Source organism: Herpailurus yagouaroundi, unplaced genomic scaffold, assembly GCF_014898765.1.
Source record: "Herpailurus yagouaroundi ecotype Mexico unplaced genomic scaffold, PumYag 100, whole genome shotgun sequence".
NCBI lineage: Eukaryota > Metazoa > Chordata > Mammalia > Carnivora > Felidae > Herpailurus > Herpailurus yagouaroundi.
Genome location: NW_024412391.1, coordinates 77040724 through 77184902, shown reverse-complemented (window position 1 = coordinate 77184902; position 144179 = coordinate 77040724).

The window sequence follows — 144179 nt, the reverse complement described above, 5'->3', positions numbered from 1 at the left end:
CTCGAACTCATGAATGGTGAGTTCATGATCTAGGCCGAAGTCAGATGCTTAACCAACTGGAGCCACCCAGGCACCCTGAGTTTAATTTTTTATATTTAAAGTAATTACTGATAGGGACGGACTTTACAATTGCCATTGTTAATTGTTTTCTGTATATACGATATTTATTTTTTCCCTCCCTTTTTCTTTTAGTACTTTTCTTTGTGTTTTGTTAAATTTTTGTAGTGACAAGTTTTAGTGGATTTCTCATTTTATTTTGTACATCTTTTATAGGTATTTTCTTGTGGTTACCATGGGGATTACATTACATCTTAGAGTTATAACAATATATTTTAAACAGATAACAATTTACTTTCAATTGCATACAAAAAAAATCTACTCTTTACATCTCCCTAAGTTTATGTTATCAAAGTCACAAATTACACTTTTAATATTTTGTATTTATTAACATAGTTTCACAATTATAATTATTTTTTGTTTTTATCTTTTTACCTCTGAGTGAATTAAAAGTTATTTACTCACAACCATTACAATATTGCAAGAATCTATATTTGTGCATATATTTGCCTTTTCCAGAGAGCTTTATATTTTGTATGCTTTAGTATTGCTGTTTAGTGTCCCTTTATTCCAACTTGAAGGACTCTCTTTGGCATTTCCTTTAAGGCAGACCTAATGGTGATGAACTCTGTCAGCTTTTGTTTATCTGGAAAACTATTTCTCTTTCATTATTGAAGAAAAGTTTTCCATATATAGTGTTCTTGATTGGCATTTATTTTACTTTCATCACTTTGAAAATACCTTTGTTGATATCTTCATTTTTTTCATGTATTATTTTCCTGAATTAATTTATTTTTCTACCGGTGTTCTTTTGTAATACATTAAGATTTTTAAAGACAGTATTTTGAATTATCTATCAAGTAGTTTATTGATCTCCATTTCTTTTGGATCAGTTTCTGGAGATTTATTTTGTTCCTTTGATTGGGCCATGTTTTCCTTTTCTTCATATACCTTGTTACTTTTTGTTGTGATTTATGCGTTTGAAAAACACAGCCATCTCTTCCAGAATTTATGGACTGGCTTGTACAGGCTAAGACCTTCACAAACCAGCCTGACTGGAGGTTCTAGGGACCTCTCAAAACTTTTATGGAGATATGTCTTCCTGAGCTTGTGTAAATAATTTCTCAATTACATAGGTTTTCTTTTTTTTTTCCCCCAGAACATTATAGTCTTGCTCTCTCTGGTGTCTTTTTATGTTACTGCAGGTTCTCTGGCTGCCGTAAACCACTGAGCGCTTTTGCTTTCTGTGTACCCCAGGAATATGAAGTGTGCCAGTTCCATGAGCCCTCCAAGTCAGGTGAGGCAAAAGCCTTAGGGAGGTTCCCAGAAAGCTGGAACATTTGACACATGTTCCACTGTTCTCCTTTGTCTCTCAAGTGAGAAGCTGTGAGCCAGATATTTTCTCCTGCTCAGTGTGAGCTGTGCCAGTTTCTGTCTGCTGTATTATAGGTTCTCTGATGCAGCCAAAAGCTGCTGAGTTCTTTTTTGTTCTCTTCAGTTCCCAGGCATCCACAGTATGCCTGTTCCATTAGCACTAGGAGTCAGGCAAGGCAGAAACCAGTCACTTGGATTGCCTCCCAAAAAGCCAGAACTTAGGACATGTGTTTCACTCTTCTTCTCTTCCAAGGATGAAACCAGGATAAAGGAGGGCATTTTCTTCCTGACACAAACTGTACCAGCTTCGGGGAGAGGCTGATGCGGTTGAAATAGAATGGTTTTCTTTCTCATTTCAATGCAGTTGTTCTTGGCTTTCCATTTGCCTGGGTATTGAGAGTTCCTAACTGGTTTCTCAAGTTTTTGTAAACTTTTAGGTCATATATTGTTTTTAAGTTAGTGTTTCTATGGGAGAATAGGGTGTAGGGCTCCCTTTTCTACCATCTTGCTATTTATAATTCAACTTGATTTATAATTCAACTTAACTATTAGTTTTATGTTAGTGGAAATAGCTCCTAAAGTTTAACCATAGGTTGGCTATAAGAGCTAATTTTTTTGTGTTTATTATTTTTCCCTGTATTGTGATATACATTTCTGTGGAATTTAGGGTGGGTTGAAACAAGCACTATTAGACAAATGTCATGTCAACCTACATGTCAAGAGCTGAAAATATGCATTATTACTTTAAACATTGTATTAGAAAATCCTTCTTCTGTCTTCCATTCACATCCATTTTAATGAGAATTTTAAGAAAACTTGTTCTGGTCACAGTCCAGAATGAGCATCCAAGATTGTACCATGAGTTCAGTTAACAGCTAATTCACTGCTACCTAATTTATTCTTTGGCCTACAATCAAATTCTCCCAAATTTTGAGTTAAGAAATAGAAACTATAGAAAGTCAGATGGTACTGAGACATGTAATACAGCTATAGGGTCAGTCTACAGCTGGGCTTTGGACTGCAAATTTGACAATTTACTTGTTGAAGAGTAAAGATATATAGAGATAGAGATAGAGATAGAGATAGAGATAGAGATAGAGATAGAGATAGAGATATTTTAACCTCAAAATCTCAGGGGCTTATAATAACTGTAATTTTCTTTCATGCCAGTTTGCATACTGCCAGTGGTTCAACTGATAAAGGCCAGGCAGGGCCAGGAGAGACTGGGTTCCGGGCTTCTAGTCTGATATCTTATGTCTCCATGTATTTTCGTTCTGGAGCCCAGGTTAATAGGGCAGTGGCTTCCTGAGGTGTACTCTTCTCATGGTAGATTACAGCAGCACAATCCGCCAAGCCAGCCAATACAAATTACCCAAAGCATAAAAACTAGGCCTGTTTGCTAACATTTCATTGGCCAAACCAAGTTCTATGACCAACATCAACACTAATGGGGTACAAAATTTACTCTGTTCACACTACTGGAAATGGGTATGACAACATGTGAAAAAAATCCTTAATGTAATATGGAAAATGTAAAGCATTGGAAGCAAAAATTCAGTGTACTATTAAGAGAAAGAGGGAGAGAGAAAGAGAAAGATACTAACAAGAGCGAACAAATGCCTCTGATGAATTTTAGTTCATGAAACACCTACATATACCTCTTGAAAATATGTATGCTGGATTTCCCCTGAAGCCTTCTACTAACCTACTGAATTTAAGTAGATTTCTATTCCCTGAAACCAAAGAATTCCTGAACAAGGGAGACATTTAATATTAACTAATTTTGAATGGAATTTCTTTAAATCCTTCTTAAATTTAGCTAAGTAGAAAAGAGTACAAAACAGCAGGAGGTAACCACATAGTCTTCTACATTGTCATAAATATTATTTTCTATGTATTTTTATGGTGAGTCTTTATCATTCTTTAATTATTATGGGCATTTTGTTTAGTAAACCGCTTAAAATTTGGCTCTCCTGCTAACTTCCTCTCCCCAGTCAAAATTCTCTGTCATGGATGGAGAAATGAACAAAGGAAGATATTTTACAAATACCTTTCTAATGAAATTACAAGGAGTCTTCACCAATTTTTATTATGTTGAACAGCTAATTGATAAAGACAAAACATCAAAATCTTCACTTTATTCATTTAACTTCTTTACAAAGAGAGAAGGCAAACTTTGAGGCTTTTATTCAATGGCTTTCCAATAATAGTGAAAACAAATACAGAAACCAACATAAAAAATGCTTTGTGATTTCTTATGACTTCCTGTGAAACTATAAAAGCAAAATTGAGAATATTTGACCTAAGAACAATGATTTATGACTGAAAATTTAATAATCAATTGGTTTTTTGAGACAGCTTCTCTGAATTCCAAAATGTGGCAATTTATAAGATGAAAAAGCTTAATACTTTAGTGTTCAATTTTTATTGGTTTTTCTAAACTCCCAAAGCAAAAGCTATAAAGGAGAACATAAGAAACAAAAAGGTGCATAGCAGAAAATATTAATACAGTAATTTCTTGCTTTTTATTATTCCTTCAGTATTCCAAGTACTTTTTAGGCAATATTAAGACATTATATCACTTTGAGAAGGGCTATTGGGCTAGTCATTAAAATCCAATTTTTAGTTATGGACACTATAAGAAATCTTGACTAAAATTCACCCATAATTTTATAAAATTCATCCCATTGAACACTGTGGATTGTCATAGACTATATTGTTTATTCTCTACTAGAAGAGTGAAGTAATAAAAATAGAGTATTGCTGCATTTTGTACAAAGATCTTCCATAAACACTGAGTTCCATGAACATATTTAACAATTCAATAACTGAAATGACAACTTTCTTCATGATTTATCTTGTATATCTCCTGTCCAGTTTTCTTTAGGCAAGCATTTCTTAGTCTTTTAGGGGTTGGGAAACTCTTTGAGCATTTGATAAAAGATAAAGGATCTTCTCCTGAGAAGAAAAGTACTTACACACTTATACACAACTGATTGTATACAATTAGGAGAATAAAGAACCTCTGAGAATAAAGAACCTCTGCCAGCACTCTGCAAGTCCTTGAACTCTGTGTTCAGTACATCAGCAAGTTTAACTAGCCTAATTTCATTTTTGCCTTCGCACTCCTTTTGGTGGGGGGAGGGGGACATGAATCTTTTCCAGGACCCTGAAGAGGGAAAGCTATACGTCCAGAGTCCGAATGGTATTTAATGTATCAGATAAGTTTTGTTATTGTTGTTGTTTTGTCTCACTTTTTAGATATACAAATTTAATCAGGATATATTAGCTTTTAGGGAAGAAAATCCCCAAGATTTTCTATTTTACTATAAAATAACAACTGTAATTATGTTAATTATAGCTTTACACATAGATACTGAGAAAATTAGGACAAATACTCAAATATATTTTGCTAATGTAAATAACCCTTATTTTGATAGTAGAAATTACTTTAAGTGTGCATAATACTATATTGATTTACAAATGGCTTTCCTAGTAACATATTTATCCTTATGATAAATTCTTTGGTATGTAAGCTACATAATATCATTAGCCTCATTTTCTAGATGAGATAAATTCTTGGGTATGTAAACTACCTATTATCATTAGCCTCATTTTGTAAATGAGAAAGGTCAAGAATTAGGAGATTAAATAACGTGTCTAATATGATTCAAATATTAATCTTTGCAGCATGGATTCAGACTTGGCTCCCATATCCTCCTTCAATAGGACAAATTTAAACAAACAAACAAACAAACAAACAAACAAACAAATTTGTTTCATATGTTGTCCTGTTTCTTGAAAGGCTCTTATAGAATCATCCACTTCTTAATTCACTTACAGTTATTGGTTGGCCATCTGGTCTATGCCAATCAGTGTTAGATGCTGTTTACAGTTGAGAGTTTGGTTCCTGCTCTACTGGAATTTACCATGGATCTCTGAGCTGTAGCATTATATTATTTGTCTATATGAGTTATTTAAAGCCAATATATTGGAAAAATTAATATACTTGAAATGCAAACTGAAATCTTATTTAAGTCATTTAAACTATATAACCATTTCAGACATGATAATACTTTGACTACAGATCAAAGACAACCACTTAGTAGAAAATGTCCTCTACACTGTTTTTCTGTAATGGTGATAAGGTACACTGATTCCTCCATATCCTATTACCAGTAGTTTGTGAGAGAGTTATCTCAGTTTTTGTCTTGTAACAGAATGAAGTCAGTTTGCACATTCAAGAAAGAGTAAAAAGTCTTGAAACATGTTAAAATGTCTGAAACTTGTTCAAATAGCATAAAATTTCATAATGGCTATCAACTTGGACAGAGGATTAATTCAGTATTGTGCAGGTATTAAAAACTCTTCCACTGAAAATTTAGAACTGCTTAAAGGCTTGCTTAGGATATTTTTTCAGATGTGGGAGGTGGTAGCCACAAGTCTGCTATTAAGCTCTATGCATAGGTCCACTTTATATCAATTCTATAACTGCAAGACACCAGATGTTTGTAGATGAGGTTCTTTTACAAGGACAGGCATATCAAGTTCTAGTGCAAGAATAAATTCATGTTAATGGATGTCTGGTTTGCCAATAAACTTCTAGTCTTGAAAGATGAAGTCTAAATTGATCGATGAATACATCAACATACCAGTTATTCTTGAACATTCAACATATTAGGAGTCCAAGGTCACCTTGAGTTGATGAAAATGGAGAATTATTTTTCTTACATTAAAAAGATTTACTAAGGGACACCTGGGTGGCTCTGTTGGTTAAGCATCTTACTCCTAGTTTCAGCTCAGGTCATGATCACATGGTTCATGGGTTCGAGCCTCCTGTCAGGCTCTGGAGAGCCTGCGTGGATTCTTTGTCTCTGCCCCTCCCCTGCTTTCTCTCTCTCTCTCTCTCTGCCTCTCTCTCTTTCTCAAAAATAAGCTAATAAATATTTAGAAAAAGATTTATTGAGAGACTTTTATTTACTCTTCCATGCCTACAAAAATAAAATCTAATAAAGCAAGAGTTTATGGTGGAAAAAGTATACACTCTGCACAATTAAATTAAAATTGTATGGGCCTAGAGTGAAAGAAATTTTCTTAGACTTATTTTAAATAACTTAACCAGCTGGAATTTTTTAAAAAGTACTCACTAAGTCATCTTTTTGAAATGATGCCTTGCCATTTAATGAGACATCTACATTTCTTTCTTAAAGGAAACACAATGTCCTTGGCTTAGTTGTTCCCCAAAGAAGTAAATCTTTTTATGTGTAGTAAAGACACAGATTGTGGTAAATTTATGTCAGGCATACCAGACTGAAAATCTGTTTCTATAGCAAACAGGCATCCTTTGAGTACTAAGCCATATTCTTCAAAGAAATAAGATATTTTATGTTAGTGTAACATGAATGTTCCTATCAAGGTGTTACTCTTTCATTTATTATTCTAAGAAAACCACTTCAGCACTTATCCCCACAGATGTTGAAAGTCTGTCACTTCTCTCCCATATTCAGTACCAAGGGATCATGTTAATCTATGAAGGTTGATCCATCTGGGCTTACCTTGGTTCATCTGTTCTTTCCTTCTGCATAGTGGTGGAGTCTGCATGGTTTTCTCCACATTGCTCCTAAAAGTGAATATATCCAACACCACTTTATTTTCCAAGGCAGCATTATATAATGTTTGTTACATTTAATAGACCTTTACTGAAGTTTGAAGGTGAAAGAGTTACAGAACAAAATAGGAAACAATTTAAACTTGGTCATTTTTATGGATTTTCAACCACCTGCTCCATAGGAAGCCACTCTTTGCCACTATTATTCACAGTGTAGTCCTGGAACCCAGGATCTCCTAACAGACAGCATTCCCTTATTTCTTCTTTTTTTTCTGAATTCCAGCTTACTAATATTTGAACCTAATGACTTCCTGAGTAAAGTACAGTTTACTTAGAGAATTGTGATTTATTTCACACATCTTTTCATATTTATAAACTTTGTATCGTCAAATTTCCACAATATTTATATATGCTAGAAAAGAAGCTGTATTTTTATGTGCATAGTGTTAGACTTAAAAAAAAATTAATGCTTGTTTAATTTTGAAGGAGAGACAGAGTGCGAGCAGGGCAGGGGCGAAGAGAGAGGGAGACACAGAATCCAAAGCAGGCTCCAGGCTCTGAGCTGTCAGCACAGAGCCCAAGGAGGAGGTGGAACTCATGAGCCATGAAATCATGACCTGAGCTGATGTTGGATGCCCAACCAGCTGAACAACCCAGGCGCCCCAGCATAGTGTTTTATTTAAAGGTATTTAATCAAGTTGATTATCTATGTTATTTAAATATCCTGTGCCTTAACTAAATTTTTGGGGTTTTCTGATCTACAGTTTTCTGAAATAGCTGGATTGAAAATCCCCCAGTATATATGTGGATTATTTAATCTCTCCCTCAAATTCTGTCAGTTTTTCCATACATAATTGTAAGCAATGTTTAAAGGTTCTAGATGTTTGTAGTTGAAATATCTCTTTAGTTGTTTTTTTTTTTATACTATCTTATAGTTTCTTTTACTCTTTATTATTATTTTATCTTCAGTTCTATTTTTTCTGATGTTAAAATTATGACACCCAATTTCCATTAGGTAATATTGGTGAGGTATAGGTTTTCCAGCCATTTGTGTAATTCTTTTTCTATGTTTTTTATGTAGAGCATATAGCTAGAGTTTTTAAAAATTCTATGGTCTTTATCTTTAAATTTTTTTAATGTTTATTTATTTTGAGAGGGAGAGAGAGACAGAGCATGAATGAGTGAGGGGCAGAGAGAGAGAGAGGGAGACAGAATCTGAAGCAGGCTCCAGGCTCTGAGCTGTCAGCACAGAGCCCAAAGTGGGGCTTGAACTCACCAACTGTGAGATCATCACCTGAGCCAAAGTCAGATGCTTAACCGACTGAGCCACCCAGGCACCGCGGTCTTTATCTTTTAATAGATGAATTAAGTGTGTATGTGTGTGTGTGTGTATGTATGTATGTATGTATGTATGTATGTATGTATGTATTTGTAAATAATCTCTCTGCCCAACATGGGGCTCAAACTCATGACTCTGAGATCAAGAGTTGCATGCTCTCCCAACCAACTAACCAGTGCCCCTATATTACATGTATTTTTGTTACTAATATATTTGAACATATTTCAGTCATGTATTTTTAAGTTTTCAATGTATCATGTCTTTTACTTTTTCTCTACTTTTCTTTCTTTTTTTCTGTATTCAGTTGAACTTAAAACATTTCCTTTGATTCTTATGTATTTCTGTGTTGCAAACTATAATTTTATTTTGGTTTTAAATGTATATCCTTAAGTTTGAACCTACAGCTGAAACATTATACTTCTGTAATAATTCTAAAGTGACTCAGTGTCTCTATCTTTTTCACAGAAAAACAAAGAAAACTAGAAACATTGCATGTAAAAAATACCTACTGATGTACCCCCCATCTTATCTTCAATTTTATAGTCTACAATTATAGTGTTTTTTTTTGTTAAGCATAGAAATTGAATAGTGCATTCATTATAGATGATAATTAAGGTGAATAAACTGTAACCAGGGCTCAGGGTGCAGGAGCACCTGGCTCCAGAGGTCCCAAACAGATTAGGTTCAGCCACTGGATACTGACAGAATCTAAAGGCAGAGAAAATACTGGTGTGAAACAAGAAAGGAACTTATTTCAGTGAGGACACCACCAGAAAGATAGTGGACTAGAGTCTCAAAAGTGTCTTCAAAGTTTTGAAAATACTTCTAGGTTTAGATACAGAAAATGTGGGACAAAAGTCAGTGGGTACTGCAGGTAGGCAGTGAAAGTCAAGTTGACCTTTGTCTTGGGGTCAGTCACATGGAGTCTGGCTGTCTCAGGGAGTTCTTACTGCTGGAGGGGGTAGTTTCTGTTCCCATCAGGGGATGCTTTGCCCACAGAGTCTTTGGCCTGAGTAAGAGATAAGCTAGAAATAAGAACATAATCAATTAGAAAGTACAGACTGTGGTCAAAATGAAGGTAGTTGAAGTCCTCTTTCAATATTAATTAGCATGTTACTCTTACAACACTGTGGATGGTAGAATTGAGAAATAAAAGGAAACTTGGTCTTTGATTGGATTTGTTGTAGAGTGGTTGGATCAACCTGCCCAGAACTTTATCATTGTCAGGACTTTTCCAGTTATTTGACAGAAATGCCCTTTTTATTTATGAAACAGTTTGACTTGTCTGTCTCTAGTCTATTACTTGCAAACTAACAGTTGCAGTAGTTAGATTTAACAATGTTTCTTCCAAATTTTTGTTTCTTCTTTTCTTGCATCCCACTCTTAAGTAAACATTTCTTCATGTTGAAAAACTTTCTTGAATACTTCCTTCACGAAGGATCTATGAAATCTATAAATCTATGAAGTAAATATTTTAATTTTTAGTATTTCTAAAAAAATTACTTTGCTCTTCTATGTAAAAGTTTATCTGAACATCCATTATAGACTGTCAGTTATTTTCCTTCATTCTGAAAATACTATTCTTCTCTTCTGACCAATATTGTGTTGATGAGAAGTTTTCTATAAGTCTATATGTCATTTGATTGTAGATAGTTCTTTTCCCTTTTGGAAGTTTTAGGATTTTTTTAACCTTATTATACTGCATTTCCACTGGGCTATATTTAAATGTCTTTATTTTATTAATTATAGAGCATTTTATCAATCTGAAATTCCCTCTTTTTCCATGCAATTTTCAACCATTGTCTCTTTACATATTGATTCCCCACCATTCCCTCTAATTTCTACCACTGGAAAATCATTTTGACATATATTTCAGTGTCTATCATTCTCTGTTTATGCATTTATATTTTTGTGTATTTCTTCATGCTACTTTCTGGACGAATTATTGAGTACTATGTTTCAAACTTCAATTTCTTTCTTTGACTTTGTTCTAAATCATTCTGCTGTCTTTTAAAGTAGATACTAAACATACATGCTTATTTAAACAAATTTATATTTTTTATAAATTAAAAAATTAAATTCCGTTAAATTAAAGTTAAAAATTCAGTTCCTCAGTCACAGTAGTTACATTTCAACTGTTCAATAACCAGTAGTGGCTCATGGCTACCATATTGGAAGGTGCAGGTACAGAATCTTTTCATCACCACAGAAAGTTCTATTGGGCAAGTCTGGAGGGTATGCTCTATATTGGTTCTTTAAAATTTGATTACACTAAAATGTTTATATGCAGTTTCTAATTGATTCTCTTTCATAGACATCTGTTTTTGACTGATTTCTGCATCAATTTTCTCATGACTCATTTATTTTTATAATGTCATTCTTTTCATTTTGTAATTATTTAAAATATGTATCTTAAAGTTATTATTTCAAAGCTATTATTTTCATGTTGGTGTAATTATTAAGTGTATTGACATCAGTTTTTAGTGTTGTTTGGCTTTGTTTTTCAGTGTTTTATGTGTTCACTTGCTGGCTCATCTTGAAGCCTAATTATGCTTTGTTCTGTTTTTCTCTTTCTCATTCTCCATTGTTTTCCTCCATCTGCCCAATCTCTAGCCCAGTCAAGAAGCAGATCGTATATAAGATTCTTGGCACCTGTCCCATGATGACACGGGATATGTCATATCCACGCATGGAGCCAGAAATTGGGTTGGCATACATCCTGGTTGGGTGGCTGTCTCTATGCCACTTGCCAGACTAAGTTCATGGGTCACAGCTACAGGAATAATTACAGTTATGCTCAGCATCTTTCCATGGATGGACAGAGTCCATTCCAGACCTTGATTTCATATTGTGAGCCTGGCTCTTTCCTTGCCAAATCATCTGTAGGCGGCCTTTCGGTTTCAGTTACTCTGCAAGGGCCAAAGAACTGGCAGCTTCTACCTGTTACTGAATTTAAGGCCAAATAGATCTGAAGCTTTGTGCCTGCTTTGTAGTTTCTAACCTATAGCGATTTGTTTCTCTTCTTGTTTTTGAGCAGAACTATACATATTTAATTTAATGTCCCAGATTTTTCTATTGGTATCATTTGTGATGAATAGCTCATTTAAAAGTGTGAACTCAAGGCAATTTTGAGTGGAAACCTCAGCTTTCTTTTTTGGGAAATCTATTACTTCTTTGATATTTTCTGTTTCTCATTTTTTCTGTTCTCCTATTTGAAACTTTTAAATTTGCTATATTTAACATAGTTTTGAGAATGACATCTATTTTCCAAAACATAAAAAAAGAAAAGAATGTCACTATTTAATTTTTAAAAATCTCTTCAATGTCTCTACATAGATAGGTTTTTATACCTACTAAGACAGCTAGTATTTCCTATCTACTTCTTTGTTCATTCTGTTGGCATATGTTGTTTTGATGGAAGTCTTGTAAAGAGACCTTCACAAATATGTATTTTGAAAAATTAAAACTATTTTATTAGTCTTTTCAGATAGTGCTGGTATTGTTTTTTGATAGTTTCACTACCAAACAAAACTCAAGTATAGTTTCTTAAAAGTTGCTTGCTTAATATGATTGAACATCAACAATTTTTTTCATAATTTGTTAAATTAAAATTCTCAGGCTAACTGGAATTTTGAATGGATCTTTTCTCACACATGAGTTTTAGTATCAGTTACTGTTTTTGGTTTTTTTTGTTTGTTTGTTTTTAGGGTTTTTTTTGTTGTTGTTTGTTTTGTTTTGTTTTGATCTTCTCTCTCCTTCTCTATTTACACTGTCCTGAACCTGGAAATGCCTTTTACTTTGAGACCTTCTGACCCCTTAGTGCTATCTCTAATTATTATGTGTTGTGGAAAAAAGATCAAAATCATCTAGACGAACTAGAGTCAGTGGACTAGAAAAGGAAACAGAAATTTAGATTTTAAGAACCCAACTGATGAATGAAGAATTTTGGTTTGGTTGGGAGTACCTACTACATCCTATCTTTTGGTTACTGAAAAAAGGAAGTATGTGGCCTTATAAGATATTAATCCAACCTAGGGGGAAATATCCCTACTTGAGAATCAGTCACTTACAAATAGCAACAACAACAACAACAGACTCTAAAATATTATTTAAAAATATAAACTAAAAGAATATTTTTTTAAATTTAAATCCAAGTTAATTACATATAGTGTAATTTCAGGAATAGAATTTAGTGATTCATCACTTACATATAACACCCAGTGCTCATCCTAACAAGTGTCTTATTTAATGTCCCTTGCCCATTTAGCTCATACCTCCCCATCCAATACCCCTCCAGCAACCCTCAGTTTGTTCTCTGTATTTAAGAGTCTCTTATGGTTTATCTCCCTCTCTGTTTTTATATTGTTTTTGCTTTCCTTTCCTTATGTTCATTTGTTTTATATCTTAAATTCTACATATGAGTGAAGTCATATGACATTTGTCTTTCTCTGACTGACTTATTTCATTTAGCATAATACACTCTAATTCCATCCACATTGTTGCAAATGGCAAGATTTCATTCTTTTTGTTTGCCAAGTAATATTCCATATGTATATATAAACCACATCTCCTTTATCCATTCATCAGTCACTGGACATTTGGGCTCTTTCCACACTTTGGTTATTGTCAGTAGTGCTGCTATAAACATTGGGGTGCATGTGCCCCTTCGAAACAGCACCCCTATATCCTTTGGCTAAATACCTACTACTGAAGTTGCTGGGTCTTAGAGTAGTTCTATTTTTAATTTTTTGAGGAACTTCCATACTGTTTTCCCGAGTGGCTGAACCAGCTTGCATTCTTACCATCAGTGCAAAAGTGTTCTTCCTTTTCCATATCTTTGCTAACATCTGTTGTTGCCCCAGTTGTTAATTTTAGTCATTCTGACAGGTGTGAGGTAGTATCTCTATGTGGTTTTGTGTTGTATTTCCCTGATGCTGAGTGATGTTGAGCATTTTTTCATGTGTCTGTTAGCCATCTGGATGTCTTCTTTGAAAAAGTGACTATTCGTGTCTTTTGCCCATTTCTTCACTGGATTATTGGGGGGGAGGTGTTGAGTTTGATAAGTTCTTTATAGATTTTGGATAGTAACCCTTTATCTGATGTCATTTGTAAATATCTTCTCCCATTCCATTGGTTGCCTTTTAGTTTTGCTGATTGCTTCCTTTGCTGTGCAGAAGGTTTTTATCTTGATGAGGTCCCAATAGTTCATTTTTGCTTTTGTTTCCCTTGCCTCTGGAGACAAGACAAGTAAGAATTTGCTGTAGCCAAGGTCAAAGAGGTTTTTGCCTGTTTTTCTCCTCTAGGATTTTGATGGCTTCCTGTTTTATGTTTAGGTCTTTCATCATTTCGAGTTTATTTTTTTGTATGGTGTAAGAAAGTGGTCCAGGTTCATTCTTCTGCATGTTGCCATCCAGTTTTCCCAACAACATTTGCTGAAGAGACTTTTATCCACTGGATATTCTTTCCTGCTTTGTCAAAGATTAGTTGGCCATATGTTTGGGGGCCCATTTCTGGGTTTTCTATTCTGTTCCATTGATCTCTGTGTCTGTTCTTGTGCCAGTACCATACTGTCTTGATGATTACAGCTTTGTAATACAGCTTGAAACCCAGAATTGTGATGCCTCCAGCTTTGGTTTTTATTTTCAGGATTACTTTTGCTATTTAGGGTCTTTTATGGTTCAATACAAATTTTGGGATTATTCGTTCTAGCTCTGTGAAGAATGCTCATGTTATTTTGATAGGGTTGCATTGAATATGTAGAATGCTTTGGGTAGTATTAACATTTTAACAGTATTTGTCATTCCCATCCACGAGCATGGAATGTTTTCCATTTTTTTTGTGTGTCTTCTTTAATTTCTTTAATAAGCTTTCTATAGTTTTCAGTGATAGATTTTTCACCTCTTTAGTTAGGTTTATTCCTGGTATTTCATGGGTTTTGGTGCAATTGTTAATGTGAGCAATTCCTTGATTTCTCTTTATGCTGCTTCATTATTGGTATATAGAAATGCAACCGATTTCTGTACATTGATTTTATATCCTGGGAATTTGCTGAATTCTTGTATCAGTTCTAGCCTCTTTTTTTTTTTTTTTTTTTTTTTTGGTGGAGTCTTTTGGGTTTTCCACATAGAGTATCATGTCATCTGTAAAGAGTGAAAGTTTGACTCCCTCCTTCCAAATTTGGATGCCTTTTATTTATTTGTGTTGTCTGATTGCTGAGGCTAGGACTTCCAACATTATGTTGAGTAACAGTGGTGAGAGCGACATTCCTGTTATGTTCCTGACCTTAGGGGGAAAGCTCTCAGGTTTTCCCCGTTGAGGATGATTTTAGCTGTGGCTCTTTTGTATATGGCTTTTATGATCTTGAGGTATGACTAAAAGAATATCTTATATTGAAATAAATGGTTATTTTAGAGAAGCAAAGCAGCAGAAGGCTTCTCAGGTGCCATGGGCTAAGAATTGAAGATAATTTTCTCTTTCTTAAATACTGGCTTTTCTTTCTATAATGTGTTGACATTTGAAAATTATAAATGCACTTAATTTTCCTCATAAGACTTTACCTTTTCAAATTTAAATCTCTTGTGGCCTGTCTACCTCTTAATTTCGTTGGATCTAAAGCAATGATACAAATATAGACTCACATGCTAAGAACCTATGTATTGCAGTTTAGAACTCTTAAAATGTATCCTGTCTTCTACCTTGGAAAATGTACCATTTTAATAATAAATTATATACATATATATAAATCAGTCTATCTATCTACCTATAATTTACACACACACATACATACATGATTGAGAGTTGGCTAAATATCAAAACAATTCATTGTTCAATTAATCAATTAATTATATTTGGCTGTGTGATAAAATAAATGTTATTTATAAATTATTTGGCATTTTTTCATAACTTTTTTCCTTTTGTCTCAAGCAAAATTATGTTGTTACATACATACGAATGTATTCTTGTAGCAATAATGCAAAATCAAATAGTTTTTTTGAGTTATTTTCTTTTGTAGTGCTTTATTCATATTAATTTATAGATAATTTGCTCTGCTGAAGTTGTCACTAAATTGGAATTAGTAATAAATTTCTTAAAGTAAAACAATTTTAGAAATTCATCATGAATTTGACCTATCATACTCAAACATTGTAGATGAAACACATGTGTAATAAATTATAATTATGCATGATTATAGATAAGTTCAACTTCTAAAATTCATCTTAAACAATTTTTCCTCTCATGTTTCAGACTAGGAGTCTTGAGTTCTTTCTTGTCCAGCAAGAGAGTAGATGCAGAATTGAATATGAGAGAGAGTAATGTCCAGGAGGAGACAAAAGCCCGGCATCTCTGTTGCATCTCTGTATATGCAATACCATTGTGTTGTAAGAGGATGCTAGCCTAGTTAGGTGTTTGAGGCTTCCCCATGTTATGTCAGGGGCAAAGACTTGCGTTTGTGGAGTGGCTTCAGGATGAGGGGTCCACAAAGATGCTTATTCTATCTTGAAAGATGGGGGGCAGTTGTCGCTCATTCAGAGTCATTCTCTGGAAGTCCTGTTTGACTGGAAGATATTCTGGGGTCTTCACTATGCCATTATATGCTTCACCAACTGAGAGGGAATCCACAGACGTCTGGAATCTGAAAGAACACAAGCATATCCTCGACCCCAGATGAGAAGTTAGAACCAGCACCATTGGATGAGAGGTTTTATCTGATTTTAAAGAATGTAGTTCAGCTGTGGTTTGTCCTTGAGGGTCAAGATTAAAAAACTTAAGAGTGATCATAGCGCTACTGAAGAGAAGTTGAGGTTGTAACATAGACAGCTATGGGTAATTTCTTTTTTGTTTTATTTTAAACATAATTTTAAGTATAATATGCTCTTTCTACAATTGTTTGGCCTTATGGAATATAAGTAGATTTAATTTTATCTGCCATTTCCTTCTGCCTTTGTTTCCTATATCATCCCCCCCTTGAACAATTTTGACCCTTAAAATCTTTAAGATTGCTGAGGGTGGATGGTCTCCTCTTCTGTAACTTCTTCCCATTGAATAGGGGCATAGAGATGTCACTAATTACAGGTCAACATTGCTCATCTGTGGTAGATATAGGGGAGTTATGAAAAGGAAAGACAGAGTTCAGGGGAAAAGGAGACTCCTTGAGTAGATAGGATCATATGTCTACTGGAAGCTATAGCGGTGAAGAAGTCCAACAAGAGTCACAAAACTATGACAAAAAAGACCAAAACATGGACATGATTAAAAGATCTAATGCAATTGACAAGAAAATTCAGTTATTTCCGTGGCACAGAACACTTCAATAATCAGAATATCAAGTAATGACCTTATACCAAAAAATACTAAAACTAGGAATTGCATATAATCTCTAGAATAGTTATAGCAATTATTCAGATATAACCTAAGATTTATCATTTGTTTGACAGTGCTTCCAGAGTAACTTAATATACTGAAGAAGCCTAATTGGTCAAAAAGACTTCATTTACAATTTAAATATTGGGAAATTTGTTAGGAAAAAAAAAACTCAGAAAGCTATAAAGCATAAAGCAAGTTTACCATCACTCCCAAATATCCTTAGTTTCTCTGCAATAAGAAGCCAAAAACAGATAAGCCTTGTTTAGTAATCAATGCTTTAGCATCCCATCCTATTTAGGAAAGACCTAGATGTCCAGTGAATGAAATACTAGTTTATCATGCAACCAAAACTTTTTAGGTTACTAAAGTTGTTGAAAGCTATCATAGCAATTACCCATGAAAACTAGGAGACAAAGTTTCCTGGTTTTCCAAAGGCAAGAAGTCTTGTGAGTTTTCCCTGAGGTGTCTGTAAACACCATAAGGGCATTCTTAATAGGTCGTTGCATTCGGGTGAGGATGTCCTCAGAGGGAATCTTTTGTTCCTTTAAAAAGTTAGATTTTTCCCAACAACAAAGCAGGGAGTCGGAGTTCTCTGTATGTAGGGGTGCCAAAGGGGCTGGCTGACAATAAGGAGGCTTAAGTTACTTGGAAAATTTTTTGTTTACTTTGAGTGGGTCTATATCTTTATAAACATTATCCATACTCAGGGGGAAAATGGCAGTAGGGACAATAGACCATGTAAGAATGACCTCAGGTAGAACATTAGGGCCTACCGTATGGTGTGTTTTATCTATTCGTTCCCAAATGTCTAGGTCAAAGGTTCCTTGCTTGGGAAACCAAGGGCAGTGTTGCTGAATAATCATTAATAATTTAAGAAGTGCTATACAAGTGTATTGTTTCTGTGCTAAGGATAGGGAGTCTCCCATAACGGTTCTGTCAAAAGTTCAGTGGCAGCAAATCCTAGTTTTGCTTTTCTCCTACCTCTTCAGGGGACATTGTAGTCATATGCACTTTTCTCTTTTAGAGCTCTGGTCGTTCCACGGTGTTCGACACTCTTTGAATTACATGGGCTTCATAGTTACTTCGGCTTCTAGTCATGTTGGCCTCTAGCCATGTCACCTTCTTTTTTTTTTTTTTAATTTTTTTTTTCAACGTTTATTTATTTTTGGGACAGAGAGAGACAGAGCATGAATGGGGGAGGGGCAGAGAGAGAGGGAGACACAGAATTAGAAACAGGCTCCAGGCTCTGAGCCATCAGCCCAGAGCCTGACGCGGGGCTTGAACTCACGGACCGCGAGATCGTGACCTGGCTGAAGTCGGACGCTTAACCGACTGCGCCACCCAGGCGCCCCTAGCCATGTCACCTTCTTAGCCATGTCCCCTTCTGTTAGGTCATGTTTTCTTTTCTTTTTTTTCTTTTTTATTTTTTTAACATGAAATTTATTGTCAAATTGGTTTCCATACAACAACCAGTGCTCATCCCAACAGGTGCCCTCCTCAATGCCCATCACCCACTTTGCCCTCCCTCCCACCCACCATCAACCCTCAGTTTATTCTCAGTTTTTAAGAGTCTCTTATGGTTTGGCTCCCTCCCTCTCTAGCTTCTTTTTTTTCCTTCCCCTCCCCCATGGTCTTCTGTTAAGTTTCTCACGATCCACATAAGAGTGAAAACATATGATATCTGTCTTTCTTATTTACTTTTTTGGTGTTCGTCTTTCTCCGTATGACTTATTTCACTTAGCATAACACTCTCCAGTTCCATCCACGTTGCTACAAAAGGCCATATTTCATTCTTTCTCATCGCCATGTAATATTCCATTGTGTATGTAAACCACAATTTCTTTATCCATTCATCAGTTGATGGACATTTAGCTCTTTCCATAATTTGGCTATTGTTGAAAGTGCTGCTATAAACATTGGGGTACAAGTGCCCCTATGCATCAGTACTCCTGTATTCCTTGGGTAAATTCCTAGCAGTGCTATTGCTGGGTCAAAGGATAGGTCTGCTTTTAATTTTCTGAGGAACCTCCATACTGTTTTCCAGAGTGGCTACACCAGTTTGCATTCCCACCAACAGTGCAAGAGGGTTCCCATTTCTCCACATCCTCTCCAGCATCTATAGTCTCCTGATTTGTTCATTTTAGCCACTCTGACTGGCATGAGGTGATATCTGAGTGTGGGTTTGATTTGTATTTCCCTGATGAGGAGTGATGTTGAGCATCTTTTCATGTGCCTGTTGACCATCTGGATGTCTTCTTTAGAGAAGTGTCTATTCATGTTTTCTGCCCATTTCTTCACTGGATTATTTGTTTTTTGGGTGTGGAGTTTGGTGAGCTCTTTATAGATTTTGGATACTAGCCCTTTGTCTGATATGTCATTTGCAAACATCTTTTTCCATGCCGTTGGTTGCCTTTTAGTTGTGTTGATTGTATCCTTTGCAGTGCAGAAGCTCTTTATCTTCAGGAGGTCCCAATAGTTCATTTTTGTTTTTGTTTTTTTTTTTTTAATTTTTTTTTCAACGTTTATTTATTTTTGGAACAGAGAGAGACAGAGCATGAACGGGGGAGGGGCAGAGAGAGAGGGAGACACGGAATCGGAAACAGGCTCCAGGCTCCGAGCCATCAGCCCAGAGCCCGACGCGGGGCTCGAACTCAGGGACCGCGAGATCATGACCTGGCTGAAGTCGGACGCTTAACCGAATGCGCCACCCAGGCGCCCCTCATTTTTAGTTTTAACTCCCTTGCCTTTGGGGATGTATTAAGTAAGAAATTGCTGTGACTGAGGACAGAGAGGTTTTTTCCTGCTTTCTCCTCTAGGATTTTGATGGTTTCCTGTCTCACATTCAGGTCCTTTATCCATTTTGAGTTTATTTTTGTGAATGGTGTAAGAAAGTGGTCTAGTTTCATCCTTCTGCATGTTGCTGTCCAGTTCTCCCAGCACCATTTGTTAAAGAGACTGTCTTTTTCTGTTGGATATTCTTTCCTGCTTTGTCAAAGATTAGTTGGACATACTTTTGTCGGTCCAATTCTGGGGTTTCTACTCTATTCCATTGGTCTATGTGTCTGTTTTTATGCCAATACCATGCTGTCTTGATGATTACAACTTTGTAGTAGATGGTAAAGTCTGGGATTCTGACACCTCCCGCTTTGGTCTTCTTCTTCAAAGTGACTTTGGCTATTCGTGGTCTTTTGTGGTTCCATACAAATTTTAGGATTGCTTGTTCTAGCTTCAAGAAGAATGCTGGTGCAATTTTGATTGGGATTGCATTGAATGTGTAGATAGCTTTGGGTAGTATTGACATTTTAACAATATTTATTCTTCCAATCCATGAGCACGGAATGTTTTCCCATTTCTTATATGTTCTTCAATTTCCTTCATAAGCTTTCTATAGTTTTCAGCATTCAGATATTTTACACCTTTGGTTAGGTTTATTCCTAGGTATTTTATTATTCTTGGTGCAATTGTGAATGGAATCAGTTTCTTTATTTGTCTTTCCATTGCTTCATTATTAGTGTATAAGAATGCAACTGATTTCTGTACATTGGCTTTGCATCCTGAGACTTTACTGAATTCATGTATCAGTTCTAGCAGACTTTTGGTGGAGTCTATCGGGCTTTCCATGTATAATATCATGTCATCTGCAAAAAGTGAAAGCTTAACTTCATCTTTGCCAATTTTGATGCCTTTGATTTCCTTTTGTTGTCTGATTGCTGATGCTAGAACTTCCAACACTATGTTAAACAACAGCAGTGAGAGTGGACATCCCTGTCGTGTTCCTGATCTCAGGGAAAAAGCTCTCAGTTTTTCCCCATTGAGGATGATGTTAGCTATGGGTTTTTCATAAATGGCTTTTATGATGTTTAAATATGTTCCTTCTATCCTGACTTTCTCTAGGGTTTTTATTAAGAAAGCTGAATTTTGTCAAATGCTTTTTCTGCATCGATTGACAGGATAATATGGTTCTTATCTTTTCTTCTATTAATGTGATGTATCACATTGATGGATTGGTGAAAGTTGAACCAACCCTGAAGCCAGGAATGAATCCCACGTGATCATGGTGAATAATTCTTTTTTATATGCTGTTGAATTCGATTTGCTGATCTTATTGAGAATTTTTGCATCCATATTCATCAGGGATATTGGCCTGTAGTTCTTTTTTTTTTTTTTTTTGCTGGGTCTCGGTCTGGTTTAGGAATCAAAGTAATACTGGCTTCATAGAATGAGTCTGGAAGTTTTCCTTCCCTTTGTATTTTTGGGAACAGCTTGAGAAAGATAGGTATTATCTCTGCTTTAAATGTCTGGTAGAATTCTCCTGGGAAGCCTTCTGGTCCTGAACTCTTATTTGTTGGGAGATTTTTGATAACTAATTCAATTTCTTCACTGGTTATGGGTCTGTTCAAGTTTTCTATTTCTCCTGTTTGAGTTTTGGAAGTGTGTGGGTGTTTAGGAATTTGTCCATTTCTTCCGGGTTGTCCAGTTTGTTGGCATATAATTTTTCATAGTATTCCCTGATAATTGCTTGTATTTCTGAGGGATTGGTTGTAATAATTCCATTTTCATTCATGATTTTATCTGTTTGGGTCATCTCCCGTTTCTTTTTGAGAAGCCTGGCTAGAGGTTTATCAATTTTGTTTATTTTTTCAAAAAACCAACTCTTGGTTTCGTTGATCTGCTCTACAGTTTTTTTTGGATTCTATATTGTTTATTTCTGCTCTGCTCTTTATTATTTCTCTTCTTATGCTGGGTTTGGGGTGTCTTTGCTGTTCTGCTTCTCTTTCCTTTAGGTGTGCTGTTAGATTTTGTATTTGGGATTTTTCTTGTTTCTTGAGATAGGCCTGGATTACAATGTATTTTCCTCTCAGGACTGCCTTTGCTGCGTCCCAAAGCGTTTGGATTGTTGTATTTTCATTTTCGTTTGTTTCCATATATTTTTAAATTTCTTCTCTAATTGCCTGGTTGACCCATTCATTCTTTAGTAGGGTGTTCTTTAACCTCCATGCTTTTGAAGGTTTTCCAGACTTTTTCCTGTGGTTGATTTCAAGTTTCATAGCATTGTGGTCTGAAAGTGGGCATGGTATGATCTCAATTCTTTTATACTTATGACGGGCTGTTTTGTGACCCAGTATGTGATCTATCTTTGAGAATGTTCCATGTGCACTAGAGACAAAAGTATATTCTGTTGCTTGGGATGCAGAGTTCTAGATATATCTGTCAAGTCCATCTGATCCAATGTATGATTCAGGGCCCTTGTTTCTTTACTGATCCTGTGTCTAGATGATCTATCCATTTTTGTAATTCCCCTGCAATTACCACATTCTTATCAATAAGGTTGCTTATGTGTGATTAATTGTTTTATATATTTGGTAGCTCCCGTATTCAGCACATAGACATTTATAATTGTTAGCTCTTCCTGATGGATAGACCCTGTGATTATTATATAATGTCCTTCTTCATCTCTTGTTACAGCCTTTATTTTAAAGTCTAGTTTGTCTGATAAAAGTATGGCTACTCCAGCTTTCTTTTGACTTCCAGTAGCATGATAGATGGTTCTCCATCCCCTCACTTTCAATCTGAAGGTGTCCTCAGGTCTAAAATGAGTCTCTTGTAGACAGCAAATAGATGGGTTTTCTTTATCCATTCTGATACCCTATGTCTTTTGGTTGGAGCATTTAGTCCATTTACGTTCAGTGTTATCATCGGAAGATATGGGTTTAGAGTCATTGTGATGTGTGTAGGTTTCATGCTTGTAGTGATGTCTCTGGTACTTTGTGGTCCTTGCAATATTTCACTCACAGAATCCCCCTTAGGATCTCTTGTAGGGCTGGTTTACTGGTAATGAATTCCTTCAGTTTTTGTTTGATTGGGAAGACCTTTATCTCTCCTGCTATTCTGAATGGCAGACTTGCTGGATAAAGGATTCTCGGCCGCATATTTTTTCTGTTCCTCACATTGAAGATTTCCTGCCATTCCTTTCTGGCCTGCCAAGTTTTAGTAGATAGGTCTGCCACTAGTCTTATGGGTCTCCCTTTATAAGTTAGAGCATGTTTATCCCTAGCTGCTTCCAGAATTTTCTCTTTATCCTTGTATTTTGCCAGTTTCACTATGATGTTGTGAGAAGATCGATTCAAGTTACGTCTGAAGGGAGTTCTCTGTGCCTCTTGGATTTCAGTGCCTTTTTGCTTCCCCAGATCAGGAAAGTTCTCAACTATGATTTGTTCAAGTACACCTTCAGCCCTTTTCTGTCTCTCTACTGGAATTCCTGTGATACGGATATTGTTCCATTTGATTGCATCACTTGGTTCTCTAATTCTCCCCTCATTCTCCTGGATTTTTTTATCTGTCTTTTTCTCAGCTTCCTCTTTTTCCATAATTTTATCTTCTAATTCACCTATTCTCTCCTCTGCCTCTTCAATCCGTGCTATGGCCACCTCCATTTTATTTTGCACCTCATATATAGCATTTTTTAGCTCCTTATGACTATTTCTTAGTCCCTTGATCTCTGTATCAATAGATTCTCTGCTGTCCTGTATGCTTTTTTCAAGCCCAGTGATTAATTTTATGACCATTATTCTAAATTCTTGTTCTGTTATATTACTTAAATCGTTTTTGATCAATTCGTTAGCTGTAGCTACTTCCTGGAGTTTCTTTTGAGGAGAATTCTTCCGTTTTGTCATTTTGGGTGGTCCCTGCAGTGGCTCCAAACTGCAGGGCACTTCCCCTGTTCTGTCTGGAGTAACTTGTGTTGGTGGGTGGGGCTGCATTCAGACCTGATATCTGCCCCCAGCCCACCACTGGGGCCACAGTCAGACTGGTGTGTACCTTATCTTCCCCTCTCCCAGGGGCAGGACTCACTGTGGAGTGGTGTGGCCTCTGTCTGGGCTACTTGCACACTGCCAGGCTTGTGGTGCTGCTTTGATGGGATCTGGCATATTAGCTGGGGTGGATCTGCAAGGTGCACTGGGAGGGGCAGGCTTAGCTCACTTTGCCATCTGTGGTCCTCTGCTGGAGGGGCTCTGTAGCACCAGGAGAGAGGCAGACCTGTAGGAGGAATGGATCCACAGAAGCACAGTGTTGGGTGTTTGTGCAGTGCAAGCAAGTTCGGTGAGGGGAACTGGTTCCCTTTGGGATTTTGGCTGGGGGATGGGCGAAGGAGATGGCGCTTGCCAGAGCCTTTGTTCCCCCTCCGAGCTGAGCTCTGTCTTCTGGGGCTCAACAGCTCTCCCTCCTGGTGTCCTCTCACCCTTCTGGCTCTCCAAGCGCAGAGCTGTTGACTTTTAACATTCCAGATGTTAGGTCCCGCTGGCTTTCAGAACTCACTGAGTCTGGCCTCTCTGCTTTTGCAAGCCAGACTTGGGGGGGCTCTGCCTTGCTGAGAAGACTGCCCCTCTACCACCCCGGCTCCCTCCCACCAATCTGTGTAGCACACACTGCCTCTCCACCCTTCGTACCATCTTCTGTGGGCCTCTTGTCTATGCTTGGCTCTGGAGAGTCTGTTCTGCTAGTCTTCTGGCAGTTTTCTGGGTTATTTAGACAGATGTGGGTGGAATCTAAGCAATCAGCAGGATGAGGTGTGCCCAGCGTCCTCTTATGCTGCCATCTTCCTAGGTCTCTCTTGAATGTAAACAGGTCAGCTTTTCTTCTAATCATGTCGACTTCTGATCATGTCAGATTCTGATCATGTCAGATTCTGATCACGTTGGGGTCACCATCTGTTGCAGACTATGAGTCTGCAAGACAGCAGATGAAGAATTGAATAGGAGAGAGGCTAATGTCCTTAAAGAGACAAGAGCCCCAAACCCGGGTTTCATCTCTGTATTGAGCTCACAAGATATTATCCACGTGGTGAATGTGGAGAAAAGAAGATCTTACACATGTGAACATGGAGAAGGCAATCAGACAGTACTCATTAACTTGTGTATGTAAGAAGAAAAGGGTCTGGAGGTCAAGTGGAGTTTGTGATCAAAGTACAATAGTATATTGGCATCAGATGGAAAGTTCTCATGATCCCATTACAATATCTTGCTAGCTAAATTCAGGTGTTTTTTGCCCCATGATGGCGGCTTTATGTCCTAAGCTTTTTTCTGACCCATTTATGTGAGTAGAGCCTATTTCCCCACACTGTCAGAGTAATATATGGGCATATTTGGTTATGTGGACAACTGTTATATACTTCATTCGTGTTAATCTTAGATCTACATATATATAAATTTAAGAGTAATATGAGTTGTATAATTTTCAAAATACCTTTTCTCTTCCTATGTGTAACTTTGCAAACATGATTATTCTTGAGTACTTCCACAATTAAGTTTTGGACTTTAATAGAAAAAGAAAATGGGTGTTTGGCACTACTGTGAAATTATATTATTATGCAAAAACTATCATTTTATGCTATTAGAGAGGGAGTGTGTGTTAATTCAGTTGTTTTCTCACTACCTAAGTATCCCACCAAAAAATTCCTCTAGAGCTCTAAGATAGTGTCATTCTCCAATGTCAGCAGTAGACTAAACCACAAACCTTCATAGCATTTGGGTACATTTGATTTTTGTTTCTGGGATATAGGACAGTAGAAGTGGATAAGTGTTTTCTTTTCCTTCCTGCTCCATTTATCATGAGAGCAGATATTAGAGCTACTGGTTGTGTCCTGCCAGTGCTGCACATTGGGTTCCAATTATAAACTGGTCCATATGTTTTTTTTTATTAAATTTTAAGTGTGTGTGTGTGTCTGTGTGTGTGTGCACACATGCTTATTAGGAGAGAAGAGAGGAAAGGAAGAGAAATAAAGAGAAAAGGAGAGAAGACCCTTTACAACATAAGACCCTCTAAAATCAGCCCCCAATCTGATGTCTCTCTTGCTCAGGTCTAACAAGGGTGTTTTCCTACAGTTATGGGGATGTGTTGTAATGACAATGCTGAGTTCAGTCTAAGTGGATTCCCAAAGCATGCGGAGGCCTTCTATTATTTCTTTAACACTAAGACAGCTTTTGTCTCTAGACTAATCCAGCTAGTTTAATTTAGTGAAAGAGCCTGGGCAGCTAACTGTTAAATAGTTACCTGATCAGATTTTCTCTGATGAAATACAATTCGACTGAGTCTTTGCTCTATGAACTACTATTTAACATGTTTTCAGAAAGTCTGGATTCACACAATAGGGTAATGATTGTCTAAGAGTCAGACAGTTCATGTGCAACTATTCTATTTTCTGGATGGCTGCTGTTCTTATCATCTGTTCCTTAATGCAGTAAATATGTGCTTAGTATTAAATGTATACAATCATTACTTGGATTTTTTGAAATTTCAACTAGCAAGTACTGAAAAAAGGCTTACTAAGTTAATTTTTTAATGTTTTTGATGCATACTTCTTAAATACATTAAAATCCCATCTTATTTATTTACATTATCTTACCTTAAAATTAATTTGTTTTTAACAAAAGCTTGAAACATAGTCAAAAAACATTCAACTTCAAATAGGAATGTATTGCTTATATATTAGTAACCTTAGTTGTCAATGCAAATTTATTTCCCATGAATGAAAATATATGGAATTATTTATTATGGCTATTATTTAAATAGGCAGATAACAAAAGAATGCTAAATCATCAGGAATGTTTTTGTTCTCCAGTCTTATTTTAGTTTTATAGTAGTGTCTTTGCTAAAATTCAAATACGTTAAATCATGTCATCACTAAATAAAATTTGCAAAAGTATAAAGTCACTCATGTTATGATTGTTGTGCTTTAAAATTTTAGGATATTACCTTTGTTGACATCAATTTAGATTATTTTGGAGATGCAATCAGGTAATAATAGCTATTTATTGTGTCTTGTTTCTGGTATTCTTCTGGTTGCTTTACATTGTTAGTTTAAAGCAATTGTATAGGTGATTTGTTTAAATTTGTATTTGTGTGCAACTAACAGAAAATATGAGTGATATCAGCTTTGGTGGATTGCTTTATTTCCCTGAAATATTCACCCATTCCTGGATCCAATGTCCTTTGTCTTATGACTTTGCAGTTCTTTACCCTACATGAGGCAGAGTTTGTTTCCTACCTTTTGATTATTTACTACCTTTCCTACCTTTGACCGGTTTCCTACCTTTTGACTTTTCCTACCTTCAGGCATGTGACTTGCTTTGACCAATAGATGAAGAATGCCAGTTCTAAATTTAGGCCTGAAGAGGCTTTTTGGATTTCCATTTGTTTTCTTATGCTTCTGTTACCAATGTAAGAATTTTTTCTTGGGCTATTTTTCTAGTCTCAGAAAAAGGATGAAAGCCATGTGGAGCAGAGTCACCCTTGACAAGCCCCCCAGCTGAGCTTATCCTATAGTAACAGACCCACAGACACAAGAGCAATCAGGCTCTGAATTTTGGGAAGTTTTGCTGTTAAATAACCGTTGATCAATATGTTTATGCTGTTTACTTCTATAAGAATTCTTAACAAAAGAAATCTTGGACTGGTGGCATTTTTCAGGCATAATATCATAGACCTGGATCCTTTAATATTGCTATTCCATCAAAATTTATCTTGGGGCTCCTGGGTGGCTCAGTTGGTTGAGCATCTGACTTCGGCTCAGGTCATGATCTCATGGCTTGTGAATTAGAAGCCTACCTCAGGCTCTGTGCTGACAGCTCAGAGCCTGGAACCTGCTTCAGATTCTGTGTCTCCCTCTCTCTCTGCCCCTCCCCAGCTCACACTCTGTCTCTCTCTCTCTCAAAAATGAAATAAATATTTAAAAACCCCAAAGTTTATCTTATGGCTTTTTCTTTCTTGTGGTCAGAAAATTGCTACTGCACTTATAAATATAAAATGCATGTTCTAAGTAGGAAACAAAAGAAAGAAGAAAAGCCTGCAGGAAGCCATTAAGATCTGTCCCTTAAAAAACATCTCTCCAATAAGCACCTCGTTTGCTCCAATAAACATCTCATTGTGTAGAATAGGACCTCATGACCACTGTTTTCCTCAAGGTAGGAAAGTAGACATTTTTTTACTTTCTAGCTGCTGTAGTAGGGAAAAACAAAACAAAAGTGGATTATAAAATCCTTTTTTGGAAACTAACCCTTAACGTGTGACACAATGTTTTAGCCACCCAAAATCTCTACACACCTTGTTTCTTATTTCATAGTGTAGTGTACTCATTCCTGCCTGACAGGCACAATCTAAAAGTATGATTCAGTTATTGTATCTAGCTTCAAGTTTAGGATATCTGAATGATATGCAGTTTTTCTATCAGATATGGATATGACTTGATAGCATATAAGTTTAAAAGACCAGTTATTGGCTTTCATACATCCAAAATACAGTTATAGAGAACCATGGGATATCTACAATAAAAATCCCTTTTGGAAAAAACGGCACCTAACCCATTGCCGTTACCCAACCATGTTATTTAGGAATAAAGACAGCTCTGCTCTGGTTATGGAGAAAATTCCTCAGTGAATCTTTGGTTCTGTTCTTCGGAAGACTTTCTTTATCTCTAAGCCTCCTTGTTGATGTTGAGGCAGACATGGTGGGTGATGCCCTCACTACAGGCTGCAGAGTTTTCTCAAGTCATCTTTTGGTCTTAGTTGCAGGGCCCTAGAATTTGTCTTAGCTTTGAATATTCACCAACTCTTGAGGCCTATATCCGGGTATTATCTAGCAATTCAGTTAACTTTAAAGTTATCAAGTGCTCAATTTGTGTTTTGTCATATCTATGAGAAAGCAATCACAGATCTTACTTATATGAAATCTTTAAACTTGAGAGGTTTTGCTTCTTAGGTGTTTGCCTTTCTGCTACACCCATCTTCTTAGCTCTTAGCTTGATGAGATTTCGTACATGTGATTTTTAAAAATGGAGACTTTAGCATGGTAAAATTCTAAGTTCCATTTTTGCCAGCTACTTCCAAACCTTTGAGTTGGCAAAGCATTACAACAGGGTAGAGAAATATCAGAGGTTGAATCCTGTTTCCTGTAAGGCTGATAATTACTACCTGCAGCTTTTAACCTGTTCAACTATATATAATTCTCTGTTTTTCTGATTTTTCCATCCTGAACCTAAGTTTACCATTTACAAGCTTCCAAATTATGAGAATATCAGCCAATATGGATTGCAACTACAAGAGCATCTCTCTTTGACTTACAAATTTGGTAAACCAAATCTAGAAAGCCCACCTTTTTTTTTTTTTTTTTTTTTTTTGGTGGAAATTCGCTGAAATTTGCACAAGCCCACATCTTGAATTTTTCCTTATTATTTCTCTTAAAGTTAGAACCAGAATCAGCATGTGGTCTATAGCAGGTTATAGTTAAAAAGAATGATTTTTCCTCATATCACAAGAATCAATACTCTCCAATCCAGAAATTGCTATGATTTTGCCTCTCAGGGTCCTACTTCCTAAGTCAGTATTTTTGTTTTGGTGTTTTCAGCACCCCAATTTAGAGCACAAATTTTGCATTTGTTAAAATTCTGTTTGGCTGCAAATAAACATCTGTTTAGCAACAATTAGATTTTTATATCCCACTGAATAAGGAGCCTTGAGTAGCTATTCAAAGACAGAGACTTCCCTTTTCCTGTTTGGTCATCTGTATATGTGTCTTTTGTCAATGGCCTTAAGATGATCCCATTCTTTTAGACACTGCATCTTCATTCCGGGTGGAAGAAACAAAAGCAAAAGACTGACTTACTCTATTCTTTTAAACATGTTTTTCTGAAACCCCTACTTAGTAACTTCTGCTTCCATTTCATGGGCAAACAGGTTCTTATGTTATGTCAGTTTTAAGGTAGCCAACCAAACTGAGTATTATACATTTCTAACCTGTGTATTAGAAGAAGAATAGGGGAAATTTGGTTGTGAATGGCTTTTGTGTAGCTAAACCATTAATGTCTACCTTAATTTTCTTTTTTAGATTAGGAACCCAAGACTATATTTGTCTTTAAATTATGCTAAATTGTTTATATTTGCAATTGGGAATATTGTTTCTAATAAAAGATTTTCCTTTCTATTGCATTTAGAATATTTAATGGCAGTCTTTTAAATTTTCTTATCTTCACAATTTGATATCTGTTTCAAATTAAAGAATATTCTTCAGCAAATATTTATTAATAAAAAGTGATAAACATCTTAATGGAAATCCCAAGGCTTCTATATTTAACGCATTATGTCATATGCTCAGGACAATTAAGACTTGCTGAGGTTTAATGAAAAGAACAAAGGAAATGGAGTTAGAAGATTCATCTTTTAGCTAGGTGCCATGAGATCTTTGAGCATCACATTTTCTATTCCAAAAATGAAATTGTAATAACTATTTCCCAGGAAGTTTGTAAGATTTAATTAAAATAATGTCTGTGGACACAGTTTATGAAGTTTGAAGTCCTGTGTATCATGAACATTAATTACAAATTCACTACAAACTAAAGGGAAGTTACTTTTTGCCAAATAATTATATACACAATGGACTTAAATTCACACACACATTAAATATTATGATCTTTAGAGATCCACATTCATGTTAAATTTCTCTTTCCATCTTATTTGAAGATAGAAGAAAGCCTACTTTGCTGGATGTCTCTAAAATGATGATTGTCTTTTCTTTTAGTACCATTAACAGAAGACAACTCATCTGAAAAAGTCTGACACTTTTCAGGTTAACTTAATGTGAGTACAATGGTACATTTTGTGAGGGTTGCTGTTTTCTCTGTCAAGTGTCCTTGCCAAAGCACATTAATAATATGCCCTTTGTGATTTAGGTGGACTGTCCTTAGAGAAAATAATAGGAATGATGGAAAAGCATCTCAGGTGAGTCATATCACTGAGAAAGCAGAACTTAGAACATAACAATGACTCTGTTGTGCTATCTAATGCCAGTCCAAAAATAACCACATTACCAATTTTGCAAAATGTGTCTTCATTTCTTTTATTTCACTCCTGTGAGAACATATGAATCTTATCTTGAAGATATTGGCATTAAAAAGCAAACACTTTTAAAATAACATGAGAAGAGATAAAGAAAAATGAAAACCTCTCAGTTAGATTTACGTAGGATATAAAGGTAATAGAAGAGATTTTTATCTCCTTCAAAGCCATCAGTAGAGTTCCTAAAGAATTTAACTTCCAAATTCAGAAATTTCAAAAACATTTATTATTCTGTTCATATTAGAATCATACTTCTAATTCTAAACTTCATAGCCTAAGTTTCTTCTTGATTTATTAGTACTCTGAATTTGGGGATAACTTAATAAAGTATTAACAAATGAAGTTCAGGATATGCCACCCCAAAATATCTGGCTTTGATATATTTTGATTATTTTGAGCTGAAGGCACTTGAAAAACAGAAAATGCAGGGAGATTTTCTTTTAATTCTCGTCATCTGCCTAAAGACAGAACCTCCAAAAGAAACTAAATTGTCATAAATCCTCTTCCGAGGAGTCTCATTAACCAGGGTAGATTGATTCTTATCACAGTAGAAGAGACTCCAAGTCGACATCACAGCCAGACAAACTTTGTAACAAACAATCATACCTAGCATCTATTCTCTAAGGGCCCATTCATCTTTCCTAAAGATCATTTACTCTCCCTTAAGTGATCTGCCTCTCCCCTCCCCCTCCCCTATTAGGACAACATATAAGCTTTCAAATCTTCCTACTTTTTTGGGTATTCACTTTATTTTTTCCTGTGATTCCTCTGTGTATGAATATTAAATATTAGTACATTTGTGTGTCTTTTCTCCTGTCAATCTGCCTGTTGTTAGTTTATTTCAAAGACGTAGCTATAGAACCTAGGAGGGCAGAGGGAAAGACTTTCCTTCCCTACATACTTATACAAAACAGTTTTTTTTAATTTATTAAGGTTTTATTTTAATTCCATTATAGTTAACATACAGTGTTATATTAGTTTCAAGTGTACAATATAGTGATTCAACAACTTCATACATCACCCAGTGCTCAGCATAACAAGTGTGCTCCTTAATTCCCATCACCTCTTTTGTCCATCCCCCTACCCACCTCCCCTCTGGTAACTATCAGTTTGTTTTCTATAGTTAAGAGTCTGTTGGGGCCCCTGGGTGACTCAGTTGGTTAAGCCTTAGACTTTGACTCAGGTCATGATCTCATGGTTCATGAGTTCAAGCCCTGCATGGGGCTCTGTGCTGACAGCTCAAAGTCTGGAGCCTGCTTGTGGTTCTGTGTCTCCCTCTCTCTTTGCCCTTCCCCCACTTGTGTGTGCGCGCTCTCTCTCTCTCTCTCTCTCTCTCTCTCTCTCTCTATATATATATATATATATATAAAATAAATAAAACATTTAAAAAAAGTCAGTTTCTCGGTTTCTCTCTCTCTCTCTCTCTCTCTCTCTCTCTCTCTCTGTGTCTCTTTTTGTTCCCTTTGTTCATTTGTTTTGTTTCTTAAATTCCACATATGAGTGAAATCATATGGTATTTGTATTTCTCTGACTGACTTATTTCACTTAGCATTATACTCTAATGGGGAGTATAATGTAATCCATGTCATTACAAATGGCAAGATTTCCAAAATAAGATGAGCTTTGCCAATGTTTTTGTCTCTCAAAAATTAATGATTATTAAATTTATTCCATTATAATTGAAATAACAATGTTGCAGTTTCTCTTCAGTTATAATTACTAGCATTTATTGACTTTGTTATACATTTACATTTATACAAGTATAATGCTTTTTTGTTAGTCTACTAGGCAGTTCTATAGATGGTTTGCACCAACTGACGAGGAGTGGCTGAGTTCAAAAAGTCCCCATTTGTCTTACGTTGTGATGTACTCTCTTGTTTGCTACCAGAAACATCTAATGAGAATGCTACTCCTTTTTATTTTATGGCTGTTCTTATGAACCTGACAAAGAAGTAAAATGGTGAGACAAACCTAAACTGCAGAATCTAATCCAATTACTGAAATATGATAGTAGGTACCTAGCTCTCTTGCTGTTAATGCCTGTTATTTCCCACTGATGCTGCTGATGAGTTACATGCACAGAAAATCATTTTCTGTTAGAGGTAAATTATCCAGACTCCTCTGTTTTTCATGGTATTGATCAAATGCATGCCATTCCTTTCAATTATTCTGCAGTCTGTGCATCATGCTACAGACCTAATAAATATTTTATTGAAAAACTGTCATTTTGTCACAGCAAACTATATGTCATACAGATATTTATTAATAAATAGTAAGATCATTATAGTATCAATATTGTTAACCTCTCTGAACAAAATCAGCCTTACCTAGAGTGATCTGTAAGGATATTATACTTATTTTACCTTGTTTCTAATAATATACAAATGAGAATTTTTTCTGCAATGGGGAAAAAAAAAAACCTTAAGAGCACATTTTGAAATTTAATTGTCATAAGGTAAGATTCTTGCTTAATGTCATGACCAAATTCTTTTTTTTTAAATACAGTATTTATAAATAAATATCTTTATAAGAAAACTCATATTCTTTTTCAGGGGGCTAGGTCTCAGAATTCTTGTAATACATAATAGTTTGTAGGCTAGTCTCTATTTCCTAAATATGAAAAGTTATTTCATCTGATGGCTTTTACTATAAATACCTTAAAATTTTTGGTGACTACAGGGAAAAATCAGATGGGAATAAATCCTCGGCTAAGGAGTGGGAACACATAACTTATTGTTAACATTTGTCAGTCATAAAAATGACTGATTTTGAAGCAGACCAATTCATTGATCTCTTTTTACCATGATACCACCCACAAGCCCTAGAAACCAAGTATATATAAATACATTTCTATCAGGAAACAATGAAAAGATCTCAGTTTAAGAATACTTTTAGTGTCAGTTGTGATTGGTACTTTGCCACTCAGCTAATTTTTTTTTTAAATGATCTACTCAGTGGCAAGTATCATGGACACAGAGCTGGACGTGTGCCACAACCATTCTCCTTAGGTCACTTACAGGGAGACAAGCTGACTAATCATACAAGTACCAACAATAGAGATATGCAAAATAATACTCTATGAGCCTATAAAGAAGATACCTTAGTGTGCCTGAGGAATCCAGAGAGGCTTCATGGGGGAGGAGTCATGTTTCCTTTTGTTTTGATTTGTGGCAGGTAGGTTAATGGCCACCCAAAAGCATCCACATCTTAATCCTTGACAACTGTGAATATGTTAGTTTACACAATAGAAGGATTGTTGTGTATGTGATTTAAATTAAGGATCTTGAGATAGGAATACAGAGATCTGCTGAGGAAAAGAAAAGATAAAATAAATTTGGCAGTTGGTTGATCTAAAAGCCATAGATACTAAATCTATTTACTGACTAGTAGTGGCAACCCCCCCACATTCCTCGCCCCCCCACCCAAGCCCAAAACAGAATAAAAATCAACCTGTTTTTCTTGGAGGAAATTGAGTAACTATAGAGAGAAAATGTGTCAACCTGGGCTAGGCAGTGGATACTGACAGATTTTTTTTTTATTGTTATTTTATATAAAGCACTTGACTATCATCAAGAAACGAAAGTAAATGGCATTCTTTTAACACTTCACAAAACTTTCAATTGCATGTAGGTAGAAATGGAATTTATTTAACTTTTTCCCCCTTTTTTGAGTAGTAGTTAATAAATTAAGCTAGCTGGCATAACTGTGTTTGACATCGGTTGCAGAGCATAGCATATTGCTGAAACATTTTTATAGACAAGAAGACATGAAGAGACAACGTTGTAATATATATAAAAGCTTGTGTGAATTATGATACTAGTAAGGATGGAAAGATATTTTACAAAGAAATAAATGAAATAAAGCACTAATCTGAATTTCAAACATTCTGCTTCTACTGGCTTGAATTTTGGACTTTCAGGGTTTATGGGAAAGCAATGGGTTAGAAAATTAGGTCTATCAGACAAGTTCGATAAAGAGTTTTTTGGAGAGAGAGAGAAAAAGAGAGAGCATGCATGCATGTGCACAGACTGAGGAGGGAGGGGCAAAGAGAGAGAGAAAATCTTAAGTAGGCTCCATACCCAGTGTGGAGCCAGACACAGGGCCTGATCCCATGACCTTGGAATCATGACCTGAGTCAAAATCAAGAGTTGGACATGCAACCAACTGAGCCACCCAGGCACCCCTCAACGAAGAGATTTTTTTAAAAGGTTACTGAAGAGATAGCTTTGTTCTTATCCTGTCCCCAGGAATCACAGGATAAGATAAAAGAAAATGAGCCAGAACTGTCACAAAATGATTTCAGTGACACAAATGAGAACAGAGCAGCTTATTAAACACTTGATTATTTAATTAGTATTGTATTGAACATACTTCTTTGGAGATATTAAAAAATTATTATCAATTCTCATTGTTTTAATTTCACCAAGTTCATTTTTTGTTCTTTAAACAGAATTTTCCCTATCCTGCAATTCTAAACTGTTCAAAAACCTATTAGTCAAACACTCAATTATTCTTTTTATTTACTACAGTGGTTATCAACTCTGTAAGACCAAATGTTATTTTTTTTATAATGAATTTCAACTTTGGAACGGAAGACCAGAATTAGAACTTCCCAAAAGTTTCCCTGACAATTTTGCTGTACAACTACTTACAGAAAACCCTGATCTAGGAAACTTGTAGCAAGTATAATCTCTAATTCTTTCTACTTTCTCTGTCTTCTAAGGAGTATAGTTTGTGCTGCTAATCTACTGGGACTGTTGAAGAGCCAAGCAAGTGTCTTTGGTGAGGATGTAGAAACAAAAGAACACAGAGAATCCAAGAATTACTTCAAAAAGAAGAGAAAACTAGAAAATCAACAGAAAGATGAATAGGGCTGAAGAATTTAGTAGAGGTTTTATGCTGCCTTTTTATACATTGCTATTCTGAGTAAGGAAAAAGGAAAGCTTAAGGATGGAAGGTCAGTAATGGCAGTGGCTGACAGCTAATGTCATTAAGAAGTTGGAGAGCATAGTCAAGGCTATCCGGAATTTGGATAAGGGACATGAATAGGGAGATATGGCTAATGAGGTCTTTTAATCAAACCAAACCAAACTTTATTATACCTAACACAGTGTGCTCAGTCTTGGGAGGTCTCAAAACTATGTCTAAGTTATCCAGAAAGTTTAACCATAAATCTAGATTTATGCTCTAAATTTCCTGAAACATGGTCTCCCTCCTTCGTACCTATATCACTATTTTTTTTCTTCTTATGGTTTGTAGACAATGAGCTATAAACTAAACAGGAGAGAACATAGTTTTATGTTATAAATCAAAATTGGTACCTGAGGTAACTTGAGTAACATATTTAGTTTTTTGCATCATAGTTGTCACAAAAACGTGGTAATTAAGATGGGAAATATAGGGGCGCCTGGGTGGCTCAGCCAGTTAAGTGCCAGACTTTGGCTCAGGTCATGATCTCATGGTTTGTCAGTTCGAGCCCCACATCAGGCTCTGTGCTGACAGCTTGGAGCCAGGAGCCTGCTTCAGATTCTGTGTCTCTCTCTAGTCTTTCCCCTCTCGAGCTCTGTCTCTCTCTCAAAAATAAATAAACATTAAAAAAAAAATTTTTAAAGATGGGAAGTATAATATACACATTTTCTCACTTTTGTCCTTTTCAAATAACATTGTATTCTTGATTTTTTTTTCAGGGTTATATGTTATTCTTCATTATAGCTTCACAGTTCCCTAGTTTTTGGATGTGCCATACTTTGTTCAACAAGTTCCCTACTGAGGAAAATTTGGGCTGTGTAATAGAATGAATTATAGTCCTTATTCTTTACTTTCCTATTGTAATATTACTCATTCTTTCCTTATGGTATGTTATATATACTGGCCAAACCCTGATTTTAGCTTTGACTAGGTGATTTGCCTTGGTAAAGAGAATACTGGTGAACCTGATGCTAAGACATGAGAAAAGTTGATGTGTTTGTGCTTGCTCTCTTTTGCATCTGCCCCACGTACCCCACTGGTTCCAGGTAAACAACAGCCTGGGCAGTGGACTTGTACTCATCTATGATATGGAGCTAAGACCAGTTATGTCTCTGAAAAATCCCAGCTGGCTAGCAAAAGCATGAACAAGAAATAAATGTGTGCTTTTGTAAGCCATGGAAATTTGTGATTTGTTACACAAAATTATTGTGACAGTAGTTGACTTATACCTGTTGTCATCTAAAAGTGCCTTGTTACAATGAATAGCATTGGCATATAATTTTTATAAATTTCTCTCAGTGTGCTTTTGGAATGGATCTTCCAAAGTGAGATTGCTTTATCAAAGGGTAAATGCTTATGTAATTTTACTGGTTTTTTTTTGATAACTGTAAAATGTTAAAATGTATTTCAGTTCTCTTCTTGCAATGTGCCTTTTCCTCAGAGACTCTCAGTGATATTGTTCCCAAACTTTAATTCTTATTTATCTTTAGGTGATATTGCATTTTTTAAATTATAGGCAAGATTGAGCCTCTTTATATAAAATACATATAGTCTTTATAAACATACATATGCATACATAATATTATACATATACACTCATATACACCCATATGTGTATCTATCTATCTATCCTATCTATACACACACACAATGTTATCTATTTTAATATAAGAAGACTGCTGATTTTTATCTATTCTATAACTTGCTACCTCACAAAATACACTTTATCCATCTACTTTTTGGAATTTTTCAGATATATAATCATATCAACTTCAAATATACTTCACTTCTTTCTTATCAATTCTTAGAGTGAGACCATTTTAAAATTCACTTTTTGGCTTTTGATATCAGTGAGAATTTAAAAGATTTTTGAGACCTAATTAAAAGAACATCTTTTTATTTTCCCACATTTTTGCTTCCTGAAAAAATTCTATACAAAGCACAGTTATGTCATTATTTTCTTACACTTATTTTTAGCTGTTTATGTAATTACTATGAAGGTAAAACTCACCTGACCCTTACTTTGTAAAATATTTTAATTAGTGGCCTCATAGCCTTGATTTGAAACTTAACAATTATATTCTTAATACATAAATGGGAAAGCTACATTCTCTTGAGACAGCATTCTCTACTCTTCTACTTTATTTGTGCTTCTAAGTGTTCATTGTCACATGTATTCATCTCATAATAATAAAGAAAATGCCTGTGAACATTTCAGTTTTTAATTGAATAGCATGGAGGAAAACGTTTTCACCATCCTGTTTTTTTTTTTTTTTTTTTTTTAAGGAAGGCTGTTACTTTCTCTTATAAGATTTCCTGTATGTTTTCTACTGTTATAAAACAATAAGATACGGAGAGTCACATATTTCTTAAAACTTAATAGCATTATACCTTACTTTATTCTAAGTGTGAAAAATACTTTTAGAAATCTGCTATCAGTGAAGAAATGAATTAATTTAATCAATTTAAAAAAAATTATTTTAGAATCTGGAGTTCTGAAGATCAAGGAACAGATTTATTATAAGAAAATCAAGTAGAAAAACAAATGAATGGACTCAATATTTGAATACTTGAGGAATGATATTTAATACTGTGGCCGTTTATAGGCTAGTTGCAGACCTGTTATCTTCTCCCCATACTTCCAACTCTGGATCCCTTTTGAATACTTTTGCTTTTAGAACTATGTTAAGAACAGCTTGTGCTCAAAAAGTCTCTTCCAATTTATTATCCTGTTCTTTTTTTCTCTAGGAAAGTACCTGAAGTCTTTAGCAACCATCTAAAATCTCTCTTCCCTTAAATTTATAAACTTCTATCACTCCTGCTGTTGAAGAGATTATTTCAAGAGCGAATCCTTTGTTGCACAGGGGATTATTTGTCTTTTGAAACAATCCTAATTTAAATTATAAGCAATTTACTTGCCCTCCCTCCATAGAAAGAGTGGTGCGTTTCATAGATCTCTTTGATAATTTTGTTGTTGTTGTTGTTGTTGTTGTTGTTGTTAAAAAGAGCTCATTTTGCTGAAGTTGTAAAATGCAAGCAGGAGCTCCTCAAGTACTGGATGTGGATTTTCTTACATTTGAGGTCTGTGTGGCATAGCCCTTTCCTGGAAAGGAGTTGGAAGAGGAGCCTGTGCAAATTCTTTGTGTCATGTCATTGGGTGGACTTACTGAAGTCTTGTGCAGTCAACAAGGAGAAATACAACAGGTCAGTGAAAATAAAGAAACAATTGTACTTAAAGATGGGGCTTCAGTTTGGAACTGGGCTAGAAGCAAAGAAGGCCAGAAAGACATAATCACCCAGCCCATGTTATCTACTAATGGCTTGATAATGCCTAGTTAAAATAGTGCCCAGTCCCAAAAGTATCCACACACTTTAAAGCATTTATTAGCCAGAATTTTTTGCTCTCTTTTTAATGTTCTCTTGGAAAATGATGAACAGACATAAGTAGTAAGAACTGTCTTTTTCTGAGAACCTACTATGTTTAAATACCATGGTAGGCATTTTACACCTCATGGGTGTTGGAATCTAAAAGACCTGGAGGTACTATTTACCAGCCCCAAGCTTCAGTTTTCTCTTCTGTAAATTGGGTGTTGGTAATACACATTTTACAGAATATTTGCAAGGATTCTTGATGATTCATTTTGGTGCTGGAACCGTATTTGGAACACAGGTGGCACTTAAAGATGATACAAATGGGGTTATTTTATGATTGTCATTGTTAATATTGTATTTTATTGTTAGTATCATTGATTATTGCTACTATTATTATTGATACTGTATCCTTACTTGCAAGGACAGGAGGAAGGATTTAAAGACTTAGGCACTTAGTACTAAGCACTTGGCAAAGCCACACCCCAGTTAAACCCTACATTGCCCATTCTGGGCTAAACCGGTGCAGCTGGAAGAGAGAAACAAAGGCAACATTGCTGACTGGCCTGACTTTTAATTCAGGACCAGAGTCCTTAAGTGGGTCCTTAATGCTCTCACCTCTCCCACTTTATTAATGTTTTGACCCCTGCTCCATTGATCTCATTATCATGCAAACATGCCATTATTTCTTCAATTTTAAAAAAGTAAAACTCTGCTTTTTATCCCACTCCTCCATCAACTACCACATCATTTCTTTGTTCTGTAGGCAGCACACCTTGAAAGATATTCCATTCTGTCCACTTCCAATCTCTCTCTCCCCATTCTTTTGTGACCCATCACTCTACAGAAACTCTCTGGTAGAGGTCACTAGTGATTTCCAGGTTGCTTAACTCACTGTTAATTCTCAGTTATCATCTTACTTGCTTTATCTGCAGCATTTCATATTTGATTACTCTTTTCTCCTTGATTGTAAAATAGGGATAATGGTAAGGTCTATTTCTTAGAGTCATATTAGGGATTAAATAGAACATTTTACAAAGCTTTGCAAGCTTAATGTGCTACAAACATCTTATTTATTTTCACCTGATAATTTCAAAGCAAGCAAAAACATTTTTAAGGAATATTTATTGCAGCAAATATATATGATGAAATTCAAAGAGAACCTTCAGTAGGATGAATGAAAAAAAAACATAAAATTCTGTGTATTAATATGTATTCAATGGTGTACAGATATAGATCTTCATATCTACCCATCTCCTTCTCTCTTTATAATCTAATGTTTCACCCCTAGAACTTCACAAAAGAAGATGTGAAGTTCAGCTGTGGTTCCAGATTTTTAATGATTGTTGTTTTCTTCCCTGGTAAGCAGCAAGATCTAAGACAGTATTTCTTCATATTCTGGTTTATTTATTTATTCTTTGAGTTTATACATAATTTACTTTTACATTACTTATATAGCCTTTTGAGCTTGTGTAGTAAAGAAACTGGCCTTGCCCAAAAAAAGGTCTGTCCTTTCCCCTTGACTTTTTAGTGTCAGGCCTATCTACACTGGACTTAAGAGATGTGTGTGGCTATACTCAATCGTCCTTGCATGTGGGCTGGCCATGCCAGAAAGACTAAAAATGTGACTAGTGGCTGAACTTTGGGCCATGTGGTATCAATTGACTCAGAGCCGAAGATCAACCATGTGGCACTCAATCAATCAATCATGCTTATGCAGTGGAGCCCCAGTAAAAATTCTGAACATGGAAACTCAGGTGAACCTTCCTAGTTTCCAGTACTTCATGTGTATTGTTGCACACTGCCACTGGGAAATTACTATCTTCTGACTCCATGGGGTAAGGACATGAGAAACTACATCTCTGGAACCCTCCTGGACCTCACCCTATGATTTTGTTTCTTTTGTTGGTTTTAATCTGTATCTTTTCCCTGTAATAAACTCTAATTGTGAGTATAATAGCTTTCCATGAGTTCTGTGAGTCCGTGTAACAAATTATCAAAACTGAAGTTGGTTTTGGAACCCCAGGAAACTGTAGTTGCTCTCAGCAGTGAGGATGGTCTTCTACAGGAATGTGTCCTCAAATGTTACAGTTTGGCTACTCTGGAGAAGGCCCTAGCTTTATTGTATAGAGATTACTTGCTAGGTTCCTCGCCTAGGATGTGCCTTGGGTTTAGACCTTTTTACCTTCCTCTAGTAGACTTTGTGTACCAATGGCTTCTCCCCCTTCAAGAAATGTACTCAGGATGGCATGCTGCTGCAGTGCTCTGCTTTGTTCTCTTCCCTGTCTTCACTTCTTTGCTTCCTGAAAATGTATGACTTTGTTGCTAGTTCAATAATGCTTATTAGAAGTTTCTTTGTGTCAACTATACATCAGCTTAAAAAAAAAAAAGAGTTTTCTTTGTTTGCTTTTTGGGGGCTTAGTTTGGTTTTTACTTTTTTTTTTTTCCTAGTGGAAAAGTAAGTCCAATTATCTATCCAACCATATTACTGGAAACATATGTTTATTTCATTTACATTTTTGTAAATGTTTATTTATTTTTGAAGGAGAGAGAAACAGAGTGTGAGTGGGGGAGGGTCAGAGAGAGAGGGAGACACAGAATCGGAAGCAGGCTCCAGGCTCTGAGCTGTCAGCACAGAGCCTGACGCGGGGCTCCAACTCACAAACCATGAGATCATGACCTGAGTCAAAGTCCGATGCTTAACCGACTGAGCCACTCAGACGCACCTGTTTATTTCATTTAAAATACTAAATTTGAAGAACTCTTGGATATGCAAAAGCTAATGATTAGCACATAGCTGAAAATATGACATAAGGAAATGTACAACTAGAACTGAGGAAGGAATTTAGGAATAGAGATATAAAAAACAAGTAGTTTTAACTAGTGTATAGATCGCTTTGAAGCCATAGAAGAAAATAGAAATATTTAGTGCAAAGAAAAAAGAATTATTTCGAATAAAATCTCAAAGAGGGGGAAATTAATAGTTTTCATGCAGACAATGAAAGAGAGTTTGGAGGAAGACAAGAAATGCAGCATAGCAAGTACACCAAGAAAACAATGAAAGAATTCATAGAATAAGTGCAGTAGTAATATGAGGTGTCCTGTGGTTCTAGTGATTTTCAGTTCTATATAGTCAAATGATTTTTTAAAGAAATATTAAATTTATCCTCTATCTCTATTTAAATAGATCAGTAATTAGAACAATTTGATGGAATACTTGAATCATATTTGCACAAACTCTGAACATAGTAGTAAACTATTGGAGTTGGCATGATAAAAGCATGAATCTATAATTGTGAAAAATAATCTATAAAATGCACATGATGGCATTATAGATACTAAACAGTGTGACGCTCAATTGCAGGGCAGCAGGTAAAAAAAAAAAAACGGGATTGATTTCCAGAACATCATCTCTAGGCCCGAAATTTAACTCTCTATTTGTATAGGAAAATTTTAATAGAACTTATGGGATTAAACAATATATGTTCAAGTAGTTGATAAAAACCCAAGCCAATCACATAAAACTGGTATGCAGTCTTATCCAACAACAAAATAAAACGAGGTGGCAAAACTTCCAGTCATCCTGAATTTCCAAAGAATTTGATCATGCTGTATTGGGTTCTAGTTTCTCTAGAAGAGATAGTTAATAAATCAGCTTTGAAAGACCCCGAGTAATATTGTTAAGTCAGCTTCTCAATGTAAAAGTTGTATACACTATAGAATGTACAGTAACAATAGCAAAACACAAGGAGTAGAGAATTTAAGGCACAGGAATAAAAGCAACCATAGCCACTGTGCAGACATAACAAGGAATCATGTCATCGGTAAAGGCATTCTAAACAAAGTCTTCCTTTTTATAAACAGTTATTCTACAGTTAGTGACATCTAATTCTGATGCAGTCAAATCTATTTTTTTGAATTGATTTTTCCTATACTAAAAGATAGTTTTCATTAGTTTATGGGCTTTGGTGTCATGTAAGGCATAAGGCCTCATGTGTTTTGCTACCATTTTGTTTTGGTTTTTACTCTTTCTGGTAAAACCTTAGCTTCTTTGTTCTTACAAAGGCATATGATAACAAAACACATAGATCAATATGCTGAGTGTTGGCATCTAACTTAATGCAAGTATTTTGTCCTCACCATTTTCAGTTATACTGACAATACAATTTGGAATTACTTTTTCATAATTGATTTGAGGATGAAATTAATTTTCATGATACTTTTGGCTCAAGTATTGCCATCCTAAACAGGATGTTTTTTACTGATCACAATTTGTCATTTAACACTCTTTTTTTTTTTTTTAAGTAAGGTACAGTCATTTTATTTTTCTTACCATAAATGGCTATGATATAAAGTGCCTTCTACTTTGGAAAGAATGATTGAAGCTATCTCTATCCATAAAGCACTTTGGCTGACGGTACTGTATTCCTGAAATAGGCTTTCATTATTTATTGACTCACTATCCTATAATAATTTTTCTGAAGTACTTTTGATATGTTTTATAAATATTGGTTTTCATTTTTAAAGTATTTAGCATGCTGGAAAACTTCCCACTTAAAAAAATTACCATAATGGCCCTTCAAAGAGGGTTTTGTTTTGAGTTACCAATGATGACACTGCTTTCTGGACTCAGGCAAACATTTGAGAACAAGTAATGGCTTGATTATGAGTGTTGTCAAAATGGTTAAAATAGCCAAAGTAATTAATGCACACTAAAGGGAATGAGTGGTACCAAATTTGGGCAAGGAAAGGTTAGAGTGTTAACAGTCTATAATTTAAACTTTTGTGTTCACATATCATGGTAAAGATGTCAAAAGCAGTGTTTTATGTATCACCAGGAGAGTAGGTTAATTTTTAAAATTCTGTTAATGCTAACCATTTACATGAAACTGAATAAATCTCTGCATATGTAGTAGTCTATAAACACTTTAATCTGTCCTGAAGCTGGTCCAGTCCTGAAGCTGGTAAATGAATTATCTATTAATTGGAAAATGCATAGAATAGTGCTTTGTGCAAAATAAGTAGAACCAAAGGTAGTACCAAATATTTGTTTCATAGCTTAACAAATTAAAAAAAAAAAAAAACACTCTATCTTAGAGTGACCAATTCAGGATTAACCCATTTCTCAAACTTCCTGGACCATGTATGAATCCTTAATGCCCCTGTTCTGACATTTAATCCTTATCTAGTTTTGGAGTCCTGGTGACTGGAGAGAGCATACCTTCTTGAAGAAGGTGAATATTTTAAGAACAGTTCACATTCAGCTAATCGATTTGTTCCTGCCAGTCAGTTACTCTTTCCTTGTTAAATTTTACATTTATTAATTCATATGGTAACTTCTTTGAGCTGACTTTTCTGTCTGCCCCATCTAAAGTACTCATAGCACCCCAGCACTTTATTATATATTTTTTATTCCCAAAGCTCAGTGTCATCTAGTATATTGTCATGTTCATTTTTTGTTTACTTCAATATTTTCTTTCTCTCCTATCTAGAGTGTAAGTTTTCTTGTCTTAGTCACCGTTAGATCTCTAGAAGCATGTTGGCACATAGTAGGCACTAAATTGGTATTCATTAAATATATATCCATGAGCCCTTAAAAAGTGCACCACTCCTGAGGTAGAGGGAAGAAAGCACATTTCCCCAAGGAAGGCATCCATTGGTAATCCTTTTTCTTCCATATAATTTGTAACTCTTCTAATAGAGTTTCTGACATCAAAGGGAATGACATTTATTCATTTATGTCTATAAGTGCTCTTTCACCTAATTCCAGCAATTTGCTGTAGGGAAATAATACTTCTGCTCTGTATTTAAACAGTGTCTTTGAGGGATATCTAAGATTCCACCAGTTAGAGATGAGTTTGGAACTGCCTTTTCCTGAGTAGATGGCATGCAGTTTGCATATCAAAAATATTTGGGGAATGGAAGAAGATTGGTTCATTAATGAGACATTAGCAAGGAATTTAGAAAAGGGGGAAATTATTTTGATGACTATATTCCAGCTTAGAAAACTGGAAGCAGACTACTCAATATAAAGTGAAGCTAAATAAGTAGGGTTGAGTATAGTTGTACATTTAATAAGGCTTTGTTAGAATGAATAAAAACTGAAGTGTTTTTTTAAAAAAATATCATCTTTATATTATTCCATGTCCAAGAAGACCTACTAATATGAGTTATCACCAAGACCCATTTATTAATTTAAATTTCCAATCAACAGTCCAACTCATATAAGTTTCTAGATGGCTTATAAGAAGTATTGAGCAGATTTATATTACTGCAGAGAAATATTAAGAAATGGGTGATTTTGAGTTAAATGATCCTTGCATTTGATAGGCCCATATTCAAAATGTTAGGACCTGTGTTAGTAATAATAGATGGGGTTAGAGAAGACAAATTGATTAGACAGGAGTTTACTGACATTTTAAAACATCATTAGAATTATTACATGGTAATAATGAACCTTTAGTTTGTGCTTACTACAGCGCAGGAGATGAACTGCCTAAGATGGTTTTGGATTGGTTGTAATTCTGGGTGAGGGAGATTAATATGTTTTAAAATGACAAATTATATGCCATAAAAATCCTCTTGAGTTTAATAAATAGATTTTTTCTTGTTAATAAACTTATGTAGTTGTATTTAAAAGGTTAATGGGAAAATAATCTTACTCCAGGGAGGTAATTGTTAGGCTCCTGGAATCCTTTCCTTGGAGTGATAGTGAGTGACCTTTTACTGAAGGTTCCACCAAGATTATTAAAAATGAGCCAATTATGGAGAATGATTATCTTTTGAATTAACCACTGATTATCAGCTAGTTACAAAGAGTATCAGTTTTGGGAAAATAAATAGATAGTAATTTGCTTCAGTGTCTGCTACATTCTTAGAAATGGCTGGAGGATGTTAATCTCTGCAGTACAGAGTGTTCTACATACTCTACCTACTAATTCCTCAAGAGGTGTGACTCATTTGGAAATAAGGTCACTTTTGAAATGTCATCTCTGAGAAAGTAGCTTATGATGAACTCTTACAATTATGGTTACTGCATTTTTTGGCCATTTTAGTTACATGGGAAGAAATAAAATTGTAATAGTAAAAGCCAAAGTCTTCTTGATAATAGAAATAGGAACAGCATAAAGTAGCATAGCAGTGGTAGTAGTAAGCACTAGTTACACACGTAGTGAAGAAGTAGAATATTAGTTCCAGCATGTTAAATGCCTTCTATGGCCAGGTTCATTCATAAATAGTCTCTGGTTCTCATAATAATCTTGCAAGATAAGTAGGATTAGCCCAATTATTGGAGTAGAAATTCTACACTCAGGGAGATTTAATGACTTGTCTTTGCCCCACACTTAGTATGTAAAAAAGCTAGATTTTTCACTCGAATCTCTCTACTCTAAATATTATGCTTTTAAAGATTAAAATGTATTTAATGGCTATGAGCCTTAGTTTATTCATTTGCAAAATTTCAATATTAATACATACTTCCTATAATATTTATAATAAAGAGATAAGACAAATAGACATAAAGTACTGAGTACTGTGTTTGTCCATTGAAAGTGTTGAATAAATATTAGTTATTTTTATCATTACTATAGTTATGATAATTTTGATATTTTCTTTTGAAGTAATCAGTTACTCAGGTTTCAATCTATGTCTATTTAACTTTTGTGGCTGCTTATTTTGAGGGTCATCTTACTGAGTTTATTTGAAAAAGAAAATTTGTCTAAGTACAGAGAAAAGAATATTAGTGTATTAGTGCTATATATTTTGTTTCTTGAGAAATTTATAATTTCATTAAGTATCTTGAATGTTAATATTCTCTACTTGGTTTTCCATTAAATATGTTTAAAGAGATTACTATATTTCCGTGGGAACACATGGCATTCAGCTACAAGAACAGTTCAGGTGGAAGAGAAAAGATAAATTACAAAGAGATGATGTTCATCAATCTAAACTATTATTTCATTTTTCCAGTGGGTTTTAGTAGATACTGATGGTATCTGTTCCATATGATTTTGTTCCTTAAAAATTTCCCCATTTTCTCTCATTGTTTAGAATTTATCAAATTAATAATTGTGAGATGGAGCACAGAGTACTGCATGGCAAGCCTGGATTCAACAACAGACCAGAAGAGAAATTGAAATACAGTTCATTACTCACAGGTCTTGGAGGAAGTACCAGGCAAGCTTTGAGGGGTCCCATAGGGGGATTAAGGCTGAGTGCAGACAGAGAGCCAGACAGACAAGAGGCATATGCTTTTTTTAGGGTCTGTGGATCGAGTGCTTTGGGATTCCCTGGCTAAGGTTAGTTTGGTCAATTAAAATCAAAAGAACGAGGTTTTGGTAAGTTGTAAAGTGATATTTTCTAAGGAGAGTTTAAGGGAAATGCTGTGGGAGGCAAGGGAGGCTGTTGCTCACCAGGGCTGCTGGGAAAGTCATATCAGAAAGGTAACATTTGCTCATGACTCTGCAGGCTGCTATCTAGGGTGTGTGCTTTCACGAGGGGCTAATGTCAGTTTAAGGTCACTGCAGACTGCTTGGCCAAACAAAATGAAGGACAAGGCAGCAATACCATGGCAGAAATACCATGGAGTCACTTAGCTAAACTTTCCACATCCTTGCATTACCTATGTTTTTCTACAGGTGCATTTATAAGTTTACATAATTGGTCTTTGCTTATATAAGATAAATTAGAGTTTATAAACTACAGAAGGTGTGCAATGAATGCTTTGCACTATTCAGTAAGATTCTTAAATTCACAAAGATTTATTTGTGGTCTTTTGGAAACCATGAGCTCCATAAGTTCATTTAAATAACTCAATTTATATCACTTTAATTAACACTGAGCCATCAATCAAAATGAGGCATAGTTATGTAAGCAAAATGGAAAAATAAAAGTAAATTAGCTTAAAAGATTTTCTAGGAAGGTCCAGGGTGTCATGTATAATGCAAATAACACTCTAATTGGACTCAAGATACTTATTATAACATCAGCTCTGTTACTGATTAACCGCTTCTAACTTAGAGGAATTATTTAACTTCAACTTCCTTACCCAAACCATGAAGTAGTTGAATTAAATGTGTGATTTCCAGAGGTGCCTGGGTGGCTCAGTCAGTTGGGTGTCTGACTTCGGCTCAAATCATGATCTCACAGTTTATGAAGTTCAAGCCCCGAGCTGGGCTCTGTGCTGACAGCTCAGAGCCTGGAGCCTGCTTCTAAGATTCTGTGTCTCCCTCTTTCTCTGCCCCTCCCTCGCTCGTTCTCTCTCTCTCTCTCTCTCTCTCTCTCTCTCTCTCTCTCTCTCTCTGTTTCTCTCTGTCTCTCTCTCTCAAAAAATAAAATAAAAACATTAAAAAAAGTGTGATTTCCAAACTATGAAGAAGGCTTCTGAAGAGCTTCAGAATTACCCAGACACCTGTCACTAGTGCTGAGTGAAGTGAGATACTCTTGTAGAATTAATATAACATAGTTCTGCACTCATCTGATCTATTGAGAACCCCAGAACATTCTCATTTGTAAGGAAAGACTTACACTACTAGTAATATTTGAAAAACATCTTGGTTTTTTTCCTTTTTCTCTTTTTTCCTTCCTCTTTCTTTCTCTCTCTTCCTTCCTTCCTTTTTTCTTTTCTTTTCCTTCCTTTCTTCTCTTCTCTTCTCTTCTCTTCTCTTCTCTTCTCTTCTCTTCTCTTCTCTTCTCTTCTCTTCTCTTCTCTTCTCTTCTCTTCTCTTCTCTTCTCTTCTTCTGTTCTCTTCTCTTCTCTTTTTTCTTTCTTTCAAAGCCTGACTGCCTGTTGGGAGATGCTGGCTCACATGCACTTTGTTTCTCTGCACACATCCTATCTCATGTTTCCAAAACTTCTGCGTTAGTGTGTATGATGGGCCACGCAGGCCCTTCAGACCCTCTTCCTGTAGCCCAGTGTTATCCCCACTACACCCAGGATGTTGGGAGAGGCAGGATACATGAGGGAGACACTCTGTGTTTGGGTGCATTCCCAGGTGTCCCCCATCTGTGAACGTCCCTGCTCTTCTCTGCCCAATGTCTAAAAATGCCTTGGTTTCTAAGATCATTTCTAACCCTGTGGTTCTATTTTCCAAGATCTCAAATAGGGTGATTGATCCTAAAGTGCATGTTAACTTTGAGAAAGTGCTTTTGGTTTTCAGGAAGTAAATTTATTAGGAGAATAAATTTTCTACAACCATTCTACAAAGTGTTGGAACCATTTGAGGGTTTTGACAGCCAGAAAAAGCTGTGCCTTTTTACCATTGTCCTTTCCTACATGTGACCCTTCTTTTTGTTATTTTTCCTAGTCCTGTGTCCACCATATGTCAATCAACACATTGGCTCATTTTGACTTACATTTAGGTCACCAGTATTTGACAATTGAAAGTAACAGAGAAGGAACATAAATTAGAAAGTATCAGTGAGATATTAATTTAAGCAGTGACAGAAATGTATTGCATTATCATTATACAAAATTATGTAATTTATTATGACATTTTATTAACATTTCTGTGTTTGCACTGTGGTTGGATAAACACACTTTTGACTGTTCTGGATCATTAATGAAAAAAAAATTTAAGTTTATTTATTTATTTTGAGAGAGAGAGCACATTTGGGAGTAGAGGAGGGTCAGGGAGAGAGAGAGAGAGAGAGAGAGAGAGAGAGAGAGAGAGAGAATCCCAAGCAGGTTCCCACTGCCAGCGCAGAGCCCGATTAGGTGCTCAATCCCATGAACCTCAAGATCATGATGAATCAAGATAAAAATTGGACACTTAACTGACCGGGACATCCAGGCACTCTTAACGAAAATTTTTAATTTCATTTGATTGCAATATATGTAATGCTAAAGCAGGGAATAAGGAAGTGCTTCATATTTCATAATTTACTGGGTGAATTTAAGAAAATCACTTAGTTTTGTAGTGTATATAAATTTGAAGCATTATGTTGTATACCTGAAACTAATATTATATTGTATGTCAACTATACTTCAATAAAACAAAATAAAATCTCTTAGGTATAAGATGGAATTCTGAATTAGATCTTGTAGTATTCTAACACCTTTTAAACATATCATTTATGGGGACTCAGCTTTTCTTGTAAGACTATATAATCTTTTAGCCTTTCATTTACAGTAGCCATTCATTTATTTATGAACATATATTTTAAGCATGGAGCCCAACATGGAGCCCAACATGGGGCTTACCCTCTTGGCTTTGAGATCAAGACCTGAGCTGAGATCAAGATTTGGACACTTACCTACTGAGTCACCCAGGTGCCCCTATTTTTCTATTTAGATACTATAATCAGTTACTGGTCTACTTATTTCACTTAACTGTTGAAGAATTGATTGATTGATTGATTGATTTACTTATTGATGTTTTTAAACATATTTTTCTGGTATTCCTAGCTTATTATCAACATTGTGTATGTTTGTATGTGTGTGCACATACATAAAAATAATGGACTCATATAGTTATCATCTTATAGGACCAGTGCTGTAATTTTTAAAAGACATAAATGTTCTATTACTGCTAATTTAAATTTAATCCTTTCCTCTGCCAACTCTTGCTCTATTTATATAACTTGGGAATTTGTTATATATTTTTTGAGATTTAATAACATTGATTCTGATCTATCTGCTGGACTTAGGGAAGATGATTATGGCAGTTGCAGTCTTTTAATCTTCCTAAATTTCCACATAAAAAACATAGAGCAACTAGGACTTTAAAGCCAAAATTCCAGAATAAATATATATAATAAAACTAAATAGCCTCCAAATCTAAGCAAGTGGAGGTAGAGCACAAACATTTACAAGGCCCATTTGGTACTAGTGTAGAAGACATGGAGGGACCAAGAACAGAGAACCCCCAAAGTGTCATCAGGGCCTGGGTAAAATGAGTAACATATTATTCTTGAGAAAGCAGGAAAACTGGTAGGGGGTTTTTAGCCTCTAGTTTTCAGGTGGCTTCAAGGGAATTATAGAGTCTAAAGCTTCTGGAAGTCGTTTAAGCCCTGTGAACTCTTGAAATGAACACAGCAAAGTTTTTTTTGAATAGAAATCCCCATGGAATGAAAACATACTGGGAGTAGGAAAAATTCAGGGGAAGAAGCATAATAGAAGCAAAGAAAGAGAATATTAATATACAGATGGGAGAGGGTAAATGAAGAGACATAACTCAGTATCAATGCATATTTTTATTGCTTCAGTAAAGGTAATGGAATTGTAGAACCTTGAAACTAGAAAATTTCTCTAGTTTGCCGCATCTTTTCTAAAAGTATAGGGAAACTCACCTTACTTGAAAAAGGGAGAGAGAGAAACAGAAAAGTGTTTTGGTCAAATTCCATACAAATATACCAATTATTGTAAGAGAAAAAGAAAAAAATATATAGAATAACATCTTGCAGAAAAAGTATAGACCGATATTTCAAAGATGAAGTAAAGACAATTAAGACAAAAGTAAAATCTATGAAAAAGCAATATAAATTAGAAATTTTAAAGTCATAGGGGCACCTGGGTGGCTCAGTCGGTTAAGCGTCCGACTTCAGCTCAGGTCACGATCTCGCGGTCCATGAGTTCAAGCCCTGCATCGGGCTCTGGGCTGATGGCTCAGAGTCTGGAGCCTGCTTCAGATTCTGTGTCTCCCTCTCTCTCTGCCCCTCCCCCGTTCATGCTCTGTCTCTCTCTCTGTCTCAAAAATAAATAAACGTTAAAAAAAAATTTTTAAAAAATTAAAAAAAAGAAATTTTAAAGTCATAAATTAGATTATTAGAAAAAAAATCTTCAAAGAAAGGTGACAAGTCAGGTAAGAATTATAATGAATAGACAAATCATTTAAAAATAAAAAATAACTGTAAAAAAACAGAAGTATAGATAAAATCTTAAGAAGATTAGAAGAAAAGACAAACATTCTGAAATTCGAAAAAGATAACAATATGATACGAGAGAAAGTAAAAGATGTTGGATTTATGCAAAGAAGGTGAAATGTACAAATAATAAAATTTTCTGTAGAAGAAAACTAAAGTAATGAAGGAAATATTAAAAATTACAATTCAAGAAGATATTTTTGACATTGAAAGAAAGCTTAAGCTACGTATGCAGTGTTGGGCATATCTAGATATCTGAAAAAATCAGAACAAAATTACCAACACAGAGATCTATCCTCTTATATACAATCCTCAATGTACTGAGCTTAAAAACAAACAAACAAAAACAAAAAACAAAAAACAAAAAAAAGCCAAAAAAGGAAAATATTTTTGCCATCTAGACAAAAAGAATTTTAAAAATTAGAAAAAATTCAAACTGCCATCAAACCCTTTGAAAGTAACATTTTTTTGTTATACAAAAATAAAATATCATTTGATATATTCAAGAAAATAAAATATGAGTCACAGATTATAAATTCAGCCCAACTAACCTTCAAATATAAAGGCTACAGACAATCTTTTACGAACATGCAGTAATTTGAGAATATTGTTTCTGAAACATCTATTAGATTATGAGTGCAAACAATCTAAATGATTGGAGAGTCATCAACACAGGGACCAGTGCTGACACTGAATATACTTACCTGTAGATCTAAGATTATGTAATGGGTTATAAGAAAATCAGCACTGCATGTAATAGCTATACATAGTATCAATACAAATTGTACAATTATTAAACATTGGGGTAGAATAAGGAAATTATATAAAGTGGGATGATCATTGATTGTCTTTCAGATATTAATTTGGAATAATGTGATATTACTTTATATTAGACAATGAGAAGAGGTAAGCAAAGGAAATAAAAAAGTTACCATGTAATTTTAGTTTTATTCATGGCTATTCACAAACTATTAATAGAGAATAGTAATGAAAAAAATGTGTCAGAGGGAATAAAAGTAGTATATAAAGGCACTGCATGTAAGTTACATCAGAGCAAAAAATATAAATAGTCCTTCATAAATAATATATATGGTTATATTTAAGAAATGGAAAAAGAAACCATACTATTTATTTTATTATTAATATAGTTACTTATTTTTCTTATTTAATTGTTTGAAATTGAGCCAGTCCTGGGTACTTTTATTTTTATTTTATTCATTTTTTATTTAAAAAATTTTAATTCCAGTGTAGTTAATATGTAGTGTTTTATTAAGTTCAGGTGTACAGTATATGATCAAACAATTCTTGTACATTACTCAGTGCTCATCAAGATAAATGTACTCTTAACCCCATCACCTATTTCACCCCTGCCCCCCCCCCCCCCCCATTTCCCCTCTGGTAACCATCAGTTGGTTCTTTATAGTTAGGTGTCTATTTCTTGGTTTGATTCTCTATCTTTTTTTCTCCTACAATTGTTTGTTTTGTTTCTTAAATTTCACATATGAGTGAAATCATATGGTATTTGTCTTTCTCTGACTGACTTATTTTGCTTAGCATAATACACTCTGGCTTCATCCATGTCATTGCAATTGGCAAGATTTCACTTTTTATGGCTGAATAATATTATTTTATATGTATATACCACATCTTATTTATCCATTTATCAGTTGATGGACACCTGGGTTGTTTCCATAACTTGGTTATTGAAAATAATGCTGCTATAAACATTGAGTGCATGTATCTTTCTGAGTTAGTGTTTTTATATCCTTGGTTAGATACCCAGTAGTGCAATTCCTGGATCATAGGGTAGATTTACTTTTAATTTTTTGGTGAACCTAAATCATACTTTTTGAAAAAGTTATTTCTAGGTTAAAGGTATCAATAAGCTGGAGGAGACAGAAATTAGTCATATTTGAATATACTTCAGTAGAGTTTATTTCAAACCATGCAAATTATAAAATTATTAAATAAAATTATTAAAAATCACTTTAAAAATGGAAATGAAATGAAATAAATTAATCTAAATGTGTGTAGAATTAGTATTATTCCTATACAAAGAGAAACTAATCCAAGGATGTTAAAATATAGCAATGGACTATACATTTTGGGTGTGAAATATACAAAGGAAAGTAGAAAGAACTAAATGCCTTTTATAAGCATACTTATGATGATAATACTAGTATTACTATTCTGAGATTGTTTTGTATGTAGTTTCAAATATAAAGTGAATCAATAATTTTTGAGTCACCAAAATACAGAATATTTGGCTCGAGTAAAAGAGATACAGATATAAAAATCAATGAAATTAAATAAAACACTATCACCTTGTATTTGAATTAGAAGTATCAGTATAAACTCATGATGTACTTCATAAACAATACAATCTACACAACCTAGCTCTTCCTACATAAGAGCCCAGGAAATGATGACAGATTCCACTGTGATGAGTATTCCTATTATCCAATCTATGGTCTGTGAATACAACTTCATACAAAAAAAAGTGCTTTATGTCCTTTAAGAAATAACTGATTCAGATCTGAGCAGGAATGTACTAGATGTGCCTGGAATACATTATCATATCACCAAGAAATGCATCTTTCACTGACATCTAGTGTTGTCATACCAAAGTGGACAGGTTTCCACTTATTGGAGATGGGGTCCTTTCAGTGTCTAAATAAAGAATACCACAATAGGTTAAAATATATCAAATATGTTTAAATGCATAAACACCGAATGACATTCTTATTTTTTTTTCAACGTTTTTTTTTTTTTTTTTTTTTTTATTTCTGGGACAGAGAGAGACAGAGCATGAACGGGGGAGGGGCAGAGAGAGAGGGAGACACAGAATCGGAAACAGGCTCCAGGCTCTGAGCCATCAGCCCAGAGCCTGACGCGGGGCTCGAACTCACGGACCGCGAGATCGTGACCTGGCTGAAGTCGGACGCTTAACCGACTGCGCCACCCAGGCGCCCCAACATTCTTATTTTAAAAAATCTTCATTTTTGGATGATGGGTAGGCAATTAATTCATTATTTTGAAAACTGGTAAATACAGAGAAAGCATTAAGTGTTTACTGTTCCTATGCTATTTGTGCTGCAGCTAACCAAACAATTGATATAAGGAAGTTTCTCTTTAAAGAAATATCTTGTTAGGGGTGCCTGGGTGGCTCAGTCTGTTGAGCGGCCGACTTGGCTCAGGCCATGATCTCACGGTCCGTGAGTTCGAGCCCCGCGTCGCGCTCTGTGCTGACAGCTCAGAGCCTGGAGCCTGTTTCGGATTCTGTGTCTCCCTCTCTCTGACCCTCCCCCGTTCATGCTCTGTCTCTCTCTGTCTCAAAAATAAATAAACATTAAAAAAAATTAAAAAAGAAATGTCTTGTTAAAAATGAAGAAGGGATAATAGAATTAGAACATTACCATTTGCAATCTGTAATTATTTAGTAGATGTAGAAAATGATCATCAATGGGTGATGATAGTATCAACAGGGAGTAATTTAGACACATATACCTCCCAATGAGTATGAATGAACACAATCAACTATGAAATCCTGCAAAACAAACAAAAAACACAAAAAACAGAATCTTATCCAGCCCTACTTCCAATTACAGGAAATATAAGAGACAGAAGAATGTATTAAATGTACTTAAACAATGATGCAATGAACAAAATCTTAGACCAACTACAAGATTTCATCAGTAAAAAAATGTGAGAAAAACATAATGGAAAGTAAGCCTGTAATATAAGAAGTTTAAGAAATAATTCAATCGAATATAATCTTCAGGTCTTATTTGGATCTCCATTATCAATCAAGCAAAAGTTACAAGAGGAAATGTAAACTCAGGATAATTGATAATATGGACTTAATAAATTTCAGTTGATGTAAGAGTGTTGCTATGTTCAGAAAAATAGTACTATGTTTTAGAGATTCATACTGAAATCTTTATCCATAAAAAGGTGTTATATTTGGGATTTGCTTCAAAGTAATTAGGGGTTTGGGGAAATGACTTGGGTATAGACAAAACCAGATGGGTTAGGACTTGATATTGTTGACACTGAATAGTTGGTAAATGGAGGTTCACTATACTATTATTATTTTTTTGTATGTTTGATGCTTTCTATAGGAATATTTTAAAAAACATAATACTTGAGAAGAGCTTAGTTCATTATTGCAAAGATTTTCATTCCATAGCCAGGAGTGATTACAGATCCACTTATGTATGCTTCAGTGAGCAGACCTGTTCCATGTGATTTTATTGTATCTTACATTGTATTTCTTTTTCTTTCAGCCAAGTTACACTGCACCTTTTACTTTCATTGTTAATTCACAGATACATACACAAAGAGAATTTAGATGACTATCATTAAAATCTTTTGTTGCTATCACCACTGCGCATTCTTCACCTCAATACATGCTCTTATATGTTAATTTAACACCTGACAATTAGTTTATCAATGTAGTTATGAATATCTATATTTTTTAGAAACAGTTTTTTTTTTCAACGTTTATTTATTTTTGGGACAGAGAGAGACAGAGCATGAACGGGGGAGGGGCAGAGAGAGAGCGAGACACAGAATCGGAAACAGGCTCCAGGCTCCAAGCCATCAGCCCAGAGCCCGACGCGGGGCTCGAACTCACAGACCGCGAGCTCGTGACCTGGCTGAAGTCGGACGCTTATCCGACTGCGCCACCCAGGCGCCCCTAGAAACACAGTTTTAATAGTGAAAAACGACTCCTGGTAGACCATTAGACTCTACTGTTTATTTTCAAGCACTTAGAATTACCATATAGTACACCTTTCACTTCTGCTACTGAAAACATGAATTTTAGTTTTACTGTGGTTCTGGTCTAGAAAGTGAAACTCCCAGTTGCCATATCAATGTTCTATCAATTCAGAAACCTAGGAAATTGAAACCATTTTGCCTTTACTTTTTAGCATTGCTTCATTTCTTTTTCATTTTGAAACTGCTGTACTGTGTGTCACTGTCTAATAGATGACCAGATGGTGCTATTCAAAAGTTTCAACCTGTCCTAAAGTCAAACTCCAATAAAAACAACTTCAGGGAAATTTACACGAGTGAAAGTTACATTTTAAAAACTTGCTGTTGTTATACTTTATAGAAGTTTATAAATTTTTCTTCATTATTTTAAAATAAGGGAATTTCTCCTCAGCGAATGTGTCTTACCATTAAATCAAAACTAACTTGCAACATTATATATTTATTCATTATAAAAGAGTGATGCATATAAGTCACTAATTTCAATTACAGATTGATATAGTCATTAGTCTAGAATTTAGAATGTTTTAATATATCTGCATTAAGTTTGGGAAATACTAAGAAAACTGGATGCATGAAAGCTAATGCCCATGTCATTCACCAATGTTAAAATAGTATGTCTATCCCAGCTCACATGTATGGACTTATAGTCCTTAGGTTGGCTGTTCACGAGCCTGGAGGGAGAACAATAAAAGATTAGAGACAAGAAAGTCTGGATAGTAGGCTTGTGGATGGACCAGTGGAGCTGGGCAAAATGTGAGGCTCCATGTATCATATGCTAGGGCCTGCTAGGTTGCTTTCTCTATAAGAAGAGTAATTCAATAACCAAACAGACAGAATGACTTGGCTAGTAGAACTCAGTCTGCCTCTGCCATCAGTCACTCACAATCTGACACAATGGGTTAATGAACAGAATAGCCATAGTGGCAAGCACTGGTCCAATATAATGGGTTCCCCTTTGGTAAGACTAGTTTAACTACTTCTGTGCCAAATGTTCAACATGCCAGCAAGAGACTAAAGCTGAGGCCATAATTCAGTACCATTTTCCAAGGAGTCTCAGGAAATACTTATGGAAAATTGATCACATTGAACCACTTCCACTCTTAAAGAGATAACATTCTAGCTTGATTCAGTATAGGCTTGTCTTTCCTGTGCATGGTACCTCAATGAAACCACTATTCCAGGGCTTATAGAATGTTTGAGTTATCAGTATTGGATCTTATATAGCATCACATCAAACAATGGACTCCTTTACAGCAAAGGACAAGCAACTGTGGGTACTTGACCATTGCTTCATCCTATCCCATATAACGCTATGAGGAAGTTTCTGGGGAGACAGAGTAATGGAACACTCTTAGAAGGCACAGCCAAGGTCTTTGCTTGCATATGATAACCTGGAAAGATGTAGTGATATCTTCCAGAACACAGTATATTCACTAAATTAATTATGATGCACCACAAATTAATATTATGTCCTGTAGATGTTGAATAAATGGGTACAGGAAACAAAGGAGTAGAAGTTGGAGTAGCCCCACTTAGTGCAGTGTCTCATGGAGAGCACAAGTATGCTTTCCACCCCTGCATCTCTAGGCTCCAATGCGTATATGCATACATGCTTTTAGGGAGAGAATCTTTCTTTCTCCTAGGGGACATGGAAAGAATCTTATCAAACTTTAAGCTATAGTTGCCACCTAGTCACCAAGGAACCAGTAGGCAAGGAATGGAGTCATTATCCTGGACAGGGCAAATAACCTAGGAGAAGTAAGGCTCTTGTTATAAAATGGGACCAGGAAGGAATGTTTGTAGGGGAATCACTTTGGTATTGTCCTCACTAATTTAGACAACAATCAACAAGTGCAGCAGTCATGACCTGAAAAGGACACAGTTATAGGGCTCGGACCCTTCATAAATGAGTGTATGGATCGTCTGCCACATATTTAACCTAGATCAATAGAGGTATGAGTGAGGGGATGGGCAGGTTATAGTGAGCAGCAGAGAAGAGAGCTGATGAGTATGAGCAACATGTGTTCTAGAGTGGATGCTCAGTGTCTTGCTCAGATCCTCTTTTAGGACTGAGGCACTCATTCCCACCATTTTTAAGAGTATTGGCAGTTAATGGTTCACCGCTAAATCTTTCCCAGAAAATTTCCCTGAAACAATAGAGAAGTAAAAGTCTACCCTCTTGATTCAATTCAGAGCATTTCTGAGGGTCAGCTTCAGAGCTACCCAGCTGTTTTGCTGGGACTTATTTTGTAATTGTGCATAGTTTAGCTTCTCCCTCTGCTCAGTTCTCCTTCTTTGTGACTTGTGAGTGTATTTTTCTGGGAGCATTACCTAAGAAAAAACGTGCATACAAATATTCACCTTGTAGTCTGCTTCTTGGGAACCAGACTTACTACATTACATATTAATTATAAATTGATTTTATTAGTCAAAACAAATACTATTATTTCTCAATTACTAGTCTTATTTAAAACAGGGGACTTCAGGGGCGCCTGGGTGGCGCAGTCGGTTAAGCGTCCGACTTCAGCCAGGTCACGATCTCGCGGTCCGTGAGTTGGAACCCCGCGTCAGGCTCTGGGCTGATGGCTCGGGGCCTGGAGCCTGTTTCCGATTCTGTGTCTCCCTCTCTCTCTGCCCCTCCCCCGTTCATGCTCTGTCTCTCTCTGTCCCAAAAATAAATAAAAACGTTAAGAAAAAAATTAAAAAAAAATAAAAATAAAACAGGGGACTTCACAGTATATAGGAAGATATTATGATATACTTTCACAATTTGTTAAACATTGACCTTTGAATTAAAGTGTATGTATATTTAAGTCTGTCCTACCAAATTAGCTTCATATGCTCAGTAATTCAGCTAAGAAATTAAAAGGATGTTGCAGGTGATATTTGTGTGAACAAACTTTTCTTCAGAAGACCACTGGAAGACACTGAAGATAATTGCAGAGAATCAAATGGCCATAGGGGTGCCTGGGTGGCTGAGTTAGTTAAGCATCTGACTCTTGATTTCCACTCAGCGGATCTCATTGTTCATGGGATCAAGCCCTGCATAGAGTCTTCTCTGACAGGGTGGAACTTGCTTGGGATTTTCTACCTCCCTCCCTCTCTCTGCCCCTCCCCTGCTCGCTCTCTCTCTCTCTCTCTCTCTCTCTCGAAAAATAAATAAACATAAAAAAAAGAATCCAATGACTGTAAAATTGGACTTAAAAATAACGATATGAAAAAAATTGCTTTATTTACAATGTGTCCTCTCATATGTTGAAGAAAAACTGTTTTATATGTCATAGTACTGGCAGTGCTGACAGCAGTTATCCAGTATCCAATCCTTAAGATACTTGACTTTTGACTTAAAAAACTCTGATTATGCTTCATTCTGTTATCACTTGGTTCATTCATCCAATACTCATTACATGGTGATTATGCTTCATGAGTTAAGACATTAAATAGCATATTAATCTCCAAAATGTAAATCTTTCCTTAAAATACCTACACATTGTAAATCAAAGTTCAGCCTATGCACCATCATTACCAGCATCACCTAGCAGCTTGAGGAAATGCAGAATCCCCACCCCAGAACCTTGATAATAGAATCTACATTTTAGCAAGTCTTCCCTAGACGATTATACACTCCTTAAAGTCTGATGGCCATTGCACTAGAGAAGAATTAATTCAAGAGTTTTTCTATAGAAAAAGTTTTATGATTTTATTCAATGAAGTTTCACTTGAAATGAGAAATTCCCTGGGGACACTGCAGGCTAACCCCAAATTAGGACACCTGGATATGCTACTTATTTCTAGAAGACTTAATGAAAACATTACTTCAACTGAGAAGTCTTCACTTCCCTTAAAAAAGTAAGAGCTCTTCGTTTTTCAGCACTATGTACTTCTAAAGGTCCTATAGTTTCCTTATCACAAATTACACCACAAAAAATCATAGTCTGTCTTCCCTGAGAAATGGACACTCACTGAATAGTAGTCTTAGCCCCCTTTTCTGGTAACTTCTTCCTATTTCTATCTGTATGTTTGCAGCAGTAGCTGTGACAACCCAAATATGTGTCCCTTTCTCTGGCAGTAGAGAATTGAGTCTATGGTAAGCATCTCACTCAGACTCATAGGGCATCTTCTCTGGGAATTTTGTAACTTAGAACGGGGTGCCTGAACTATCACATATAAGCTGAGGGAACTATTTATGACACCTGTTCTCTGCTGTGAGATCTAGAAACAGCAGTCAATTTTCACCACAAGACAGAATAGATACTCACAAAGAAAAATGAGAATAAAGGAAATAGAGAAGGGTTTTGAATTTCCTAATATTAACCTGGGACTTGGATCCATTCTAAGGGTGCTGCATCCTTATTCTAGAGTCTATGGAGAATCCTAGTTTGCTGAAAAATTTCTCTCTCTCTTTTTTTACTTGATTGGCTCAAAATGGCTTTCTAGTGTTTGCAACTAAAACAACGTTAATATACTGTAAAACACTGTAAGCTTTGTGAAGGAGGAATTTTGCTTATGGCTAGCTCAGTGCTCTAATCACAACAGCCAGAACAGTTCCTGGTGCAAATTAAGTGCTTGAAAAGTATCTCTTAAATATATGTTTAGTGAATAGATGATCTCTCTTGTCTGCGGTATTTATTATTAATGGTTTTATGGGTTTATAAAAGGGTGATTTACTTGAATTCTCCAAGTGAATTTTTATACTCTGGAGTGACACTCCATAATATGCCTTGTTTTAAATCTCTAACACTTTTATTGTAGTGCACACTGGTTCAATTGTGTTGGCCTAGCACCCCTCCTCTGCTTTTACTAATGTGTCCCTATTTCCTGCAGGAAATCTATTTTATATGGATTAGGCTGTAATGACCCTACCCTCTCCCCATTAGCCAGTGCTGGACACAATACCCAAGGCTTGGACAACCAATTTGTATAACAGAGTATCCACTCCACATTAGACACAGCAATAAGTTCAAGAATGGGTGCAGGTCTTTGTTTGGGCCCATCAAGTCTTCCCTGATTGTTTTCCTGTAGGAACTAAAGGGAAAGATTCCCCCCCACCCACAGGACACAAGTTAAGGGATAACACATGGATACTCTTGGTTCAAAATTTAAGCAATAGAATGATATGAAGTCAGTAAAAGCCTTGGTTCCTGGTGGGAGTGAGACCAGTATCGTGGGTAATTGTGCCGGTTAGTTCCCCTTGGGCCCTAGGCTGGTTTGCATACAGCTTTGTTATCTGAAAGTATTCTGGAAAACATGTGCACCCTGCCTCACAATATGCCATTGCCAGTTCAAAGTATATGGCAGAATTTCTGAGAGAAAAGACACAGTCTTTTATTGAATAAAACAACTTAATTTGTTTTGAAGAGATTGGTAGTGGAAATACAGTTTCAAAGGCATGATTAGGTTGGTATAAAAATGACAGGAAGATAAATTGTTTAAAATAAAGAATTTCTTATTTTGGGGAAAGTATCTACAGAAAATTTGGTAAGAGTCCAAAGGTATGAAGGGAAATGAGAGAAGATGGGAGTGGGGAAAAGTGTACAGACCCAGGAGGATGGCAAGAGGCTGTGAACCTAGGAGAGGAAGCCTTCAGGGAGAAATTCCCAGGGCAGCTGTGACTCAGAGATTGTAAGAACAAGGGTAGCTAAATTTAAATTTAATATTCTATACTAAAAAATGTTGCACTGTAACTTTCCTCCACTTCTTCCAACCATCAAAAACAAATTCTAAACAAATATCCAGTAAAAATATACTGGAAACAATACAGGTTGTCAATGATTTAAAAGATAATTTAAAAAAATAACAATTTGCCTGTATGCCAACAAGCAACCTGTCAGAAAATAAAATGAAAAAAAAAATAGTGGCACAAGAATTAAATTCCAAGGAATACACTCAATAAGAAACTATCAGAAACTGTATGGATTAAACTTTAAACTCTATTAAGGAACGAAAGAAAGGGTTGACTATATAAGACAAAATGCCTCATTTTTAGAGATGTACTAGTCAAAAAGTAACAATTCTCTTGATTTAAACCGTGAAAACATCATTTAGAAATTTACAAAATGATTAATTGTTCAGTTAGAAGTGAAAACTGCAATAGTTGGGGGGGGGGTGTAAATCTAGCATGTTGAAGGTAAGACAACTAAAATAGTATAGATATCAGTGGAAGAATGTAGGATTGATAATTTGTTGTTAAGTATAGGATATTGGGAAATGTATCCCGATATGTGTGAGAATTTAGCAAACGAAAAAGAGGGCATTTCAAATTAGTGGTGAAAAATGGAGTACTTTATAAATGGTTTGGTATAACTAGCAAGCCTTTCTGAAGAAGGCTTCGAAACAGAGGAAAAAAGGAAAGGAAAGAAAGTAGAGAGGAAAGAATCTTTATAAAGTATATAATTTAATATGTAATCTGTCACACGAAAATATGTATTTATGTATTATATAGAAACAAAGCCACAGAAAATAAACCAAGAAGGTAAGATTTTGAGGATGTTTACCAACACCTGATGACAAAATGTTCATTTCCATTTATAAACAAAATTTTATTACAAATATAGAAATAATAACTGCTGGAAAACTAAAGAATAGGAATAGGTAAGTCAACAACAAAAAATAGAAGTATTTAGTAAACATATAAAAATATGTGGCCATAGGAATTCATGATTGGTATTGCATTAGAAAATCTATTGTTGTAGCATTATTGAAGATTAGAGAGAAACACACCAGTGTCATCTCAATAGATATTGGGAAAGTATTTTATAAAATTTCCCTCTCACTTCTGATGAAAATATTTCACCAAGAATAGGAAGGAGAAAAACCTGATTTAGTCCTTCTATCTAAAACCTTTAGCAAGCAAAATAAGTTGTTAAGAAACATTAGAAATGTCTCCAATAAATTTGGGGCTGTTTAAAAGAATACCACGGGGCGCCTGGGTGGCGCAGTCGGTTAAGCGTCCGACTTCAGCCAGGTCACGATCTCACGGTCCGTGAGTTCGAGCCCCGCATCAGGCTCTGGGCTGATGGCTCAGAGCCTGGAGCCTGTTTCCGATTCTGTGTCTCCCTCTCTCTCTGCCCCTCCCCCGTTCATGCTCTGTCTCTCTCTGTCCCAAAAATAAATAAATGTTGAAAAAAAAATAAAAGAATACCACAAGATAACAGGATATGAGACCAATAAATGAAAAGCCAAAACTCTCCTATAAAACAGAAATAACTAATCCTAAATGCAAACAAAGTATATAAATCTCTTAAAAATAGCACCAAAATTTATGCATAAACTAAATCAGAAATGAACAAAACATAAGAAAATTATAAAAGAGACACTTTTAGACATTAAAGGAAAAAAATGAAATATTCTATATTTGTAGATACTAAATATGGTAACAAGATCAGTTCTCCAATTAGCCTATAGACTTACTATAATTTTAATTGAAATTATTCTGGAGAGAAATGCCTGGGTTGCACAGCTAGTTAAGCATCCAACTCTTTTTTTCGGCTCAGGTCATGATCTAGTGGTTTGTGAGTTCAAGCACTACAGTGGGCTCCATGCGGACAGTGCAGATCCTGCTTGGGATTCTCTCTCTCTTCCCTGCTTTCTCTTCCCCTACCCTGCTAACACTCTCTCTTCTCTCAAAATAAATAAATAAACACTTTAATTTTTTTTTTTAATTTTCATGGATTTTTCATGGAGATTGGAGATTTTTCATGGAACTTGGCAAACTTATTGTAAAATTTATATGTCATCTTTGCAAGATTGGAAAAGTTCATGAAGAAAGATAGGGACTTGTCCTATTAACTATCAAATTATGTTTTAAATCCAGAAAGTTTAGGGGCACCTGAGTGGCTTAGATGGTCAAGCATCTGACTTCGGCTTAGGTCATGATCTCACATTTCATGAGTTCGAGCCCTGCATTGGGCTCTCTGCTGTCAGCACAGAGCCTGCTTCAGATCCGCTGTCCCCCTGCTATCTGCCTCTTCCTCCCTTGTACTCTCTCTCTGTCTCCCTCCAAATAAATAACTAAATAAACTTTAAAAACAACCCACGAATACTTAAAAAAAAATTGGAACACCTAAAAAGTTCAATTTAAAACTTTCAAATGCTAAAATTAGGTATCTCTCTCACATCTTTCAGAATAGTGACTTTCATATATATTGGGAACATAAAAGGAAAAAAATTAAAATCAGGGAAGGCCATCCTCTATACCACCCCACCACCACCAAAAAAAAGCAAGAGACAGCAAGTAAAATATTTTTAAATTGACAATTAAGTATAGACTTCTCTATGATAAATTACATCACAAACAAATTTAACCAAAAAAAAAAAAAAAAAGAAAGAAAGAAAGAAAAAGGAAAAGATACAAAAAGAGGAAAGGCAAAGTAAAAATACAGGCTATACAGAAGAATTGTATTTGTAATACATGCAACAAAGGAACAGGGACTAGAATATACAGGTTTCTACAGATTGATTTTTTAAGAAAAAGGCACAGTATTCAAAAATGATATAGGACAAGGGATATTAAAAGGAAATTCATTGGAGAAGAAATTCCAGTGGTCAATAAAAAAAAAAAGTGCAAATATTATTGATGTGAAATGTTGGGTTTTGGGAGTGGTCAAGAAAGAATTCTTGAGATGTCTTTCCATGCAAAAAGCGTGGTTTTATTCAAGCATGGGGACAGGACCCATGGGCAGAAAGAGCTGCATTGGGGTTGTGACGAGTGACTGCTTAAACTTTAAAGTTGGAAAGGAAAGCAGAAGTCTCCAAGGAATTTGGAAGCAAGGTTTCCAGGACCTTGAAGGAGCTAGCTGTTAGGATAAGGTCATTTACTACTGTCTAATAACACCTTAGTCATGAAGCCTTTCATTTGTATATCAGTTGCCATATGCTTGGAGGATGGTTGCTCACATATATGTTGGGTGGCAGGCAGAGATAAATGAAGTTTCCAAAGGGATTTTTACAGTATCCTGGAGGTCAGGCTACAGTTAAGCTAATATTGCTTTTTACTTCTAGCAAAGTATTAACATTGAGGCAGCTAAGCTCTTTGAGGAAGGTCACTCTGCCGGTCTCAAGTATTTGTCAATGTAAGTTCTAAGAAAATTTAGTTTTTTATTTTGCCTATGTTCTCCACATCATTATCATTCTTTCTAACAAATAGGGAAGGACAGCAATAACCAAACCTTGAGTTTGATAACAACTGGTATACATGAAGGGGTGGTGAAGTTGATACATTCTATACTCTTATGGAGCTACAAATTTAAAAAGGCATTTTGGTAGAAAATGTTGCAGCATGTATTTACATTTTACATATAAAAACCCAAAGGAAAATACAAAATGGAAACTAGATTTCCGTTAATGGGAGAAGTGGATACTTACAGAAGTGAATTTACTCAAGTCAGTTAGGAAAAGCTAATTTACCACATGGCCAAATAGCCAAAGTCAGTCCAGAGAATAATCAATTTACCGAGTTTAAAATATTTCTAAAATTTACAACACTGTATATTACATGGGAATTGTTAAGAAATTGTTTCAGATGGTTAATAAATGTTTTTTGTTTTGTTTTGTTTTTTTTAACAGAATGTTAAGAAATGCGCAATCGTACTTCAGCAACTGGCAACTGTAGCTAAAGGAATTAGAACACAGAGAATATACTGCCAGGGACAAAAGGAAGAAAACAGCCCAGGGTGATGGTACATGAAAGCCAGGTGAGTGAGGGGCAGAGAGAAGAGTTGAAGGCTATATTTTCAGAATATGATCCCCAGCTTCTGAAATACAGAGTATTTGTAGTTCCTAAATTTGCCATTTTAAGTGTTGCGGAAATCTGCAAAAGCTAATGAAACTACCTATCCTCTTCACATTGTTGAAGTTAAAAATTTAGAAGGAAATATTGCAAAATATTTATTTGACAAATTGATCATTTGGTGAAATGATTTTTCATGAATTGGCTAAATGTGCCACAACAATATGGAGTAATACATTACAGTTTAAAAGACTGAGGTAGATAATATTGTGTGATATGACATATTATTTATTAAGTAAAAGCCACACTAAACAAAATGATACATTTCTGCATAAAGAGTTAGAAACATGTATTTTCAAATAATAATAGGGCTGTTCCTGGCAGAGGAAAGAGACTTTGGCCTAACATTCTAAAAGTAAAACTTATTAGTATAGTACTCAGATAATGAAAGGTGAATTAAATTTACCTTTATATGTAATAGAAATTTAATTTATATTTCCCTTTTCTCCTGGGGTTTTGGCTAAGGCCTTCATGCTGAGGACTTTGACTGCTATAGCCCCAAACATTCTATTTAAAAATATATTTTTTAACATTTATTTATAGATTTTTGAGAGACACAGTGCGAGCAGGGGAGGGACAGAGAGAGAGAGGGAGATAAATCCAAAGCAGGCTCCAGTCTCTGAGCTGTCAGCACACAGCCTGACATAGGGCTTGTACCCACAAACCACAAGATCATGACCTGAGCCTAAGTCGGAGGCTAAACTGACTGAGTCACCCATGTGCCCCAAGTCCCAAAATTCTAAAGAGAGATGTTAGAGCACAGGGCTTTCTGAGACAGAGTAGCAGGACTTGTGATCTTTGGTCCATACCCATCTGTAGGCTATACATATCACTGAAGCATTTCAGAGGGTAATGTCTACAAATAGATTTTTGGTTCAAAACAGAAGGAAGGGAGGAGAGAGGAGGGGAGGGGAGGGGAGGAAAAATAAAAGAGACCATAGCCATTTCCCTATGGCAGCTTCTCTTGTCTATATCAGTCGTGAACTGTGGAAAAGCAGAGAATTTTAAATAGCTACATTTGTCTAGCCCCTTTTACATAGTATTACATATAAACACACAGAGAGTTTGTTGAAGAATGAATTAGGAGGCAAGAGAGAAAAAATTTTTTACATTTTATTTCATGGAGGTAACTTTTAAAATGAGTTTAAATGTATGTTCTATTTTTTAAAAAATAACACTAAAAGAAATATCTTTAGACATAGATGTCAATACTGGTGACATGAAAGAAAAGATAATTTGTTCTCCATTTCAGTCACCATGGGGCAGAGAAACCCACATGTCTATGTGAAGTGAGATGTAAAAGAAATCAATAATCCAGTCTAAGCAGGAAATGAGTAATTCAGTTTTATAAAAATTATAATGTTCTCAATATTCCCTAGTAATACTCATGTGGGTATGGGTGGGGATAATATGTTTCCTATTGAAGGAATAGCAATTTGACTCATTTTTATTTATATATTCTGGGACAAGATGACCCCAGGAACTGGAGAACTTTCTTGAATTTGAGTCTAAATTCCAGATGAAAATGTTCTGTTTGTGTGGTTTTTTATATTCGTTTCACTCTCTTCATCTGACATTCCTTCAGACTTCAGGATGTACCCAATTTCTACAGACAACTCAGCTATTCAAATGCTTAAATTATGTACTGTAGACTACCAGAGAACAAGGCTATTTAGAGTAAATCACTAATTCTGTGGCATCGACTGTAATTGCAAAGAGGTCTGCATAGGCTGAACATATGAGGGACATTTAAGCAGAGGGGAATAGTATGAGCAAATACATGACAGCTGAAATTGTGATGTGCTTTTTGGAAGGTGAGGAGAGTAGGCTGCTGACTCCTTCATGGCGTCTTTGCCCTTGAGGATAAATGTCCTTTTCCAGATAAATCATTGAATAAAGAGAACAAAGACTTTTTATCCATCTTTGTCATTCACATTCATGTTCCAAGGCTTCACACTTGTTTGCTTCACAGAAGAAGGTTTCCTTTTGTTGGAAAAATGTTTAAATTCCTAAGGCCGGGACCTATTCCCTCACAATGCTAATCTTCTATGAACCATTATTTGTGGTCACAAGGGGGTTTTCTTTGTTTCTTGGATATTATAGAGAAGCCAGAATTTCAACAATCACTATGTAAGAATTGTTTAGTCTTGCTTGAGTTGAGTTGGCTACTTGGGAGGCTTAGCTCAATGCCTATCTGTTGAGGTGAAATGTGTTGCTTCTGTGATATGTCTGCAAGCTCATAGAACAGAAGACCTTCAGGGAACTGTAGATTCTGAGAACGAGGTGAGAAGATTTGTGCCTGAAGACAGTAGGCTGCCATCCATGCTGGGGGCGGGTGAGATCTCCCTTTATATTATTATAAAATATAGCAACAGTAAGTATAGAACAAGTTGTCCCTTTCCAAAATGAGATTTTGGTACAAATTTTTCCCCAAGTTTTTTGTCCTGTGAAGGACTTATTTGACTTCCTTCTCTTACAGCTTATTTGGGCCAGAGAGTCTCCATTTTAGCCCCAGCGTCATGATCTTTGCTACTTAGAGACATTCCATTTTCACAACGTAGTGACATACTTATCAAAACTAATGGACTAAATTGCTCAACAATTAATGTATATTAATTTTGAGAGACACATGTTAATTTGAATTATGTTAATAAAGACTGCTAGTTTGAGGTTGGGATATCTATCAAATGAAAAAGATTTACTATCTTCTGCCAAAAAAAACAAAAAAACAAAAAAAACACCATCATTTCCAAAAGAACAGATGATTTTGAAAGAGCCCAAGTATCTAAAAATCTTTTTAATTGAAATTCTCTTAATTGAATGGGCACTATATGGCAACACTGCTCCCAGGTGATGGTCATTCCTAAATATCATGACATTAAAGCATGGAATAAAGAATGTTTTGTGATGACTTTCCAATATACTGCATACACAAATTGAGGTAATGATAGCTAGGTATTTCGTACTAATGGATTCATTATATTGATGCATGGTATGTGAAACAGAGATCCCAGCTCTCCTTTTACTCAATATCAAAAACTACAACTATTGTAATTACAAAAGGATACATTGAAATAAAAATGTATTTTTACATTTTTACATTTTTACATTTCAAACAGTCTCACTGTTTGAGACTGTTTACTCTCCATGGTAATATTTGCATTCAAATAAAGTCAAATATTTCATTGAAATTCAAAATGAGACTAGACATGTTTGTGTGATTATAAATATGAGAGAATCAGAATTGAAATTCTGGCTTTGTCTCAGAAACTTTCAGACTCTCAATTTTCTCATTGACCCAAATGAAGACTACAGTACCTCTCCTCTGTGGTACTGCAAAGAGTAAATAAGTATTATAAAGACTTATCCATAGTGTTTGGCATTTGGTCATTATGGAATGGTGATTGTTATTAGTATTAATATTATTTTCATTATTATTATGTTTCCAATAGGCTCCAGATATTACTATAGGGTTTTTTTTGTGTGTTATCTTTCAATGGAAATTGAAATGTATCTGTTAGCTATTGCTATATGATTAATCATTCCAAAACTCAGTAGCTTTAAACAGCAGTACTTACTATTGCTTACACACTGAGTGGAGGCTTGGATTTGGCTGATTTTGTCTGGCCTTGTCAGAGAGACTCTGCTTCTTACTGCCTATTTTTGGGGTCCCCAGATTACTGTTCTCCTCCTGGGGATAATGGGCTATGTGAGCATGTATTTCCCATGGAGAAGGCAGATTTGCAAGGGAGTGAGTGAAATAGCTCAGGCCTTTTAAGCCTGAGAGTCAGAATTGGCTCAATGTCACTGTTACCTAGCTCGTCATTGGTCAAAGATGGCCAAACCCAACATCAAGGAGCAGTGAAGAGCACTCTGTACACAAATGAGGCCATAGCACTGTTGGGTGAGTGTTGAGGCCAAAAGTTCAATTCACTTCAATTCATCCTCTTCAAGGAAAAAAAAAAAAGCCCAGATGAAAGTGAGACCTCTGTATGTCTTACTGAACTTCCCAAGGGGTCCAGTGGGTATTGTCCTAGTGTCATATAGAGTTTACTGTCTCTGCCTAAAAGGACCTAAGCCATGGTATTTGCCAAATTCCATACCCCTGGTCTTTGTCTATCTAATCTTGAAGCCTAAGAGGAAACATATCAGTATTTACTCAGAAGGCTCCAGGAATAAAAATACCATCTTCTGAAACTCTCTCTTGCCATGTTGTTCATGTGCATTAATTCTTGTCACTTTATTCATGTCACTATGTTTTTCACTTATGGTGTTTTAAATTATTGTTTTGTGTCATTTTTTCTCCATTTACTAATATATTAATTCATTCATATGAATGAATTTATTTACTGGCTGTCTGCCATAAATCAGAACTTTCCCTATGTATTATTAAAGGAGTTGAATGGTTGAAGGAGTTACACCAGCACCAACCCCCTTGAAGCTTGCATTTTAGCAGTGAGGAGAGACATTGGAAAATAAAAATTTGCACAAATAATGCTAAACTACAACTGGAAAGAAAAAGTGCTACAATTAAGAAGTAAAGAGCACAATGAAAGAAATGACAGAAGGAACTGAAGTAGTCTGGATATTTACAAAATACATTAGCAAGATTGACAGTTGAACAAATCCTCAAGCACTGCTTTCTAACAGAAATATAATTCAGGCCACATATTAAATTTAAAATTTTTAGTAGCTATATTGAAGAAAGAAAACATTAAAATTGATTTTAATCTTGTATTTAACCCAAGATGTCTAAACTATCATCATTTGTACATATAATAATTATAAAAATTAGTAAGAAGATATTTTATGTAATTTTTTATATTAAGTGTTTGAAATTCATTGCATATTTTAGCACAATTCAAAGCACATCTCAATTCTCACTGGCCACATATCAAGTGCTCAATAGCCGTATCACTAGTGGCTACCTTGCCAGCCAGCACAGCTTTACAGTGTTAACCAGGCAAACTAAGGAAGAAAAATTTTGCAGAAAGAGAGAAGATTCTAGTAAATGCAAAATCTCTGAAGCAAAATATCAAAATGTATTAGAGAAACTAAAATAGCCAATCTTGCATAGAGTATGGGTTTCAGGCAAAGTAGCCCAAAATGGAGTTAAATCATATGGAGGCCATGGTAATGTTGTGTTTTTTATACTAAGTGTTATGAGAGGTGATTGAAAGACTTAAGCAGGGTATACTTGCTCTTATTTGCATTTTAAAGTGACTGTTTTTGCTGCAGTAAGGAGAATCAATTGAAGGGTACTGGAGACATGGAGAAAAACCAGGAGTGATAGCACTTGCTGTAGTATGGGCAAAAGCACATGAGAGCATGGACTGAGGAATGTCAGTAAAGAGATGTGGATGGACAAGTTACTTAGGGGATAAAATCAATTAGTCTTTTTTGTTTGTTTGTTTGTTTGTTTAGAAAGAGATGACTTAGAAGGAAGAGAGAAAGATGAAAGGTATTTGTTTCTGGCATTTGCAGAGAGAGAAATGTTACACCACGTTTGAGGAACAAAATTGGTTAACTCAGAATTGGTCCTACAAAGTTTTACGTGCCCCTTAAATTATGTAGTTGGGTAACTAGAGATAACTAGTGGGGAATTAGATATGTAGGACCCAGGGCTTAAGACCAAACAAGTGGTCTGGGCTAGACTTTTGAATTTGAAAGGAACAAGCATCGTGCATTGCAGATTCTCAGTACCTGGAGGCAGCTCAGCTTTGCATCTTCCAGATTTAGGGCCTTGTATGTAACTAATGCTCAGTATATTTTTATTCAGTGTACTTTCTTATCCAGTCTCTTCCCATGATGGGATGGTAGATAAGACTGAGCAGCCAGACAAGCAGACTGTCAGCAGTATCAGATTGGTGAGCCTGTCATGTTACCCCCATTCTTACACAAAATTTTGTGATAATTAAAAATTCTGAGTCCTGGGCCATGGCCTCTGCATAAACTTTCCTGAGTCTAAATATGGGATAGTGAATTCACATACCTCTTTGTGGTTTTTAAAGTCATCAATACTTTTAACAAATAATTTTGACCTAGAGAACAACAAACTGGGATAAACACCACTAAAACTGAAATTACAAATTATATGTATAGGGAGAATAAAATCAATCCCAATTAATTCAGTCAGTGAAATTGGATCAATACAAATTTTGATCTTGGTCATTATGGTTTTAATCTTAATAACATTGACAACTGGTAAGATTTTACAAAAAAGCCTATTTAGAACTAGCTGCCTCACTCGACTAAATTCTTCTTATGCCAGTCACAGACAGTTTCTTTCTTTGTGCACATAACATTACTAGAATATGAAATCTCAGATATTCAGTAAAACTTGATTTATCTAAATAAAATAAAATAAATAAATTTAAATAAAATTTCAACTTTGCCAAGCAGTCTAGGGCACCTGCATATCACAATGATATGAAAGTCTTGACTCCCTACTTGTAATTGTATTTTAATATGAGAGCATCAGTGAATTAAATGTGCCTAAATTTCAGGAGTTAATAAAACAACATTTTTTTAAAGCACCTATCATGCTGTGCCTTATATATTTCAATGAATGTTGAAAATTAAGTCTTATACCCTCAATCAACTGGCATTATGGTTGAGAAACCAAAACAAACTAAATAGAGAATTGTTTTGACCAAATGTGTGATATTAGCTAGGGAAGTTGAGGATGTTTGGAATTGTCAGACAAAGAAAAATTTTGAATGGAATAATTTATCATGTTCTCTTCAACTGAAGTAAGACTTGAGAAAAATAGAAAAATGAAACAGAGTTAACTTTTCCTCTTTGAGGCATTTGTGCCATAAAGATGGTGGAATCAGAATAAAGAGTCCTGTGGTGGGGAGGTGGTCTGTGAAGGCTCCACAAACAGGTTGATTACAACAATGCTCTCAGAGGCATGCAATTGTGTTCTATTGAATTAATAAACCAGGAGATGTGACAGTAATTTATGTTTTTGTCTCATTTTGATACTAGTCACTTTTTCTTTCCCGGTTCGAAACTGAGGATCATAGGTGACAGGTGCTATGCTAGGTGTTGAGGGCACAAGAAAAGAATAGGAAATAGTCCCTAGTTCTCAAAGAACTCATTTTTGGTGCCATTTTCTTGAGGCCATCATCATCTTCCATTTGGAATTCCAGACTAAGTTCTCTAGCCTCTCTCCTCATTCAGTCAATCATCCACATGACAACAAGGATAGTTTCCTAAAGCATAAATCTAATTGAATCATTGTTCTGCCGAAAAACTCTTCAATGATGTCACTTTGGATACTGGATAAAATCTAGGTCCTGTAATGTGACACAGAAGTTTCTTAACAGTTTGATTTTTTTCCTGGCCATGTTGTTTATGCTGAAACCACATAGAAATACTTATTGTTTCCCAAATATGCTTTGTTCTTTCACGGCTCTGGGTCAAGGGGGACGGGTGTCTTAAACCTATTTTCGTTAGGATATAAACATTTTTTTAAATAAATTTGACTCATCTCCTCATTTATTTTCCTTTATTTTGGAAATGAGCCTTAGGCATCGTTTTGGAAATGAGCCTGAGACATCATAGATTCAGGTTTCACACTGTGTTTCACAGTGTGGACATGTGGGTGTGATATGTATGGTACAAGGGCCTTGAAAGCTGAGCATTTGGACTTTAGTTTGCTAGCAATAGACCACATTTGTATCTAGTAGTTTACTTAGAAGGGTGTTTCATAGCTGTAGCATCAATTGGACCAATGTAAGACTGAGATGGAAGAACGATTTGGGAGTGTATTGCAATAATCTAGAAACAAGTGATTATATCCTATGCTGGGGTGGACTTATTAAGAAATAAGCAAAGACAGTAAAGCTTATTGTGGTCATTTATCTGGCAATCTAAATACAAGAGTATAAAACCAATAAAATTATTGAAATTATTTTTTTACATAACCAACCATTATATTTTTAATTTAATTTAAATTCCAGTATATCAAGTATATATTAAAATCCAGTATATCCAGTATATCAAGATAAGTGTATTCTTCCCTTCACCTATTTCACCCATCTCCCCAGCCACCTCCCCTCTGGTAATCATCTGTTTATTCTTTATAGCTAAGAGTCTGATTTTTGGTATGTCTCTTTTTTTTGTTTTTTACTTTGTTCATTTGGTTTTTTTCTTAAATTCCATATATGAGTGAAATCATATGGTATTTTTCTTCCTCTGACTGATTTGTTTTGCTTAGCATTATACTCTCTAGCTCCAACCATGTGGTTGAAAATAGCAAGATTCCATTCGTTTTATGGCTGAATAATATTCTGTTGTATGTATATATACCACCTCTTCTTTCTTTATGCATTCGTCTATCAGTGGACACTTAGGCTGCTTTAATAGTTTGGCTATTGTAAATAATGATACAATAAACATAGGGGTGCACGTGTTCCTTTGAGTTAGTGTTTTTGTATTCTTTGGACAAATACCCAGTAGTTTGCTAGATCATATGGAGTTCCATTTTTATTTTATTTTTTTTTAGGAATCTCTATATTGTTTTCCACTATTATAGCTTTTAAAATACAGTAATAAGTGAATTGTCATAAGGTGGTACTGTGATACTACAGCTTCTACAAAGAGTTGGTTCAAGCTTCCAGAGATGACTGATCCAAACAGTATAGATGGGAGATCCCAAACATAATAAACAGAAAGTGCATATCTCAGATTATTTCTTGATGTTAAAGTCTAATAAATTTAATGGAACAAAGTTAATTACGGAGCAGGAAATATTTTTGTATCCCCATCTTATAAAAAACTAAAAAGAAATTGGGAAAGAAAATACATATAACCAACATTATTTTTACATAAATGTTACTTTATTAATTAATAGTCAAATCACTATGGAAGACCATGAAAAATACCTATTTATGTTATTTTATTCTATTTTTTTCTTTTGCCAGTAGCTATGAAAACACAAAATGGAAGTAGAAAAATGGAAATATTTTCTTTTTATTAAGGATTGTGGGTTCAAAATAGTTTAAGTAAAAAATGTAAGGGCGATTAAAGATGATTTGATAGAATAAGTATCAAGAAGTATTCACTTTTATAGGATAGTATAATATTATAGTTATCTCAGAGCTTAAGTTTGAAGTCAATTAATATTCTTAACATTCTGGTATTCTGTTCCCCTAGTTTTTCAGTAGTTTTCAAATCTGTAATCTTGAACTCAATTTAGGGGTTGGTCTTTTGGGTTATATTTGTGAGTCTCTGGGAACCAGTAACTTGGTTCTGTGGTCCTATGTTAATGACATGGAAGTCTCAGGTAAGGAGAGAGATTGACAGAGTAGGAGATAATTTGAGGTAAAGGGGAAAGACGTGAAAAAATGAGGAACTTCGTGATGAAAAAAATTTCATAAATTTAATGTCAAGGTGGCTATGATGTTATAGTTATCTGGGGGTGGCTTAGAGGCATCTCTCAAAGTTTTAAAAATAAACTACTGCTTCCTTGGAAAAAAGTCCTATTATATTATAGTCATGGTATCACATAGTTTAAATGATGACAGATTAAATAAAATGAACATTTTAAGGAAATGACTCAATATACCATATATCTTTATTAATAAAGTGCTCATTATTTAAATGGATGGCAATGTCAAACCTGACTTTGTTATCACAAGTGTGTTGTGATGCCAACCACTTTGTAGATCACAAACTCAGGGTCATCCAATGAAGGCTTAGGTTCTCAGGCTAGAGTTGTGTAGCTATATATTACCACAAAAATATGTTATTATTTTACTTTCAATAAAATGAATTAATAATCCACAAATCTGATTTTCTTCTCACATAACCCATAAAGAGAACAAAAAGAGTGGAATTAATAGAGATTCCTCAATTATTAAAAATGTACATGTCGCTCCTTATCAGGGAAATACAAATCAAAACCACACTCAGATATCACCTCACGCCAGTCAGAGTGGCCAAAATGAACAAATCAGGAGACTCTAGATGCTGGAGAGGATGTGGAGAAACGGGAACCCTCTTGCACTGTTGGTGGGAATGCAAATTGGTGCAGCCGCTCTGGAAAGCAGTGTGGAGGTTCCTCAGAAAATTAAAAATAGACCTACCCTATGACCCAGCAATAGCACTGCTAGGAATTTATCCAAGGGACACAGGAGTACTGATGCATAGGGGCACTTGTACCCCAATGTTCATAGCAGCACTCTCAACAATAGCCAAATTATGGAAAGAGCCTAAATGTCCATCAACTGATGAATGGATAAAGAAATTGTGGTTTATATACACTATGGAATACTACGTGGCAATGAGAAAAAATGAAATCTGGCCTTTTGTAGCAACGTGGATGGAACTGGAGAGTGTGATGCTAAGTGAAATAAGCCATACAGAGAAAGACAGATACCATATGGTTTCACTCTTATGTGGATCCTGAGAAACTTAACAGGAACCCATGGGGGAGGGGAAGGAAAAAAAAAAAGAGGTTAGAGTGGGAGAGAGCCAAAGCATAAGAGACTGTTGAGAACTGAGAGCAAACTGAGGGTTGATGGGGGGTGGGAGGGAGGAGAGGGTGGGTGATGGGTATTGAGGAGGGCACCTTTTGGGATGAGCACTGGGTGTTGTATGGAAACCAATTTGACAATAAATTTCATATATAAAAAAAATGTACATGAAATTATTATTTCAATAAGTTATATCCATATAAATTCTATTTAATTTAACTTACCTTTGTATTTTAATGCAGAGGAGAATGGTTTACATATATAGTACTTAGTTGTATGAAATGAGTCTTTTATTAGATATTATGTAAAAGTTTTTAATGCTTACTATGTGTTGCTCTGTGCAACAATGAGCTATAGTGGGATTCTATGTTAAAATTTAAGGAGGAATGGTTTTCCTTTTCAAATACTCAGCTTTAGACATCAGTGAAGAAATGACATGCAGTATCAAACATTGATAAGCTAGGCAGTCATAAGATGTTTTTGTATTAACATTTTGTTTCTATCAAATGACTGGCCAACTGGGGGTAAATTTCTATTTTCTGTTTTGGGGGTAACTCACTTCTTATAGGGGCATGAACTTAAAACTGGTAATATGAATTCTATTACAGAATTCAGATGAGAATATAAATGTCTTGTTTAATGTTCTGGAGGTATGCAATAAAATTTTTACATCACCTCTACCAGAGCATCTATAAATGGAGGGAAGCAGGAAAACTCAATTTTATGTGTAAGAGAACATAAAATGTGGGTCGGTATAGGAGAGATTGCTAGATGAGTTAGCAATGTTCATTCTTCCTACCTCTACAAGAATAGAAATTTTAGCCAGGCACACAGTTACCAAACTGAAAATCACATTCTTGGGCACCCTCACAATTAGATGTGACCATGGGATTATTTTTGGGCCAATGAAATGTGGAAAGTAGCAAAGTATGTGATATTAGAGTTATGCACTTACAAGGAAAGGAATAATGCCGTTTCTTCTCTTTCCCGATTGCCAATTTGTTGGAGTGTGGATATGAAGGTAGGGGTTGGAATAGCCATCTCAGAACATGAGGTAGAACCTATATGAGCAAACTAGCAGAGGCTTGGATTATCTGGTGTCATGGGAAAAATTGCTTCCATTTGTACTGTTTTCAGGACAGTACAATATTTACATCTTGTTTGAGCCACTGTTATTGGTTCCTTGTTTATAGCAGTCACACCACACTCTAAATAATGCAATGAAGCATCTAACTCATTTTAAGAAAATACCCCAATGTTGAAAAATGAAGTTTTATAAACTAAATTACCTAAAGAAATTGTCTGACTTGAATATAATGTAAATCAACACCATGCAACAGAACTTCTGTAATGATGGAAATATTCTCCACAATTGAATTCAGTAGCTACTAACAAAGTCTAGATATTAGGAATTTGATAAATGGGTAATTTTACTGAGAAATTAAATTTCTAATTTTAGTAAATTGTAGTACACTTAAATTTAAATAATCACACATGGTTGGTGGATACCTAACTATTAGACTCCATAGTTATAATAATTTATTTAGTCATTATTTTGTCTGGTGACACAACCTATAAATTATGTCTTTTATCCTCTCTAATTAGAGGGATGTTAAAAACAGGTCAGAGAAAATGCCCAAGAAATGTACAATTAACAGGTAGATTAGCACAAACCTTCATTCCTTTCATTTATGTGTCTCAATAATTATTTAACTAAAGTTTTTAATGTTCAAACTGTCATGTGTGTGTGTCAATGGAAACACGAAATAAGTGGATTTTTTCTTACATCTGCTATTTGTATAGCCATTCATCCAGCTGACTCCAATCTCTTTTATCTTTCAAGAAGATGGCAAGCTTAAACATTTTACTCCTGGCTAGGGTTTCTGTGCAGAATTCCTCTCTTACCGTGGTGATTTATGTTGGAATTGGATTTGTTTAAAGGATCTTCTTGTACCCTTTTTCATTAAAATTTGTAAAACATCTTCACTGAGGTACACAATTCCTTAGATCATTTTCCTTGGGGTCCCCAAATGGTTTCTATTGACTTTTTGGAGTTCCAAGGAATCGAGCAGAAGACCTCATTCTAAATGAAAGGAAAAGAAAGGTCTTATACATTCTAAGCTTCTCTTTGAAATATTTCTACCCTGCAGTCCCAGAGGCTAGGGATGAGAAAGGGTTCTACCTGATCCATGATACACATCTGTAGTTTTGGTTCTTTGTACAGCAAGAGTCACCACCTCTTGAGTTGGCTAGAGTTAATAGAGAGGGCCTGGCCAAAGACAAAGTAGAGGCCAGAATACCTGCGGAATGATACTCATACAGAAACATCTTACAATAAAGTACTTATAAAATTCTTCAGAATTATAATCATGCCAAACTTTGTTTTAATTCCACTCTTTTTAAACAATAGAGTTTGAATCTTTCTTTCAATATCTTTATTAGGAATTCTATAAAAATATTAATGAACTAAAATGCAGGGTACATTTCAAAATAAATTTCCAAAATCATTAAATATCTAATTTTTCATGTAATTTTCAGTTTTAAAACATGTTCTTAATATACAAATGATTATTTATAATTTCTTAATTTCACATGAATAAGATAATTTTATTGGGAGAAACATATTGAAGAAAGAGAAGAGGCATTCATTGAGTTCCTAAATTTTGTCAAATCCTGTGCTTGGCCACTTGTAGTTTTTATCTCAGTTTATATATGTGCTTCTGTGCCACATACATCATTCTCCCCAGTGCATGGGTGAAGAAACAGAGACTCCTAAAATTTAAACACTTTGCCCAGACCCCATTGATCCTATGCAGTAGAAAAAAATAATTTAATCCCAAATTTCTCTTCTTCCTAAACTTGTGGTATTTATATTATATGATCATGTCTTATCTTTATATTAATTTTCCTTTTGATTGATTCTTTTTACCTGTCCTCTCTTTTATTTGTCTACTGAAATCATTCTTGCCTAAGTGCTTACACTTTTGGGATAGACAATTGCCATGGTCCTCTAACTTGATTAATGCCTCCAGAATCTATTTGCTCATTTCCCATTGATTATTTTTCTAGTGCTGACCTTTTTTTTTTTATATATTATTCAATACCCATAGAGATAAAAGTAAAGAAAAAACATGCATCTCAATTTATCACAAGGCAATACTCATGTAACTAACACCCAGGTCTAGAAAAAAGACATTGCTAGCCCCTCCTAAAACCTATCTTTTGGCCACTCTCCTACCTCCTACAAAAGGTAAACACTTCCATACTTTACTTGATAGTTTAACAACCTAATCATAAACACATAAATAAAATAGTTTAAATTATTTTTGAACTTAATGTGTTTTGAATAATTTGCATATATTCTTCCTTGTTTATCTTTAACATTATGATGTGAGATTTACCTGTAGTATAGTAGCGATAGTTGAGCTATACTATAGCATAGTAGCTATATTTACCTGTAGCTATAGTATTCCATTATATATACACATCCTGTTAATGAATAGTTTAGTTATTTTCCAAAAAATGGCCTTAAAATGCTATTATGGACATGCTTGTGAATGTCTTTTGTTGCACAATGCATGCAGCTCTGTTTGGTATATATCTGGGTGGTAAGTTGTTAGGTCATGGGGTATGTATATGATAAACTATAAAAGATACCACCATATAGTTTTCCAAACTGTGCAAATTTATTTTCCTATGTTCAGTTTAAGCACATTCCCATTGATTTTCTTCCACTCCAATTCCTAGTCAGTACTTTTCATTTTAGCTATTTTGGTAAATGTGTAGTGATTTTAACTTGCATTTCTCTTGTTACTAATAAGTATGACCACCTTTTCTTACGTTTATTGGCCATTTGGTTCTCCTATTTTTGAATTGATTGCTAGGGTCCCTTGCTAATTTTTTTTCTTTTTTTTTCTCATGATTTTTTAAAGTTTATTTATTTTAAGAGAGAGAGCATGAACATGAGTGGGCGAGGGGCAGAGAGAGAGAGAGAGAGAGGTAGAGAGAGAGAATCCCAAGCAGGCTCCATTCTGTCAGCACAGATCCTGAGGCAGGGCTCAATCTTATGAACCTGAGACCATGCATGACCTGAACCAAATTCAAGAGTTGGACACAACTGACTGAGCCGCCCGTGCATCCCCCTTGCTCATTTTTTCTATTGTTTACCTTTTGCTCATTCATTTATAGAATTTTATTTTTATTTATTTTTTTAAATGTTTATTATTTTTGAGAGAGAGAGAAAATGAGGAGGGGAGAGGAAGAGAGAGAGACACACACAGAATCTGAAGCAGGCTCCAGGCTCTGACCTGTCAGCACAGAGGCCAAGTGGGGCTCAAACCCATGAACCATGATATCATGACCTGAGACGAAGTCAGCCGCTTAACCCACTGAGCCACACAGGCACTGCTCGTCTATAGAATTTTAAAACTAAGGTCTGAATATGATTTTGTTGTCATGTTTGTTTGTTACAAATTTATTGACCCAGTCCATTGCTTGTCTCTTAATGGTGTCTTGATGGACAGAAATTCTTAATTTTACCAATTTTCCCTTTATACTTAGTGCATCTTATATCTTATTTAAGACTTATGATGTTAGGAGCACCTGGGTGGCTCAGTAGGTTGAGGGTCTGACTCTTGATTTAAGCTCAGGTCATGATCTTCCAGCTGCTGAATTCAAGCCCCTGAGTCAGGCACTGTGCTGACAGTGCAGATCCTGCTTGGGATTCTCTGTCTCCCTCTCTGTCTCCGCCCCACTCATGCTCCCTCTCTCTCTTCAAAATAAATGAATAAACCTTTAAAAAAAGAATTCTGATGTTAATAAAGCCTTCTATGTTATCTTCTAGTGATTTTATTGTTTTTCCAATCATCCTTAGATTGAACATCTACCCCAATATTACTTTTTGTTATCTATGACATAAAATAACATTCAAATTTCACTTTTTTCCCAGATGGATATCCAATCTACCACCTATTGTTAAGAAGACTGCCCTCTCTCTGGTTGCTCTGGAGTGCAACCTTTGCTGAAACTCAGTTGTCCATATTACGCCTAGCTCTAGATGCTCTTATTGTCTATTTTTTTTAATTGAGATAAAACTAACTTATAACACTATTAGTTGTAGGTGTGCAACATAATGATTTGCTATATGTTGATACATGATATATTTCAAAATGATTATCGTAGTAATTTAACATCCATCACCACATATAGCTATAAAATTTTTTTTCTTGTGATTGGAACTTTTAAGATACACCCTCTTACGAAATTTCAAATGTACAGAACAGTATTGTTAACTATATTTATTACCCTCCATACTACATCCCAGGACTGTTTGTCTATTATTAAGCCTTACTTTAATTACTTTAGATCTATATCTTGCTATGTTTTGGTACAAAGCTATCCACTGTTCTTACTCTTGATTATTCTTGGTCTTAGGAATTTTTGTATGAATTTAAAAGCAACTTGTCACTCTCCAGAAAATTCTGCTAGTATTTTCAATGGGATTGAATGAATTTGTAGAGCAATTTAGAGAGAACTAACATATTTTCATTAACAAATCTTCCAATTCATGAAATTGTTTCAGCCTTCCTTTGGGAAGCCTTCCTTTTATGTGTCTCAATAACACTTCCTGGTTTTCTGCCTTATGTTCTTGCATATCTTTGTTATGTTTATTCTTAAATATTGTGATTTTATGGTTTTATAGAAGATATTTTATTTAAAAGTGCATTTCCTAATTCTTGTAGCTGGTATGTAGAAATACAGGTTTTTATATTGAATTTATATCTAGTAATCTTGCTAGACTGTTTCATTAGTCTAATAATGTATCTGTAGATACTTTTAGATTTTCTTCTTCAGTCTTAGTACAACCTATACATTATGATAGTTTTATTTCTTTCTCTCAAATCATTACATTGCTTATTTTCCTTACCTTTGATCGTTGTCTAGGACTTCCAGTACAAAGTTGCATAAAGACATGATAAGAGTTTCCATATTTTGTTTTTGTTGTCAGAGACAAACCTTTCAACATGTCACCAATATGTGTGATGATTGTTCTTACGTTTGTTTTACTGAATACTCTTTATCATATTAAAAAATAGCCTTCTCTGGGGCGTCTGGGTGGCGCAGTCGGTTAAGCGTCCGACTTCAGCCAGATCACGATCTCGTGGTCCGTGAGTTCGAGCCCCGCGTCGGGCTCTGGGCTAATGGCTCAGAGCCTGGAGCCTGTTTCCGATTCTGTGTCTCCTTCTCCCTCTGCCCCTCGCCCGTTCATGCTCTGTCTCTCTCTGTCCCAAAAATAAATAAACGTTGAAAAAAAAAAATAGCCTTCTGTAACTACTTGCTAAAGAACTTTTTTATTGTGAGTGGATAGTGACTTTTATTAAGTATTTTTTAAATTTGCATCACTTGAGAGGACTACTTTGTGTTCATGTAATAATTGCACTGATATTCAAATCCTGAAACCAATCTTGTATCCTAAATAAATCCAATCTGCTCGTATATTTTGGTTAATATTCTTTTTAGGAGTTTTAAAAACCTAGGATCGTAAATGAGGCCCGCCTGTATTTTTCTAATTTCATACTATCTTCAACAGTATTTGATATCAATGTCAGTATTTGATATCCTAAAACAATGCAGATGGTTATCTTTCTTTTTCTCTCACTTGGAAGATATTGTATATGATTAGAATTATTTCTTCCTTAAAAGTTTTTCAGAATTCATTGGTGAAGCCATTAAGTTCTGGGGTTTCATTTTCTAAGAAAAAAAACATTATGTTTTATTTAGATTTACATTATTATTCAGGTTACCCTTTTTTGTTGTTTTCTGGTTGTTAGCTCACCAATTTTTTTTCCCACCAATCTTGGAATTTTTCTATTTCCATCTAAATGTTCAAGTTTATTATCATAAAATTATTGTCTTGTTAATGTCTGTAGGATAGTGATATTCCCTTTTTTATTCTTGTTATTATATGACTTCTCTTTTTTGCTAAGTCCCTTAAAGCATTTGTCAATTTTATCAGTTTGTTCAAAACATGGACTTTCAATTGGATATTTGTTTTATAGTTTATCAGTTTTGTTCTTTATTATTCCCTTCCCTCAATGTTCTTTGATGTTAATTTCTTGGTCATTTAAACACTTCTTAAGATGAGTGCTTAGCTCACTTATTTGTATTCTTCTTTTACTTACAATGCATGCATTTGAAACCATAGATTTCCTATAAACAGAGCTTTAGCTGCATCTCACAAAATTTTATTATCATTTAGTATTTTCATTATGTTTGACCCAAAGTAGGTCCTCATTATTATTGAGATTTCATCATCCACCAATGGAATATTTAGAAATAGTTAGAAATAATTTTCAATGTGAGGATTCTCTTTGATTCTATTATTGATATCTAGCTTAATGAATTTTGTCCAGAAAACATTAGTATGACTTCAATTTTGAAACTTGTTGAGATTGCTTCTTGTCTGTAAAGTAGTCAGTTTGTAAATATCTGGTGTGCAATTTTAATAAAAAGTGTGTTTTCTGCAGTAATTGGTGGAGTGTCCTAGACCTCACCATCATTATAAGTCTACTAATGATTTTTAGGACTTCTTTATTTTTACTAGTGTTTGTCTCCTTGCTATATCAGTTATTAAAAGCAATATTAAACTCCTTCACTATATATTTGGATTTCATTTCTCCTTTTGCTTTTGTTAGTTTTAAAAGTTCTCATATTTTCTTACTGCTTTCCACTTTAAATCATCATCTCTTGTAACTATTTTCCCTCATAGTTATTGTATAGCATATGTCAGCTTTTTTTAGTTAGTTTTGTCTGGTATACTTTTTTCAATCTTTCACCATACTTATGTGTTGATATGTTTTATATTATTTATAATATAATTAATTTCAGTTTTATTATAGTTCATAACCTTAAAACCTTTTTTGTTTAAGTATAGCATTTAGCCCACTAATGTTTAATAAACATAACTTTAATTCAAAATTACCATATTATCAAGGGCTATTTGACACACTCCTCTGTGATAATTTTCTTACCTTGCTTTTGTTTAAGTATTTTAAATTTATTTCATTGTCTTAATTAGTTTGGGAGCTATGTATTCTTGATCTATGCTTTGTATGTTTCTTTAATTCATTAAATCTAAAATGAATTAATTTCGGCCTCTGTCCAAACATTCTATAGACCTTAAATGATTTTAATTTTACCTTTTCTTCTTACATGCCATAGTTATCATATATGTTAATTTTCCTTATATTTTAAACCTCCAAATCAACTATTTTGCTGTAAATATCTACTATTCTTTTAAATTTTCTGACAGATTTATTATTTTCTTTGTTATTTAATCCCTTTAGTTGTCTCTGACAATCCCATAGTTATCTCTATGATTTGGGATTATGTTTTCTTCTGTTTACAGAATACCCTTGAATATTTATATACACATATGTATATTGATGTATACATGTATTCATTTATGTATATTGCCATATTACAATATACTGTGTATATGTTATATAAATAGTATATTAATGTGTGCCTTATAGTGTTTGGTGGTTCTTTACCATGTTATTGGCTGCTCCATCTCTTCAAGCAGGTTAAAAATATTTTGCCTAACTTTTTAAACCATCCTAAAAATAGAGGATTATCCAATGTTACCTACTCTGCTAGTCACAGAACTGAAAATATTTTTATATAGCTCCCAGATCATACTCTTTTCCTTTAAAAACCATTTCTACACCCAAATATCTGTTTCCACCATGCATTACTTCTAAATCTTACATAAATTCCAAGGGCCAGTTAGACACTATAAACACAAAAGTAAATGGAACAAACAAAAATTGTCTCCTTCATAGAACGTGTCTCCTGCATGCTAATTCAGGGAAGCAAATATATAAGCAAAACATTACATATATTTAATTAATTTGTTTATTTAACATTTACTTATTTTTGAGAGACAGAGAGACATAGCGTGAGCAAGGGAGAGGCAGAGAGGGAGACACAGAATCTGAAGTAGGCTCCAGGCTCTGAGTTGTCAGTGCAGAGCCCCATGTAGGGCTCAAACTCATGAACCACGTGAGATCATGACCTGAGCCAAAATCAAGGGTCTGACACTTAACCAACTGTACCACCCAGGCACCCCTATTACATATATTTTATAAAATATATCAGGTATGGGCAGTAGAGAATATTGACCAGGAATAAATGGGTATTGTGATCCCAAAATTTAGAAAGCACAACATATCCTCAGTGTGATAAATACAAAAAAATCCATACCTAGATATGCCAGTGTGAAACTGCACATTACCAAAGACAAAAAGTACTTACAAGCAGGCAGAATGAAAGGCAAATCACCTACCAAAGAAGGACAACTGGTCTGACAGCAGATGGATATCTTATGAGCAAAAAGAAAGCCAGAACACCTAGCAATAATAACTGCATAGTATTGTAGGAAAAAATATCCTGCTAATTTACAATTGTGTTCCCAGCAAAATTATATTTTAAGGAGAGTGGAATAAAGGCTTTTATAAATAATAGAAAACTGAGAAAGTTTACCAGTAATACATCTTCATTAACAAAATTGTAAGAAATATACTTCAGGAATCAAAAGATACAGAAAAAAAAAAAAAAGAATGGTGAGGAAAGAAATAGGTAAGCATTTAAGTAAAATATAAATAAGAATGGTCTAGGGGTGCCTGGGTGGCTCAATCCTTTGAGCCTCCGAGTTTGGCTCAGGTCATGATCTCCCAGTTTGTGAGTTAGAGCCCCTTGTCGGGCTCTGTGCTGACAACTAAGTGCCTGGAGCCTGCTTTGGATCCTGTGGCTCCCTCTCTCTCTCCCCTTCCCCGCTTGCACTTGGTCTCTCTCAGAAATTAAAAAAACAAAAAACAAACAAAAAAACATTTAAAAAAGAATGGTCTATATAAAATAATTTTTTTATTTTTTTTTAAATTTTTTTAACGTTTATTTATTTTTGAGACAGAGAGAGACAGAGCATGAACGGGGGAGGGACAGAGAGAGAGGGAGACACAGAATCGGAAGCAGGCTCCAGGCTCTGAGCCATTAGCCCAGAGCCCAACTCGGGGCTTAAACTCACGGACCACAAGATGGTGACCTGAGCTTAAGTCGGACGCTTAACCACTGAGCCACCCAGGCGCCCCTATAAAATAATTTTTTAAAATCTACTTTATGAGTTACAAAGAGATACAGACCTAGAATATTAAAAAACAATATGTGCATCTTAGAAGAGTGGTTTTAGATTTAAAATATTCTAATAACAGTACCATATGAAGATAGTAAAATATTAACTTTAGACTTTGTTAAAATTCCATAAAAGTTTTGAAATTATCAAAATTATTAGGATTATTAAAAGGATAGAAAGTAGAGTGTATAACTTTTAAATAAGTTGGTTGAAAATATGTAATAAGGAAATAATCAATTCAGTACAAGCAAAAAAGGAGAAAAGCAGATGTATAGAAAAATACACATCTACAAAATCATGACACTATTTTAAATACATGAAAAAGCAAGAAACAAAATTATATTGATTATAGGCATGGGGGTAGGCAATGGATGAAATTAATGAGGAATGCACTAATATTTGTAAATGATATGATTGCTGTCCTATTCCTGATACTGGATAGTGGATCATGAGAAGTATTTTTTTTTTTATATTTTACACATGGGAATCATATTTTTCATACCAAAATATCACACATTTTAGAAATTCTAAAAAAAATCATGTAGTAGTACTATCTATCGTTCAAATTAGAGGAAAATACAACTAATATGTTTCCCCCTTCCTTCCTTACATGTATTTAACATAAAAATTCTGCTTGCTGACATTTTAAGTTACTATATTCAGATCTTTTTGAAAGTATAGCTCCTTCCTTGTACTTTTTTTTCCCTCTTATTTTGTGTGGTTCTGCCTGAAATGAACTGCTGGAATTTAAATTGATGGCAAATGTGCTTCACTCTACAAAGGCAGAAGCTATCAGTCTTCATTACATCAAATAGCCTCTACTGTCCTGTCATCTGTCTTTTCCAAGTGGACATCAGTTAACCAAGACACAGATAAACTGGAAGGTCATTGATAATGTTTGTCATCAATTTGATTTATAATTTTAAATAGATGGAGTGTACCTTGAAAGCTCAGCATTGATTTAAATAAATCAGATCTGCCCGTGAGCTTATAAAAATAAAACAAGGATCTACGCATTAAATTCTGTGCTACTGGGCCATTACAATGCGGTGTAGATGTACTACTATTCTTCTAAATTGAACAAATCAGCTCATACTCCTCAATTCCCTGAATTCATTTTTGGAGATACTTCATTTTCAGTTCAAAAATCTGAAAATGGAAGCATTTTTTTGCCTGAGCTAAACTTAATCTTTAAAAAGATTCAGCCTGAGTAATGACCATATACAAATAAGAGTTTACTCTTTTGTCAGTCCAGGTTTACAAGTAGAATTTTGTTGAGATACTGCTTTATGGTAGCTTACTGAAGGTTCAAATCCAGATAGAAATATGAAGAATTCACTCAATGGGGTTATGGAAAATATGCCATATCTTAACTCTAGGAGGGCACCAAAGTTTGAATTAATTATTTTAACTTGAATGAAGTTATTATGCAAAGATAAGTATCACAATAGTCTCAGAGATTTCTCTTTATAATTATTTCTATATTTTATATTCCTTTTTTTATTATAATGAAATATTTTCAGCACACTAAAAATAGAATACTAAATGTATTTCTAAGTGCCCACTTTTCTTCAGAAGTAAAACTACAAATATAATTATTTCTATTTCTCAATTCCATTCTCCTCACTACTTTACTCCCTGGAGGTAACCACTTACCCCAATTTTAAGTTTATCATTATGTTTTATATTTCTATTAAATATCGTATCACACCAAAGTACATAATTTTGTTTTGTATCATTTTAAATTTTATATAAAACATATCACTCTGTAGCAAAATTATATCTCAATGTAATTTTGAGATTTATTTATGTTGATGTGATTTTCTCTACCATTTTAATTTTCTTTCTTTTTTTTTTTTTTTCCAACGTTTATTTATTTTTGGGACAGAGAGAGACAGAGCATGAACGGGGGAGGGGCAGAGAGAGAGGGAGACACAGAATCGGAAACAGGCTCCAGGCTCTGAGCCATCAGCCCAGAGCCTGATGCGGGGCTCGAACTCACGGACCGCGAGATCGTGACCTGGCTGAAGTCGGACGCTTAGCCAACTGAGCCACCCAGCCACCCATAATGGAAAATATTTATACTGGAAAAAATATGTGTAAAAAGGATTGCAATATGGTTTTTTTCTTTTTCTTTTTCTTTTTTTTTTTTTTTTTTTTTACTGTGGATGGTGTTTAATGGTTTTTAAAGTATGGCTCTGAAAAAACCCTACTTAGTATTGTATGAGTTAGCTCTTAAAATTATAATTTTTAGAGATTATCAGTGTAGAAATAAATATAGGATTTATAAAAATAGTATGAAAATTTATTGTTCCTCCAGCAATCTTCCTAATTTCCAAACCTTACTGGCTAACTATCCTTTCTTCTAGCAAAATGATAAGAAAAAAAATGGCTGATGTTTATTGAACAGTTACCATATGCTAGGCATAACATACCAGGTGCTTTTCATGAATCAACACAATTACCCTAAGGAGTGACTTTAGCACTGAGGAGGGTAAGGATTTTATTGGTTTAGTTATACATCAAGGACCCATAGATAGTGAAGGTCAAAGTGAAGATCAAACCAGATGTGTCTAATTTCACAGCTTCGGCTTCAAAAGATACATGCAGATCCCATATGACTCAGGATTTGGGGTGTTCAACACTCAAATTGTTGTAGCCAGGGCCCTTTTTGTTATCAGGTACAGAGATCCTCATGGATTTGCTTAAGACTGGAAAATTTCCTTGAACCAAAGTCATCATGGGGATCATATAGTCTCTTTGTCTTTTTTTCTGGACAATATGATCTCAGTTTAATTGTGTCTTGGTTTCTGAGTATCTGCTTCATTTATCTCTGTCCATTTTTTTTTTTCCTAGTGCCTCATAAATCTTGGACCTTATAACTTGCTTATACTTGTGGCCTCTCTTGCTACATGATCTTTCTTCCCCTTTTACATATAAAATCTTCTTATTTTCTTGTAAATTCTCAGCGACATGTTCCTGAGATACATATATCACTATCTTCTCACACTTTTCTATTCCAGGCCTTGGGACACCTAGAGATTGGCTGCATTTGTACATTGTGCCCATTTCTGGTCCAATAATCTGTGGAAATTTTAGAGGGAGGGTAGAGATAAAATCCTATGATAGAAAATATCGGGGCGCCTGGGTGGCGCAGTCGGTTAAGCGTCCGACTTCAGCCAGGTCACGATCTCGCGGTCCGGGAGTTCGAGCCCCGCGTCAGGCTCTGGGCTGATGGCTCAGAGCCTGGAGCCTGTTTCCGATTCTGTGTCTCCCTCTCTCTCTGCCCCTCCCCCGTTCATGCTCTGTCTCTCTCTGTCCCAAAAATAAATAAACGTTGAAAAAAAAAATTAAAAAAAAAAAAAAAAGAAAATATCTTCATCAGTAATTGGAGAACAGAGTCCATTAGATGCAGGGCAATTTTTGAGGCAACTTTGGGCAGTATAGGTTTAGCTTTCTGGACTTCCAAGAAATCATTTCTTTGTTAAATGTATACTGATGTTTGAAAATGACAGTCTTTACAGAAAATTCATTTCCTTGCTATTTCTAACACTTAGCGCTATATTCCTTTCATTCCTTGGTCCATGACCTCTTCCTCACTCTCCAAAGATAGCAGTGTAGCATCTTCATATCTCTGATTTCGCTATCATGTGAGATTTTCTTACATTTGTAGTCAAATCTCCCTTTGCCTCCCTCTTACGTGTATACATGTAATTAGGTTTAGAGCCTCCCTGGATAATCCAAGATTATTTCCCCTTCTCAAACTCTTTAACCATGTCTGTAAAGTCCCTTTGCCATATAAGGTAACAATTCACAAACCCAGAGATTAGAACATGAATATCTTTGAAGGGCATTATTCAATTTACTAAAACCACAACAAAGGCAACTTTTATGCCTGTGTGTGTTGTATGAGACTATGGGCCATAGACTATGTATAAAATGCAATGATATTAATGTAAAATATATTGCAAGTGAGAGAGACATAGGCAGAGTGAGAGAGACAGAAGAAGATGAAGAAGGAGGAGGAGAAGAAAGGAGAGGAGAGGAAAAGACAGTTCTTGGCATCCAAGGTTTATTTTTTTTTCTCTCAGATTAAAAGTTCTATGAGAACTTCATATTGAACAAGATCTTCTGATATATAATTAAGGGCTCATAAAATTTTTCTTTCATTTCAGAAGTTCTTGGAGATGAGGAATCTGGTCTTTCACATATTTAAGTCAAATAAGCACATTTAAGGATTTTAAGGGTTTCAGTGAGCCTAACCTCATCTCCATACTTGAGAAAGGTTGAGAGGCCCACTAGACTAGCTTCCTGCTCAGTCCCTGAGAAGGAGTAGTTGTGCAGCGTGGAACTTCAAGAGGGCCACATTTTGGAAGGGGGTAAAAGATAGTGGACAAAACTTCTTCTGTGTCCAAGGTCCTCTGCATCTTTATAGCCATTGTATATATCATATTTTATATAATATTTTCTGGTTCACAGGCATACAACTCATATTTCAAAACATCATAATGTTTATTCATTGCAGGATGTAAGAAAATTTCCCAGCTAAAGCTCAAAACACTATGAAAGTCTGGATTGATGGTATTGTTTTACTTTAGCTAGACATACCTCTCAAATTCTAATGCGATGCATTGTGGACAGAATACTCTCTTGAATTTAATAAACCCTGGAGGAATCCAAATAAACAGAATGGATATTAGCTATTGCAAACAAGCTAGATATCTATTCCAAGTCCCTAAATACAGTCAGGCTTCTAGGATTTCAGGTTTGGATTAACCTTTGAGTTAAGAGATTTAAATGACCACTAAATTATTTTGGGTGCCCAGTAGAGTTCTTCCCTATATATTCAGTGCTTCACCTTCACAATGCCCAAGTCAGAAACTTCACCCACTAAGAGGACTTTCTATAGTGTGGAAGGCATTTGCTGTGGGATGAATTTTCTATTATACTTTTCATTTCTATTCCATCAAACTAACTTCCCCTACAGCAGTCAGGCAGCATCCTCAGCATGTAAGACCATTGGTTTATGACAAATGACTGCAAATGGTCACCTACTGGAAAACTGAAGGTTGCTATAAAAGATCAGGGGAAACTTGTATATGACATAATCTTAATTTATTTTATACATCACAAGATTCACCTTCTGAAGAATAATAGATTTTTATTACTTTTATTATAATGCATAGTTAGAAGCTGAAAGATAAAAGTCGATGATGCCTACTAGTATATTCTACTTTTTTAATATGTTCAAAAGGCTATGAATCTAAATTACATATAATGATGCTAATAGTGTGTTGTCCATCATGAAAATAGTTATATACCTGACTTTCAAAATTATTTTAGTAATACAGATGATGACTTTACACTAACTTATCCTTGGTCTCATGAGTAATTCCCTTTGTGACCAAGGGTGCATGGTCATGAATGGTGAATTAAAATTTTGCTGCAGCCTATTGGCCATTACAAGAGCAAAGTTAGAGGTCACAAATGGGAATTGATACCAAGATACAATTTTAATATCACAAAATTAAACAAATGAAACAAATTAGTCACAGAGGCAGAAGTAAAATCATGATATAATGATTCACATTATACCTAGAGGATATTTAAACATAATAACAATTGTAGTACTCAGGTTTTTTTTCTGTTTTTGATAAATGTTGTTAATAATACTTTATATTTCCAATTTTTAAACTTTTTCATGTATAATAGTAAGTATTAATCCTGACATTTTAAAATATAGGAGTATTTGAAGCATTACTGAAGTGAAATAATGGAAATAATTTCATAATGTAAAATATTTTGATATTTTACATTTATTGGATTTATTTATATATGCTTGGGTATAATTTTTAATGAAAAGAGTGATGTCTAGTTCACTAATTGTGACTATCTAATCTGGATTAGTAAAGAGTAATACTTGAGAGGTTTTTTTTTTTTTGAGCCTAGAGCTATTCCATTATTAAAGCCTCACTGTAAAAAAAAAAAAAAAAAAAAAAAAAAAAAAAAGGTATTTGACTTCAATTTCCACTTCTTTCCGGTGGAAGAAAATAGATTCCTCAGAAGCTAAAAATTTTTTTGGAAACATAATTGCATCTTAAAAGTCAGAGATCATGTTTGCAACTTAAAAGACCTAAGGCGGTTGAAAGAGTAGAAATTTAAATCTGGCAAAATGGAAGATTTAAATGGAGTATTTGAAATGAAAGACATACTTCCCTTTTCATTTGTGTATAGTTCTTTTTCTTTACGGCACCCAAACTGAATAGATATAAGTACTCCAATTTTTTCTTTCGATATATATAATATATGGCTATTACTGATTGAAGAGTTTTATTGCTCTTATTGTTGTAATACCATGCCTGCTGGAGCCTTGCCTTACTCATAGAAACCTCAATCTGATTCTTCATAAATGACCAGTAACTAATAATACTCACACTACATTGTAATTCACTTTGAAGAACTTTCTCAAATGATCTCATAATGATTTCCCCTAGATATTTCTTGTAATTGTAGAAGGATGCACCACAGTCCAATTCTTACAATATTGCCCTCTGACATCTTCTCTTTTATGGATCTTAGAAGTTCTATGATAAGCTATGTTATCATAGATTTGTAACATGACTTGTCATTTGTAGGATGATGTGTCACAAGCAGAAAACTTAGAATGCATTTTTATTTACTATATTCAACTAAATTTTAATGGGTTGAGAGAGTAATAACATGAACTTTTAGTGGCTACATAGTCATACAAATATTACCTTTTTTCATTATTACTAGCATATTGATTTTCTTTATACTATGAGAAAGGGCATTGCTGATATGAGATAGAAGTCTTGCCTTCATGGTATTTTATAATTCGAGCTTCATACTGAGCTATTCAAGAGACATTTTGATTTACTAAGTTGTATTTTATTCCAAGATGAAAGTCCTCATTTTTAAAGATAACTTTGTAGGTGTATCACTTTTTTGTTGTGTCAACACTAAATTGCAAGTAACACAGAAGTACAGCAATTCTAGGTATCTACATATGTTTCTAGAGATAAAAAGTTGAATGGGGGAGAGACAGGCTTCCACCCAATTCTCCTAAGGGTGCTGGTTTTACTCAGCCTCTCTAGAGTAGGATGGTTCAGATACCCTATCTCTGAATACTCATTCAGGCAGTTATTTGACAGCATAAATGTAGCATCTTCTTTCAAATGCCAAGAAACCAAACACAAAATACATTTTAATATTTCGCAAATAATTTATAATTTCATTTTACTTCATCTAACTTGTCTGCATATGCAGTGTTGAACCAAAATGGAGTAATGAAAATTCTATACTAAATAGCATAGGGGCAGTATACTCCTTGATGTCTCTGGATGTGTGAGACCATTTTCTTCAGTTACTTCATATTGGTGGTACCAGTAATAATAATAAATTTAAGAGTAATACTGATAATTTTATTGAATGTATTCTCTATAAGATATACAATGTTAATCTATTTTTCAAGAATCATCCTTCTTAATCATATCAATCCTAGGAGGTGGGTACTATTATCTCTATTTTACATAAAAAAGACAAACACAGAAAGCTTAAGTGAATGGTGTCTTGTCACCTAGTGCAAAGAAGTGTCACAGATAGATCTTGAATCCTGCATCATTGCTGGATGTGATGTTGTCATTTATAATAAGGGATATATATTTGATCTTCATTCCAGTTTCTAACATACAGCTACTCAAACCCTTGGAACTTTCTAAACTGGTGAGAGCGATCAAAGTCTTTTGTTATCTAGGCGACTTTTGAAATGCCATTAAGTCACCTAAGGATGAAGGCTTCTTGCCTGGGGGAACCAATCCAGTGATTGGAGGGCTGGAATTTTCAGCTCCACTCCATCTTCCTGAGGAGAAAAGGACTGGAGGATAAACTGACTCTCAATGGCCAATGATTTAATCAATCATGGCTATGTAATGAAGCCTCCATAAAAACCCAAAAGGATAAGGTTCTAAGAGCTTCTGGGTTGGTGAATGCATGGAAATTTGGGGGATGTGGTGAGCTTAGAGAAAGCAGGAAAGCTTTGTGCCTTTTCCTCACTTTGCCCTATGTCTCTCTTCAGTCTGGCTATTCCTGAGTGATCTAATGGGTAAATGGGTTTCCTGAGCTCTATGAGCACTGTAGCAAATTAATAAAACCTAAAGAGGAGTTGTGGTTACTTCTGAAGTACAACCAGCACTAGTGATTGGTATCCTGAGTTGGAGGAAGTTGTTTAACCTCCACTTTATACCCATTGGTCAAAAGGACTAGTTACAATTTTAACTTGCAATTGGCATCTGAAGTGAAGGGCAGTCTTGTGGGACTGAGCTCCTTACCAGTGGTCTGATGCTATCTCTGGGGAGACAGTATCAGAATTGAGTTGAATTTTAGGACACCTAACTGATGTCTGGAGTATTGCCTGGAGGTGGGAAGCCCCCATTCCTCCCACCCCCATCCCCCACCCTACACACAAACTGAAATGGGATATAGAACTTAAATACTGTACTGGAGTATATGGAATAGCCGTGACATTTGGTTTTAGGTTAAGTTCCCATGCTTTAAAAGTATTGTTAATGTCTTAGATTATGTATGAAATACAAAATATGTCACTTTTGGGGACTAAGTAGACACCCAGTCATTAGTGGACTTTGCAAATACTGAAAAGTAATGGAATTGTAAAGGCAGCAAAGACAAATGTCACGGAGAATACACATTTTGCACTTGCCTTTCCTTCTGCTTTTTTAAAAAATTATTTTTATGGTGCTAAATACTACAGAGATCTTGAAGTCAGGATATGAAGACAGGCTGACTTCCTTGAAGATATGTCCTGAAGAGAAATTGAAACTGGGTGACAGTTGATGAAATATGCAATCTGTGATTCATGTCACCCTTTAAATTCTAGAGTTAATTTTTCATTCATGTTGTCAGCACTCAGAAATCTCAAAGGACTCAAAACTTAGCCAAAGACACTAAAAACGTGGCACAGATGAAATGCAAGGGTACACATACACACTTTTCTCTCATCAATGAGTTGCAGACAATGGTGAGGTAAGTGTATGTCTCTAATACAGTAGCTGAAAAGTAGGGAATTAGGGCAGTATTTCTCTCTTTTCTCATCTACTTTCTCTTCCTCTATATCCTTTTTATTTTTCAACTGTACTATTCTTTCTACTATTTTCCTTATTTCTCTGCTTATTTGCTTTTTCTTTGTCTCTGGACCTCAGAATGCAGATGTTGAAAACTGATTTTTGATGAGTTTGAGAGACATGCAAGGGTCACTGAAGTAGTTCCAGCTTGAGTTTCTGCTTTATGTTAAGTTTAAATTGGACGGGTTTGGTGGGGGAACCGGGGGGAGGTGTCATAGCAGTTTTGAAGGATTCTTCCTGGTTCTCTGAATTTCAGAAAGACCCTTCTGGTTAATAGACTATAAATGGGAACTGGTGTAATATGTTGCTTCAGAAATATTTTAATAATTAGCGTAATATATCCCTGATTGATTTTTATTACTGTTGTTGTTTATTTTATAAGAGAGTCTCTCCAGACAAGTTTTAACGTCTAATTTCATTACAAAATGGAGGAGTTTATAAAACTGGATGAATCCCATGCAATACTTTGGATTGGGTTATATTAATCATTCCTTACCAGCAGAGATATTTTCCACCAGACCAGTGAATGGTTCCTTTATGGATTAGCTAGTTGTGGTTGTGCCAGATATGGAGCTGGAAATTGGGATGACCAGGCATAGTGTGTTAATTAGTCTGCCTTAATCAAGCATCACCTTTGCAGTTCAAGAGTCCATTTTCCATATCTGAATGTCCCCCTTTGAGCTTAAACTCACTTTAATTTTAAACATTCTACATTCCACAAATGTGACCAAAATTTTTTGCATATTGCATGCTTTTCTGACTTCTTAAATAGCAGATTTAGAGGTACAGAACGAAAGATTTTGAAAGATTCTAGTAATGCAGTCTTACAATGAATCATTCAGTAGCTGCTGAGGAGTGCCACATGGTTATGTTAGAGTTCATATATCAACTTTTAATAAATATTCATCTCATACCTCTAAGCCACAGTTCCATCTGCCATTGCTTATTGCTATCTATTTAGATATTTGATGCAACACCCACCTTTAATTAATACATTTAGTTTTAATGGAATGAAATAAAGGACTTCAATGGAATATTTGAGGGGTTTCTTACATTTTCATGTATTGATCTGAAAATGAGTGAATTTTGCTTGTAGAATTGTTTATACATTAAGAGTGAATAGACTTCAAACACAAGACCAAGGGATGTCCAGCCCACCTGGGTGCATGCAATTAGGATATACAAGAGCAATGCTCAGAGATATCTTTACACTGATGGACAAGACAAATGTTCTAACATTTTAATGTGCAGGATGAATTTGAAAAACAGAGCATGTGAAGTCAGAAAATTTGACACTGTAAATATAGCAAAAATCTCATGGTTTAGTTTCCTAAGATTGTTGCAATAAGGTAGCAAAATCTGGTATCTTAAAAAAATTAGAAATTTATTCTTTCATAGTTCTAGAGGCTAGAAGCTCAGAATCAAAGTGTCATTAGGGCCATGCTTATGTCTCTGATGTTCCAGGGGAAAATTCTCTTTTGCTGCTGGCATTCCTTGGCTTGTGATTGCATCATGCCAGTCACATGGCTGTCTTCTCCGTGTTTGTCTTCCTATGGTCTTCCCTTTAGGCAAATTTGTGTCAAATTTCACCTTTTTATAAGGACACCAGTCATATTGGATAGGGACCAACATAATGACCTTATTTTAACATGATTACTCTGTAAAGACCCCATTTCCAAATAGGGTCACATACTGCAGTGTAGGGGGCTAAGACTTCAAAATCTCTTTTCTGGTGACACAATTCAACCCAGAACACTTCATGAAATGACAGCCAGACTAAGGGGAAATCGAAAAATATTTAAATTCTGTTGACCAAAACCTTGAGATGAACCAAAAACAATGTGAAAGTTTGATTGTGTATGGCTTAGATTCCAGTAGACAACACTTCCATAACCTTCAGAAAGAAGCACCCTCATGTGCTAATACTATTATGATGAGAAAAAAAAATGAACTATGTTTGAAGCAAACCAACATATTATAGGAAGATCTGAGGGAGAAGTGTAAAATGGTTTATGTCAAAGACCAAAGAAAATTTGGGAGGAGAATTCTGTCCAAAAGTACTAAATAGCTTATGGTGTAAGTTCTTTCAGCCTACTGCTGTTATAGTATTCTTCTCCATGATGTTGGTAAGTGAATGCCAGTCAGAATTTTCTAGTTTTAACTATCAACATTGTTTCCTGGGTACAGAAAAGTGGTCTAAATTCATTCTTCTGATGGCCGTGTAAGTTGTCTTGGGACGTGAGCAGTTATGAAATTTTATCTTAGATTGTACTCCCTGACCTTAATACTCCAGGTTTGCTAGCATTTGATTGGTCTGTCCAAAGGGTATTAAGGATATTCAATAGAACTTCAATTAAGTAGAACAGGGATTCAGCCTTTGCTTGGTAGAACTTTGATTGGTGCACCAGCTAAAAATAATTAGAATTTATGAGCACTTAAATATTTTTAACATTCTATATAAAATAATATATTTTAAAATCAGAGATGCTGACTACATTTGTTAAGACCTTAATATAACTAAGAAGCATAGAAGTATCCGGTAAATGATTGAATGCCACAGAGTGAAAACACGCAAGTATATAGGTAGGGAATTCTTCTTATGAATTTGATTTAATATTGTAGAGGAGTAAATCCTCATGTCCAATATATTTGTCTATGTTGTTAGGAAGTACAGACATTGTTAGGCTTCCATACTAGAAAAAGTTCTATTGTATATACTGTGTGAATAATCTTAGCGTTATTAAAAATAGAATTTCGTAAGAACATTTTTCTTTACCAAATTCAAGAGGTTAAATAACAGCTCACTTAAAATAATTATTTCTCGGGGCGCCTGGGTGGCGCAGTCGGTTAAGCGTCCGACTTCAGCCAGGTCATGATCTCGCGGTCCGTGAGTTCGAGCCCCGCGTCGGGCTCTGCGCTGATGGCTCAGAGCCTGGACCCTGTTTCTGATTCTGTGTCTCCCTCTCTCTCTGCCCCTCCCCCGTTCATGCTCTGTCTCTCTCTGTCCCAAAAAAATAAATAAACGTTAAAAAAAATTTAAAATAATTATTTCTCTTTTTTCTGCTAATCTTTTCATTCACCTATCCCACCCCACCTACAAATGTTTCTAGCACTGACAATTAAAGCCATAGAATAGAAAATATTTTTTACTAAATCAATCACTGAAACAAAAATATGATACATCAAGATACTTCCAAATTTATTTAAAACTAGATGCATTACTTGTTCAGACTCATCTAATAGAAAATATTGCTTGCTAAAATGCAACTTGGAAAGAATGATTTTATTTTTATTTTTATTTTTTTATTTTATTTTTTCCATGTTTTCTGAGAACTTTCTTCTCTTTTTTTTTTTTTTATGAAATCTATTGTCAAATTGGTTTCCATACAACACCCAGTGCTCATCCCAAAAGGTGCCCTCCTCAATACCCATCACCCACCCTCCCCTCCCTCCCACCCCCCATCAACCCTCAGTTTGTTCTCAGTTTTTAAGAGTCTCTTATGCTTTGGCTCTCTTCCACTCTAACCTCTTTTTTTTTTTCTTCCTTCCCCTCCCCCATGGGTTCCTGTTGAGTTTCTCAGGATCCACATAAGAGTGAAACCATATGGTATCTGTCTTTCTCTGTATGGCTTATTTCACTTAGCATCACACTCTCCAGTTCCATCCACGTTGCTACAAAGGGCCATATTTCGTTCTTTCTCATTGCCATGTAGTACTCCATTGTGTATATAAACTACAATTTCTTTCTCCATTCATCAGTTGATGCACATTTAGGCTCTTTCCATAATTTGGCTATTGTGGAGAATGCTGCTATAAACATTTGGGTACAAGTGCCCCTATGCATCAGTACTCCTGTATCCCTTGGGTAAATTCCTAGCGGTGCTATTGCTGGGTCATAGGGTAGGTCTATTTTTAATTTTCTGAGGAACCTCCACACTGTTTTCCAGAGTGGCTGCACCAATTTGCATTCCCACCAACAGTGCAAGAGGGTTCCCATTTCTCCACATCCTCGCCAGCATCTATAGTCTCCTGATTTGTTCATTTTGACCACTCTGACTGGTGTGAGGTGATATCTGAGTGTGGTTTTGATTTGTATTTCCCTGATAAGGAGCGATGTTGAGCATCTTTTCATGTGCCTGTTGGCCATCCGGATGTCTTCTTTAGAGAAGTGTCTATTCATGTTTTCTGCCCATTTCTTCACTGGATTATTTGTTTTTTGGGTGTGGAGTTTGGTGAGCTCTTTATAGATTTTGGATACTAGCCCTTTGTCTGATATGTCATTTGCAAACATCTTTCCCCATTCCGTTGGTTGCCTTTTCGTTTTGTTGGTTGTTTCCTTTGCTGTGCAGAAGCTTTTTATCTTCATAAGGCCCCAGTAGTTCATTTTTGCTTTTAATTCCCTTGCCTTTGGGGATGTGTCGAGTAAGAGATTGCTACGGCTGAGGTCAGAGAGGTCTTTTCCTGCTTTCTCCACTAAGGTTTTGATGGTTTCCTGTCTCACATTCAGGTCCTTTATCCATTTTGAGTTTATTTTTGTGAATGGTGTGAGAAAGTGGTCTAGTTTCATTCTTCTGCATGTTGTTGTCCAGTTCTCCCAGCACCATCTGTTAAAGAGACTGTCTTTTTTCCATTGGATGTTCTTTCCTGCTTTGTCAAAGATGAGTTGGCCATACGTTTGTGGGTCTAGTTCTGGGGTTTCTATTCTATTCCATTGGTCTATGTGTCTGTTTTTGTGCCAATACCATGCTGTCTTGATGATGACAGCTTTGTAGTATAGGCTAAAGTCTGAGATTGTGATGCCTCCTGCTTTGGTCTTCTTCTTCAAAATTACTTTGGCTATTCGGGGCCTTTTGTGGTTCCATATGAATTTTAGGATGGTTCCATATGAATTTTGTTCTAGTTACGAGAAGAATGCTGGTGCAATTTTGATTGGGGTGGCATTGAATGTGTAGATAGCTTTGGGTAGTATTGACATTTTGACAATATTTATTCTTCCGATCCATGAGCAGGGAATGTGGAAAGAATGATTTTAAAATGAGTTCTATTTTAAACACTATTTCAGTATTTTTTAATGAATCCCTTTTGATTATGAAAATCACCTTCTAATAACACAATAATATGCTTGAAAGAGACAGTGTAATTTGTTGCTTGTAAAACATCTTAACTTGTTTTCATTTACTCCTGAGTTGACACTATATAACTATATAACTAATATATATATATATATATATACATATATATATATATATATATATGTGTGTGTGTGTACATATATGCATATGCAAAGCAGAAAATATCTTAAGGAACCAGCACTGAGCAGTAATATCCTTATATGCAGCACTTATTTTCTCTCGACCACTGCAAGGTCAAGGCTAAAATAAAGAAAAACAATATATCATGACATCTCAGGTTTCACCCTACTTATTTTTCAGTCTGCTTTTGGATTTTTCATGTTGGCTGAACTTTCTTTCTTCCAGATCTGCACCTGACCTTCTTCACAACCTCCTAATCATCTTCTCTGCCCTTACCCTTTCCCCCCTTTCTTCTGAGTTTGGTCAGAGACTCTGAATTTCTACTCCAGCCTTTGTATATAGCTCATATTCTATAGAATCTTTCATGGTAAAACACTCAGCCTGATGGAAAGATAATTAATTTATTAGACAATGTCATACTTTTATGAGAATGAAAGATATTTTAATTACAAAATATTCTGTCCTTTTCTCTGAACAATTAAAGTCTTCTAAAGCATATTCTCTATGAATAGTTAAGATGCTTTGGTCATCAATTTCCTTGTAGTCCAACAATTTATGAAAATTATTTCCAAATTTCCAGACAAATGCTTTTTTCTTTCTTTTCTACAGCTTCTTGTTATCATCATAAAGCATGCAGTAGAGAATTTAGTCCAAAGTTTTCAACCCTGGTTTACTTTGGAACAACTTGGGAAACTTCGAAAAATCCCAGAGGCCTGGTGTCACTCCTAAAAATGTGATATCATTGATTTGTATAGATGTAGACATCAATGATGTTTAAAGATTGTAGGTGTTTCTAATGTTCAGGCAGAGCTGATAAATACTTAACTTGATAAATTTCTAAAATCCACAGAAAACGTGCACACTCTTCAATTCTTTAGGTATTATAAATTGTCCCACAGCAAATTAGATAACTAAAAATTTATAACCTGAAACAAGAAACAGAGCTGTGGCTTGTATTTAAGGCATTTATATACATAAAAACCATAATAAGATACCACTTTTTCTTGCTTATTCTGAAGAAATATTGCCATGGAATGCTTTGGTTATCTTTTTTTTTTTTTGTTCTATATTTTATTTTGTAAAAATTTGTTAAGTTTATTTATTTATTTTGAGGGAGTATAGAGAGCACAAGCAGGGAAAGGGCAGAAAAAAGGAGAGACAGAATCCCAAGCAGTCTCCATGTCATCAGCCCAGAGCCCCATGCTGGGCTCCAACTCATGAACCATGAGATCATGACCTGAACTGAGATTAAGAGTCAGACACTTAACCAACTGAGCCACCCAAGTGCCCTTATTTTGTAAAAATTTTAATATTTTAATCATGCCATCCAAGGCCAAGTCCTTGTACAGGTTAGGCCCTCTAGTAGTTTTATACTTTAAACATGTAGGTCCTGCACATTATATGGTAGACTAACTTCTACATATACCAGAAATTCATGGCTGTTATGAATGTGTTAGGGGGGATATTTTTTAAAAAAAAAACTTCTACAATTTCTAATCAGCTATTGCTTATGTGTAAGAAAGTAATTTTCTAGTGCTGCTCTTGAACCAAGTTATTTTCCTCAGTAGTCTAGATTCTCAGTTAGCTCTATTTTATTTTTTGCAAGATATTATAAAATGACAACTTTGCATCCTCTTCCAATTATTCCTCTCCAATATTTATATCTCCTACTTCTTTTTTTATTATTCTTTTGAATTATTAGTATAATTTAAAATATTTATGGTGATGATGATTGTCGTAGCCATTGTTGGTAGCTATTTACCTGTTCTTTCTTTTAATCAATGACTTTGTTTTTTATATAATTTTTTAATGTTTATTTTATATTATTTTTATAATTTTTAATGTTTATTTTTTATTTTATTATTTTTTTAGATTTACATCCAAATTAGGTAGCATATAGTGGAACAATGATTTCAGGAGTAGATTCCTTAATGCCCCTTACCCATTTAGCCCATCCACCCTCCCACAACCCCTCCAGCAACCCTCAGTTTGTTCTCCATATTTATGAGTCTCTTCTGTTTTGTCCTCCTCCCTGTTTTTATATTATTTTTGTTTCCCTTCCCTTATGTTCATCTGTTTTGTCTCTTAAAATCCTCATATGACTGAAGTCATATATTTGTGTTTCTCTGACTGACTAATTTCACTTAGTGTAATACCCTCCAGTTCCATACACGTAGTTGCAAATGGCAAGATTACATTCTTTTTGATTGCCAAGTAATACTCCATTGTATATTTATACCACATCTTCTTTATCCATTCATCCATCGATGGACATTTGGGCTGTTTCCATACTTTGGCTATTGTTGATAGTGCTGCTATAAACATTGGGGTGCATGTGTACCTTCAAAACAGCATATCTGCATCCCTTGGATGAATACCTAGTAGTGCAATTACTAGGTCATAGGGTAGTTCTATATTTAGTATTTTTGAGGAACCTCCATACTCTTTTCCAGAGTGGCTGCACCAGCTTGCATTCCCACCAACAGTGCAAAAGAGATCCTCTTTCTCTGCATCCTCGTCAACATCCATTGTTGTTAATGTTAGCCATTCTGACAGGTGTAGGGTGGTATCTCATTGTGGTTTTGATTTGTATTTCCCTGATGATGAGTGATGTTGAACATTTTTTCATGTGTCAGTTGGCCATCTGGATGTCTTCTTTGGAGAAGTGTCTATTCATGTATTTTGCCCATTTCTTCACTGGATTATTTGTTTTTTGTGTGTTGAGTTTGATAAGTTCTTATAGATTTTGGATACTAACCCTTTATCTGGTATGTCGTTTGCAAATATCTTCTCCCATTCTGTCAGTTGCCTTTTAGCTTTGCTGATTGTTTCCTTTGCTCTGCAGAAGCTTTTTACTTTGATGAGATCCCAGTAGTTCGTTTTTGCTTTTGTTTCCCTTGCCTCCAGAGACATGTTGAGTGAGAAGTTGCTGCAGGCAAGATCAAAGACATTTTTGCCTGCTTTCTCCTCGAGGATTTTGATGGCTTCCTGTCTTACACTGAGGTCTTTCATACATTTTGAGTTTATTTTTGTGTATGGTGTAAGAAAGTGGTCCAGGTTCATTCTTCTGCATGTCACTGTCCAGTTTTCCCAGTACCACTTGCTGAAGAGACTGTCTTTATTCCATTGGATATTCTTTACTGCTTTGTCAAAGATTAGTTAGCCATATGTTTGTGGGTCCATTTCTGGGCTCTCTATTCTGTTCCATTGATCTGAGTGTCTGTTCTTGTGCCAGTACCATACTGTCTTGATGATTATAGCTTTGTAGTATAGCTTGAAGTCTGGGATTGTGATGTCTCCTGCTTTGGTTTTCTTTTTCAAGATCACTTTGGTTATTCGGGGTCTTTTCTGGTTCCATACAAATTTTAGGATTGTTTGTTCTAGCTCTGTGAAGAATGCTGATGTTATTTTGATAGGGATTGCATTTAATGTGTAGATTGCTTTGGGTAGTATCTACATTTTTAACAATATTTGTTCTTCCAATCCAGGAGCATGGAATGTTTTTCCATTTTTTTGTGTGTGTGTGTCTTCTTTAATTTCTTTCATAAGCTTTCTATAGTTTTCAGTATATAGATTTTTCACCTCTTTGGTTAGATTTATTCCTAGGTATTTTGTGTTTTTCTGTGAAACTGTAAATGGGATTGATTCCTTAATTTCTCTTTCTGTCACTTCATTGTTGGTGCATAGGAATGCAACCGATTTCTGTGCATTGATTTTATATCCTGAAACTTTGTTGAATTCATGAATCAATTCTAGCAGTTTTTTGGTGGAATCTATTGAGTTTTCTATATAGCGTATCATGTCATCTGCGAAGCATGAAAGTTTGACCTCCTCCTGGCTGACTTGGATGCCTTTTATTTCTTTGTGTTGTCTGATTGCAGAGGCTAAGACTTCCAATACTATGTTCAATAACGGTGGCGAGAGTGGACATCCCTGTCTTGTTCTGACCTTAGGGGGAAAGCTCTCAGTTTTTCCCCACTGAGGATGATATTAGTGTTGGTTCATTCATATATGGTTTTATGGTCTCGAAGTATGCTCCTTCTATCCCTACTTTCTTGAAGGTTTTTATCAAGAAAGGATGCTGTATTTTGTCAAATGCTTTCTCTGCATCTATTGAGAGGATCATACGGTTCTTGTCCTTTCTTTTATTGATGTGATGAATCATGTTAATTGTTTTGTGGATATTGAACCAGCCCTGCATCCCAGGTATAAATCCCACTTGGTCGTGGTGAATAATTGTTTTTAATGTATTGTTGGATCTGGTTGGCTAATATCTTGTTGAGGATTTTTGCATCCATGTTCATCAGGGAAATTGGTCTGTAGTTCTCCTTTTTCATGGGGTCACTGTCTGGTTTTGAAATCAAGGTAATGCTGGCTTCATAGAAAGAGTTTGGAAGTTTTCCTTCCATTTCCATTTTTTGGAATAGCTTCAAAAGAATAGGTATTAACTCTTCCTTAAATGTTTGGTAGAATTCCCCTGGAAAGCCATCTGGCCCTGGACTCTCGTTTTTTGGGAGATTTTTGATTACTAATTTGATTTCCTTACTGGTTATGGGTCTGTTCAAAATTTCTATTTTTTCCTGTTTCCGTTTTGGTAGTGTATATGTTTCTAGTAATTTGTCCATTTCTTCCAGTTTCCCCATTTTATTGGCGTATAATTGCTGATAATATTCTCTTATTATTGTTTTTATTTCTGCTGTGTTGGTTGTGATCTCTCCTCTTTCATTCTTGATTTTATTTATTTGGGTCCTCTCCCTTTTCTTTTAGATCAAACTGGCTAGTGGTTTATCAATTTTGTTAATTCTTTCAAAGAACCAGCTTCTGGTTTCATTGATCTGTTCTAGTGGTCTTTTGGTTTCAATAGCATTGATTTCTGCTCTAATCTTTCTTATTTCATGTGTTCTGCTAGTTTGGGGTTTTATTTGCTGTTCTTTTTCCGGGTCCTTAAGGCATAAGTTTAGGTTGTGTATCTGAGATCTTTCTTCCTTCTTTTGGAAGGCCTGGATTGCTATATACTTTCCTCTTATGACTGCCTTTGCTGCGTGAATGACTTGATGTTGAAAATTAGGTATCTAAAATTCTCCAAAGCACCCCATTTGCTTCAGAGACAATTGACTTGGCCCCCGCATCAGAGGTAAATTTTATTGCTCAAGAGTAATCCAATACACTTGCCACAATGCCACAACTGAATTACAGTAACTTAAGCCAAAGCCAAATATCATAAGACATTACTGTTAACAAACATGGAAGATAGAAGTGGAGCAGTTTGGGGTCAACAGACCTGGATACTGACTTGCTAGAGAATTCTGTGTGTGAAGTTTCTTCACTCTTTAAAAGATATCCACTAGAAGAGACACATTCTCTTCTTTAGGACATCCTGGTCTGGGGGGCAGATGTCTGAAATGTGCTGCATCCACTTTTCCACCATGAGAAATATTGAGCCTGAGCGTGAAGCAAACACAGATATCACATATGAGTGAAATATAGAGACACAGCTACTGGATCAAGCTAATTCTGAAGCTTACTTATATCTGGTCTTCTAGTTTTACAAGTCAATAAATTTCTTTATCATTTCAGCAGGTTTAGTTTCCATTTTATTATTTGCAGCTGAAACTATCTTAGATGATACATGAATATACTTGTCTAGAATCTGGTTTTAATGTGGACAGTTCTCATGTTTTTCATGTTTTTTTGTAGGTTTCTGGTGGATAACATTATTAACAATGTTAAGTAATTTTATTTTCTGATCCTAGCCTAATAAGGAACATTATTAGCTATTCATTTTGAATTTTACAATTTTTTTTTCATAATCCAATGGCCAGTTAGATATTTACTTTTATAATGTTAATGAAATGAATAAGCTTAAGAGATTAGTAGTGTTGAAAATGTCTTGAAAATCTCAAGTAAAGTTTATTTGATCATGATATTCTTCCTTGAATACACTGGCTTTTGGATGGGTATATTATTATTTTAATACATTTAGAAACATATTTAAGAAGAAATTTCAAAATAATTTGAAAGAAAATAATTCTAAAATCTTCTAAAGAGAAAGGTCAGGTTAGTCCTAACAAAACAAAATCAGATTGACACCAAACTTTTCAATGTCAGCTCCAGTAGTAAGAACACAATGGAATAATATTTTCAAAATACTAAAGAACAAAATTTGAACCAAGAATATCACGTGCCTGTAAACATTTTCAATATGAGTTGGGAATAAAGATATTTATGGGTATAAAAAGCCTCAATAGTGTTATAGCCAAGAACCTCCTTGAAAGCACTTTTCATGGAAGAAGTCCAAAATTCAGCAAGACCCATGAAAAATAAGAGGAACAAATCATTTATCAAAATGTATCATTGTCTAAAAAACAATCAGTGACAACATATTTTAAACTCTCCTTAAAATTCAGAACACACCTTCATATTTGGGCGTAAGTTAGGATGTCAAGAGCAAAGGAATAAAAACCAAAGTAATGTTTTTTTTTGTGGAAAAATATGTAGGTATTAATAAGAAGTTTCAGAAATGTATAAAACAGAATACATAGGGGCATAGGTCTTAATAAGGTAGAATTAAAACATTAATTTGAAAAAATAATATGTACCCCTATGTTTACTGCAGCATTATTTACAGTGGCCAAAATATGGAAGCAAACCAAGTGTCCATTAATAGATGAATGGATAAAGATGATGTGATATATATGTATGATGGACTATGACTTAGTTATAAAAAAGAAAGAAATCTTACCATTTGCAACAACATAGATGGGACTAGAGGGTATTAGGCCAAATTAAATAAGTAAGGCAAAGAAAGAAAAATACCTTATGAGTTCACTCATATATGGACTCTAAAGAACAAATAAACAAACAAAAAGTACAAAGAGACCCATAAATACAGAGAACAAACTGATGGTTGCAGGGGGAAATGGGAAAAATGAGTGAAAGATAGGGGGAGATACAGCCTTCCAGTGACAGAATGAAAGGGAATAAAGGGTGCCACGTAAGGAATATATATAATGGTACTGTAATAGCTCTCTGGTGATACTGTAATACTATACAGTGACAGATGGTAGTTACACTCCTGGTGAGCATTGCATACTGTATACACCATTGAACCACTATTTTGTTTACCTGAAACTAATGTAACATTGTTTGTTAACTATAATCCAACAACAAAAAATAAGTTAGAATTAATTATTCAGATAGAAAAACAGAACCAAAAAAAGACCTAACTAGGTGGGTGGGGAGTGGGAAAAGAAGTATGTAGTAAAAGAAAAAACAAAAATATGAAATGTTCTCTCATTAAATTTTGGTAGAAGTAAATTAGTTCAGAACTCAACAGTTTGAGCAGATTCTAAAGAACTCAAGATGTGTTTACTGATACCTTATTAAAATTCTGAAGTTGTTTTACAAGCCGAAAGACCATTGGTGATTTTTATTTTTTGAGATTAGAGTGTGGCTTCTTTTCTGCATGGTAGATTAATATCACACTCACTATTTAATGCACACAGACCTACTTACCAACACAAAATGATATTTTTCACTTTGACAAAGGCATTTTTCATTATGTACTTCTTAAAGAAAACTATTATTTTCTTATACTTTCATAGTCATTTCACACTCAACAACAAAAAAAGAGGCGAATAAAACACTTAGCCATTTTTGAGTACTTTTTGTTTTATTCTATTATATCAGGAAAAAAGAACTCTTTACATTACACTTATCTCCGTCTTCCTGTTGTGTATTCTGTTCTGAATGCTGTTCTTGAATATACATGTATGTTAAAGTAACAAATGTTCACCAGAATTTGTTTTATATTATATTATAGTTTAAACATGCTATATATTTAATATTTTACATATATAAAATACACACAATATGTAAGTATATAGTATATATAGTATATATGCTGTCTAGCCAATGGTTGAGTGATACAAATACCATGGTTCCAAAATTTTACAGGAAAAAAACTCTAAAATCACATATTATTATAATATTCTCTAATGGAGATCGCTTATTGACATTTGAAGACTTTTTTTTTTTTTTGGCATTTCTGTGGTAAACTTTGTTAATTGTTACCTTAATCCTTGCCCCTCATTCCTTCTCCCTGATTTTGTTTAGGGCAACAATATGCCTAACAATATATAGTTTATTATCATTATTCACATATTCCATATTTATAAATTTCAGGTGAATGTTTAATAGTCCAAGCCTTTGAATTTGTTTTCTTTGGCCCCAATCATCTAGAATTTGCCAGGTTCTATTAGTACTCCAAAGTAGGTGAGACAGAAGTCATTCCCTGGTACAGCTCACTGAAAGGCTGAAATACTGGACCCAGGCTCCAACCTTTCCTTCCCCAAAAATGAGGTGGGATTTGGAAGTTTTCATCCTCTTCTTCTGTGCTGAACCTGAAGGAAGGGTATGGCAAGTGAATATATACTAGTCCAAACTCTCATTTTTGTTCTCACTGGCTTCCAACCTGGGGTCCCCTCTTATCAGGTCTTAGACTCAGGCAAGACAGATATCAGTCCCTTAAGCAGTAATCTGAAATATCAGAACTTTGTATATATGGTATAGTCATCTCCTTCCTTACCCAGGGAGAAGGTGGAAGCTGGGAGTGGTTTCTGTTGATCATGTGCCAAAAAGAGGGATTATGGTGAGGGGGTGCCATGAATTTTCCTACCAGCTTTGATGTATCTGTTTTTGCCATTTGCATGGGGTGCAGGGACCTTTCAACTGGTCTCTAGATTTCTCTCAAAGAGAAATAGTCTGTGTATTGCTGTTGAGTTGGGAAACTCTGGGACGTCCTGTTCCACCATTTTGCTGCTATCCAACATCAACTATTTTATTTATTTTTTTTATTTTAACTTGTTTTATTTTTTACTTTTTAAAATTTACATCCAAATTAGGTAGTATATAGTGCAACAATGATTTCAGGAGTAGATTCCTTAGTGTCCCTTACCCATTTAGCCCATCCCCCCTCCCACAACCCTCCAGCAACCCTCAGTTTGTTCTCCATATTTATGAGTCTCTTCTGTTTTGTCCCCCTCCCTGTTTTTATATTATTTTTGTTTCCCTTCCCTTATGTTCATCTATTTTGTCTCTTAAAGTCCTCATATGAGTGAAATCATGTTTTTTGTCTTCCTGTGACTAATTTCACTTAGCGTAATACCCTCCAGTTCCATCCACGTAGTTGCAAATGGCAAGATTTCATTCTTTTTGATTGCTGAGTAATACTCCACTGTATATATAACATCAACTATTTTTTGAATAATACTACTGATCTCACTAAGGGACCAAGTAATATGTGAAGCATATGCTTATTATCAGATATGTCTGTACTGGATGTGTACTGGGGTTTTCTGTTTGCGAAAACCAGAAGTGAACTATGACTAGTCACCAATCTAGAATTTATGAAACGATGCAAGGTAGCAAAAGGTATTGAAGGAAAAGCTGAACAATGATACTTTAGGAAGAACAAGAATAAAGCAGCTCTGCAGATATAGGTTTATAAACAAATAAATAATCTCTGCAAGGTACATACAGTCTTTGGGGTAGGGAGAATCACCAGCTTCAACTGAGGACACAAGATTCAAATTCAAGGGGGAACTTCTTCATTGTTTGGCTTAGATTGTTTGTCCACCTTAACTGACAATCATGCCAAGACTGTTTGTAGGTGAGAAAAAGTGATTCTTTTATTTTATTTTATTCATTTTTGAGAGAGAGAAAGAGAGAGAATGAGTGGGGGAGGGGCATTCAGAGAGGGAGACACAGAATCTAAAGCAGGCTCTAGGCTCTGTGCTGTGAGCACAAAGCCCAATGCGGGGCTCGAACTCGTGAACCACAAGATCATGACCTGATCTGAAGTCGGACGCTCAACTGACTGAGCCACCCAGGCGTCCCAAAGAAGTGGTCCTAAAAGAAAGAGGAGGCACTTTTAGCAAGAAAAGGAAAAATACTTTGTGCACAAAAATACCAGAAGCACACCAGATATCATATATGATCTTATGTAATTTTGTGAATTATAGTATCTTCACTTCATTCTTTCAAAACTCTCACATATCTTTCTTACTCCAAAATGTCTGTTGTATTTCATCAGCTTATAGAATAAATCTAAAACTCTTAAACATTATATTTGAGGATTTTGTTAATCTGAACTCAATTCATACTTTCCATCTCATCTCTTGCCTATTTTGACTTCTCTTCCTACCAATGCACTCCTGCCACTATTCATTCTGGTTGTGCAGGCCTATTTCACATTGTTCAAATACATGAATTACTTTTAGAGCTTTGTACGTGCTGTCCATTTGCCTGGAATACATTTATCCCCCCAATCCTTCTTCATCTTAATATCTACCCCAGCTAAGAATTTAGTTTATTATCTCAGGGGACAAGGAACTTAGAGAAGCAAAGTATATCTGCCAAACACCCCATCACAGATGTTGACTTCCTACCACAATATTGTGCTTAAGCTTTGACCAGTGGGGGCTCTATCATCTTCAGTGATATAAAATGTGCCACTTTTTGAAGCAGCTCATTTCATAAATAAATTTGTGATAAATTTTAATTTTGAAACTCCTGAAAGGACAAAGGCTGGAAAAATACAACTCATTCTCTAAGGTCTAGCTCATATATCACTTTTTCTAAGAAACGTATTCTGACTTCTGGAAGAAAATTAACCACTTACCCATATGTGCCCCCAAAGTACTTTCTTCATACTAATATTATTGCACTTATTATGATCTATCACAGTTAGTTTTGCTTGTTCCTGAACTCAATTCTGAGTTTTTTAAGATGGGGATTGTGCATTAACTTTTGCTTGCTACTGCCTAGTAGAAGACCAAATAGGAGGCAGTCAATAAATCCTAGTTGAAGATAGATTAAATTTTACAATCTTCTAGACAAATCAGAGACATTTTTATATTAGTGTTTTATATGAGAAAATTTGAACAAAATAGGCAACAAAATACAATAGATTTTATCTGTAAGCACAAACTCACTGAGTGAATGGTACAAACTCACTCCTATGCAATCTCAAAATATTTTGCTCACACAAATATAATTATACTTGTGATCTATCAGTTAGTTATGCCTGCCTTGGCTTCTCCAACTTGAGTGCTTACACTCAGCATGCAAAATCTATTGAATTGTATTGCATATTTTATTCAAATTTTCTTATATATATGTTCACAGAAGTTTTTGAGTGTGCTCCTAACAAGGCTTATTTATCTATTTAAAATTTAGAAACAAGTATTTTACTATGCAACTCTATTTAGTATATCCATAGTGCTCAATCCTATTGTCACAGTCACAAACTGTAAGAAAACATTAATTCATTATTCTTACTTATCTTACCCCATTTACATTTGTTTTGTTTGTGTTTAGTTGGTTGATTAATTGAGTAAAGTTTTGGTTGCAATAACAAGGGACAAAGTAAAAATGGATTAATCCACATCAAAATTTAATTCTCTTTTATATACAGTCAGAGCAAAAGTACCCCAGGTGTGATATGGTGGCTGTAGATTGCCAGGGCCCAGCCTCCTATCTTGCTGGTCGGCTATACTCAATGTACAGCTTCCACCTGAGATAGCTGCTCCTTTTTGCTCTCTGCATTCCAGCTAACAAGACTGAAACAAGCAAAAATGTACCGCGCACACTTTGCCTTTCAGGGCATGGCCTGAATGTTATTTACATCACATCCTTTCACACCCCAGAACTTAGTCACATTGACTAGAAGTTGGTCATGTGGCTGTACCTAGATGCAGAGGACAAAGGAAATAACATCATCAGTTGTTGTTAAACTTAGCATTGAAAGGATGAGAATGGAAATTTTGGACAACTGGCAGTGTGTGCTGCAGCTGCATTTATTCTCATTTTGTTACCATCCTAATGTCAAACGATAAGACACAGCAAATATACTGTCTAATTACTTTCCCTATTGGAGGAAGGGAACACTAATCTTTTTAGTTGATGATACGATCTTCTAAGAGCTTCTTAGAGTTAGAGGTTATAGAAAGTCTGAAATACTAACATTGCTGATGTATTGTCATTTAGTTGTTTGCAAGACAACATTCAGATGCAGTACTAATATTTTATTTTTTCCATTGACTCATGTAATAACAATAAAAATATAGTATAGTTTCTATTATGAATGGGCCATTAACACTGGTATTTTCCAAAATGCAAAACTTCCTTCCTTAACCCTGCCCCTGTTTTTTGTCTTGCTACTTGTACATTTTCCTTTTAATTTTTTAAAAATATTTATTTATTTATTTTTGAGAGAGAGAGAGAGAGAGACAGAGACAGTGTGGGGGGGAGGGGCAGAGAGACAGGGAGAGAGAGAATCCCAAGGACACTCCACACTGTCAGCATGGAGCCGGATGTGGGGCTCAAGCTCAACCAACCGCGAGATCATGACCTGAGCTGAAACCTAGAGTCCTGAGGCTTAACCACCTGAGCCACCCCGATGCTCGACTTCTTTTACATTTCTATTATTACAGTTTTAACACATGCCTGCTACATAAAATAGCAGTTTTGGTTGTGGATGACATTTTTAAAATTCAAAAGAAAACATATATCAACACTATTATAGTTATTATAGTCAACAACTGTACAACTATAATTATTAAAGTCAACAGCTTTTCATATATTCTTTGAATAAAAGTAATCTCATGTGAATTTGTTCTCACTGAATCCATTAGTAAGCAAGAAGATTTTATTTTTTATATTTTTAAAAATTTTTTAATGTTTATTTATTTTTGAGAGAGAGAGACAGAGCATGAGTGGGGAGGGACAGAGAAAGAGGGAAATACAGAGTCCAAAGCAGGCCCCAGGCTCTGAGCTGACAGCACAGAGCCTGACACGGGGCTCAAACCCATGAACCATGAGATCATGACCTTAGCCAAAGTCAGATGCTTAACCAACTGAGCCACCCAGGTACCCCAAGGAACAAAATATTTCAGAAGACATTTGGGAGTATACTTGAAACAGGGTAAATTAGCTTGAAAAAACTTAAAAAGCATGAGCAACACCAGTATAGCAGAACATAAGGACTCCTAAGCCTTCCTGCCTCCAATGAAATAAAATGCTTCTAACTTGTTTTCATGAACTATCTTTGTTCTTAGATAAATGACACTCAAATACACCCCTTCGAAACCATTTCTCTATCATCACTACATTCCTCCCATTTCTGTGACCAACTGGAAGAGATGATTTTCCCCTTTCTACTATTTAGCTTGAAAGAATAAGTGCACACAGACTACTCAGGCATTAAAATATAAACTCATTAATAATGTAATAATGTAGCTACACATTAATAAGACTGGTTTTCCTGAGGGATATTGAAAAGCAACTTCACAGTATACAGTCCCACTACATGGCTATATGAGGAAGCCTTGGTGAGAGACCAAGAAGTGTTAAGAAAGAGGATGATTCAAGAGATCTCTTGGTATCAGCATTTGGCCTCTGTATTAGAAGGGCTGGATGTTACTTGAGGTCAGGATTCAGAACTACAGGCCAAGTTGGACCCACCACATTTTGTAAAAAAAAAAAAAAAATTGGAACATAGAATGCTCATATGTTTATCTGTCTATTGCTACTTTTATGCTACAAAAAAGGAGCTGAATATTTGTGAGGGTATGCTCCCAAAGCTGAAAATTTTTACTATGTTCCTTAGAGACAGAAAAAGTTTGCCAACTCCTGACCAAAATATGCTGTGGTCATGAAAACAAATCAACAAAAAACCAAACAAGTAAATAAAAATCTCAGAGGGTATGGCAAATGTTACTATTCCCCACCAATATTTCTGGTTCTCTGGTCCATTCAGGCATTCAGAAATATTTCACCTTCTTGGTCCCTTGAACTTAGGTAAGGCCATAAGACTTGCCCTGGCAATAAAATGTGAACAGAAGTGTCATAAATCACTTCTAGGTTGAAATATTACCCAGAAGATGTGTGCACTTCTGTGCTCTCTCTCACTCTGCTACTGTACTTATTATGAGCTAATGGTGTGAAGATGTAACCTGGGATGCTGGGAAGATGTAACCCCACCACCTAGGACAGGTACCTGGAAAGCTGCCTAAACCTAGCAGAAACTGTATGAGAGAGAGTAAATCTTTGATGCTTTAAGCCACTAAAATTTGGGACTCTTTATTACCATACATAATATTTACCCGGTTATAACAATTGAAACAGAGAGTAACGTTTTTGTTTTTGTTTTTTTTTACCATGCATTAATAGTTAATACATTCACAGTAAAATAGCAGGAAACTATTTCTTCAACTGCCTACAGAGCATGAGTATGGCAGGTACAGAATAGACTTTTTCAATGGAATATATCAATTATTGTATTCTTCACCTCTTATTGGTTCTTTTCTATATTTTCTATCTCTTTGTTGAAAGTGTCACTAGTTTTTTCTACTCCTCTCTCCAGCCCTGTGAGTATCTTTGGAATCATTGCATTAAAGTCTTTACCAGGCAAATTGATGATCTCCCTTTCATTTAGCTATTTTTCAGAGGTGTGTCTTATTCTTTCTTTTGGAGGATAATCCTCTGTCTTCCCATTTTGCTTGACTTTTTATGTTTGTTTCTATTGATTAAGTGGAACAACTACTTATCCTAAACATGAAGGAATGGTCTTGTGTGTGGTCATCTGTATATGGACTGTGTGTGCTTGGTAATTTGCTGGCTGACTGGAGCACTGCCTGGTAAGGGCTGAGGGTCCCTGGGCTGTCCATGCATGGACATTCTGGAAGGACAGCTAAGCCTAAAGTGGGTACAAAACTGGAGTGTCCTGAGGCTCTACATGCAGAGGGTACCTTGGCCATATAGCTAAAGTTGAAGTGGTTATGAATCATGGTGTTCCAGGACTCTCTACATGGAGAGTACTCTGAAGCAATGGCTGGAGCTGAGGAAGAATACAGTCTAGGAAGTCCTGGTATTCTCCACACTAAGCACAGCCTGGCAGGACAGCTAAGCTGAAGTCATTGCAAACTTGTGAGTGTTATCTTAAACGAAGCTAAAATTTTTAAGGACAAAGAAAGCATATACATTTTTACTAATACTGCCATATCAACGCATTTTATAGTGGCAAATCATTATAGAATTAAGACAGTGTGTCAAAGAATTATAATTATGAGAAGGAAAATAGAATTAAAGTTAGATGAGTATCATCAAAAATAAAGGTTTGATCTAATGCAGTTTAAATTACCAACTATTTATTCCTATCTTAGGTTTAAGATAAAACCCTAGTTTTCATAATTCTGTAATTTTTATTCTTTCACCATTACCATTTGTACTAGATAAAACAGCAAATTGACCATTATTTTAACAATGATAAAGTTTCAATATGTCTGTTTCTTTGGAACTGTAACATAAAAGAAAATGGGTTTTAAAAACTGAAGTTTGAATTAGTGGAATTTTTATTTTCAAAGAAAAAGAAGAAATTAAAATGCTTAGATTTTTTTTTCCCCTTCCTGAGTTTGCTAGTGTTGGGGCTGGGTTAATAAAGCTTACAAGGTTGGGTCTTCCCTGGAAGCAATTACTTTTCCATGAGGTGGACATTGAGATAGTGTGGAAGATATCTTTGTCATGTCACTCTGGATGTTTGAATGTGGTTTGACCAGATTTCTCCAGTATATAATCTCCTTATTTGCCCCAAACAGCTAAACCATCATTTGTGAATCTGGCAAATTTCTCAGCTATTTAAATTCAGGCTTCATACTTATCATTTCAACTAAGTTTCTAGATTCTCTTGAATAAACGGAAATGGTCACAGTTGACAAAAGTTAAAAACTTAAATTCTGACGCTTGAAAAGTCTTGAGGAAACATCTCCTGCATCTCTTTTCCTGTTTATAGAGAGGATTATAGTGTGCTTTACATTTCAAAATTATTAAAACCACACATATTTTTAAAAATCACAGGAAAAGGAGTAAGTTATACATGTATACACATATATGCACATCCATACCTTGTAATTATAGATAATTAATAACTATTTTAAAGAGTGTATAGTAATTGAATTTTAAAACAAAAGTAGCTAAGAAAATAAATTTGACCAGAGCACACTTCACAGGAAATAACTTCATCATAAAATTTCTATTATATCTTCATTAATATTCTCCCCGAACTGTTGTAGCACATTTATTTTATAAATCGAGTCACAAGGGATTTTTTTTTTCAAACTCAAATTGGTAAAACTACTTGGAGCATGAAAGGAAAGATCAAAAGGGCCAACTGGGAACAAAGCACAGTGATCAGAATTCAGGATAAGCCACAACACATAATAATCCTAATTACCAATCTTTAATTAAACCACAGGGAGAATTTATGCCCTGAATAAACTTGTCTCACAGTTTTTTCTGACTTCAAGATAGAATGTTTTGATTTTTCTAAATATCAGCCAAAGAGGAAGCTTATTATTTAATGTCTTATGACCTATAGAAATCTAAAGTCAAGAACATATGTGATATGCAATGTTCAAGACAAGATCTGGTCTTCAGGGGTGTTGTTGCAAAATATTTGAATTTAGCAAGCTAATTAATTCTGACGTAATTGACAAATTTATGAATGACCAAGTGCTGAATTAAAGAACAGAGAATACGGCAATATGTTTAATGGATTCATAAAAAAATAGCCTGCTGTTGCAAAGTAGATTTTCTCTGGAGGGAAAAACAAAAGCCTAATGGGTTTATGTAGTTGGCTATGGTGGGTTAGCCTATACTTGGAGGAATAGCCTATTCAAAATGCATTGAATACATTTCTTATTTCTCATCTTCCTAGGCATTGGACTGGCAGAGTTTTGATTTTTTCTAACCCAAGAAGTTATTTCTTTGAGAGCCTATACTTAGGTAAACCACACCAGAGTTTAGTCAAGGCAGCAGTTGCATTGAGTGATTTTTCCATAATTGAAGATTCAATATTAATTTCCACTTGTGTTAAACTTAGTCAACATTACACACTGTAACAGTTTGCCCAATAGCTGAAAGTTTCTTTTAAATCAGTCTTAGGTATGTGTGTATAAACAGACCCAGATTTTTAGTAGCACTTTTTAGTTCTAGGCTTTAATTTTTTTTTCTTTGCTTGAAAATTTCAAAATTTCTAGAAAATTATACATTGTGGTATATAGTGCCTGACATCTCTTTGCTAGGTCTCATCTCACTCTCACAGAGATGGTACCCCTGTGTTTGAGTCCATTTGGGCTGCTATAATAGGATATCATAGATGGCTGTCTTTTTCCTGTGTCCTCACAGGGCAAAAGGGTCAAGGGAGCTCTGTGGGATCTTTTTTCTAAAGGCACTAATCCACCCTCATGACTTAATTACCTATCATAGGTCCAGTGGGAGGGCCCAGTGGGGCCAAATATTACCACTTTGGGGATTACATTTTAAGGTAGGATCACCCAAGTCCTGCAGACGCCAGTGGGCAGTGGGCCTTTCCTTTGAAACCACTGGGTCCCCCTACCCCCTCCCCAGACCTTGCACTCTGGGTCTTTGGGAGGAGTGGCAGCTCTGATGATCTCTGAATTGTCTTCAGGGTCGTTCTTCCATTGTCTTAGATAGGAGCTCAAATTTCTCTTGAGATGACTAATTCATACTAATCTTTTCAAACACTTGCCTGGCCACATCTTTAGTGTTCTCTCTCTTTATCCCTCTCTCTCTATTTTTGCAATATGGATAGGCTGAGGATTTACCAAATCTTTAAGTTCTGCTTTCTTTTCTGCTTACCAATTCTATCTTCAAATCACTTCATTCTTCTTTTATTTTGCTATAAGCAATCAGGAGGAGCCAAGCCACTTCCAAAGCTTTAGGCTGTTTTTTGTTTGTTTGTTTGTTTTTACCATGTACCCACTCCTGGTACCAATTTCTGTCACAGTCTATTCTGCTGTAACAGAACACCATAGAATTGGTGGCTTATCAACAACAGAATTTTTTTCTTATACAGTTTTGGAAGCTGTAGGAAGTCCAAGATCAGGAGTTGGTAGATTCGGTGTCCAGTGAGAACACAATTCCTGCTTCATAGACACCATCATCTTGCTGTTTCCTCACATGACATAAGGGATGAAGAAGCTCTATGGGGTTACTTTTAAAAAGGAACTAATCCTGATGACTAATTGTTTCCTAAAGGCTTCACCTCCAGATACCATCACACTGGGGATTAGATTTCAACATGAATTTTGGGAGAACATAGCATTCAGTCTATAGCACCCTATAGCTATGTTTGTGCCTCTGATCCTAATTATATTTCTTCAGCATTGGCATGTTGATCTAACATATGGAAATGTTGACTGGAGTTGGGAGATTAGTCTCAGTAACAGTTGAGCTTTTTAGGAAGAGTTGGCTAAACCCTACCATTGAGATTTCAGAAGATCTTCTTGCTAAAAAAATAACTTTGTTAAGGCATTTTTTTTAAATCTTGGATACTGTGAGACTACCAGTGTCCCATATAAAAAGAGTTTTTGTTGTTGTTGTTGTTGTTTTTAAGTCAATCCAAAGTAATGTCTGTTCTTTAAGAAATTCTGATATCAAACTAATACCAAAAGATTGCCATTGGCCGTCCAAATACGTATCATCAGTATTGAAATTGCCATATATCATTTAAAAACAAAAACCCATTTATTGTTAAACATGAGACACAATGTTTTATCTGAGGAACTATACGTTTTGCTTTTGTTACCTTTGTCTAAACAGTGTTCTTACTAATGCCTCAGACTGTCAATCTATTTTATTTTAAATAATACAGACTTTAGGGAATAAAACTAACTTTAATGAAAATATTACAAGTAGCCTGTGTCCATTGCAGAAATAATTAGTGCCTTTTTACAAATATTGTGGTATCATTGTTCCTCCATGTGACTGTAGGAAACTGGCTAAAATGTGACAGCTGCTACTGAACTCATTCAGAATGACAATACTTTTGAGGAGCTGTCTCTTCTGGTATAGAGAAGATAACTGGGAAAACAATATTTTTCCATTTTAATTCTGAGAACTTGGTGACTTGGCTTGTGCCCAAGCCTGATTTAAAAAAATAAAATTAGATCCAAACCAGGTTACTGTATGCCAGTCTTCCTTGTTACTTATTTAGAAGAGCAAGAAAGAACCAATCCCTGATCTCCTCAGGAACATTAACACATGGGAAACCACAGCCTTACAAAAGAAAATGGGAGTTTGAGAGGACTCATTACTAGTGACTTCTGGGAACACAAAGTATTTTAAAACCTAAAAATAGATCCAATATGACAAAGTTGAGACCCCAGTAATTTACCTCTGGTCCAAGAGTGTGTTATACATTTTCCTCCGTGACAGAGACAAGTTATCCTTTATGCCAGGAAACTTCTATTTTTTTTTCCTTCCTAAAAATCTAATATGATCATGGTGAATATTGTGTGAACTAAGGATTCTTTATCTAATATAAACATGGCTTTTAAGGATTCCATGAATTGATTTGAGGTAAAATTGTAAACAGAAAATAAAGTCAGCCACTGCCCTATCTAGTTTCAAGTCTCTTATTTCTTCTTTAGGACACCAACTGGTAGCCTCTGATGCCTTGAGGAAGCCCATAGAGGCCAGCAACTACTTATTATCATTTTCATGTTTATTTGAGTACACTTTCTCATGAGTATTTTTCAAATGATGAATAGAAATTAAAAATCATTTCTTCGGTTGAGGGAGGGAGAGCTTGCTGGCAGAGTGCCAGCAGAGGAGGCACCTTAAAGTGAATTAATGCTCACATACTTCCTTTCCACACAGACCTTTAATCTCTAAGCATGACTGTATCTCAGGATTTGAGAACACATCTCCTTATTTTTGATAGCAAAAATAAGAAAACAAAAGAAGTGCAATTTAATTAAAATAAAATAATAACTATGGAAAAATGAAGAGGAGTGAATCTAATTTCATTAAGTTGCTAATATTTATTTAAAGTTACTTCGGAGAGGATGTGAGACATAACCACTGACTTCAACAGCTCAAGCCAACTGCAAATACTTTTATAAATCACTTCCTCTGTAGTATGTTGGCCTGAATATGCGTTATATTCAGCTATGTTTTAGTGAGCCTAATGACTTTGGTGGAACGATGTAAGCATGACAAATGTTGTATAATGATAGAAGACGCTGATCAAATCTTGGAGCAAACTCATGAGAATAATTCAAAAGGGGGAAAATGGTGATAATTCCTCTTTCTATGGCTTTTGGAACCTATCCTTTCTGTAGTTTGAGATTTCCAGATATTAAAATAAGGCCTTAATATTAAAACTGATATAGAAATGTACCTGAACTTGTAATTATAGGGTGATGAAGAACTATTTTTAAAGGTTTAATTTTTGGAAGTCAGACAAAAAGAAGACAGCTGAAAGGAAGTAGTATAACAACTATTATATCTGCTAATAAATGTTTTATAGAAAACAGTTCAGGAAAATAAAGTAGTTGTTTAAATTTATTACAGTATGTAAGGAAAGAGATAAATGTAGACATTAGCTCATTAGTGACGACATCAGCAGGGGAGCACAGCAACAATAAAACACAAATAGTTTTTAACCAAATGAATTTCTGCTTTTAAATCTTGCCAAGGGTGCTAAAAGAAAATTATCTGGTGTAAGTGTGTAAATGCGTATGTTATTGTTAGGAAAATTATATGGCAGTGGTATAAATGAGCACCTGATTACATGATTATATTTCTAACCTAAAAATTATTTGTATAATTTTAGAAAAGGCAGAAAAATATAAGGAAGTACCCTCCTAAGATTTTGTTCTCTATTTAAATCTATTCTAAAGGAGACCTAATACCCTAGGTAGACTATATAAGGCTACTTTGACATGAAGGAGAAGTCAGAGCTTTCTTTTTAGACAGTTAGTGTTATCATTACTTTTCTAATATTCATATCATCTCTAATTTACATTATAAGCATTAATATCAACATAGATGGAAAATGTAATTAATGCAAACATTTTTAATTTCAACATGTGATGTTTGAAAATATTCTAAATTCAAAATGTTATTGGCAGTAATTTACTATTTTCTAGACAGACTCTTCTTTGAGAAGGGGAGATTAAAAGGGTACAACACAATTTCTCCAAGAGTTATTTATAATCATTGGTTAGCATCAAAATTGAATTACTTAAAATATTAATCTTGGTTTTTCTTCATTGGAACTAAATTAAATCTTCAGTAATACAAAAGTTTGTAGTTTAATTATATACATTCTTTCAAATTCAATTTAGACCACATAAATGTACTTTTCCATATTAACTTTTTCATGAAGTGTACAATTTTCACTTTGAAGAAAAAAAAAGGATAGTTCAGTGTACAAATTGAAGAAGCCTTTATTTATGGCCTGAATTATGAAAAAATTAATTTAGAAGAGCTGACTGCTGATTAAATCATTATAACTATACAAGATTAGAGTAGGATTCTCTGAAAATAAAAACTACTGATCAATAATAATTTTGAAAACACAATGCTAAAGGCAGATTCATCCATATGTATGAGTAAAGGTAAAAAGAGTTTGAAATTCACCTCTTATTCCTCAGTGAGGTATAAAGGACACCCAGAAAGTTTATTCATAATATTTGCAAGTACATTTTTAAAGTTAAGATTTGAAATACAATCTTAAATAAAATACTTTCCATCCTATGCTTAACCTCGTGCCATACAGTGAAAATGAATGTTAGCACTACCTTGGAAATATTTTAGGATCATTTGTTGTATAAATCACTAAAATTGAAAATGCTCTATATCTAATAACTCTTGCTTTCTCACTGCACTCTTTCCCCCACCATATTCTTGATATTCATTCATTCATTCATTCATTCATTCATTCATTCACTTAGCATTTTGTCTTCTTGTCTGATTCTCCCTAAAAATGGCAGTTTTATAAGAACAAGGACCTTTTTGTCTCTTTCAGTCCATGTGTATCTACTTTCTGGAAATTATCCTGGTTTCATAACTGGTGCTTGATTACTATTTGTTCAAAGACACACACAAAAATTAATTCACAACTCTTTTAAAGTCTTGACCTATAATTTTCTTGGTTTCACCTAAGAGTCTTACATCTATTTCAATGATTTAGTGACTATGGTATGCTGGTCAATATTTAAAAACTATCTCAGAAAAAAAGAAAATAAAGAAACACCCTCATATGTAGCATTTGCTGATTTTTATGGTGGAATGTTCCTACCATTGATGATGTAATCAGCTCATAAAATTCTTGAAAATATATATAACAAGCAAGTCTTTTGAGTTGGTACAAGCTAGCTCCAGCATACTACTTTATATACACTGATTTTAAAGGGAAAAATTTCCTTTGGAGAATTTTGCAAAAAACTTCAAAAAGTTAAGAAGAGTTTTTGACTCCAGGATGCAAAGAACAGGATGGGGTATTCCTTGGATCATATAGCAAAAAAGAGAGTAGAATAAACTTTACTTATTAATATAAAAGTTCCAAATAATTATACAGATACTAATAATTGTATAAATAATGAAATAAATAAAAGTCAGCAGCAGATCACAAAATTATTATACTACAACCATGTAAAATCTGTTGTGATTTATCAGAAAACTGGTGAATAAAACACTGAAAAAAGTAAATGTGCATATCTCTAGCATTATACAAATAGTTTCTGTTTCTGTTCATCCTGTTGTGCTGGATCTTCTAATTCTGCTAGATGAAATTTAGGGAAAGTCTCGTGAATTTTCAGGTCATTTTAGTTAATGAATGTTCAGTATTTTTATGCCCAATCTAGTGTAATCTTCCTCATTTCCCTAGAGTATTAAGAAGTTTCAGGGTCATTTCTTCTCTCCCTTTAAGCTTCTCCTCTTTCCCATTCCTGGACTCCTGACAGAAAGTCACCTGAAATAGAAAGAGGTCGAATGAATGGCTCCTTCTCCTTCCCCCATCTTCTAATTTTCCTGTCTTCAATCCTTGTTTTGTTAACCAAGTGTGTTCCCCTTACTGGATCAGTGGAAGTGGAGGCAAAAAAGGACACAGTGAAGATCTGACTTGACTAGTGCTATTATCAAGTGGCAGAACCATTTCCGGGATTGGAAGGTATTTAAAGCTGTCCCTTTCTTCATGGGACATATGAGTGGCTTTTTCAGAGATTTAACTATTGCTCCTACTATCTTGCTCACAGTTCTCTTCATATAGATGCTTGCATCTCCTGGCTGTTTGGGGATCCCAGCAGTTCATCTCCCAGCAGGGATTAAATTATGTCTATAAGTGGCTTTTAACAACATCCAAGAGGGCCCTTTCCTGTCTTGCTCTTTCTTTCTAAACTCAGAAGGTTTGTAGGTATAAGTTTATGGTCTTTAACAAAAATAGTAATGTTCAGGGATGCCTGGGTGTCTCAGTTGGTTAAGTGTCTGACTCTTAATTTTGGCTCAGGTCATGATCTCTCTTAGTTGTGAGATCGAGCCCTGCATCAGGCCCCATGCTGGGTATGGAGCCTGCTTAAGACCATCTCTCTCTCCTTTTGCCCTTTCCCTGCTCATGTTCTCTCTCTCTCAAAAACGAACAAATAAATAAATGAAAGAATGAATGAATGAATAAATCAATCAATAAATAGTACTATTCAAATTGTCTATTTCTTCTTGAGTGAGTTTTGCTAGTTTGTGTTTTTCAAGGAATTTGTCCATATCATCTAAGTTATCAAATGTATTGCCATAAAGTATTCAGAATATTTCATTACCAGATTTAAAGTCTGTAAACTAGTATACATTGTTTCTTTTTATTACCTTATTAGGACATCTGTTACAAATTTGTGGAACAAAGTGGCAAGAGCAGGCATTGTAGTTTTGTTACAGATTTTTGGTAGAGTATAAACACAGAAATTGGGACTCATTTCCCTGTAGCTCACTCCTTTCCAAGATTTTTCCATTCAATGATCAGCTGCTATGACAGCCCATAACTGTATCCTTTGATGCCCCAAGCTAGTAAAATTATGGATCTTTGTTTGAATTTCAACTATTTTTGCCTTGTGGAGTATTAAATATGCTCAGGAAGGAGTTTCATATCAACACAAATAACAAATAGAATTGTGAGCTATTCAAGGCTCTACATATCTGCAGTTTCTGCCCATTTTTGGCCACTTATCAGAACTTCAAATAGTTGTTTTTACATATTTTGAATTGAATTTATAATTGCTATCTGTGGGTGTGTATGCATTCATTACCAAAAGAGTAACTACATATATTACTTTTTTTTAACATTTATTTATTATTGAGAGACAGAGAGATACACAGCATGAACATGGGAAGGGCAGAGAGAGAAGGAGACTCAGAATCCCAAGCAGGCTCCAGGCTCTGAGCCGTCAGCACAGAGCCCCACATGGGACTTGAACTCACAAACCACAAGATCATGACCTGAGTCATGATCTAAATACATTAGTTGGCTAAACTGACTGAGCCACCCAGGCACCCCCATATATTAATTTGAAATCTGGAAAGCACCACATCAAAATAGAAAAAATATAAAATAAACTACGTCTTATTGCATATTGTGGTATTCAGTGCCAGTAGCAATCTATGAATTTAATTACTTAAAGCAAATATGTGGAAAATTTTCAGTATGTGAATGTGTTAATTTGTAGATATATTTTCATATTACAAAAAGAAGAAAAAAATTCAGATACATTCAAGTATTTTTACCTTCAATCACTATGGTTGCCTCTGAAAGTCAAGAAAAACCATAAAATGACCCAAACACAATATACACTACAAGCTATTTTGTTCTGCCATGAAAACTGGGTCTTTGTATATAAAATTATAAGATATGTTATTCTTTATGAGGAAATAATTGACAATTTTAAAAGAAAGATGACCTCCTCTGTACTAGTTGAAACTATAATTTGAAAATGCATATTCCTGTTAAGGCTTGCTTTATTTTTTCACAAACTAAGTTGAACTTAGAAACAGAAACTCTCTAAGTAACTAGGTTTCCAAGAGCTGAATTGTTGTGATTCAATTATTTGAGTTACTTAATAATAAATGGTTCCATAGAAAATTTTCATTTCTACAACATAGATGGTAAAGCAAAGGCACATTGATAACAGTTTTCTCCAGTGAGAAGACAAAAGAGAAGTCACAATAACTTATCCAACAAGAACTTGATGGTATTCATAGTGCCCATTTGCAAATTACATATAACCATTCTGTGCTATCTTTCTGAAGCATGTAATTTAAATTTTTTAAATATTTTGTAGGTGAATATAATCTTGTTGAAATTGAGGGTTTAATAATAAGTACAGAACATTTGAGATAATGTGAAGGTCTAGGGAGATTTAAAAAATGACTTTTCTTCAGAACCTGCTGTTAAATAACTCACTTCCCTTAACATCTGTGGATATCTAAATTGTTCACAGTGAATGATCAGAGCAAATATTTCAGCTGCAGCATTTCCATGAAAGCAATTATTTGTATAGCTTTATATTCCTGTAATTTCTTATATATCTGTTTTTAGAATGCATTATAGGTTTCCCATCTAGAGCCATCTAAGCCATTATTTTAAAGCAGAATACTGTAATTTTCAGTAAGTGTTATTCTATGTACAACATCTCTTCAAGTGTACTTCACAAATTATCACTTTAAATAGAGAATATTTCACATGACCCAACTTAACCATAAGACATCTAATAGCACCCTTTTAATCCCAACATCATAATGAATTTGTTATATTTTTCACACTGGTGAATAAATGGAAAAAAGTTCAGAGTTTAGTTACATTAGTTGTAATAAATTATCTTTTTCCATGTGAATGTCATTGAATTTTTAAATTAAGCAAATATCTAAGATAATCACAGTATTTTTTTTTAGAAGTTAAGTGTTACAGAAACAAAGATTTGGCAAAAAATGGCAAGTTTGAAATTTAAAAAAGTACCCAGTAACGTGTTTAGGACGTATTAGAGACTTAAAAGCTACCATGAAAGTGCAAAGTGATATATTGTGTCTAGAATGAGATCTTTAGATTCAAACATACTTTGGGTTTCAATATCAATTATATTTATTTGCTGGTAGTGTGACATTAGGAATATTGTTTATTTGCTATAGATTTCCTAATCTGTGAAATAGAGTGAGAATTTACTTCATAGAATTATTGTATAATTTAAATGAGGTAAATCATAATCTGGTATAGTGGATGGTACTAGAAAATAATGATTCCTTTGCTTTGTATTGAAGTTTGCTCTCTCTTCTCTTTTTAAACTAGTGATACCAGGGCTAAAAACTTGTGTATCTGTGATTCTCATGTTCCCAATGAAGATGTGTGTAAATTTCATAAATGCGCTGTTTGTAGGATATGTATTGCATATAAACATACTCATTAAAATTCAAATTAGTTTAGACAGAAAAGTAATTTTTATTTATTTATTTATTTAAATTCAAGTTAGTTAATGTACAGTGCAATATTAGTTGCAGGAATAGAACCCAGTGATTCATCACTTATATGTAATATCCAGTGCTCATCCCAACAAGTGCTCTCCTTAATGCCCATCATCCATTTAGCCCATCCCCCCCACCTCCTCTCCAGCAACCCTCAGTTTGTTCTCTGTATTTAAGAGTCTCTTAAGGTTTAGCTCCCTCTCTGTTTTTATCTTATTTTTCCTTATATATTTAAAAAATGCCTTTGGAATGAACAATGTATAATGTATTCCCATACTTTGATATGTAGTCTTTTTATCAGTTGGATTTATGAAAAGGGGATACTTTAAAAATTTAGAGGTGCCTGAGTGGCTCAGTCACCTGGGCGTCTGACTTTGTCTCAAGGTCATAATCTCATGGTCCATGAGTTTGAGCCCCATATTGGGCTCTGTACTGACAGCTCAGAGCCTGGAGCCTACTTCACATTCTGTGTCTCCCTCTCCCTGCCCCCTCTCTCTCAAAAGTAAACATAAAAAATTTTTGACGATTTAATGCACATAACTTTTCATTCACCCATGTTATACAATAGCATATATCTGTGTCATATGTACACACAAACATGCACGCACACACCCGGGAACTTTTAGCAAACTGTAAGAATATATAGATGCCTTGACATAGTCATGATTAGAAGGATAAGATAAAGCATTTGATATGGGCTATATGTTCTTTATTATTCAGATATCTCTCTGAAAATATTATTGTTCTCCTTAGTCTCTAAATATTGTTACTTCAAAAATAAAGTCCTAACAACCAGATGCCATAATTCAATTAAACAATCTCTAAATTGCCCCAAATTATAACAATTTCAAAAAGTAGTGTGTTAAAGGAAGTTTCTTAGAATATAGGAAACATCTGGCTGAATTAAGTTCATTGTACTTCAAGCTCAGAATTTTATCTGCAACAAAGAGTATGTTGATGAAACTCATATTAAAAGTATAAGTTTGTGGGCACTCAACTGGTTAAGTGTCTGACTTGATTTCAGCTCAGGTCATGATCCCAGGGTCATGGGATCGAGCCCTGTGTCATGCTCTGTACTGAGTGCAGAGCATGCTTAAGATCCTCTCTCTCTGCCCTTCCCTTCTGTGTTCTCTCTCTCTCTCTCTCTCTCTCTCTCTCTCTCTCTCTCTCTCAAAAAAAAACGGGGGGGGGGGTTTAAAAACCCGTGTAGGTTTGCAAAACAATGTCTTTAGTTTCTTTCAATACATTCCATAGATTAAATGAACTCTAGCTTTTTTATAACTTTCTTTTGAACTATGTGAAGAAAATTGCATGGTGTATATATATTCAGAAATATATTCATCAATGCTGCACTTACTAAAGGAAAATAGAAAAGAGATATTTTATAGGATTTTTAAAAGTTTCTTGGAATAAGGATGAAATAAGAAATTATTTGCATTTCAAGACTAATATAATAAAATCTTTGCATGGCCTGAAAAGATATTTTAGTCTGTAGCCCTTCAATTACCAAAAACAAAACAAAGCAAAACTCTGATTACAGGTCTTTGAGGCACATTCCCTATAGAACTGCAGGCAGAAGGACTTGTGCTTAGAAAGGTATCAAGCACATTTGTATTTTCAGCATACACCATATCTTCAGTGTATGTCATAACACAAAATTATAGATCTTTTACAAAATTTCTTATGACCTGGTGGTGACTGGGTTGCTCAGTCAGTTTAGCCACCCACTCTTGATACCGGCTCAGGTCATGGTCTCCCGGTTCTTGAGATTGAGTCCCATGTTGGGCTCCATGTTGACAGTGCAGAGCCTGCTTGAGATTCTCTCTCTCTCCCTCTCTCTTTGCCCCTCCACCACTCATAAGCTTGTACTGTCTCTCTCAAAATAAATAAACATTTAACAAAATCTATGACTTATTCCTTCATTCTTCTGCAATTTGATTAATGTATATTTTCCATGCATTGAACAACTTTCATTGTTGAATTATCCCTGCTCATATTTTCCTCTTTGTTTTTACCTGTTCCAGAAACTTTGTACTTATGGATATACTAATGAGGCCAATTCCTTCTTGAGTTTCTTTATTTACTTGAATACAAATTACAAGAGTATGTTGCTCTCTGTACTATTGTTCCTACATAAATTCAAGATTGATAATATTATGAAAGTATCTGATATGCCTGAAATTATTTGAAGTGCAGTCAATTCCCTTACCAATTTTGCATTATTTTGCATAAAATGGTATATTCTGCATATCATCAACTTTATTTTATCAGACCCATTTATATCACATGCTATCTTAAGAATATTAAAATTTTCCAACTTATTCATTTTATAAATATAGTCATATTTTATTCATTCAACACTGTTAGGCCTAGAGAAATACATAAAAAGAAATTATCAAATTTTACCCTTACCCTTAACCTAAGAAAGTTAAGGACAAACTTTTAGTGCTGTGTCTTTCCATTATGTTTCAGCTTCATAAAATATTTTCTTTTTGTTTAGTGAAATGGGGGAACTTTCTTCTGGCTTCGTTAAAAGATTATGAATATTTTCAGTTTCTAGAAAATTAACTTTAGATAAGTAAGATTTGCTAAAATTTGTCTGAACTAAAGTAATTTTGAAGAAGACCACAAACCAGGAGGCATCACGATCCCAGACTTTAGCCTCTACTACAAAGCTGTAATCACCAAGACAGCATGGTATTGGCATAAAAACAGACACATAGACCAATGGAATAGAATAGAAACCCCAGAACTAGACCCACAAATGTATGGCCAACTAATCTTTGACAAAGCAGGAAAGGACATCCAATGGAAAAAAGACAGTCTCTTTAACAAATGGTGCTGGGAGAACTGGACAGCAACATGCAGAAGGTTGAAACTAGACCACTCTCTTACACCATTCACAAAAACAAACTCAAAATGGATAAAGGACCTGATTGTGAAACAGGAAACCATTATAACCCTAAAGGAGAAAGCAGGAAAAAACCTCTCTGACCTCAGCCGTAGCAATCTCTTACTCGACACATCCCCAAAGGCAAGGGAATTAAAAGCAAAAATGAACTACTGGGGCCTTATGAAGATAAAAAGCTTCTGCCCAGCAAAGGAAACAACCAACAAAACTAAAAGACAACCAACAAAATGGGAAAAGATATTTGCAAATGACATATCGGACAAAGGGCTAGTATCCAAAATCTATAAAGAGCTCACCAAACTCCACACCCGAAAAACAAATAATCCAGTGAAGAAATGGGCAGAAAACATGAATAGACACTTCTCTAAAGAAGACATCCGGATGGCCAACAGGCACATGAAAAGATGCTCAACGTTGCTCTTCATCAGGGAAATACAAAACAAAACCACACTCAGATATCACCTCATGCCAGTCAGAGTGGCCAAAATGAACAAATCAGGAGACTATAGATGCTGGAGAGGATGTGGAGAAACAGGAACCCTCTTGCACTGTTGGTGGGAATGCAAATTGGTGCAGCCACTCTGTAAAACAGTGTGGAGGTTCCTCAGAAAATTAAAAATAGACCTACCCTATGACCCAGCAATAGCACAGCTAGGAATTTACCCAAGGGATACAGGAGTACTGATGCATAGGGGCACTTGTACCCAAATGTTTATAGCAGCATTCTCAACAATAGCCAAATTATGGAAAGAGCCTAAATGTCCATCAACTGTTGAATGGAGAAAGAAATTGTGGTTTATATACACAATGGAGTACTACATGGCAATAAGAAAGAGCGAAATATGGCCCTTTGTAGCAATGTGGATGGAACTGGAGAGTGCTATGCTAAGTGAAATAAGCCATACAGAGAAAGACAGATACCATATGTTTTCACTCTTATGTGTATCCTGAGAAACTTAACAGAAACCCATGGGGGAGGGGAAGGAAAAAAAAAAGAGGTTAGAGTGGAAGAGAGCCAAAGCATAAGAGACTCTTAAAAACTGAGAACAAACTGAGGGTTTATGGGGGATGGGAGGGAAGGAAGGGTGGGTGATGGGTATTGAGAAAGGCACCTTTTGGGATGAGCACTGGGTGTTGTATGTAAACCAATTTGACAATAAATTTCATATATTGAAAAATAAAATTTGTCTGAACTATCAAATATCAACTATGTATTTGACCCGATTGATTTATCCTGCCCCTCTTACTAATTATTTTAGTACATCTGCTCCTTTCCAACACTACCTCATTCCCCAAATTATTACATTAAGAAGCCAAGTATTAAACTGCCATAAATGTGTTTAATATCACACACCAAAACAAATTTAACAAATCCCATGGTGTGGTTTGAAAAAATATAAAAAGTTTAAAAGGTAACACATAGTTTAGTTCTGTTGCTTGCTTTTTATTTCCCTCGCATTTTCTTCTTTTAATTTCTCCTTCCCTTCTTTATCTCTTTTATCCTTTATTTTTGGACAGTGTCTATACATGATTAAGTGTTTGGTTTCTAGGCAATTTTTATCACAAACTAATATTATTTCAACAGAATGAGGCCTTTAAAATAGTTATTCTCAAACCTAAAGGATTGAATGATTTCATGGCTGTGACAATAATATTGGTAAAATTATATTGGTTTGTTAACTATTTGGTGTGGACAGAATTGTTTTGCTATAACTCGAGACATGATCAAATTCATACCATAAATATCAAGAATAAAAATTTTAAAAAATATGATCTAAACCACTTTCAATAAACAGTAACTCCAATTTAGGTCAGACAGTGCAAAATTATTCTTACTCTGGAAGAAGACCATATCAAAATACAGAGGACTTAGTTGGAAGGTTTCTAAATGTAATGAATCCTTGTCAAATTCCCTGGGGATTTTTACTTCTCAGCATGACTCTATTAGCCTCTGAGCGCCTTAGAGGCGAAACTGTGTCACTCTTATTCTCAGCAAAAAAATCTGATATTGGTAATAGTAACAAATGATTAAAAATTACCACTCCTAATTACTTTAGATGCTCTATACATGTTGAATTAACATACCTGGAAATATCCTGGTGGTTAGCTACCTTAAGTTAAAAGGTGTAACTTATAGATTTTCAAATTAAAAGTGCCTTTGATTTCAAATTAAAAGTGCCTAGACTTGGTAGCTAAGATGAAATTTCCTCATGAATAATTTTCTGCCATGAAAAAAATCAAAATCTTAATGAAGAAAGGACAAATATAAATTACTAATCTAGAGAAATGAGATTGGGGCTTAATGATTCACTGAACCAATATTGGAAAAATAGCCTTTGGAAAAGGAATGTGTGAATTATAAGAGAACCAGGAGCAGAATGAGAGATCATCCCTGGAACTGGGGAAGAGGTCGATGTAGGACAAGAACATGATTCTTAAATGATGGGTGATGACATTACTGATATGGTTATATAGATTATGTGATATAAATAGATTCAAGAAGAATTCAAAATTATGTAAATTTCTAGATGAGAGAATTTTTAGGATTTATTACATAGAAATAGAGACAATGTAATTAAGAAATTCTATGATGCCAATTTCAGCAATAAATTATTTGCCTGATTGGCTCTTTATTTCTCACCTGTTTTTTTTTTTTTTTAATGTTTGTATGTGAAAAAAATTGTTCCTGTTTCCAGGACGTATTAGTATATAACTGATAATCATATCTTAGAATTGGAAGTGCTAGTTAAAAAATAAAACAAGAGATTGGGGAAGATGCCGGTGTAGGAGGATGCTGGGCTCACCGCGTCCTGCTGATCGCTTAGATTCTGCCCACATCTGCCTAATTTACCCAGAAAACCACCAGAAGACTAGCAGAATGTACTCTCCGGAGCCAAGTGTAGATGAGAGGCCCACGGGAGAGGGTAGGAAGGGCAGAGATGCGCAGTGAGCACTAGACAGACTGGCAGGAGGGAGCCAGGGCGGTGCAGGGGCAGCAAGCCCACCCAGCAAGGCAGAGCCCTCGAGTCTGGCTTGCAAAAGCGGAGGGGCCAGATGGAGTGTGTTCTGACAGCCAGCGGGATTTAACTTCTGGAATGGTATAAGTCAACAGCTCTGCTCGGAGAGCGGGAGGGAGAGTTGTTGAGCCCTGGAGGACATACTTCAGCTTTGTAGGGGAACAAAGGCACTGGGAAGTGCCATCTCCCTTGCCCATCCCACAGCCAAAGTCCCAAAGGTAACCAGTTACCATCACCAAACTTGCTTGCATCATGCAAACATCCAACGCTGTGCTTCTGCAGATCCATCCTTCCAACGGGTCTGCCTCCCTCCCAGTGCCACAGGGCCCCTCCTGAAATGGACCACCAAAGGCAAAGTGAGCAGGGCCAGCCTCTCCTGCCCCTGTGCACCTTGCAGATCCACCCCAGCTAATACACCAGATCCCATCGAAGCAGCACCACAAGCCTGGCAATATGCAAGTAGCCCAGACAGAGGCCACACCACTCCACAGTGAGTCCTGCCCCTGGGAGAGGGAAGATAAGGTACACACAAGTTGGACTGTGGCCCCAGTGGTGGGCTGGGGGCAGACATCAGGTCTGACTGCGGCCCTGCCCACCAACGGAAGTTACTACAGACATCACATGGGAAGACTTCTGCAGTTCCCCGCCACTCCAGGAACTATCCAAAATGACAAAACAGAAGAATTCCCCTTAAAGACACTCCAGGAAGTAGCGACAGCTAACGAACTTATCAAAAACAATTTAAGCAATATAGCAGAAAATGAATTTAAAATATTAGGCATAAAATTAGTGGCTGGGCTTGAATAAAGTATATAGGACAGAAGAGAATCTATTACTATAGAGATCAAGGGACTAAGAAACAGTCAGGAGGAGGTAAAAATGCTATAAATGAGCTGCAAAATAAAATGGAGGTGACCACAGCTCAGATTGAAGAGGCAGAGGAGAGAATAGGTAAATTAGAAGATAAAATTATGGAAAAAGAAGCTGAGAAAAAGATAAAAAAATCCAGGAATATGAGGGGAGAATTAGAGAACTAAGTGACATAATTAAACGAAATAATACACACATAATTGGGATTCCAGAGTAGGAAGAGAGAGGGAAAGGTGCTGAAGGTGTACTTGAAGAAATCATAGCTGAGAACTTCCCTGAACTGGGGAAGGAAAACGGCATTGAAATCCAAGAGGCACAGAGAATTTCTTCAGACATAAGTTGAATCATCCTCTGCACGACATAGTGAAACTGGCAAAATACAAGGATAAAGAGAAAATTCTGAAAGCAGCTAGGGACAAACATGCTCTAACATATAAAGGGAGACCAATGAGACTCGTGACGGATCTGTCTACTGAAACTTGGCAGGCCAGAAAGGAATGGCAGGAGATCTTCAATGTGATGAACAGGAGAAAAAAAATGCAGCCAAGAATCCTTTCTCCAGCAAATCTGTCATTCAGAATAGAAGGAGAGATAAAGGTCTTCCCAATCAAACAAAAACTGAAGGAATTCATCACCACTAAACCAGCCCTACAAGAGGTCCTAAGGGGGATCCTGTGAGACAAAGTACCAGAGACATCGCTACAAGCATGAAACCTACAGATATCACAATGACTCTAAACCCATATCTTTCGATCATAACACTGAATGTAAACGGACTAAATGCGCCAACCAAAAGACACAGTGTATCAGAATGGATAAAAAAACAAGACCCATCTATTTGCTGTCTACAAGAGACTCATTTTAGACCTGAGGACACCTTCAGATTGAGAGTGAGGGGATGGAGAACTATTTATCATGCTACTGGAAGTCAGAAGAAAGCTGGAGTAGCCATACTTATATCAGACAAAGTAGACTTTAAATTAAAGGCTGTAACAAGAGATGAAGAAGGGCATTATATAATAATCACTGGGTCTATCCATCAGGAAGAGCTAACAATTATAAATGTCTATGCGCCGAATATGGGAGCCCCCAAATATATAAAACAATTAATCACAAACATAAGCAACCTTATTGATAAAAATGTGGTAATTGCAGGGGACTTTAATACTCCACTTACAACATTGGATAGATCATCTAGACATGTGATCAATAAGGAAACAAGGGCCCTGAATGATACATTGGATCAGATGGACTTGACAGATATATTTAGAACTCTGCATCCCAAAGCAACAGAATATACTTTGTTCTTGAGTGCACATGGAACCTTTTCCAAGATAGATCACATACTGCGTCACAAAACAGCCCTTCATAAGTATGCAAGAATTGACTTCATACCATGCATACTTTCAGACCACAATGCGATGAAGCTTGAAATCAACCACAGGAAAAAGTCTGGAAAACCTCCAAAAGCATGGGGGTTAAAGGACACCCTACTAAAGAATGAATGGGTCAACCAGGCAATTAGAGAAGAAATTTAGAAATATATGGAAACAAATTAAAATGAAAATACAACAATCCAAATGCTTTGGGATGCAGCGAAGGCAGTCCTGAGAGGAAAATATATTGCAATCCAGGCCTATCTCAAGAAACAAGAAAAATCCCAAATACAAAATCTAACAGCACACCTAAAGGAAATAGAAGCAGAACAGCAAAGACACCCCAAACCCAGCAGCATAAGACAAATAATAAAGATCAGCACAGAGATAAACAATATAGAATCTAAAAAAAAACTGTAGAGCAGATCAACGAAACCAAGAGTTGGTTTTTTGAAAAAATAAACAAAATTGATAAACCTCTAGCCAGGCTTCTCAAAAAGAAACGGGAGATGACCCAAACAGATAAAATCATGAATGAAAATGGAATTATTACAACCAATCCCTCAGAAATACAAGCAATTATCAGGGAATACTATGAAAAATTATATGCCAACAAACTGGACAACCCGGAAGAAATGGACAAATTCCTAAACACCCACACACTTCCAAAACTCAAACAGGAAGAAATAGAAAACTTGAACAGACCCATAACCAGCGAAGAAATTGAATTAGTTATCAAAAATCTCCCAACAAATAAGAGTCCAGGACCAGATGGCTTCCCAGGGGAATTCTACCAGACATTTAAAGCAGAGATAATACCTATCCTTCTCAAGCTGTTCCCAAAAATAGAAAGGGAAGGAAAACTTCCAGACTCATTCTATGAAGCCAGCATTACTTTGATTTCTAAACTAGACAGAGACCCAGTAAAAAAAGAGAACTATAGGCCAATATCCCTGATGAATATGGATGCAAAAATTCTCAATAAGATACTAGCAAATCGAATTCAACAACATATAAGAAGAATTATTCACCATGATCAAGTGGGATTCATTCCTGGGCTTCAGGCTGGTTCAACATTTGCAAACCAATCAATGTGATACATCACATTAATAAAAGAAAAGATAAGAACCATATGACCCTGTCAATTGATGCAGAAAAAGCATTTGACAAAATTCATCATCCTTTCTTAATAAAAACCCTTGAGAAAGTCGTGATAGAAGGAAGATACTTAAACATCATAAAATCCATTTATGAAGAGCCCAAGCTAATATCATTCTCAATGCAGAAAAACTGAGAGCTTTCTCCCTGAGATCAGGAACACAACAGGGATGTCCACTCTCACTGCTGTTGTTTAACATAGTGTTGGAAGTGCTAGGATCAGCAATCAGACAACAAAAGGAAATCAAAGGCATCAAAATTGGCAAAGATGGAGTCAAGCTTTCACTTTCTGCAGATGACATGATATTATACATGGAAAGCCCAATAGACTCCACCAAAAGTCTGCTAGAACTGACACATGAATTCAGCAAAGTCGCAGGATACAAAATCAATGTATAGAAATCAGTTTCATTCTTATACAGTAATAATGAAGCAACAGAAAGACAAATAAAGAAACTGATCCCATTCACAACTGCACCAAGAAGCATAAAATACCTAGGAATAAACCTAACCAAAGATGTAAAAGATCTGTATGCTGAAAACTATAGAAAGCTTATGAAGGAAATTGAAGAAGATATAAAGAAATGGAAAAACAATCCATACTCATGGATTGGAAGAATAAATATTGTCAAAATGTCAATACTACCCAAAGCTATCTACACATTCAATGCAATCCCAATCAAAATTGCACCAGCATTCTTCTCGAAGCTAGAACTAGCAATCCTAAAATTTGTATGGAACCACCAAAGACTCTGAATAAGCCAAAGTAATTTTGAAGAAGACCAAAGCAGGAGGCATCACAATCTCAGACTTTAGCCTATACTACAAAGCTGTAATCATCAAGACAGCATGGTATTGGCACAAAAACAGACACATAGACCAATGAAATAGAATAGAAACCCCAGAACTAGACCCACAAAAATATGGCCAACTAATCTTTGACAAAACAGGAAAGAATATCCAACAGAAAAAAGACAATCTCTTTAACAAATGGTGCTGGGAGAACTGGACAGCAACATGCAGAATATTGAAACTAGACCACTTTCTGGGGCGCCTGGGTGGCGCAGTCGGTTAAGCGTACGACTTCAGCCAGGTCACGATCTCGCGGTCCGTGAGTTCGAGCCCCGCGTCAGGCTCTGGGCTGATGGCTCTGAGCCTGGAGCCTGTTTCCGATTCTGTGTCTCCCTCTCTCTCTGCCCCTCGCCCGTTCATGCTCTGTCTCTCTCTGTCCCAAAAATAAATAAACGTTGAAAAAAAAAATAGAATATTAAAAAAAAAAAAAAGAAACTAGACCACTTTCTTACACCATTCACAAAAACAAATTCAAAATGGATAAAGGACCTGAATGTGAGACAGGAAACCATCAAAACCCTAGAAGAGAAAGCAGGAAAAAACCTGTCTGACCTCAGCCGCAGCAATTTCTTACTTGACACATCCCCAAAGGTAAGGGAATTAAAAGCAAAATGAACTACTGGGGCCTTATGAAGGTAAAAAGCTTCTGCCCAGCAAAGGAAACAACCAACAAAACTAAAAGGCAACCAACGGAATGGGAAAAGATGTTTGCAAATGACATATCAGACAAAGGGCTAGTATCCAAAATCTATAAAGAGCTCACCAAACTCCACACCCAAAAAACAAATAATCCAGTGAAGAAATGGGCAGAAAACATGAATAGACACTTCTCTAAAGAAGACATCCGGATGGCCAACAGGCACATGAAAAGATGCTCAACGTTGCTCTTCATCAGGGAAATACAAAACAAAACCACACTCAGATATAACCCACACCATTTAGAGTGGCCAAAAATGAACAAATCAGGAGATTATAGATGCTGGAGAGGATGTGGAGAAACGGGAACCCTCTTGCACTGTTGGTGGGAATGCAAATTGGTGCAGCCACTCTGGAAAATAGTGTGGAGGTTCCTCAAAAAATTATAAATAGACCTACCCTATGACCCAGCAGTAGCACTGCTAGGAATTTACCCAAGGGATACAGGAGAGCTAATGTGTAGGGGCACTTGTACACCAATGTTTATAGCAGCAGTTTCAATAATAGCCAAATTATGGAAAGAGCCTAAATGTCCATCAACTGACAAATGGATAAAGAAATTGTGGTTTATATACACAATGGAATACTATGTGGCAATGAGAAAAAATGAAATATGGCCCTTTGTAGCAATATGGATGGAACTGGAGAGTATTATGCTAAGTGAAATAAGTCATACAGAGAAGGATAGATTCCATATGTTTTCATTCTTATGTGTATCCTGAGAAACTTAACAGAAGACCATGGGAGGGGGAAGGAAAAAAAATGGTTGGAGAGGGAGGGAGCCAAAACATAAGAGACTCCTAAAAGTAGAGAACAAACTGAGGGTTTATGGGGGATGGGAGTGAGAGGTGGGTGGGTGATGGGTACTGAGGAGGGCACCTTTTGGGATGAGCACTGGGTGTTGTATGGAAACCAGTTTGACAATAAATTTCATATTAAAAAACAAAACAAAACAAAATGAAACACAACTCTATTTATCAGGAAAAATATTTGAAGATCTAGTAGATATTTGGTGTTGTATACGTTACAAACTTATACACGGCCCATGCCTTTTATTAATTTCACACTCCAGGTAGACTTATCTTTAACTTGAATATTTCTAGCTATTAAGAGCTAACCTAGTGTACATATGAGTTAGAATCCCAATAAGATGGCAAATAGGATTAAAATAGGCTTATTTAAAGGAAATAATTACAAATATGAAATTTTGGAAGAATCAGCAGTAACATGGAAGCAACAGCTAAAGCTCCTAGACCAGATAGGATAAGAAAGGAAGCTGATAGTAGAACTTGGAGAAAATTGTGTAGAGTTGGCCATTTTAAGGAGAGTAGTGACATTTGGTCACAACGATGGCCAGTTCAAGGTGACCTTGAAAGGCACCAGGGAAAGAAATATTGTCATCTCACTTTATTCTCTCCCTTAGATATTCCATGCAGTTTCCCATTGGCCAAAAACAACTGAAAGCAAATTCCATATATGTGGGCCTCTTGGTACAGAAAGTAGAACAAAATGCAGACTATAGAACAGCCATTTTGCCCCTCAATATGCACTCTTGTCCTTTGCCTGTATAAGAATTACACTTCCTTAACATAGCAAATGCACAAAATCTCATCATCCTCCATATAATTATGAAGTGTCAGAATAAGTCTGGACATAATCTCACATGAAATTTAAAATACTAGTTTTCATATTCTCCATGAAGGTATTCTGCACATAGGTTGGGAAGTGTAAGAAAAGAAGCACTGAGTAACATAAAACAGCTACTGCATTCCCCATATCTTTCTCTGCTCACAAATTCCCATGATAAGATTTGAAAAGGCACAAAAAAGGGTGGAATAAGAGATGTTTTGAATTTCAGGTCAACAGTATACCTTCCATGTTTCCTTTTTCTCTGCCAGCAAGTTTCCCCCCTAGTGTGTTAAACAATATTTTTTGTTTTGTTTTGTTTTGTTTGTTTGTTGTGGGATGACTCAAATCTCATTCCCACAGATGTGAATCTTGGGAGGACAGTCTGTGTTGGTTTTCCATGGCCCAGGTCTATTGCAAAAATGAATGAGAGATGTCCCTGGTAGTCACGATCAGTCATCAACTCCTAGTTCAACAACACCCCTTCTCGAACTTGTTTTGTAGACATGATGAGAGCAAACTGGACATGGGGCAGGCTCAGTTTCCAATTCATTAGAAACTTGATTGTGTCTACTTTGGAAACATTCCTCTCTTGTCCACTATAAGTTCTAAATCCATCATTCCAAGGTTGTGGGAGAGTGAAACACGTTTTTTTTTTTCTTCAGTGAGTTATTAAATACAGGTATTCTATACAAGTATCTTCACTTTTCAAAAATTTGTGTTAGTGCCACTTTGTTTTTATGAAAGACTTACAAGGTACTTGTACTTACAAGGTACTTACAAGCAAGTACCTGCTTTCGCTAGTGAAAGAAATCCAAAGATTTCACTTTCATGAAAAAAGGCAAAAAGTGAAAATGGCCTTCAACGTTTGTTTTGCAGTGAGCTGTTACAGAGGTAGCACACATTCCAAGCAGGGAGAGTGGCACCCTTTCATTAATAAATTAATGGTAATTGCTTCTTGGCTTTACGCTTTGTTGGCTTATAAAATGTTTCGTAGTTCCACTTTACTTTCAGATAGTGAGGGAAACCTGTATAATTGTAAGTTCACACCCATCTCGATCCTGACTTCTGTACCCTACTTATATAGGGGAGTGTCAATATACATTGGTTGTGGATTTAAAGTATATATCACATCCTGTAAATTTGCACCCCAACCTCACAGTGTGTCATTTCCCAGCTGGAAACATACAGGAGACTTCAGCAGATGATTTTTACCATTTTATCAGAATGGCTACTTCTCTATGAGTAATGATAAAAGACCAGTCTCTTTATATGTGAGGTCAACACCACTCTTTTTGTCATGAACTGTATAGGCAGGTGAAAGAGCATATTGTGGGGATGCCTCGGTGATGGAATAAGTATTTTATGGGTTGACTAATGGTAGTATTTACACATGTCCTTCAGGCAGGAAAAATAAACCTATACCTAGATTTTGTATTTCTTTTTTTTTAAAGTTTCTTTATTTATTTTGGGAGGAGGGAGGGGCAGAGAGAGAAGGAGAGACAATCCCAGGCAGGCTTCTCACTGTCAGTGCAAAGCCCAATGTGGGACTTGAACTCATGACCTGTGAGATCATAACCTGAACCGAAGTTGTATGCTTAACCCCCTGAGCCACCAAGGGGCCCCAAGATTTTGTATTTCTTAAGAGGACAAAGAATTACCTTCTATCCATGAGAGGGGTCCAACCATCCCCAAGGTCCACTCACGGGATGATACAAATTGAGACTTAGCATTGGCTTTTCGTGTTGCAGATTGGGCACTCAACAGCGAAGATAGCTGGATTTATCTTGGTGTTTTAATTATCTATTGTATTTTTGAAGTTTAGCCCAAACTTCTGTAGCTAAAACAACAATAAATATTTCTTATATCTCTATTTTTGTGGATCAGGAATCTGGCTCATTGTCTCTCATGGAATTCCCAACAGATATTGGCCAGGATTGCAGTCATTTAAAGTTTGTTTGGAGATAGAAGACCCATTTCCAAGGTGTCTCACACTCATGGCTAACTGTAGGCAGAAGTCTCAATTCTTTTCCATTACTGTTCAGGGTGGATTTAGAGTAGCTTTTAATTTAGCTCTAAATTAGGTTAACTCTGTTAGACCTTCTGTGGACTCTACTGAACGTCCATGATGTCCAATGTGGTCTCTTTATTCTGTGAGTCAAAACTGAAGGTCCCTTAGCCCTATGTTTGATCTGGGAATCATTTGGTTTATAGCCTCCTAATAATTCTTTACTCAGCATAAAGAAGAATCACTACACATGTACTCCTTATTGTTCAGTCAAGGGGAATCCTATGCAGATTTCAGGAGCTCTTTCTTCTTATGGCTCCTTTTCTGATATTCTGCACCAAACATTCTCTTTGCTTTAGTTTCCCTGAATTCTGATGTAGCAGTTTGCATTCAAAATTCCGTCTGCTGTAGACTCCCTGAGCTCTGACCTGGTACTCTGCACCAAAAATTCTGTGATAGTCTTCTTGAACTCTGATCTTTGATTCAACAACTCAGCTAGGAGGCTGTGCTCTATTTGAGTTGCTCTCAACCCACATGTCATTGTACTGTCTAAAACTTTTCTCAGAAATTTAAGGCAATTGTCAACATTATCTTACTAGTTTCTTCTCTCATAGTCAGAGTCCTGCATCACTTTTTTTTTCAATATCTAAAAACTGTTGTTTTCTGTATTTTGCCAGATTTCTACTTGTTTATGTCAGGTCACACATTTGATACTAGTAAATACATCTTAATTACAGTGTTGTTATAGATTTCATAACATTGTGGAATGAATTAGTTCACTTTCCCTCTTTTAAATAACAGAAAATTTTTGTTTTATTTGGGATGTGCTTTTTTTTCTTTGATATCTTTAAAACATTGTAAGGTGAATACTCTAAGAGTATATTTTAAAATGTGTTTTAAAACATTTTATTTTCTTCCTTGATTATTATCTTTGTCTTATATATATATATTTTATATATTATTTATATATTTTAAAATGTATATATATACATTTATGTATATATATATATTAAAATGTATATATATATTATTATTATTATATAAGAATCATTTATTTTCCTTAAAGTTCTTTCATATAATTGATTTTTTCAAGTAAGTATGACTTCACACAGTGTTCTCTAGTTTTTGTTAAGATAATTTATCTATTGATTAGTATATATAATATCTACTTTTCTGTATTTGTATTTCTTTATTTTTTGTTAGCTTGATTTATCCCACCTAATTTGTTTTCTTACTGAATTCTGTTTACTACAGAAATGTCTTTCAGTTTTTATTAGTTTTATAGTTTATGGTTTTTAAATTTCTGTACTTACCTTCATTGTTTCTATTTCTCTATGATTATTTTGTTTGTTTTCTACTTCCCTGTACTAAATGCTGAGTTAATTATTTTTGTCTTTTTGTTCTATGAGACATTCTTGCTAAGGTTTCATCTATTTTTTAGGCAAACATTCATCAATTATACATCAATATGTGAATAGTACATGTAAAAAAGAAAACATTATATATATACTTTAAAATATTAAATATAAATGAGCAACTTAACAATTCAAAGTATATAGAAAAGTAAGATATTATACTCAAAGAAATCAGATGTCTTTCCCTAAAAAACATAAAGCAGAAATTAATGAAATAGATAATAAAAAAACTTATTTTTTTATAATCAATATTGATTATGTATACATAATCAGTATAATCGATATTGATATACTGTTGATATAATTAATATTCATTGGCTTCATTGTCATCTAGTATTCATTTTGAAGCTCTTATGTAGCTAAAGGTATGTCTCTTTTCCTTTGGCACAGTAATGATACCCAGGCTGATTC